Source organism: Sceloporus occidentalis, unplaced genomic scaffold (assembly GCF_023333645.1).
Source record: "Sceloporus occidentalis isolate IW3139 unplaced genomic scaffold, rSceOcc1.0.p SCAF_134, whole genome shotgun sequence".
In the NCBI taxonomy this organism is placed as follows: Eukaryota; Metazoa; Chordata; class Lepidosauria; order Squamata; family Phrynosomatidae; genus Sceloporus; species Sceloporus occidentalis.
This window is the reverse complement of record NW_028317114.1, coordinates 1,505,498-1,631,301: the sequence shown is the minus strand read 5'-3', so window position 1 is coordinate 1,631,301 and position 125,804 is coordinate 1,505,498. Positions and strand designations below refer to the sequence as shown.

At 40.4% G+C, this 125,804-nt stretch overlaps 4 protein-coding genes across 5 annotated transcripts; 2 read left to right on the top strand and 2 right to left on the bottom strand.

The window, feature by feature from the left end:
• Nucleotides 1–17,351: 17,351 nt before the first annotated feature.
• LOC149281355 (NAD(P)H pyrophosphatase NUDT13, mitochondrial-like) lies at nucleotides 17,352–36,194 on the top strand. The gene is made up of 8 exons (XM_089499399.1): nucleotides 17,352–17,428; nucleotides 23,174–23,313; nucleotides 23,990–24,097; nucleotides 24,337–24,443; nucleotides 29,783–29,908; nucleotides 30,787–30,898; nucleotides 31,247–31,395; nucleotides 35,943–36,194. The coding sequence occupies exons 1-8, from the start codon at nucleotides 17,352–17,354 to the stop codon at nucleotides 36,192–36,194; spliced, it is 1,071 nt and encodes a 356-aa protein (XP_089355525.1).
• Nucleotides 36,195–43,277: 7,083 nt separating this feature from the next.
• On the bottom strand, nucleotides 43,278–51,470 carry LOC149281354 (protein ecdysoneless homolog). 2 transcript variants are annotated; one of them, XM_089499378.1, is made up of 13 exons: nucleotides 51,266–51,470; nucleotides 50,422–50,539; nucleotides 50,202–50,289; nucleotides 49,897–50,072; nucleotides 49,238–49,435; nucleotides 48,552–48,675; nucleotides 47,972–48,097; nucleotides 47,529–47,614; nucleotides 45,654–45,760; nucleotides 45,185–45,368; nucleotides 44,778–44,845; nucleotides 43,913–44,106; nucleotides 43,278–43,499 (listed from the first exon to the last, which is right to left on the bottom strand). In XM_089499378.1, exons 1-13 carry the CDS (start codon nucleotides 51,468–51,470, stop codon nucleotides 43,278–43,280), a joined length of 1,896 nt encoding a protein of 631 aa, XP_089355504.1. The 2 variants fall into 2 exon arrangements, with proteins under 2 accessions (XP_089355504.1, XP_089355505.1); XM_089499379.1 differs by lacking the exon at nucleotides 48,552–48,675 and having other exon boundaries at nucleotides 49,243–49,435.
• A 412-nt stretch (nucleotides 51,471–51,882) lies between these two features.
• Nucleotides 51,883–70,194, top strand: LOC149281353 (protein FAM149B1-like). Its single transcript, XM_089499398.1, has 11 exons — nucleotides 51,883–51,902; nucleotides 53,035–53,142; nucleotides 54,559–54,667; nucleotides 55,119–55,261; nucleotides 60,565–60,684; nucleotides 61,347–61,508; nucleotides 62,520–62,707; nucleotides 63,061–63,194; nucleotides 66,490–66,602; nucleotides 66,953–67,171; nucleotides 70,134–70,194. The coding sequence occupies exons 1-11, from the start codon at nucleotides 51,883–51,885 to the stop codon at nucleotides 70,192–70,194; spliced, it is 1,377 nt and encodes a 458-aa protein (XP_089355524.1).
• Nucleotides 70,195–83,275: 13,081 nt separating this feature from the next.
• On the bottom strand, nucleotides 83,276–85,993 carry LOC149281352 (dnaJ homolog subfamily C member 9-like). Its single transcript, XM_089499397.1, has 5 exons — nucleotides 85,811–85,993; nucleotides 85,534–85,674; nucleotides 84,870–85,124; nucleotides 84,108–84,194; nucleotides 83,276–83,389 (listed from the first exon to the last, which is right to left on the bottom strand). The coding sequence occupies exons 1-5, from the start codon at nucleotides 85,991–85,993 to the stop codon at nucleotides 83,276–83,278; spliced, it is 780 nt and encodes a 259-aa protein (XP_089355523.1).
• Between the last annotated feature and the right edge of the window lie 39,811 nt (nucleotides 85,994–125,804).

Below are 125,804 nucleotides of genomic sequence, written 5' to 3'. Positions count from 1 at the left end.
TCCCTGCTCAGTAACTGTCACCTTCCCTCATTTCTGGGCAAGAGAAAAGCCCACATTGCTATTTTATTCACATTATTAAATGTGGTAACATGGCTTCCATTTTTTTTCTTTTGTTGCAAACTTTTTTTCACTCCTATAATGAACATATTGGTATCTTTCACATAAAAACACAAAGTTGGCATTCCTGTTAATGACCAGGTTTGTTAAACGCGTGTTTAAAATTTCCTGTACCGGCTATGTACTAATAATATCAATTACAAAATTTACCAATTAGAGCAATATTACATAACGAATCATTAAAGTAAGACTTCTTATCTGTGATGATATCACCGCATGAGCTCGACACATATATACACATATATAGACATGTATATATACACATATACGCACCCACGTGTCAACCTTGCCCCACAGGCACAAATTTTAGGTACTCAAGCATATACCGTTAATTTTAGGTGTGTGTGTTATCTTTTTGAAGTGATATGGAATACTGCTAGGTATCTCATGTAAAGAAGTACAACAGGGCATTGATCTTTAAGCTTTCTGTATATTCTACTTTATTATGGGTGCTGTATACATTATGTCTTTTCATTATGACTGAGTGTAATAGCACCTACAGGGCAGACAGGATACAATTACTGCTGGCCAATTTAAACAAATGGTTACTTGTCCAAGGCATACAAAGATTTCACTGGTAAGTATGCAGTGAAGTGCTAAACAGGGAGGGCAAAAGACTGGCGACTCAAATTTATTCAGGCTACGTTGGAATGCAATTTGGTTCCCCCAGGGGACGCAGGGGTTTAAATGCTAGTAACTCATTCCCTGCTGTATGATCACTGAACACTGTATTGCAGGGGCGTCCAACCTGTGGCCCTCCAGCTGCTGCAGGACTACATCTCCCATCCTCCTCAGCCAGCCACTTAGCTGAAAGGGCATTATGGGAGATGTAGTCCTGAAGCAGCTGGAGGGCCGCAGGTTGGACGCCCCTGCTGTATTGCAAATGTGCTTAGAAAATTATTTGGCTTCGCAAAAATGCTTAGCTACTGAATCAATTATGCAAGAATTTAGGTTTCATTGCAGATAAACCCAGATATCAATTACATTTTGGCTTAGATGAGTGGAGGCAAAATAATTACTACTACGCTTAGCCCCCTAAATGAACCATAGGATGCAGAATGAAAATAATGCTTTTAGCTAAAACTATTATTCCGTTTAACTTTCAGAAGCGCAACCTATAGAAAATGTATTAAACTTTTACGTGCCAAGAGGATGGAATAAATTCCCCCACATTCCCAGGAGGGTGGTTTTTTTTTTTTTATTATTTTTTTTATAATCTTCACCATACTGTAAATGAATTACTCCATTACTGTATACTACTGCAGAAAGTAGTTAACCAGCCAATTCTGTTCTCACAAAGTGATCTTAAATAGCTATTAAACGTGAGCAACTTGCTTAACAGCAGACATGCACTGTATATACATTAACCCCTCCGTGTCCCAGATGTGAACAGAGTATCTCTGAGCACACCCAAACCATATTCATACACGTGTACAGTGTGCTATGTGGCCTTTAGGCCATTAAATGAATGGCGATAGTCACGTAGGCCTGGGGGTCTTCCAAAATTATAGCCACACCCCTTGTTTTGTTTTATAGGAAACCAGCTCCAGGTTTTACACACGTGGAAGACCTTAAATTGTAATGAGTGCTTTCTATGAGCCATGGGCATTTTAATAAACATGCCATTAGCAACCAGATAACACACAACCGGGCGGCAGTTATACATCTTTAGGCCAATCTGTGGATAATCTGGCTAGATGGTTACTGGTCTTTACTGGTAGGCTAGGAAGAAGACCAAGGTAAAGGGCACATTACTATTATTAATGATTTATAAAGAGGCATCCTATAAAGAGGCAGCACTGCTCAATAAGCAATAAATAAACACAAATCTTTTAATAACATTACTATATTTTATATTACCTAGGCTAAAAGTCACAACAGTCCTAATAAATGAAGTTACTAAATGGCATTGACAACTGAAGTAAAACATATGAAAAAAATACTAGCAAATATAATTTCAGTTTATATCAGTTCTCTCTGCTACTCTGGTTTTCAAAAATCTATATCTATACAATGTGTAATGTCACTCTATAAAAAATAAATAAAATATGTATATATACAAACATTACTTAACTTCTACAGCTTATGCTTGCTATAATAAAACCAAGATGCTGCTTCCCTAAGGATGGATCTTTTCTTTCTTTCTTGTTTAGCTAAAATATATATATCACTTCTACCCAAAAGAAGAGCACTTTCTATAAATCAGAGTAAAAAGTAAATAAAATAGCGGAAACAGCTTGTTTGGAGAAGTTTTGGAGTGGAAGACCAAGGTTGGTGCTGGAATGTGCTGCCACGTATATCTCTCTACATATACCCCTCCCCCGGCTGGAGAATGTCTTATTGGAATATCTCCCCCCGCATCCACACACACGCCACTCTCCAGAAGAATCACATCGTTTCATGAGAGTTTCAGACATTGAGGGTATCTCACAGGACACGTCAGCCCCTAAACTGCTCAGTACAGAGCCCCACAACTTCTGATCTCTCTCTCTCTCTCTCTGAAAACAGCCCCCTTTTCCATCTAAATCACAAGGAGGACTAGAATTTTCTGTGAGATGAGATCGCTGCTGCTGAAGCTGCTTCTGGTTTGGAGTGAGCATTCCGGGAAACAGGCAACACATGCTACACGACAGAAAAATGTCTTAAATGGGAAGCCCTATACACATGAAGAACACACACTAAACTTAAAGATTAAAAGGAAACTATTCGCCATTATAATCAGCAAAAGAAATCACTGTAGCTGTACGAGGCTGCTGCATTTCACTTGCCATGCGCCAACTGCATCTAAACCCTGTGCCGATGGAGCTGAGAAACTAAAGGGGGTTAATCATTTACAGGCATTAAATGGAAGTGTGTTCGGAGCAACAGGTTAGTGAGATGCACTTGAGAGCGCTAGAATGGATCGCCAGCGGAGGAAGCAAACATCCCGGCTACACGCAGCAATACTTGAAACGGCTTTAGGTGTGAATAGGGCGAGGGGTTAGACGTTTACTGTGTATAATGTAGCAGAAGGAGGAATTACAATGTAACGTTACATAATAAAGTATGAATTTCAGGCATAACAGTTAATATAATAACATTTAATAAAACACACATTTAATATTATTTACTAATACCAGCCTGCCGTTTGCCATCTACAAGAAACAAATCAATGAACGATCCATAAACAATTGCATACTTCCTCAGTTACTACAACATTAACAGTTACAATTCATTGAGCTATAATGGGGTTGTTGCGCACGTTAATTGCAGCTGATGTGACAACAGGGTTCCCGTCATACAATCGGGGTATCAAGCTGTAGGCGTCATGATTCTGAAATGTTCAGTTCATCCCGTAACGGGACGAAAAGACAGTTATGGAAGTGATTTAATGACAGCCATAATGCAGGGCAAGCGCCCAGTGTAACTTCGCCAGTAACTTTGTGGATATGCATGGGTGCAGAGAATGTCCCCCTGCAGGCAGCGCTCACCTCACGTCGGCCACGACTTTCCCAAACACCGGACTGCTTCCCCTTCTCTGAACGCTGACGTTTGCCGGTCCCTATGGAGTGTGAGCCCCAGGCTCCGGCCCGTACTTTATATCCTACCCCCACCACTTCTCCTCTCCACCCCTCTCTCGCGCGCGGCCGCTTCTCCAACCCCCTGTTCGCTGTACGTGAGCCTCCTCACACTGACAGCAAGAACAAGCGCAGAGTGGAGCGGAATCCTGCCGCGCATGCGCCAAGGCACTAGCCGAACAATCCCGAACACGGGGAATTCCTTCGGATCTGACAAGGGAGAAGCTGTTTTCGTCTATGTTAAAAGTGATATGCAGAAGTCGCCGAGCATTGCAGCAGAGCAAAGCATAACATTACTAAAAAAGTTACAAAAAAAACAGTTCAAAGAGGCGACCATCTGTACAAATATTTTATGATTTTAACTATGAAAAATGTCAGTGCAGGATTTGTACATGCTAATGGACTGTACAAAAAAAAAACACTGGCTTGCAATATGCAGGTAACTAAGTTAATCAAGACAAACTGCATGCCTGCCAAGGAAACATGCATTTCCCACAACCAATTCCATAGATACATAAACTGTGTATCGTGTCTAAACCCTACTAAATACATAACAAACGTCATCACTCCTAATATTGATACGAGTGGTCTCAAGATCTAGGGAATATACCAACGTATTCATTTGCACCCATGATGTGTATCATATGCAAATGCATTAACATGCCATGCCCATGCATGACTGATTAACACATACGCATCGTGTAAAATATTGGTTCTGCTGATAGTAGGGACACTGATCTTTGCAAGAATTGTAATGAGATGATAACAATTAACAAGGCCAATTTAACATAGAAATAGAAATAAACTAGTCCATGGAAGTTCAAATTCCCTTACTATTCTAATGGGAGGCTGTTCCATTTATCTACCAAACCCTGTAATAAAATAAAACTTCCCTATATTACATCTAAACCTCTCAAACCCTCCGTTTTAGACTATGGCCTTTTGTGCCAACATTTTCGCTTTGAAAAAAGCTTCTCTCCTGTACATTGTTAAATCCTCTTAAGTATTTAAATGTTTCTCTCAACCATCTTTCAACATCCTCCTTGTCTCTTCTTTCCCCCAAGCCATACATATTGAGATGTTTTAAGAAGATGACAACATACGTTACAACATTGGGTGTTTGAGGGAAAAGTGAGATAGTAGGAGAGAACTGCTTGGGAGAAAACGAGTTCATTGTAGCAAGGGTGACATGGGATGATCTTGCAGGTGGGCATGGCAGATGGCTTCTTTAGGATGGTGGTTGAGGGAAGGTTATATGCTTTTAGGAATAGGTGGGTTTTTAGTGAGCATTAAAAAAAAAAGAGGAAGAAAGTCTGATAGAATGGAGAATGGATTTCCAGAAGTGGCAACATTCTGCAAACATTGGAAAACCCGTTACAAACATTCTATCTGTACGGAGGCCAACATCTCATACGAAGACTCATTCTATAAAGTGCCTTCCGCACACAAACCCGTTCGTAAATACAATATGTCATCTTTCCTCAGTCATCAATTCTAAATAACAAAAGGGAATTAGAGGAGGAAAGATGCTACACACTCCCAACCAGACGGTGCCATTCCAAAGGCATCTTGTTAAATGCTCTTCAAACATACATTGTCCTCTTTAGGTACCAAATTCAACGGTAAAAGTTATCCAGGAACAAAAAAGCAACACTACGCAAACTTCAATGGCAAAGTGCTCCAACCCAACCTATTACTTCAGTCTCTTTTCACAAAAAAAGTGAGATCAATGGAATGAAACAAAAGGCAGTAGGAAACCATAAAAATACAGAATGAGGTGAAAAGGTTACATGGGGAACCTATTTTCTAAGACACAAAGATTAACACATTGGCTCGCAAAGGAAACAAACATCAAGAATGAAAGGAGGCATTCTAGGTGGACAAACAGAATTATTTGTACACATACAGTACAAATAGGACTCTCTCCCACTAACTTTGCTTTCCACACAAAAAAAAACCTAATCAACTATCTTTAAGCATACAACAGCTGCAGACAAATTTCACTTGATCCAATTTTCCTTATATCCAATTTATTTGGAAATCATTCATCCGCATTCCCAAAGTTACCCAGAAGGTGTAACAGACCTAAAGCAACTTAATTACAATTTTCTTGCTGATGGTATAATAAATAAATACAAAATAATCTGTATGAAGAAGAAAATATATAAAGATTTAAATAAATTTGAATAGCGAGCAAAGAAATGAATGAAAAACTTGGCCGTCCTGATCTAAACATTTTTTTAGATACACTACATAAAAAGTAAAAAAAAAAAAAAAAATGTCCAGTCATCCTTAAAAAGTACTTATTGTGATGGCCGTGTATATACACCTAACCCTAATAAATCATTAAAAATAAAAATTTGTGAAATTAAATAAATAAAAAAATATACACAGACACCATGATCCATATTTGGGCGTTCTTTTCATGAATACAAGTTATAAAAAAAAAAACAAAAAAAAACGCCACAAGTTGGCACTTTATTAAGCAACAAATTTAACCTTAAAAAATCTCAATAAATCATAACATATACATTTTCCTAAAAATATACACAGACACCATGATCCATATTTGGGCGTTCTTTTCATGAATAAAAGTATTTTTTTTTTTAAAAAAAAAAGCACCACAAGTTGGCACTTTTTGGCAAATTTAACCTTAAAAAGTCTCAATAAATCATAACATATACATTTTCCTAGAAATCCCGCGTCTAATTTGTCCTTGAAATATTCTTCGACTGATCTGGTAACGCGTTTTAAACGTCAGGCCTCCAATACCTAAAATGTCTGTTTATGCATCAACTGTAGTGTTTATAGTAGCCATTATAATGGAAGCTGGAAGTTCACAATATCCCAGATCAACTAGCCGACAAGAATAGGAATTAAAGCAACGTTTGCTTACACTCTGGAAACTGGTATTTGCTCTACAGCGTCGCTTAATGCCATTTAAAAAATTAAAATAAAAAAGCAATAAAGTACAACACGTGACCAAATGATTTATAAACTACATATCCCGAGATGCACCTTGGTGAAAAATTGTCCGGTTGCTATTCTGATTTTGTTAAAGGCTCTGAATGCGTTGCTGAACAGCAACATGGGAAATGTAGTCCACGAAGCTGATTGCCTCAGCTTGTCGAGTCGAATGGAAACTACAATTCCCAACTGCGTTAGGGAGTGACGCGCTAAGGTCACAGGATACATGATTTTTGACCTGCAAGTTCTCCGAGAAAACCGAAAGTAAGTTACATTTAGATACATTTGTATCTTCGGCAACTTGCTATGCGATGCAATACTTACGGTACTATGTTTTGTGATGGAGCGCCTTATTCATTGTGATAGTTATATACCGGTAATTCAATAGACACACACACTTTTTGAGAGAAAGTCTCTCTTGGGGACCCCCTTCTCTCTGTTTCCTAGGAAGGAGTGTACCACAGTATTCTGTAACCTAAAAGTCTCATTAATGGGGGTAGGAAAAACTGCAAACTTGTTTATAAAGTATATCATGTTTACGTTAACCACTTCCATAAAAACATAAGTGCCTATCTTTGTCCAGTCACTCTGAGTGTGTACATTTTGCTTTTTATCCTAACCGATTGCGCTGGTAAAGACGCTGTCCGTCCTGCTCTTTTGAATGTAACATTTTTTTGATTAAAGGCAGTATTTGTAAAATCGTTTCCAGTTCTGTTGAATGAATGAGCCTTTCGTAGAAATAATTCTTTCATCATGTCAAATTTTGTCATAGAAATTGTAAAAGCTCCTTAAATATTCCTGAGTTGTCTTTGTATGATGAGTAACAATAAAATAACAGATCTGCTAAGCTTCATTTGTCCAGGATGCTAGAAAGCTCAGTGTTGCGTCTAAGAGTAACAGAATCTTTAAAAAGATGTACGATTCTATGTACATCAAGAACACTTGTTTTTTACATAAATCCAGAGGTGAATTGGCTTATTCCTAGGCATGGGCATAGGAACCCCTAAAAATCTGGGGGGGGGGGGGCAGCATTTTCCCCCATCAGATCCCCACTTTCTCACACACTATCTACCCCCTCTCACACTTTCTTACTATCTGCCCCCCTCCCTACCCTCCCTTCTCACTAGCTACCCTCTCCCTACCTCCCTTCTCACTAGCTACCCTCTCCCTATCGCACCCCTTCTCACTAGCTACCCTCTCCCTACCACCCCCTTCACACTAGCTACCCTCTCCCTACCCCCCCTTCTCACTAGCTACCCTCTCCCTACCCCCCCTTCTCACTGTCTACCCCAGGGGTGTCCAAGGTTTTTCTGCAGTGGGCCACTTCATCAGAATTGTATACGTGCGCGGGCCACACTCATTTTTCACTGTGAGAAAATATGGCCTTTAATAAAATATGCAGATTAAAATAAAGTAAATGACACAAAACCTTTACTTTTCCTCTCACTGATTTCTGGGCCTAGAAAGTTTTGTGACTACAAATTCAGGACTCAGGATAATTAAAAATGAAATAGTTCTTTTTATTCTAGGGATGCACTAAAATGAAAATTCTGGACCAAAACATTCACGGTTCACTTAGCCAAAACCGAAAATGACCCCCCACCTTTAAAAATAATAATAAAAACTCACATTTTTAATAAAAGTAGGTAACACACCACAATTGGACAAAAAAAAATAGCAATATGACTTGGCATGATAGGAGTGTGATTGCTAACAGCAATCACACTCCTATCATACCCAGGCAGCCAAGCCAGTACATTCTGGTACAGGGTGGCTGTAAGTGATGTGCAGACCCCATACTGCTGGCAGCATCAATACACAAGGGGTGCAGCTAGCTATGTTTCCGCATGTACTGGCTGACTTGGCATGATAGGAGTGTGATTGCTAACAGCAATCACAGTCCCATCATGCCTAGGTTCCAGCACTTACACATCCAAACGTTAAAAGCTGTAACCTAGGCATGATGGGACTGTGATTGCTGTTATCAATCACACTCCTATCATGCCAAGTCAGCCAGTACATGCTGGTACAGGGTGGCTGTAAGTGATGTGCAGACCCCATACTGCTGGCAGAATCAATACACAAGGGGGGCAGCTAGCTAGGTTTCAGCATGTACTGGCTGACTTGGCATGATAGGAGTGTGATTGCTAACAGCAATCACAGTCCCATCTTGCCTAGGTTCCAGCACTTACACATCCAACCAGTAAATGCTGTAACCTAGGCATGATGGGACTGTGATTGCTGTTAGCAATCACACTCCTATCATGCCAAGTCAGCCAGTACATGCTGGTAAAGGGTGGCTGTAAGTGATGTGCAGACCCCATACTGCTGGCAGCATCAATACACAAGGGGGGCAGCTAGCTAGGTTTCAGCATGTACTGGCTGACTTGGCATGATAGGAGTGTGATTGCTAACAGCAATCACAGTCCCATCATGCCTAGGTTCCAGCACTTACACATTCAACCAGTAAATGCTGTAACCTAGGCATGATGGGACTGTGATTGCTGTTAGCAATCACACTCCTATCATGCCAAGTCAGCCAGTACATGCTGGTACAGGGTGGCTGTAAGTGATGTGCAGACCCCATACTGCTGGCAGCATCAATACACAAGGGGGGCAGCTAGCTATGTTTCAGCATGTACTGGCTGACTTGGCATGATAGGAGTGTGATTGCTAACATCAATCACAGTCCAATCATGCCTAGGTTCCAGCACTTACACATCCATTCTATCACACACACACTCATTAATTCACAGATTCATTCCCTCAATCACGCATACTCATTCAAACATCCTCCCCACCCCCTTACCTGCACTGCAGCTCCTCGATGCCGCTCACAGTCTTCAGCAGAGGGCGCGGCCTCCCTCTGCGTTCTCTGGTACTGCACAGAGGATGTGATGTAATGTCACGTGAACTCTGCTGGGTTCCGGTTCCTCTGTGCAGTACAGAAGACCCTCCCACAGGTAAGTAGCAGGGCTCGAGGTGCGGACCGCGTAAGATCGGTTGCCCTGGCCCTGGGGGGGATTTCTTAATTATCGGTCCCCCCCGCATTAGTTACTGGGGGGGATCTATCCCCCCCGTCCCCCCCCCGTTCCTACTCCCATGTTCCTAGGGTCTCACACTGTAATTCTTCAGGTTCTAGATTTATTTAATAGCGGAGCCAGGGCCGTAGCTAGCTCCTTTTGCGCCCAAAGGTAGAATAGAAAATTGTGCCCCCAGCTACTTGTTTTTAACAGATGCTATTTTATTTACACTGCCCTTACACACCCAGGGCCGGCCGAAGACTTAACGCCGCCTGGGGCGAAGTTTAAAACGCCGCCCCCCCCCGCCGACGCCGGGGGGAGGGCGGCATTTTAAACTTCGCCGACGCCATAATCTACGATCCCCCCGGTACTTACCTTTAAACAGTCCTGCGGCGAGTCTCCCTGCTCTGCCACGGTGCCGGCTTGTAATGCTGAGCGCCGGAAATTGACGTCACTTCCGGCGCTCTGCATTACAAGCCGGCACCGGGACCGAACAGGGAGACTCGCCGCAGAGGAGAGAGAGAGAGGGGCGCCGAGCGGGTAAGCGAAAACCACTCGGTGCCCCTCTCTCTCTCCTCCGCTTCAAAAAAAAAAAAAAAAAAAAAAGCGCTTGGGGCGGCAAAGTGCCGCCCCTTCTAAAGTGCCGCCTGGGGCAATTGCCCCAGTCTGCCCCATTATAGGGCCGGCCCTGTACACACCTGTCCATAAACACACATATACACATACACTGCCCTTACACACGACTGCTTATACACACTGCCTCAACACACACATGCCCATTAACACACATATACACATACATTGACCTTACACACACCTACCCATTAACACGCATATACATATACACTGCCCTTACACACGACTGCCCATACACACGCTGCCTTTACACACACCTGCCCATTAACACACATACACACATACACTGCCCTTACACACCCCTGCCTTTACATATGCCTGCCCATACACACACAAGATTTCAAACACACACATATGTACACTTACACTGCCCCTACACCCCTTTTTCCCCATCTCTTACCTTTCTTATCCTCCATCCAGTTGTGGGAGAGCGAAGTTTGTCATTTCAGACCTCTGCTTTAGTGCTTACTCATCACTATGCGATGGCTATTGGTGCAGAGCGCGGGGATACAACATCATATCCCAGTGCTCTGCATCAATTGCTGGCGCATAGTGATTAGACGCTCCCTAACGTTTGGACGGTTAGAGGGAGATTGTGATCTCCCCAACCAGCCCTGCTCATCGGACACTTTTTACCCAGACCAGCACTCATGGTGCCTAGAAGCTGCAGTCCTTCTACTGCAACTACCTTTCTCCTCAGTGGTCAAGCATTTCATGCAGTTGATTGCCCTGAAGCAGTGGCAGGAAAAGGTCGCCTACTGAAATCAACGGGTGTGCTTGCTGGGCATGAGCATAGGGGTGTAAAAATACCAACGTCCTCAGCGTCTCCTAGGCCAGCATTGGATTTGACTTGCGGTAAGTATGTCACATGCAGGGAGATGTGTTCAGACGAACCGATCACCTGCCCCCAATATAGCTGGAGGTGGGGCACGGGGCAAATGCATATAGAAGGGACTCTGCACAATCCTGTCATTTGCAAAAGGAACACCACAAGCCATCATATACATTAGAGAGCATATTGTGCTTGAGAGACCCTTAAATAATAATTTTAAGAACAATTTGATAGCAAGTCACTAGAGTGTAATCTTTGTGATGGCCCATCAAATGGTTAATATTGCTAGAAGCTAATTTATAAAGTAAAATATCAAGGTATCTGATTAAAAATGAATCATAAAAGCATAAAGAAGCTGCTCACTAACCAAGTGGATGACTTCCAATATCAGTGTTTTGTATCTGTGCATGGCTTGATCTCAACTAATGAAGAGGAGTTGTGGAGGCCAGGGCTTAGCCAATCAAGAGAGCTAAATAGTTTGGCTCAGTATACAGCTCAACAATCTGGGGCCCGGCTTGGTTCATGCAATGTCCGAGTGATTGGCTATTGCAGGGAAACAAGAAGCTTTTATTCACAAAGCAATACATAGGTATGGGTTTGAGATTAAAAGGTTTGCTATTAACTTTGGAAAATACAGTTAAAACACTGAGGGCAAGTGAAGCCCAGATTTGTTTGAGGAGGGATCAATGAACCAGACACGGTTTACTGTAGTTAGCATTATAAAAAGTGGCTCTGCAGAGGATGGGGAGGGTAATACAGGAACAGTGTATATCAGCGCCTGCTTTTGTGTCATCAAATGATGAATGAGGCAAATTGCTACATGATTAAAGAATAATTTCCATAAAATGTTTGGACATTCTAGATTGCTAAGAATAATGTAATACTGCATAATGATCATAATGATAATGTGCCAGTCTAGGTAAAAATGGTGCCACTCAATGTAGGAGCAGACAGTATCTGTTGGCTGCCGGATCACTGCAAGCAACCGGTGCCAATCACCCTCAGAAAACACCTTGTCATTTCTAAAGTGCAACCTGCTTTCTCCAAACTTTGAAGAAACCAGACTTACAAGAACTTTACATTTAGCAGGATAAATGGGTTAACTTTTAAAGACACAAGTTGCCAGTTCTATAACGGTTTGCCAAAATGTGTTTGCATTGAATACACGTGTTAACAATGTTTAAATTGCAAGGTGACTGCCACTGCATAATGGACTTTTCTTTTTGTTTGAGCAGGTGGACAGGGGTTGGAGAAGCCCTCATGCTGTTTGTGTATATCTCTGAGAGGGCTGACATCTGCCAGAATCTGTTTTTTGAGGTAGGAAATAAATACCCTCAATGAAGCCCAACATTGTTTCCTCAATGAATACTCATCATTTCTGCTGGTCATTATAGTTTCCCATAAGTGTTTGTTGATAGTGTCTTTCTTATTCTGTTACATACAGTGCATTAAACATTTCTGAAATTGCAGAATTATATAATGTCATTTTTTTTTTTAAATGTTACTCCTTTTGGATCGTTCTGCAGTTTCTAAGTTGCCTACAGTGGTACCTCTAGCCCTGTTCTACATGTTTTTGCATTTAACTACAACCCCTCTTATGGGATCTGTGACCTAGTTTGAATTTTTTTTTGTCTCAAGGGTATTCACATGTTGTCATGACGACCATGATCTCTTTTAAGGATCTGATCAGAAAGGCATGAATGTTATAACATAGATATACTTCACATTCACTCTGTATTTTTCCTTTTATTAGTAATAGCTATTGGCAACCTGCTGGTGAATTACACATTACCAATCATATATTTATTCCATGCCTTCAAAACAACTTTTATGTCTCCAATGTCACAGTTCTTACCCCCTTAATACAATTTAATGTGTTACTCTTTTATGCACATGTATCGTTTGACTATGATGTTGTGTTACTGCGGCAACTACAGTACCATATGATATGTAATTTTGATATAGTTTCATTTTGATGTTCCTGCTTTATACCTTGTTGTAGATATGTGATTATTAATGCATTGCACACATTGTCCTAAATCCTAATGCTTGGATAGAGATTTAGATTTTACTAGAGGTGCGCAATTTCTATGTTTTATATGTTACACGAAAATGTACATTGATTCTCTATTGTAATTTAAATATTGTCTTGTGTGTCATCCCTGAGGCCCTGTATACATGATATCATCCCCCACTGTGACCTTTACTGTTAATGTTATGGATCCAAAGTTGTATATAACCTTTTAGGATTTATATTACCTGTTTCTGGCTTCCTTTTGATATTTAATTGAATGTCCTACACGGTAAAAAATGCTGGCACTATGCAGTTGGGGATTTAGAGTCTTTGCCTTCTCTACGTTGTCCCTCATATTCAACATTTGTTGACCTTCATGTATTTTGGTGTGCTTTTTTTCTCAAATTTGTATAAACCACTCTATGCCTGGGGGCTTTCTATCTTTGAGAAACATCAGATTGTGCTCCACAAGAGGAACAGTACTGTTGAAACATCACTGAAGCTAAAACAAAAGGAGAGACTGCAATTCTTACTACGGATTGCATGCAGAAGAGAGGGGGCAGTTGCTATGAGGAGAATGGGCAAACGCCATAAGATCTAATAAGTGGATGATCTGAGCTGATTTAAAGGGAGTGAGGAGAAGGGAGAGAACATTACACTAGATGATGGTGGCCTGCCATGCTGAAATTTAATTTAAATATCTCCAAAACTACTACTCCATTAAGAAATAAAGTTATGCCAAAAGCTGTTATTCTCCACAGTTCCCCATTATGCTTTTAAAGTGTTTTGTTTACTTCAAAACATGTGTCTGTACATAAATGGACCAGCTCTTGAAATTACATTTATTAATCTAAACTTTACAATGCATATTTAGTATGTTTTACCATACAACAGGCTAACCTTCACCGTTGGCACGTACATTCATGAAAACAAACTTGCAGTCAAAATCAGCTATTACAAGGGCAATAGGGACCACAGCTGTTATGAGATAGTTACATAGTACATAAGGTTGAAAAAGAGACCTAAGTCCATCAAGTTCAACCCTTCTACCTAACCTTCCTAGTCTTAATCCAAAAGAAGGCAAAAAACCCCTAATTAAGCTACTTCGAAATCAGGGGAACAATTCCTTCTTGACTCCAAAAGGCAATTGGATTTCTCCTTGGATCAAGAAGCTCTAAAATATTCATTCTATTTATATCCCTGTATGTCATGCCTTTCTAAGAAAATATCGAGACCCCTTTTGAAGGCATCTAATGTTATTTGATAACACCACCTCCCTAGGCAATGCATTCCATACCTTTATTGTCCTCACTGTAAAGAAGCCCTTCCTTTGTCTATGAAATCTCCGCTTCCAGTCTCGGAGTACCATACCATATAGTAAACCTTACCTGTGTCAAAAATCCACACGTGCACAAAAACGACTATAAATAAAGTGCTTGTGAATGTGTGTGGGATTTAGTGTCAGGAGTAATATATTGTATATGCTTCTGTTTTTTTTTCGGTATTAAGAAAATAACTTGCGCATGTGTTACAGTGGTATAGGCAAAGTTAAAGAGAACCACATCCCATAAAGTTTTTTATAGAAAGTCCAAAATAGTAACATTGACAGCATGTCGTTATCTTTTATGGAGAAAACAACAGAAACACTTCTGGCTCCCTGGCCATCTTTTATATCTGGTCTTGATGCGCATAAAATGCCTAGAAGATTTTATGGCATTTGCAAAGCAAATTGCCTTCTAATGTTATTCTAAAAAAAATATAAATATTGTGATGCTGTAAACCCCAGGGAGATGATTTGGCGCATACCAGTCATGCATATGGGTCCCTGGGGTGGAGCAATTGGAGAGCAGGGTGGGCCAATGCTCCGTTCCCCCTTCCAGTGGAAAATCCATGCAGGCTTTTAGAAGAGGCTAGAGGTCTTCAGGATCCTGTCCAGGATTCCTATGAGGCCTGTACCAGGCACAGGTACTGGGCATTAAAGCCCCCTGGAGCCTTACGATCAGGGAGACTGTTGTGGGAGAGAGATTTCCTGAAGAAGACTATCTCTGAATCAAGTGAGGCAATACTTGCCTGGAGCTTTTTGTGTGTTGTGTGGGAGAGGTTTTCCAAAGCCTGGCTTAACTGGTTCTGGCTGGGAGGTCTAGTTAGTTGTTGTTTAGGGTGGCCAGTCTGGGCCAGCATAGGATAGCTAGAGTGGGCTTCAGTTGGGAACTAGGATTGCATCTTTTATGATCTTGTTTTGGGATGTTTCAGTTGAGCAGTTGAAAATAAATGACTGTTTGTTACAACTCGGTGGTCCCTAGAGTACTATGCTTAAAAAAACCCCTAACTGTGACATTTATGGCCCTCATGCTACAGGGTTGTCACAATATTATAAACATTTTTCAAGTTTTTACAGAACACAAGGAGATGGTAAACAAAGGTATAACTTCATTAACACAATAAGGGAAATGTTGGTACAAATTAAAGGAAAGGAACACTGGGAATACAGACCTATTAATTTGAAATATAATTGCCATTGAGAAATATTGTTTCGTTTAACTCACAGCTGATCAAACATAGCAAACAGTTATTATTGTTTCATAGAAAGGGAACTTATTTGTTCGTCCTCCACTGTAACATTTGCACTGCAATCAATTCCCATCTGAAGACCTTAGAGTCGGTGGATTTCCCGCCGTATTTATTTGAAAAGGCTTAACAAACAGTTGTTGTTTTTCTTTACTTTTTTCTTCAAGAAAAGTAAGAAAATCTTTCTCCTGGAAAAGTAAGTTCATCTATGTATAACATCTGATGATGTCACAAGTACATGTCAGAGACATACATGTAGCAAAGAGCAAACAATTCTTAGTCTTAGCTTACAGTAAAGGGGAACTGGGCCTTACGCAGTTATATATATTCTACACTGTGTCACGCTATCCCTAGTCACAGAGACATTAATAGATTAAGGACCAGGGCTCTCTTAAGTCAAACTCTTTTTCCCTCAATGTCTCTGTTTCCCTCTTATAGGCCTGCAACAACTGGCTGGGATAGTATAATGTTTCTTCCATGTACCAGCTAAAAGTTTCAGATGAAGGGTCCAAGGGTCTTCTACAGACAACATACAAATTTAGTGTTTTTTGTACCTCACCAACATATCACAGGACCTCCTCAGGGGTTCAAAAACACCTAAGGTTTCAAGCTGCCTCGACCTTAGGATCACATTTTCCTCCCTCTTACACGTACTTACTTGTTCCGAGCTAAAAGGGGGATAAAGCAGTCAATGACCATATGAAATTCTCTGATATCTTAACGGTGTTCCAATGGTCCTTGAGCTGTTCACTGTTAAGGCCGAGACAACCATTGGCACACATTTTTAATATCTAAATTCCAATTTCTTGGAGTGCTTACCATTTCTACTAGACCAGTTTCCTAGAATGAATAAGAAGATCTAGCAATTCTTGACCCCCTTGGCATCATTATATATTAAATATATTTAACTAGATCCAAAAAACTGAGGTATATATAGATGTTGACAACAAATATTGTGTCTTAATGCTTCTTACATAAAAAACCCCAGTAGCTGTGCTAAAATTGAATACCAGAACAATCTCACTTTTTGTATTCTATAACGGGCCCCTTTACAGCTTTGTCCTACTATTTAATTGAATGTTTCTAGTTCTATCCAGTTTTCTTCACTTTATTGAAAAACACATAAAATAAGTCATTCTTATGCCCATAGAGCCTGATTTCAATTGCTCATTTGTAATTGCTTTAGGCATGTGGCTTACCCGCTCTTACCAAGATATAGGAGGAAATGTTACTTCTAGATTGTAAGCTTGTTTGAGCAGGGCCCTCCTCACCTGTTGTCTCTGTAAGTCAAATTGTTATGTTAAATACTACTTGTTATGTCCCGTCTACCCATTGTACAGCGCTACGGAATTGGATGGCACTATATAAACAATAAATAAGAATAATAAAGAAGACAATACTGCCAACAAGATTAATAATGCCACTCATGTGAGTGCGTACTTATAAATGTATCTTCCGTATACACACTGCGCAAAGTTGGTATATTTGGAGACATCAAGGCTTGCTGATGCGGCTGTATATTATGCATTAATCATTGTTGATTTTTGCTGTTTTTTTTGTTTTTTGACAAGTAATTGTAATTTGCATTATGGCTGTCTTTCAGGTAGTTTTCCCATCGTAGTAAGCAGCTCCAGAAGATGTTGCGGGGTCTTGTTAACCATCCAGTAACCTCTTTGTGCTTCAGGCTAAGCTCTTCATATGTCAGACAAACACGGTAAGCTTATCCACATACCTCCCACTCCTCTTGCCCTCCTTCCAACATTGCCCTCTGGTATGCCTGTTCTGGATGTCATAAACAAACAGCTATATGTGATTACTTCATCCATAGTTCCCTATACTTTCTTATGGTAACTGAAACCTCAGTGCTTCAGTCCTTTCTGATGACTTTTATCAAGAGAAACACACTTCTATAGAATAATCCTGAACATAACAATTTTACTTTGGTATTTTGTTGGTTATACTGGATGAATGTTGAGAATTACTGGTTTTGATAGTGTGTATTTTCCCCTGATGATTTAATTAGGTATTTATTATGACTGCTATGCAGGACCAAGATGTTGTATGTGCAGCAATGTATTTTTATTTCCTGCTGCCCTAGGCCCAACCTAAGGGAGCGCTCACAACCAACACCTCCTCGGATGGCTTCTGCACCCATTAAAAAGTGTGCTGTAACGTTATGTGTCTTAATGGTGTGCAGCGCAGGATAACAAATGGCTTGATTACCCAATAGGGCAATCTGCCCACTGGTTTGCCAACAAGGGGATTCCTGCCCCACTAGAACCTGCCATCTTAGGCTTAGTCAGCCAATGCCAGGATATGTCACTGGGTTTGTGTGCCATATATATATATATATATATATATATATATATATATATATATATATATATATACATACACACACACACACGCACAGTGGATATAAAAAGTCTACACACCCCTGTTAAAATGCCAGGGTCTTGTGATGTTAAAGAATGAGACAAAGATAAATCACCTTTTGATTTTATTACAGCAATCAGTCTTTTTGGGTAGCAGTCTATTAGTATGGCACATCTTGACATGGCAATATTTGCCCACTCTTCTTTGCAAAAGTGCTCCAAATCTGTCAGATTGCGAGGACATCTCCTGTGCACAGCCCTCTTCAGATCACCCCACAGATGTTCAATTGGATTCAGGTCCAGGCTCTGGCTGGGCCATTCCAAAACGTTAATGTTCTTCTGGTGAAGCCATGCTTTTGGGGATTTGGATGTGTGCTATGGGTCGTTGTCGTGCTGAAAGGTGAACTTCCTCTTCATCTTCCTAATGAACGCCTGAAGGTTTGGTGCCAAAATTGCCTGGTATTTGGAACTGTTCATAAATCCCTCCACCCTGACTTAGGCCCCGGTTCCAGCTAAAGAAAACCAGCCCCAAAGCATGATGCTGCCACCACCATGCTTCACTGTGGGTATGGTGTTCTTTGCGTGATGTGCAATGTTGTTTTTGCGCCAAACATACCTTTTGGAATTATGACCAAAAAGTTCAACCTTGGTTTCATTAGACCATAACACATTGTCCCACATGCTTTTGGGGGACTTGATGTTTGTTTTTGCAAACTTCAGCCGGGCTTGGATGTTTTTCTTTGTAAGTAAAGGCTTCCGTCTTGCCACCCAACCCCATAGCCCATATGAAGAATACTGGACATTGTTGTCACATGTAGCACACAGCCAGTACTGCCAGAAATTCCTGCAGTCCCTTTAATGTTGCAGTAGGCCTCTTGTAAGCCTCTGACCAGTTTTCTTCTCTTCTTTTTATCAATTTTGGTGGGATGTCCAGTTCTTGGTAATGTCTCTGTTGTGCTATATTTTCTCCACTTGATGATGACTGTCTTCACTGTGTTCCATGGTATATCTAATGCTTTGGAAATTCTTTTGTACCCTTCTCCTGACTGATATCTTTCAACAATGAGATCCCTTTATTTGTGATTAATCAGAGTCACTTTAAATGATGGCAGGTGTGTAATGACTTATATTTAATGTGAGTTTGAATGTGATTGGTTAATTCTGAACACAGCCTCAGCCCCAGTTATAAGAGGGTGTGCGCACACTTATGCAACCAGGTTATTGTGAGTCTTTATTTTTTTCCCCTCAAAGATCTCCGTTTGTTTTGCAATTGAATTCTTCACGTTATAGGTCACATTAAAGGTGGAAAAAGTTTTGACATGATTTATCTTTGTCTCATTCTTTAACATCACAAGAACCTGGCATTTTAACAGGGGTGTTCTACACTGTATATGTGTGTGTGTGTATATGTGTATATATATATATATATATATATATATACACACACACACTCACAGACCACTTTATGAGGTACACCTGTTCAATTGCTTCTTAACACAAATAGCTAATCAGCCAATCACATGGCAGCAACTCAATGCATTTAGGCATGTAGACGTTGTCAAGACATTCAAATCGAGCATCGGAATGGGGAACAAAGGGGATTTAAGTGACTTTGAACGTGGCATGGTTGTTAGTGCCAGATGGGTTGGTCTGAGTATTTCAGAAACTGGTGATCTACTGGGCTTTACACGCACAACCTTCTCTAGGGTTTACAGAGAATGGTCCGAAAAATAGAAAATATCTAGTGAGCAGCAGTTGTGTGGACAAAAATGCCTTGTTGATGTCAGAGGAGAATGGGCAGACTGGTTTGAGATGACAGAAAGGCAACAGTAACTCAAATAACCACTCTTTACAACCAAGGTACACAGAATACCATCTCTGAACGCACAAGTCGAACCTTGAAGCAGATGGGCTACAGAAGCAGAAGACCACACCAGGTGCCAATCCTGTCAGCTATGAACAGGAAACTGAGGCTACAGTTCGCAATGGAAGAATGGAAGAATGTTGCCTGGTCTGATGAGTCTCGATTCCAGCTGCAACATTCAGATGGCAGGGTCAGACTTTGGCGTAAACTGCCTTCTATCAGTGGTTCTGGGTGGTGGTGGTGTAATGGTGTGGGGGACATTTTCTTGGCACACTTTGGGCCCCTTAGTACCAATCGAGCATAGTTTAAATGCGACGGCCTACCTGAGTATTGTTGCTGACCATGTCCATCCCTTTATGACCACAGTGTACCCACCTTCTGATGGCTACTTCGAGAAGGATAATGCACCATGTTGCAGAGCTCACACCATATCAAACTGGTTTCTTGAACATTACAATGGCCTCCATAGTCACCAGATTTCAATCTAATAGAGCACCTTTGGGATGTGGTGGAACGCAAGATTTGCATCATGGATGTGCAGCCGACAAATCCGCAGCAACTGGACCAAAATCTCAGAGGAACGTTTCCAGCTCCTTGTAGAAAGTATGCCACGGAGAATGAAGGCAAATGGGGTCCAACCCAGTACTAGCTAGGTGTACCTAATAAAGTGGCCAGTGAGTGTGTATAAAACTGGGGTTTTCCTACTGTTCTAAAAGAGGAGCATTACATAGGTTTCCCCAATCATAATATGCTACGGCCAGGATTTCATTTGATATTTCAAGGGAACACCCATTCAGTTTTCTGGAATTTTACTTTCTACACTAAGCATGCTCTTATGGTAGTAGTTCCAGCAGTAAAATGATGTGGCATAGGAAATCTGCTAAATCATAGCTATTTTAGGCAACTCTATGCCTTTTTTGGTATTTTAAAACATAATTACAGTGGCTATGGTAGTTGCTGTAAATATGCAAATGACAGTCTTTAGTCTTCATTTATATCCTCTATTATCTGCTCCTTATGAATTGCAGATTGATTTTCAGGAAAAGAGAAATTAAAGTTTAACTTAATTTTCTTTTTCTCAGTCTAAGCTGTTCTTGCTCTGTTAAAAACAAAAAAACAAAAACAAACATAATATGCATTGCATGGGAATAAACACTAGAAAAGGCACATGACTCGACAGTTGAAATATATTTCAGGTCATACAGCTAATTGTTTTGTAAACTATATTTTCCTATATTGTAGTACCCCTGAACTTGGTTGTTCAACTGGTTAATGAGGGGGGTATTTTATGTCGGCATTAAATGACAATGCATGAATCTAAAAGATTATTGTAAGATGTTTGGAATGAAGAACTACAAAGATAATCCAAACTGCATTTAGATAATAGTTTTGTTAATACTACTTTACAAATAAGCCAACAGATGTGTACATTTAGAGTATTCATTCGGGGTATACACTAATACACTTAGATGTCGTAAAACTGCTTAGGTAAATGGAGGGAATTACAGTGATTGATTTTGTGCATAAAACATAATTTTTCCTATTGCTTTTTGCAAACATTTGACTTAAAATAGACCGGCTTTAGATTTAAGCAATTTAATCACAAAACTTTTAGGATACCTAGTTGTTAATGTAACTAAATACTGTTGTTAAAATTACCTACAGCTTGTGCTTTTTCTTTGTCAACCAGTATTGGGATTTTTGGAGACATTTAGTTTAACATTTAAAAAAAGTGCATCAGGGAAGCTGATCAACCAGCTGCAGAGGCAGCACTATATAATCAGCTACCTGTTCTGAAAGTTTTCTCCCTTCTCTTCATTCCCCCATTTTGAATGGCTGCCTCAGCAACAGAGCAGAGGTAATATAATAGGGGCAAATCATTTTGCAGATCCCATGAAATGGAAATTACGATGCCTCTGCCCTTGGCATACATGCGCAGATCAGTGAGCACCACTACTTTGATGTATTCAAGGCACACAATGGTAAATATAAGAGTGACAAATCACTTTTACCATGGTCCTCAAACAATAAGGGGCTTATAATTACAGTGACTGGCCTAAAATCTAGACTTTTGTTTACTAAAAGATTGAGTGCTAAACCAGGGCACTGGTCATTGCAATTTTTGATGTATGTTTACCTCTGTTTACCTCTATGACATTTTAGTAGTTTATTTTTTGTTTTGCAGCTAAGATGTAGTAATCAAGAACTTCTGTGGATATTTATTTCAGCTATTTGTGTTTAGATGTAGTTTTTTTGTAGTCTAAAATGTGTAAAAGTTGAGCTTCACACCCCACTGAATTGCTTGGTAGTACTTTCCTATTGCTTTCAATGTTGATGTTAATAACCTCAGCCTTTAACCCCTTGATGACAATTGCCGGTCCGGGCACGTCACGGAAAATCAAGTCGTTAACGACAATTTACGTGCCAGGACTGGCAAAAATAGATCGCTTTCTGCACCTAAACGGCGTTGCCCCGGGGAGGGGCCAGAAAATTAGGCCCTGAAATCATTTAGTGGAAAAGTTAAGGTATTGTGTTGTTTAAAGGATTTCAAGGATTAGTCGTACTAAATTGTGGCTTCAGGCTTCCCATGTTGAATGATCAAGTATTGTATTGTCCAATAACAAAAGTATCATTCCATAGCACATTACTTTTGGCAATATATATATATATATATATATGTTTTTTCAGTGGTATGATTTAATGGTGGAAATTATTAATGCCCCCCCAGTTTGACTGTGGTATCTTGTGTGCCCCCCCTATATATTGTTTCTAGAATCGCCACTGATCTAATGTGTCATTGCTTAGATATGAACCTGTAGGGTCTATTCACTAAAGGGAGAGTTGCCAGGAGAGTAGGCTATAAACCAACAAATGGTTAAAATACATGTCTCTGAAAATGAGTAAACATTATGGTTTCAGCTTAGACCATGAATAGTCAAAATGAAGCTGCAAGGATGCCAAGTAAAATTTTAGCGGAGCATCATGGCAGTTGTAGTTTGCGAAGAGCTGGAGCGCTAACCTATTATTATTCTTTTTATAATTTTATTACAGGTGTTTATACACAAGATGTTTTTTTACCAAGGATACTTTTTACAGATTCCAGCTGCGAGTAACTAGGATTTGTGTAAAATATTAATGACATTCTTTGAGCTATTGTTTTTGATTCCGTTAAGCTGTATGTAACCGTATCAAATGCTATTGCTATTTTTTCTTTTTGTAGCTATCTGTTTGAATTAAAAGAAAATGATGACATTTGTCGCCAGGCCCTGAAATTAGGATCATTTTACCTCTTTCACAATTTATCTCCATTGGTCAAGAAATCAGACAATCGCTATTTTGTTCCAACAATAAGTGCTCAAGGTAATTTATGTTTAGTTGTAACAACGATGAGGTAACACACAGACAACTATATGTTTAAACTATTAGCATCTATAGTTCTTATCGCACCAACAGACTGCAGATTACCAGTTAGGTTCAAAACACACACTTAAGATGGGTTTAATTCGCTAAATGGTGAGTTGTCTGGTTAAAATGCTCATCTCACAACATAACTATACAAAAGGGTATCCACTGACTTCACTAAAGAGCCAATCCCAACATGTTTCTCCCCAGAAAGGGTTGGAGTTTTAGGAAAGCGCCCTAAATTAACTATGCATTATGCTGGGTCACCTCAGCCATTCTTGATGGAGAAGCTCACCGGGATAAAAATACATTTGCTTCCCAAACTTTACAAAATCAGATCCGGTCTCCTACCCTCTTTGAATTATACAGCTTTTGCATATCCAAGCTTGCATTGGTGATATAGCCTTGGTGGCATCTAAAACAAGCAACTGCCTGGACATTCCAACCGTGCATTTATTATTATTGTTATTAATATTATTTATTCTTTTATATAATGCCATTGTATTCTGTAGTGCTCTACAATGTTTTTCATTTTAGATTGAAATAAACATTGATAACAACATTGCTCAAAAGAGCCCTTTTGCTATTCAAAAATAGTTGCTTCAATTAGGATGCGTTTTTTTTTGGATTCCAGATTTACAAATTACCCTTAATAAGCATGGACAGGATGGGCAAAAGATTGAAGATGCAGTTCTGATCGGTTGTACAGACTCATGCATTGCACAGTTTGCAGTGGATCTTGGTAAGAAGTCTTTTAAGGTTTGGAACACATATATAATACATCAAAGTACAAAGCAGCATCCCATAATGGCAGATTTAGAGCCGTCAATGTCACATATATATTCCACGTACCCTTTAGATGTCTTACATCGCTTATAAAAGAGCCTTTTATGTTCTAAATGTTATATCTATATAAATTTGTGCATTCATTTTTCATGGAATATAATTATGTTAATAGTGTTTTTATTTTATATGCTTTAGGACTGTTGGAAAAATCTACTCTAGAAGCAGTGCTAGGTGGAAAATTTACCTACCTTCCAAAAGCGTTTATGCAACTGAGTGGGAAAGATGCTCCCCTATTAGCCCAGGTAAGGGTTGACCAATACTCTGCTTTACAAGCTTCAGAAAGAGGGGTTGTAAAGCCTATATCTTAAGACCATTAATTCCCATAAAAAATTTGGTTGTCAAGAAATGTACTTTCCATGTATTGTATAAAATTCCTCCCTTCTGGCAATATCATGCACCTGGCTAGCGCACGTGAGCAATGTCAGGTAGCAAGTTAGTGTATGAATTTTAAACTTAGAACTCTAGAGTACCATAAGCATATGATTAGCCTTTACAAAAAAAAATCCCACTTATCACTTTAACATAGCCTTTTGGGTTTAACACAGCTTTTTCACACGCACAAGTTTTGCTTTCATTTGAAAAAGCTAATTCTTTTCATCAGAGATGAGGTCAGGCATTCTGCTTTCTGGCAAGTTTCAGAAGAGTAGATGGAACAGTTCGTTGTCTGATGTGTAAAAAAGCAGAATAATGTGATAATGTATATGTAGTCATATTGGCCCAAGAATAAGGTGATGCCATTTATTGGGTTGCATGAGTAATTAGGAACCCCAAGGCTTCTTCTTCAGATGGAAGGCAAAAAAAACCTCTTAAGAAACACCTTTTCAGGAAGCCTGTAAGTTGACAGGTTAAACCCCACCTGCTACTGCATCACCTTTCTTAGTCTTACTGTTGTCATCAAGGGTCTCCAATCATTCCTTCTTACTCTTCAATCAGTCTGTACATATGTTTAATAATATTGTTAATTTGAACAATGTTTGCACTGGGGCACAGTTGAGCTGCAGGCACACCACAGCCACCTGCACTTCCATCTCTTTAGATTGTAAGTCCATCTGAGCAAGGGTCTTCTCACGTTTTGTTTTTGTAAGTTCAAATTGTTTTGATTCTTTTAATGTCCTTTTTACCCATTGTACGGTGCTGCAGAACATGATGGTAGTATATAAAATAATACAGTATTTGCTCGATTATAAGACTTTTTTCAGAGGTCATCTTATAATCAAATAGAGGTCTGATTATAAGACTAAAATCCAGATCCCCCGAAGCGCTGCAGGAGACCTGGATCCTCCTCTCTGGCTATGCGTGCAGACCACCTCCGCTGCTGCCGGCACTTCTGCTATGACTGAGCGCCAGCGTGGCATGACCTTCAGGTGCTCCACCATAGAAGCTTCGTCGGAAGTACTGGCCAGTACCGGTGGATGCGCTATGCGCGCAGACAACCTCCGCTGCTACCAGGGACTTCTATGACTGAGCACCGGAAGGTCACGTCACACCGGTGCTCCGTCATAGAAGTCTGGGGTAACAATGGAGGTTATCTGCGCACACCCAGCTGCATGGGGGGCAAGTCTGGGGATATATTGGTAAGTCTGGGGGGGCATATCAGGGGGCAGATTGGCAAATAGGGGGGATAAGGCATATCAGGGGGGAGTGGCATGGTAGAGTGTCATATAGGGTTATAAGGCATATAAGGGAGGCAGAGTGGCATATAGGGGGTATGAGGCATAGAGTGGCATATAAGGCATATCAGGGGGGAGCAGAGTTGCAAATCAGGGAGGCAGAGTTGCATATAGGGGGGTATAAGGCATATCTGGGGGGCAGAGTAGCAAGCCGTGGGGCAGATGTGCATGACTGGGGGGCAGGTTGGCAAATAAAAGTAAAAAAAAAATGCATTTTTACCATATAATTTAATAGTTCTTATAATATAGTATCATAGTTTTTATTAAGTATGAAAAAATAGTTTATATGAATTAATGTTTACTAGTAAAACATTTTACTATAGGGTAGTCTTATATTCAGGGCTTTCTTTTTTATCTAAATTAATATTCAAATTTTGGAGGTCATCTTATAATCGAGCAAATACAGTAGTAATAATCAACAAAACTGTAGCATGAGTAGACATTTGACTACGCTAGTTCCCATCATCTACTCTGAATATTTCACCACCATATATCCATTACTTAGCACATCCTTCTTCCCTGCTCTGGTATGACTCAATAAACCAGTTACCTATATCAGCATGAAATTTTGTATAGTTATTACGTGAGTTATACCAGGAGATCAAGGAATGTATATTTAACTTGCACACATTCAAAAGCCTGTGGGAACATATTTAGTAGAACAGTATAATGAATAGTTTTGCAAGTCCTGACGGAAGGGGCCTTTAAGTTCATAAATCTGTCTCTAGGCGATTCTAGGATGACTCTGCCAGTTGTTTTTTGTATGTCATTTATAACCTGAGGACAAGGAGGCTTGTTGGAACACACAGCATCTCATGGCTTGGGGCAAGAGTTTCTTTCATAGCTTCTACATTATTTGTTTTGGGTGGTTTTCCTCTAGCCTGGACTTGTTCTCAGCTCTGTTGTGTAGGTGCGGACATTGAGTGCCCTACTTTTTAATGCAAAACGCCAGCTGAATTTAGACATGCAGACTGTTCTAGACGCACACATCCCCCTTTTGACTTTGTAAACTATTCCATTTGAAATATTATAGTGATGTAATGCAGTAGTGATCCTTTAAAACAGCAACCAAATTTGTATCAGTGGGCCAATCTCCTGCACACTGCTGACCCCTATGGTAATGATTTTTGTAATCATTTGTGGTGAAAACATAACTGCTGGGAATGAATGACCTTTTAGATAACATTTATTTAGTTCCAGCGGATTCTCTAGCGCTGTTATACCATTACATAAGTTATGGTGGGTAAAGGTGATGGAAAACCCTTACACTAAAATTTAGGGGTATGTAGACGCATTATTAAACACTCTTCTACAGACAACAGACAAGCCAGAAGGCTTGTTTTTCCCTCAGAAATCTCATGGTGCTGCCACAACCACAAGGGATTCTGGGTAGGCGCATGCAAATAAGGCCAACAATGATACCTTTTCCCTCTATATCCACTTTATACATGGATCCCTTGAACGTAATTGCCCGCTGTACATTCAGCTGTCCATGAGTGGTGATCTGGCTATTGGCTGATATAGGCTGTCCTGTACAGCGGACACAAAAGATTTTACAAACTTTACTTGTGTAGTCCATATCCTAACTGCCCCGACTGTAAAAAAAAAACAAAAACAAAAACAAAAAAAAAAAGAAAGAAAGAAAGAAACACTTCTATTTTAATGCTAACCGTGAGAATATCATACATTTACTGGTTCTTCTCCACCATAAAACATTTTACATAAATTACACAAATGTGTCAGTTTCATCATTAAACATAGCTAACTATATCTTAGGTGGACCTTAGTACCTCAAGGCTAGACATCATGTATTGTAAGAAGCGCTGCGTAAATTGTTGGTGCTATATAAATAAAAGATTATAATAATAATAATAATAATAATAATAATACCATATTTGCCATAACCTGCCCCCCCAGATATGCCTTATACCCCCCATATGCCACTCTGCCACCAGATATGCCCTATACCACCTATATGCCACTCTGCCGTCCTGACATTCCTTTTAACCCCCTATATGCCAATCTGCCTCTCTGGTATTCCTTTTAACCCCCTATATGCCACTCTGCCTATAGAAAACCCTTATACACCCCCCATATGCCACTCTTACCCTCCCCCAACTTACCAGTGCATCCCTAGACTTCTCCCCGTGCTTCAGATTCTCTGGTGTGTAGTGGTGACAGCCGGTGGAGTTCTGCGTGATGCACTCAGGCAACCTCTGCCACTGCCGGCACTTCCGCCGGGGCCTTTATGAATGAGCATCGGAAGGTCATGTGACGCCGGTGCTCCGACATAGAAGCCCCGGCAGAAGAACCGGCAGCAGTGGAGGTTGTCTGCACGCATTGCGCAGATGTGCAGCGGCTGCCAGAGAGGCGGATCTCTTAGTCTTGTAGTCAGACCTCTATTTGAGGGCTGATTAGAAGACGACCTTTGCTCTGAAAAAAACCTTGTAATTGAGCAAATACGGTAATAATAATAATAATAACCAGGTAGCCATTTAGCTTTTGGGTGTTGCTCATCTGTTTGTTTTGTTCGTGCCTTATAGAGGCATTCAGCAACATAAAAAAATGTCAGGGATCCTGTTTGATCACTCCTAGCATATATAACTTGTCACAAAAGGGGATAAAAAGAGCTTGGACCGTTACTTGCAGGCTACCCTCTCCTAGTCTCTTACCAACACAAAGAAAAATACAAATAAAATAAAACGGCTTAACACAGGTCCATGTTATACAGTAGCCCCCCAAGGATTCTCGGAGTAGAAACTGATCATTATCTACTGTTAATGACATTTGTAATTTTTCATTAATGTAAGGACCGGGGCTATTTTACTCTACAGGACCAGGGCATTTTTCATTGTTTTTTGCTTTGTCTTTCTTTCAAATGTGTGTGTGTGTGTGTGTGTGTGAGTGTGTGTATATATATATAGATATAGATATAGATGCATATATATATGCAACAAACTTGGTCCTGATGAAAGTCTAATAAACAGACTGAAACGTTGATTAGGAAACTGCAGTTTCTGGAGTGATTATTTAAAGAAGTCCCTGGAGTGCCGGTAACTATTTTTGGATGTTATATATAGATATAGATATAGATGCATATATATATGCAACAAACTTGCAGAAATCTGCTGTTCGGGTTAGTTGGTAATATAAAATCTTCCAAAAAGATATGTATACATAGATATGTATGTTATAGTAACAAAGTTCATGTATACATTTAATTAAATCATGCACTGGTAGTATTAGGATAGAGGTGTGCAGCCCCCTCCCATACTAACTATGGATTAGGCAGGAACACAGCCCTAGTATGAAGCCAGTCAAGATTGCCAGGGTTGGCCATTCTAAACAACAGTTTTAAATGCTTATTTTGCTTTTAGGCTCATGGTTTGTAAATCAGAAGCCACAAGAAGCTAAGAAGAGCACAGACCCCCATAGAGCTCAGTTAGCTTCAAAAGTTATATCATCATAGGAGTAATCGTCTAGAATAAAGATATTTTAAAGGTTACTATTTTTTCATGGCATCATTCATAGAAATTTTTTTAAGCAGAAACACTACTGTTCAAAGGTTTGGGGTTATGCCAAACAAAGACATTTCTAGCTGTAACATACCGGTAATTCCAAAAGGGTTTCCTAATGATCGATTAGCCTTTTAAATTAAAACTTGGATTAGCTAACACAATGTACCATTGGAACACAGGAGTGATGGTTGCTGATAAATGGCCTCTGTACATATATGAAGATATTCCATTAGAAATCCATTTGTTTTCAGCTACAATAGACATTTATTTTTTTTACAATGTTTATTATATTTCTGACCCATTTCATGTTATTTTAATTGATAGAATTTGCTTTTCTAAAAAAAAAATATCACACTTTTTCTTGGACTGCTTACAATTTGCCAACCTTTGCAGGCACAAGCACTGCTCCGCTGGCACGACACTCATCAGTTCTGCAGCAAAACAGGTAAACCAACTGTAAAGAATGTGTCTGGGAGCAAACGCGTTTGCAGTACAAATGGAATGATTTATTACCCACAGGTAAGTTAATTGCTTCAGGAACACTCATCCTTACATTAGTTAGTGTTCAATAGAAAGCAGGTAGCCAGCATAAGCTAATATTCCCACAAATACATTCAAAAGGATTCTGGTATACAGTTTTCGTCAAATATTCTGTATTAAGACCACAAATTTAACCATTCATCTAATCAGGATAAAGATATTTATGTGTCTTTTGTAGCATGGCCTTCATTCCAAAAAGCATATAACTATCTAACTTGATTGGGAATTGCCAAGGAACTCTATTGGGTTATTTAACAATATATTGTTATTATATTTGGATTAATTAACAATGCTCTATGACTGCTGTTTATATTTTTTATGTATTGCTTTTTAACTGTGCAAAGTGTTTTGGAAGCTTTTTGTTATATCTTCCTTTTTGCCAACCAAACACGAGCTTAAGGTCTGATTTTTGTTGGATTTTGGAGTGGAAAGTTAAGTGTATAATATTGCAGAATAGACTATTTCAAACCGCACACCTATGACTTTTCAGTGCTGTAGGCTGTTCACGGACATGTTTGACACTGAGTAGTAATTCATAGGCGTACCGTTTAAATGGTCAGTCTGGCAGCCTTATTAGTGTAATATCACCAGGTGCAAGTGTGATCATTAAACACGGCCTTATGTCACTAACACTTAGTTTACTTATGACTTTCACAAAATATACTTGAATAATACCAGCTTGGTTTAACTTGCCCATTATTTCTGGTGTGCAGGTCTATTTATACCTACTAAATAACTATTTACTACTTAACTATATATTTTTGCAAGTGAAGATATCCCAGACTTCTAAGCTAGGTTTACTTGATGCAGATATTTTCACAGGATTATCAAAAAGTTTTTGTTTTTTTGTGTTTTAGATGTCTCCAGTTGTTATCACTTTGGTGTCTTATAAGAACCGCTGCCTGCTTGCACGCCAGGAGAGCTTCCCAGCTGGGATGTACACTGCTCTCTCTGGCTTTTGTGACATTGGTAGGTATATCTTTATGTAGGTAGGTAGGGAAAGAGAGAACTTGGGGCTTGGATCATATGTAGTATTAGACCAGGGAACACGTTATGTTGCTGAGGGAAATCTATTACAGGTCTACTTATGGTAATGGAAATTGTAATAATGTGCTAATATGCAATGTATAACACAGTACAAGACTGATCCAAACATTCTCTTGCCCTCTTTGTAAAATGCCTCGGGTATTAGAGGTCTGTTCATGCCTCTATTGACATCTGTTTTTAACCAGATTTATTTGGTTGACTTTTGGGTATTAATTTCCCACAACTATTTTACCAGCATTACACTTTTGGTATTACTTTTTTTAATTCCAGGTGAGACTCTAGAGGATACCATTCGAAGAGAGGTGGCGGAGGAAGTTGGGTTGGAGGTAGAGTCCCTTAGATATTCTGGATCCCAGCACTGGCCATTTCCCAATAGCTCTCTAATGGTGGCCTGTCAGGCAACAGTGCAGCATGACGAGGTGAGTATTCACTACAATATGAAACTGTAATCACAATGAGAGCATTTTGTACATTTTTATTTTAAGAATGGAAAGGCTGTGTGCTACCAAAGAGGCATGTGCTTTTTTGTAAAAATATTCTGATGCCACTGATGATGTGTCTGATTTTGACATGGCTCATCTCTAGTAAAGCCCCCCAGTAAAGAAGACCCATCTATGGACAAGGTCCCTAGAGCTGGCTGTTTGCCACATATTCCCCCTACCGACCCCAGCATTCATTCTGATATCTCCAATTTTAGCTTATGTCAGTTTATGGGACTGTTCATGGGTGAATTTGAATTACATTTTTATTACGTTTCCTAAGGGAAGGTTACATTTGGTGCAATAAAAAGCAACAAAAATGTTTCAAAAACCAAGAGTTGAGCCATAAGAACAAAGAGGGATAGCAAAGAGAATAGGAAAAGAGTGTGTCCCTAGATAGTGTCCACATGATCCCAAATTGGTGCAAAGCTATTGATGAGGTGATTTCTTGGAGTAAGTGGTTTTCCAGGATTTTCAGTGTTTCCAAATTGCATCTGCGGGACCCATCAGGGTTGCCCACTATCTATTTAGATTTTTGTTTTGGTACTAGAACTGCTGGCAGTCAATATAAGATCATAATTATATTGAAAAACATCAGAGGCATCAAAATAGGATCACAGGACCATAGAAACTGACGATATTCTCCTGGAAATGGATGACCCCAAGAACTCACTGCCACCACTTGACCAATCCACTAAAATTTCCTACTACCGCAACAACTCAGGGAACACACAAGCTCTATCTCTTAATATTCCGGAGCCTGTTCTGAGGAACTCAAAGCCACATATCATTTCGACTGGAGAACAGTCTATAAAATATTTGGGCATCTTTATCACAAATTCTCCACACTCCCCGGTTAAGCAAAATTTCCCAAAGCTATGATCTACGTTTATTGAATGATCTGGAAACATGGAAACCTCTATCTTCTAACATCTATTCTTTCTTGGACGGGTAGAATAGCCGTGGCTAAGATGGTTGCCCCGAATACTCTACTTCTTTCGTACACTCCATAAATATATATATACATCGAATAACTATTAATCTTTTCAATCATTAATACAAAAAGTCATATGAAATAGGTGATAACTTTTGAGAGGTAATATAATCTCAAACTAATCTGTACACTGCCCAGCTCCTTGCAACTAATACAGCATCTGATATGGCAATATTCCTAGAATTGCACTTGTGTGTGCAGGTTAGAAAGAAATTCTGGGAACTCATCAAGATAATGATGATAATAAATTGGCCTTTCTTAAGATCCTACTGAAGCATAGACCCATTTTCAACATTAGTTTTTTCCAAAGACCATGACACTTGTTAACCCCTTAATGAATAAAGGGTACCACTTGTATGTAGATAGTTATTACGCAGGTGTCCCTTTGTTCAAGCTCCTTTTGGTCTAGATACTGTAACTTGTTATACCTTCAGATAAAACTGCAAATGATTAAAAAAAAAACTTTGATGCCATGATAAAACTGGGGGACATCATTAGAATTTCGTTTCCCAGCCGCTTTGCTCGGACTAAATTTGGGTACATTTTTTAATTCAGGAACGACATTCAGGGGCGTTCCCAAAGGAAGAGGTCCCTACCATCTCCTGGACTCACCTTTCACCTACGCAGCACCATGTCAAGGTTAAGGAAGAGGTCGCACTCAATTTTGTACTGCAGGACCACCAGCAACAGCAGCACTGCACCAATGGATAAACATAACCAGCAGCATACTATCGGAATCAATTTCTCCCAAAATTGGACCAGCTGGATTAATTGATCCCTTCGAGTAAGGAAGGTGAAATGGCAGCAGCAAGGCAGTGGTGGTAGGTAGACGCACTTATCCAGCCCCACTTGGAGCAGCACTGAATTTCCCCCAAATTACTAAAGACGTTCAAAAAGTTTACACACTTGTTATAACCCAAAAACAAATTACATCACTTTTCTACATAGTCCCCTTCCTTTGTGATGCAATTTTCCCAACGTCATGCCAACTTTTTACTAGAAGAAGGTCAACATCAAGTTTACTGCCGACGGTTGCGTCTTGAATTTCTTTGCTACAGGAGATGATGGATGCTTCCGCTACATGCTCTGCTGCTCGCTTTTGGGCTCGTAATGGTGAACCCATGTTCTGCAGAAAATCATCACATTCTTCACAATAATTCTTATGCTCCTCTGTCAGGTGTTTAGGAACCCACCTGGCACACACTTTACTGAACTAAAGGCTGTCATGAATCAGGGTATAGGCAGATCCAGCACTCACATTCAGCTTTCCTGCAACCTCTTCAACTGTTACTCTTCTGTTTTCACAAATCAGTTCCTGGGTTCTTTTTTTCATTCCTTGTGGTCATGGCTGTAGCTGGCCATCCGGAGCACTCTGCATCCATCACCCCAGTATGACAGAACAATGTTCCTCTTTGGTGCAACCATCTTAACCCAAGGCTAAAAATCCTTATACTAAACTGCAACGGCAGCCGGCTTGCCAGACAGAACATGACAAGGGGCTCAGGCAACCACTTGCCCTCTTTAAAGCTGCTCTCCATATATGCCAAGGGCCTGCAGCTTTCTACTCCGGACCTAATTTGTTCCTGACAACAGGGAGTTACATGACCCTGCGGCAAAAGTGAAGATATACACACATATGTTTGCTTGTGTAAGCATTTGTGTGTGTTGGCATGGATCTGTAAGTGTTGGGGGAAGGCAAAGATGGCACAGGCTGGCTATTTGGGTCATTGACAAGCTGGTGGCAAAGATGCAACTGAAAAGCTGTTTGAGGGCACTGACAAGTTCTTTGAGAAAAGATGACACAAACAACTGGGGGCAAAGATAATACCAGAACTGATAAGCTGTTTGGCGGTAATGATGGCACAGACACGCTGTTTTGGGGGACATGGCTTTTTTGGGGAGGTGGCACCAGGGCCCCTTTAGTTTCTTCTTACTCCTCTGGCCATATCTCATCATTACTAATACTAATACATGCTATAAGAAGGTTGTAATATACATTATGCACATTGGAACCCATAATCTAGTTTTTAAAAAGGCAAACTCCAACAAAAAATCCATGGTTTTGTAATTCCATCTCTAGTTAATCAGCAGGATTTTGGTGCAAGATGATCCTGGTCCTTCAGTATCTCCAGGAAACCTTGCTAGAATTGGGCCTGCAGTTTTTGCTATGCAAAAGGGTACCAGAAGGACACAACTTATGACTGCCCTGATTGCCCTAATGGGCCTGGTCTGAAAATTAATATTTTATATATTATATATTTTCTCCAGCCACATGGTTAACGTTGTACTTTTAATCTTATAATTTACTTTAAGGGTAAATTCAGTTATCCTTATGACATAAATAATTGGTCCATGAGCATACTATGTTTTACATAAAGTGGAAAAACGGCTGAATATAATTTGATGATTTAAAGTTTCCCCAAAACATACTCAACCTTCTGCATCAGCTCAGGTCATGCTAGCAAACACAAATTTGTGTTTTTATTCTGCAGATAGGCTGCTCAAGAAGTCCAAAGCAACGTTGCAATGCATGCGTATAAAACACCAAAAAATAAAGTTCCTCCAAAAGTTGTATTCATCAAAAAATAATGTAGTATGAATATGGATAAAAGAAAGCACTTCTTCTGCTGAAAAACACAAAACAAAATATAGTTTGTGTGGACTCAATAATTGAGAAATTATGGTTGAAGGAAGACATAGCAAACACACACAATTTGGTCCACATCTGTAGTGTAAAACAGCCCTGATCCTGAAGGGGTTCAAATGCTTTGCACATGTATGGAATAAAATGTAGTAGAGAAACCTTCCATAGTTACGCAATATATATACTCATGACTGCTAACAAAACTGAAAAACTATAAATGCTGCATGAGAATTGACTTAAGTTTACCTTTCTATTTTGGAAATTTTTAATATTTCTTACAGGATTTCTCATGAGATGGTGATTATTAAATGAATGCTCCCAAAATTGATTTTATGGATTACTAATAATCACATGCATGGATTCTGTATTTCTGATCCTAGAACAAAATTGCCGGCCCCAAACAGTGTCTGGGAGATATTTATGAAAAACTGACGTTGCGGGAAAGCTGCAATTTTAATTTAAGACCTTCATAATGGATTATGAGTTTTATTCTTCAATAAGGTTTGAGTTGGCCCTGCTTAATGCATAGTTCAATCACTGTTGCGGAGCTACAACTCCAGTGACACTCAGTAGTACATAGCAAACGTTCATTACTGGATAGATGAAGGGGCGATATCGGAGTTGTAGTGAATCTGAAGCAGCCAGTGAACAGCCTCCGGTCTATGTTGTGGTGTTTGGTTTACACACCAAGGTACATTTAGGGTGATATGTATATCTATCTATATATATATATATATATATATATATATATATATATATATATATATATATATATATAATAAAATAATATACTTGGCCTGTGTGGTTTCACTTCTTTACAACATACGGTTGTGTGTTTATTTTACACAGCTGAATGTGAATAGATCAGAGCTGGAAGCTGCCAGGTGGTTCACTTTGGATGAAGTGGAGGAAGCTTTACAGAGGGACATTGTGCACACGAAGAATGAGAATGGCACTGTACCTATCTGGGTGCCACCCAAGTGGGCAATAGCCCATCATCTGATCCAGGAATGGGTAAAGGAGCAGAAATCTCTTAAGCATGGTAACTCGGATAATGCTATCAACGGCCCCGTCAATAGACTACAATATGTCCCTACTTAATAGTTAGATAGTATTGTCCAGGGGACATTCTCTGGTGCTTTTAAACCTATTGGTTTTAATTTTGTTTAATATGGTTTTAATGTTGTTAAACAGTTACATATAAAAAATTACATATTTTATCTTCCTAGATTAATGAAGTGTTTCATTTTGGCAAGGGCTTAAATGTGGTGGGAAAACCATTATTTTAAAACATCAGTACCTCAAGTTAAATAGAGATGTAAATGTTATCAGACCTCAGATTATTTATATAAAAGGGGGCAATTTGTTGTCGCCTGTGTGATGTGTTAGTTACCATCTTTGACATTTTAGTAGTCTTCTGTATAACAAAGTTTGGGTTTTGTATCTTATTTGTCCAAGTTTGCTTCTGTTTCTTTGCCACTGTCGTTATCAGCTCTCTGTAAAACGCTGGGGCTTCTTGCAATCACGTTTTAAAACAATTACATAACTGCCCCTAAATTAACCCCAAACACCCCATTAACTATAACTGCCCCTAAATTAACCCCAAACACCCCATTAACTATAACTGCCCCTAGATTAACCCTAAACACCCCATTAACCATAACTGCCCCTAAATTAACCCTAAACACCCTATTAACCATAACTGCCCCTAGATTAACCCTAAACACCCCATTAACTATAACTGCCCCTAAATTAACCTAAACACCCCATTATTATTATTATTATTATTATCTATTTATATAATGCCAACAGTTTACACAGCACTTAATACAATACATAAATTCAAGGGATATGACAAGACAAGAATTGACAGACTAAGACAAACCGATACATTTGGTGGAGAGAGCCCTGTTCGCAAATTTACAGTCTGGAGGGCCATACCTGCCCCAAAATTAACCCTAAACACCCCATTGACCATAACTGCCCCTAGATTAACCCTAAACACCCCATTAACCATAACTGCCCCTGTATTAACCCCAAATACCCCATTAACCATAACTGCCCCAAAATTAACCCCAAACACCCCATCAACCATAACTGCCCCTAAATTAACCTAAACACCCCATTAACCATAACTGCCCCAAAATTAACCCTACACCCCATTAACCATAACTGCCCCTAAATTAACCCTACACCCCATTAACCATAACTGCCCCTAAATTAACTTTCAGGAGCCCAAATATTAATTTTATACTCACAGTAGCCGTGTGAATGCCAATGGGCGGGGCCAATCGTCAGTGACTGCAGGGAGGGACTGGGAGAAAGGAAGGGGCGGGGCCAATCGTCAGTGACTGTAGGGAGGGACTGGTAAGTAGGAACTGCTGTGAGTCACAAACGGATTATAAAACGAGGGGTATTTTAGGGAGCATTTGCTCTGAAAAAAAACCCTCATTTTATAATCGATAAAAATCGATTCAATGAATTTCATTATCGATTTTATCGATTAGTTGTTGCAGCCCTACATTTCAGCGACACCCTTTAAGCTGATCATTGATTTTGAAAAATAAAAATAAAATGCACTTTTAGATATGGTTTGCCTTGACCTTTATTGTTTGACTGTTTTGGGGTTAAACACTATTAATGTCAAATATTTTCTTAAAAAATGATTGCCAAAACAAGACATTTGTTTAATGTGCGTACACAAACTCCACAAGAGTCGCTCCTCTTCCCCCTTCCTCTCTACAGACGGCCAAAGACGCAGCGCTTGGGTCAGATAGGAGGTGATAATACTGGTGGATTTTGGCGTGTTTGTGGCGAGTGTATGGCGGGAAGTGGTAGCCAATCCAGAGTGAGTAGGTTCTGAACGGCCCAATCACGATGTCAGTGCGGATAATGCCTATTTGGCAAGAGACGGTTGTAACGGCACATATATATATATATAAACACGGTGCATTTTAACGAAGACACAACATTGCTAAGCTAAAACCGCTGACTTTCCACATTTCTGGTCCTGGTGCGAGCCCATAGTCGCTCGAGTAATATGAAGATCACACTGGGTAGGATATATCTCGTATCTTAGAGGTGGTTCCAAGCCATAGATAACATGGATTTATTTCACATGTAAGAGATTTATGTTATAGGTTCCATACGATAATGTGACCTCGTACACACGGTATATCCAACACACACAAACACACACAGATACTGTTTAAGGGGCAACCATGAAAAGATGTAATTTTATTTATCCGTTATTTAACCCCTTGATGACAATTGCCGGTCCGGGCACGTCACTGAAAATCGTGACGATTATGACAATTGACGTGCCAGGACCGGCACGTCTTTAAACGGGTGAAAAAATCGATCCGTGATCGATTTTTTTCACTCAAACGGTGTTGCTCTAATGCCTCGACATCGAGGCATTGAGCAACACCAAAAAAAACATTCCCGGCCCCCCCCGATCGCTCCTAGGAGCAAATAAAAAAACATGTTTGAAAGACTGCACGTCTTTCAAACATGGCGGCGCCCGCCGCCGAAAAACGGGTTTAGGAAGCGATCGCGAGTCGCTTCCTTTGCTTAGCTGGTGTTGCTAAGATGCCTCAGTATCGAGGCATCTTTGCAACACCTGTTTAGCAAAGGAAGCGACCCGCGATCGCTTCCTAAATGCTTAACTTACCTTCCCGGTACCGGCGTCTTCAAAACACACGCAGTGTTTCAAGATGGCGGCGCCCATCAAGCCGGGGGCGGAGCCTGCTGTCATCATCGGGGGGGGAGGTGTTGCTGGATGTCATGGACATCCAGTGAATAACACCCCTAGTGGTCAGATCACTCAGAAGAGTGATCATGATTTGCTAAATCAAAGGCAATGTTTTCTAAACATTGCCTTTGATCAGTATTGGATCTGCCTCCCTCCTTCACTTGCTTCTAGTGAGGGAGAGAGACAGATCAGTGTGTTTTCAGGTATTCTCAATAATATATATATATATTGATCCAAAGGCTCTTATAAGAGCCACCCATTTAATATTAACCCCTTCATTGCCATTGATCACTGCATAAACAGTGATCTTGCATAGTGGCAATTGTTTTTGGGGTTCTTTTTTTTTACATTTTTTTTTACTTTTTTTTTTTTTGTACTTTTTTTTTTAGGGTTTTTTTAATTTTTTTTATTAGAGCCATTAACCCTTTCCTTCCCCACTATTTTTGCTGCAATTGTTGCCATGCAGCGGTATACGGCTGAGGAGGCATGTTCCAAATTTGGCCCTTTTGCCCCCAAACAATCTGACAAACCCATGCATGTGGGGTATCAATGTACTCAGGAGATGTTGCTGAACACATATCGGGGTGTTGTGTGACAGCAACAACATACCAGGAGCTGTAATTTTACACCTGAAGTACAAAGTATGTTTAAAAAACAGCAAAAACAATTACTATCACAAACTTTGACAAGGGTTGGTGGTAGGATTAGTGCATGGAAAGGGTTAAACTATCAGCATCTAAAATACCCTGGGGTGTCTAGTTTTCAAAAATATATGGTTTGGTGGGGTAAATTTAATTTGCTGGCTTCAAAGATGCCCCAAATACCACATGGAGACAGAATTACCAGATTCAGAGAAAAATGGTTTTGAAATAGCAAAACGCTACTTGTACTTATTGCCCCATAACGTGTAGAAGAAAGCAAAAAAACATAAAAACATTGGGTATTTCTAAACTCGGGACAAATAGTAGAATCTATTTAGCAGGTTTTTTCAGTAGTTTTTTATGATGAATAAAAGATTTTTCAAATAAAAGTGAGAAAATTTTTTTTTTTTTCAATTTTTCGTCATATTTTATTATTTTTATTATAGAAAATTACATCATATATAAAAAATTATGGTGTCTGAAGAAAGCCCTTCTTGTCCTGAAAAAAACAATATATAACTTGTGTGGGTTTAGTAAGTGGGTTAAGAGAAAATTACAGCTAAACACAAACACAGCAGAAACGTTAAAACAGCCATTGTCACGATGGGTAAAAAAAATAGAATCAGCCTTTGTCACGAAGGGGTTAAAGGGGAAGTCTCATGGGGGGGGGGCTGCTCCTAAATGAACCCTAAACACCCCATTAACCGTAACTGCTCCTAAATTAACCCTTAACACCCCATCAACTATAACTGCCCCTAAATTAACCCTTAACACCCCATCAACTATAACTGCCCCTAAATTAACACCAAACACCCCATCAACTATAACTGCCCCTAAATTAACCCTAAACACCCCATTAACCATAAATGCCCCTAAATTAACCCTAAACACCCCATTAACCATAAAGTGAAAAAACAGAGTAGGTGAGCTGTGGATAGTAAATCACTAAATCAATATGTAAAACGTGTTGTTCACACCCTGTGTGAACCTGATGAAGCTGTGATAGAAGGCGAAACGCGTAGTGCTACTGTTTTTTTCTCAACCTCTGGAGATCCTGTGAGACGTCACACAAGAACCCGGAAGCAATCAGCGCACTATAGAAGATAGACGCCAACGGACTTTCTTAGGTTTTCTACCTTCCATTTGGGACTTCTATGCTGGCTGTATACATTGGTCCTGTAAGCATATTTATTGTATTTATTTAATGCCTGAATTAAACCTACATATAGAAGTTTATTCTGCGGGACCTTGACTGATCTTATTTACTCTTTATGATCCACGCATATAGCACTTATTAGTGCTGTTGTAAAGTGTGAGTTTGATACTGCATAATTTTTCGATCTTATCCATCTTGTAATTAGAGGTTGCGCTATGTATTTGTTTTTTTATGTTTCATGTTACGAGTTCTTAATATTTGGACAGAAGATCCTTCCACATTCGGATATAAAAATACGTATCTATTTTTTATATAAATTTTTTATATCACAGGGTGAGAACAACACGTTTCACGTATTGATTTATATTGATTTATTATCCACAGCTCACCTACTCTAAGTTTCTTTTTTTTTGGGTGTGTTCAAGGGAGACCACCTTGAGTATTTGGTTTGGAGCTTTTCTTGCGTTTTTGCTAGCGCTGTATTTCACTTCTTGTTAGTATTTTATTGTTTTTACCCCATTAATCATAACTGCCCCTAAATTAACCCCAAACACCCCATTAACCATAACTGCCCCCTAAATTAACCCTAAACACCCCATCAACTATAACTGCCCCGAAATTAACCCTAAACACCCCATCAACCATAACTGCCCCTAAATCTTCTAAGGGTATAAAAAAACAGCTCTGTCCTTAAATGGTTACTAAAAATTTTGAGTTATCTTTTTGTTTTGCACACTGTATTGTGTATATTACATTCAGTGTTGCAACTAATATTTTGAATTATATATTATATTGATTGTGAATTATTGATAGTTATTAGATTGTAGGCTAAATTCAGCACGTGCACCTACCACCACGTTTATACATACCCCTACAAGACTTACATGTCACTATTTGTAATAAGATAAAGTGGCTAGGTAAAAAACTATAAATTCTAACAATTCCAGATCCACATAATTCACAGGGAATGACTTGTTTAGAGGAATAAGCTCTATGCTTGAGATGTATTTTCAGACCTTTAGTTTGTTTTTCAAAACCGTTTGGTACAATTTCTTTTGAGGTGAATAAATTCACCCATAGGAATACTACCGATGGTATGGGTTGGATGATAACTTGAAGCCATCGAGAAACTATCCAGTTGTGGATTTACAACTATCAGGGAGAGGCATAAAAAAAGATCTGATACTGATCAAACAGAGATTCTACATTACACCCCATGTTATAAGCAAGTCATCTATGTAACGACCATACCAAACAATGTTATACCTCAAAGGATTGCTGTGTCCAGCATAAAGAGATTGGTATAGGATAGAGCAAAATTTGCTCCCATAGCCATGCCACATCTCTGGAGATAGCAGGAGGCATTAAAAGTGAAAACATGACAAACCATAAATTGACTATAGTTGGCAACAAAATTCTTGAAATCTCACAGTGCCTTTATTCTAGCATTGTGCTGTATGGACAAGTACAAGGCACTAACATCCAAGGTAGATTCTCTATATGCTGTCACACATGCTTAGAATGTATAAGTATGAAGGAAAGGTTGTAAGTGTGTGCCCACACATTCTGATATGCTCTCTCAAAGAACCAATGCTAGCAAAACTGGGTCTGCGTAACGTGCACAATATGACCAAAAGTATGCGGACACCTGACCATGACACCTATACGAGGTTGTTAGACATCCCATTCCCAAACCATGTGCGTTAAAATGGAGTTTCCCCTGCCCTTCCTTTGCAGCTATAACATCCTGTACTCCTCTGAGACTTTCCACAAGGATTTGGAGTGCGGCTGTGGGGATCTGTGCTCATTCAGCCAAAAGAGCATTTGTTAGGTCTGCTTCTAATCTGTGTTCCAATTCATCCCAAAGGTGTCCAGTGGGGTTCTGGTCAGGGTTCTTTACAGGTCACTCGAGTTCCCCCACACCAAACATGTCAAACAATGGACCTTGCTTTGCTCATAGGCGCATAGTCATGTTGAACAGGAAAGGGCCTTCCCTAAACTGGTGCCATAACGTTGTAGCATTAACATTACCCTTCACTGGAACAATGGCGCCTAGCCCAAACACTAAGGCATATAGGGCAAACTATTAATTTCAATTTTTTTTTAAAAAGTAGTATTACATGCACATATAAATGGATAAGAACTGCAGAAAAAGTCAAGTCACCCTGAGCCCTGCACCCTGCACCCCACTAGGGGTGGTCCTTTTTAACAGTCATATTAAAGTATTATAAAAGGAGTCACCACTGGAAAAGCAATGCTTATGAAAAAAATATTACTTAATATAAAAGTTTTACAAACAGGAAAATGACTTTAGATTCTGTATTTCAATTTTTTTTTAATAAATATATATCTGTTGACAAGGTAAATTGGTTCTTATAAATATGGCATTACAAAGTGTTATGTAGTATCAACAGTTTTCTATAAATGCGTGTAAATTAGATTAGGAAGTGCAGTCTCAGGCAGGATTCCAAGGAATCTGACCAATAATCTCCACTAGGAACAACATGATTTACCTAGTACTCAACTATATAACAGCAAAGAAACACCACCACATGGTTTTTAATTGCACCTGCTGAATCGTGGCAAAAATTAACCCTACATATGTTTATGATCTGACACAATCATGTCCAGTATCAATGACGAGCAGTGTCTGCAGATGGATCTTGGTCAGTGTTGTCCGGTAGATGCACACCCATGCTCTGGAGAAGGTTGGATGCAGGGCCAGCCAGTCCAGCCTGTGAACTGTATGATTCAAGCAGATTTGTCACCAGATTTAAATCCACATCCACTGGGGCAAAGCTATGCTCTTCTGTAGAACCGTCTTCCTCGTCACTATGGTCTTCAGCATACCCTGGCTCCGCAGGTCCATTTGGATCAAAAGGGAAGGGAATTTCCTGTTTATAGAGCAATAACGGTGAAAACTGAAACTATTGTTTTATCAGTAACCCAGTTCACATCGCTATTACCGGAAAACTGCAACTTTGTCCTGGTTATAATTCTGTTAACGTTACTCTATAATAAAATGTGTTTTTATTTTTTCAAAAACACATTATTAGAGCAGGCGGCGGGAGATATAGAAAAAATATATAAAGTGCATTTTGCACTACCAAACCTTCCATAATTTAAGGTTTGTAAAAACGAGAAGTAATGGGTAGATTAGATAACAGCAGAGATGTGGAGGGGAGGGACCTACCATCTTTATACAAATGCACCTCCACAATCAGGTTCTTGCAGATTTTAATTTTACGCATGGTTAGTAAAATCTTACCTCAGTTTTCTTTGTGGTGAAACTTTTGCCAATATTAGTTTGAGCCAGTTCTCTGTCCATAACCTCCATATAGGACCGCAAGCTTCCTAAGGCTTCGGTATCCGATTGGGACTCCTGGTCCTCATCACTGTCCAACAACTCAAACTCTTCTTCTGATTCTAGATCATCGGAATCTAGATCTTCTGGACTAGAACCTGTTAATACAGAGGATGCAGCAACAGAAAAATATTCAGTTAAAGCTTTCCCCATCTACTATATTCAATTTAACAGCCTTGTAACTAAATGCAGCATTAGAAACATCAAACTGGTGGCGTCCAAACACCTCCCTGAAAAAAATATTTAATCAAGTCAAATTTTGTCTTGTTAATTTGTGATGAGATACAAAAACAGCCAATGTTTTTGCTGAAAAAGAGAAAAATGTTTGTGTTGTTTTAATGTAATTAAACCTTCATAGGAATTAAAAAAAGATCTTCCATGATTTATTTGCACTACAGACTGCAGTTAATTTTGCACCTTTAACAAAAAAAATCAACTTCACAGCATTTAGCGAAACTGCCGGCAGTTTAAAAAAAATTAAGATTACCATTCATTCATTGATTTTTAGATATACCGTATTATCCTGTAATACAGTAGCCAGATTTGCAGTCTAATGAAAATGTTCAACTGATTGGCAGAAGTCTTTAACCAGGCTGGTTTTTTTTTGGTGTTTGTAGGAACTTCATTCTACTTGAAAATAACATAGAAAACATCTACTTGAAAATAACATAGAATATAGGCACAAGGTAGTATGTACTGTTTAATGATGTATACTGGTATCCCTCCTTTTAATTTTTCAGTAAAAACAAAAAAATACAAGAAAACCTACCCAGAATTTTTTCCAATGCACTTTTGAACGAGTCCACATCAAATGTAATTGGAGCTTCTGCCAGTGCCCTAGTTTTTATTAGCAAATCAATAAAAAAAACAAAAACATAATTACACTGTATTTCTAGAACAATAATAAGCATACCTAACATTAGGTCTCTCTTTATATTCTACAATCACCGACAGGTAAAAGCATGGTGTAAAATTAATCTCATTTTATTTCATACACTTTGCAAATAAAATCATTAGCAAGAGTACAGGTTAAGGTTATATTGTGCCATTTTTATTTGTTGCTGTGCGAGCAATGCATTGTGGGCAATTAGTCATGCCACCAGGCAGAAACCTCAGACTCGAAGTTATGTTAGCAATGAAAAGGAATACAGGATTTTATACGCATCAGACACATACCATGGCAACTCTGCTCCTTCATGTGAAGAAACTTTTGATATAAATGCCTTCATGCTGTCTGTCACTTCGGATAAGTCATAGTTCTTCTCATTCGCAACTGACGTCGGAACCGATTCCTTGGGGCCCGCAGCATCTTGTAAAATCTGCTCCAGCTTTTCAGGGGTAATATCAAGCCAGCTGTCATCTTAAACGGAAACAGCATGTTAGCTCAGCAGGAACAAAGCAGAACAGGTAATCAAATACCAGGGAGGGCAAACTGGAGAAAAAATAAACACAGCTTCCCTCCCACTCTCATGCAGCAGGGGAAGTGCAGGTCAGCAGCTGGCTGGCAGGGAAGGAGTTTATGTTCCTCTGCCAATTGCCCCCACCAGCAAACATGCTTAGGCTGGCCAGTAATACGTCTTATTACGCGCCTTTCCTATTTGTCCACACATACACATGTTTTTCTGAATTGCACAGATCTTTTTACCTTCATCTGGTGGTAAATTAGCTTCTTCCTTCTTCATTTCCTCCAAACTGATGGGTAGTGTGTTTAATAGTTGAAGCACTTCCTCCGCAGGACTCTCAGCTGCTGACCTACCAGTTCAATATAAAAATTCGGTGAACACAGTTTGTTCTCTGGAAACACTATAACAGAGTTTCTTGGTGAAAATAATCCCTCATTAAAATATAATACTGAAACTAACATACACTTATTCACTTAATTAACTACTACTACTTCCGCTGCTGCTGGCCAGTTGTTCGGCCAGGGCTCATTTGATGGAGCACCAGAAGGTCATGTCACGCCGGTGCTCCGTCATAGAAGCCCGGCGGATGTGCCAGCAGGAGCCACACAGCCCCCCCACCTGCTGCAAGAGAGGAGGAACCGGGTCCCCTGCAGCGCTGCGGGGGATCTGGATCCTAACCCTGCTGCTTGCCCACAGCAGGGCTAAATGATAAGAAAAGAAGAAGGAAACAAAAAACACCTGTCCAGCATCCAGAACTGAATGTCCCGGGCGTCAGGCGATAGGTATTGCGCATCCCGGTGCTATCCCCCAATTATAGGCCGACCTATAATCGGGCAAATATGATATATTTATAACCTACTACTCAACTTACCACATTGGCTTACAAAAGAGCAGTAAACAACCTAATAACCTGGTAAAGGTTAAAACCTGTACATTAATTTTTATAATCAATACATTAGGTAAAAAAAAGCATTGGCAGCCCTGTAAAACGTGTATTTCCTGGAAAAAAAACATTTGCAAGCGTACAACTTCACTCTCTACGAATATACAAGAGTTTTCAAGAGTTTGAGGTCACCTTTTGGGGAGGGTTTCCCCACTTGATCTGACTTGAGTTTCAGTTTCCACAATTGAAATGCAAATTTTGTCCAGTAAAATAAAATCAGGTGGATCAGAAATACAGTGTAGATGTTGTAAACATTACTGTAGATGGAAACCGTACAGAGGCCCTTTATCAGCAACCTTTCACTCTCATATTCCAATGGCATGTTGTGTTGCTTAATCCAAGTTTAGGATTACTTCCTTATACCCCCTTGGGAGGGGGAATCTCGAGGAGGAGTGGAGGCTGGCTGTACCTGACCTACAAAAATACTAGGGCAACTCATTTGTTGAGGCCACATAAACTCTGGATTGATCTTGAACAATCCCTTATTGTTCTTATTGAACTTTGCCCCTTCAGAGCTATATGTGGCTCAACCCACTGACAGGACGACAAGTCGCACAAGGGGGTGGGAAACGTACTCTTCTCTTTCCCCTCTCCGTTGACACAATCCTGATTTTGGTCTGGGGATGGAGAGGGGTACTTTGATTTCATGAAGATCTCCACGGCAGTGAGGGCAGCTCAATTCTGCTCAGAAGGGAGATTGATTCCCTTACGCAGGCTTCCTCATAGGGAGGGGCTCTGTGGCATTCACTACATTTTCAGATTTGTCTGGAAAGCATAAGTTGTCCTGGGACCTCACTTACTTTGAGTCCATTAATGGAGAGATGGTAAGGAATATTGGGAAAGAAACTCTGACACCAATAATGGAAAAGGGGAAGCAACCATGTTTGTACAGGTGGCAGAGTCTAGTTATGGAGTGCACCGATAACACATGAATACCATTTCGTACTAACTTATCCTTTTTTTTTACCCCAGCAGCTAAAACAGCCGTATTATCTTAAAGATCAGAAAAACAAAATACCGCTGCCTTCAGTCATACTTTGCAGTACAAGAACTTGGTCAAATAAAACAAAGTACAGATAAGATGAAAACCTTTCAAGGGGAACATATTTCTAGGGTGGAATGAATAAGCAAATAACAGATTGCTGCGGCAATGGATCACATGAATGGTTCTCACCTTTCTGGCTTGACAAATGATTGGAGGAAATATACCTCTGCCTTCTTAAGTAATTCACGATACAGTGCAGATCCCTCCATCTCTCCCTAGAACATAAAAAGGTAAACATTAACTTATTTAGCACAACAGATGTAATTCACTCCAGAGTGAGTGTCCAGGCAAGTTGTGGGTAACGCCAGACTCTTTCTCCAGAATATTTTTCCTAAATTATCTCTGAACAGGGGATGGTAGCTCATTCTAAAGTTCCCCAAAGCTCTTGTGACATGTGGTTGGTGGAGTTCCCACTTAAAATGCATTTCTACAATTAGAAACTGTTAGAGGAGGATCAACTTATTGTTTAACTCCTTTTGGGTGAAATGGTTTGATCAACAAGAATTGTATTTCTTTTTCTGAGCCAAGCTTTACATAGCCACAGAACAAATCTACAAGCAATCCAATTATACCTTAAAAAAATTATTTTTCTTTAGGGAATTTAAAAATCCGGTCCATCGAGGACTCTGCAAGGGGAGCATATTGAAATCTCCAGAAGGCCTGGAGCATTTGGAACACATAATCTCAAATCCATGGGCCTGGAAAAAATAAAAAAAAAAGACAGAAATAACATAAAATGACAAGATTCACAGGTGAAATTCTTACATATTAAAAAATTACAAATGCCAAAAAAACAAAGCATTGTGCGAAATCCCATGGGATAATAAAACTTCCTGACCCGGCCATATAGAAATATAGATATACAGCATTTCTGTGCCATTTTTCACCCTTTAACTTAAAGCAAATAGTGTTTACGCTTCACAATGCGTGCCAGAACAGACTTTAATGAGGACTGGCCTAATATTTAAAAAAAGTAATGTGTCCTCTTCAAGGCACTTCCCAATATAGACCAGTGAGATGCCTCCAACACAGCGTTCCCTCATCTCTCTCTCTATCTCTGTATATTACATGATTGATTGCTCAATTAATTGAACTAAATTTAATATTATTATTTTTTTTAATGGAAAGGCCTAAAAATGATTAAAACCTTACCAATTTCATTCCCAGGTCATATGCTTTGTAACGTGGGTCTGACAGCTCAGGGAGCGTGTACCCACTCCGTTTGTCTGGCTGAAATCTTTGCTGGCTCAACTGAGCGTATAAACACTTTGTAAACCTGACCTGTTAAAATATGAAGAAAGAAAAAAAAAAACAAAAACAAAAACACACACAGTTAAAACAAGCAGAAATCACAAAAAAAAAAAAAAAGTGAAAAAAGTGGTGGTGGGTAGGTTTCCCCAGGACAGCTACAAAAGCGGTGCTTTTTTATGAGAATGTTCAGCTCCCTGAAAAGCTGCAAGGATTACCCAGCCACTGGTGGGAAGATGTTGCCTTTAAGCAAAACATTATCTACGGAATCCGTCTGATATACATCAGCGAGTGGGAAACGGAAATCTCATTCTGTGTTCTAGCACCATCGCGCTAGAACGATCAGGTTATAAAAAGCATTAAATGTAATGGCATCTATTGGCTTTGTTATTGTGGATCCATTTTTTATACTTTTTTTTTTGTTTGTTTGTTTTAGATCCGGTATAATCAGTAAGACAATATAACAGAGGCTCATGATTTTGCCACTGTTATGTCTAAATGTTTGTCAGGGCTGAAATTAATTTAAAAAAAACTGATCTGTAAGGTAAAACAATGTACTTAGTGGACAGAATGCTCAAACTTAATGTCACGTTACCGACGAGAGGACTCGTGTTTCAGGAGGAAAATGACGAAAGATGCGACAAGCTTTTAGGTCAATAGGATCTCGGAGGTAAAATGCTTGAACAGCTGCTGATACGAGATGCGGTCGCTCTTTAAGGACAGCTGCAATCCCAGTGGGAACATAGCAGCGGGCATGGTGGAGGGAATCCTTAATTTTGTCAGGGTACCTAAAGTCCAGAATATAACACAATGGAAAATGATAAAATGAGGATATTTATAATGATTTCCAAACATTAAAAATAAGTAAAAAATAAAACGGCAAAGCTGCACATGTCTGTAAGAATATAAGTCTTTTTTGGACTGAGCCTGCCCCCTTATTGCATCTCCCAGGTTTGAAACTGGGATACAATTAAGTGAAGTTGAAATTACTTACACATTTGTAGATCCTAAAAACTAAGAAATGTAGTTATTATCTTTACCTTCTATAAGCAACCCAAGATATTTCGAGTGAACACTAGTCTATTTACTAAAGCAGAGCTATAACGAGAGTTGTGGTTTCAATGCCTTGACCCACTTAATGATCCCTTTACTAAACAACTGCAAAGTTAAAGGAAAAGTATAACGTATGTGTACTGTGTGTGTGTGGATGAAAAACACATCACACAGTGAATCACACAAATCAAAGTACCCTTCCAGCCGCCTTCTGAGAGCTTTTGACACAGATTCAGTTGCTAATAATTTCTCTGAAAAAGCCGCTAACAGCGACAACGATTGAGACACATCGATACTGGTAGCTTGGTCAGGCAGTTCTAGGCCATCCTGTCGCAAAGGTATGATACAGAGCTTTCCATGGTAAAAGAAGACCTGGTAACACAGAATAGTGTTGTTACTATGTTGACAGTTTTGGGAAAAAGGTCCCTGTTCCTCAGTCCGTAAAGAACTCGAGCACACACCAACGAAACGTGGGGTCATCCAACAGCTGAATTCCCTTACCCGATTTGAACTATTTTCTGGCTTCAACCATCTTGGTAGGAAATCTGCCGCTTCAATCAGCAAAAACTCTCCGTCGTTATCTTCAACCCTGTATTAAAAGGCAATTTGCAATACTGCTGACTGACAACTTAAACACAGGAAAATGCCGCTTCAGGCTGCAGATAGAACTGCGCGTACATGTAAGTATCCACAAAAACGTAATAAAAATTGTTCAAAGCACCTTGCTGCCAATTCCGGGTACTCTTTGGTTATTTCTTGTAGAAGGTAAACTATAAACCATTCATCCTCAATGTTATCTCCAAAATATGTTATTCCTCCAATATGAGCTGGAGTATTACCTGGAAAACAACAAGCAAACGACATTTCCATGGTAAATACAGTCACTGCGCTTAAAACAGGCTATTGTCCTTGAAATGGTTATGAAAGTTCACGAACTAGAGTTTTATATAGAAATAAATAATCTTATTTGGGTTATGTCCCGTGGCCCATTATTTCGTACAGTAATGACGTGTCAGCTTTAACAACATACAGTATATGAAGTCCACTAAACGGTATGGTACATATGTTTTACATAAGCCAGGTAACCATGGGAACAAATACACCCCTAACACAGAATCTAATGTAATTTAAGTAAATGGTGTAAATTGAGAAGAGGTAAAGAGATAAGAGAAAATCAATCCCATCACTTAAGTGTATGATTACAATGATTGATATTTATCACTAAGAACAATTCCAGGCCAATGGATTTCACATGTAAAGTAACAATTCTGGAGCAGGTGCGGCGAGTGGTGGGCTCACTATAATAACTAAAACAATGCCCTGCTACTTAAACCATCCATACTTTTTATAGATAAGTCACTTTTTACATAATAAGCAAGCGGTTTCTTCAAACATAGCACTGGAATTGTTTGAGATTTCCCTTGACGAATATGTATTTCTTTATAATTAAGTCAACTTAATTAACACAAACTAACTTTATATACAGGTTGTAATTTAAATGAGCCTATTCACTATAATCACTACAGCGATAATGAAATTCCATTTAATAATCACACAGACAGTACCTTTTTTAGCTTTATATCCTAGATGAAATGGTTGGTTTTGCCATATGTATGGAGCTAGTAATGGTGCAAACTTTGCCAGTATACTCTCTATGTACCCCTGAAGAATTTGTTTGCGTTTCTCGTGATCGCTGGGTTCTTCCGATACCAGGAATATCTGATATTCCACAAAATCTTCCACGACCACCATTTTCTTCTCCCAATCCATAGTTTCCTTGTCCGCAGAGAAGCTAGAAAGAGGTCAAAAATCACGCTTGAAGGCAAACACAAACTGATAATTTTTTATGTCTTATTCAGCAGATTTAAATATGAAAGCAGAAATAATAAACACAAAATATATATACTAAGACAAACTGTATGATGTTTAAATAATAATCACATAAAGTGTGCTTTAACCATCAGGTTTTTCATTGTTTACATAAATGTTTGCAATGTCTGTTTTACGTACATTGGAAATGTGGATATAGTTACGTGTCCAGGTACCGATCTCACACTCAGTCTGCTCTGCTACTTGCCATTCAACGATATCAACTACGTAAAGATCTCCACTTATTACACAGCGCCTGCAGTAGCAGTACATGTGACTTACACGTCGCATCCTGGTGACGTAGCTGGGAGTCATGACGACTGCGCAGCGTCGGTACGGCGGCCTGACAGCTGCAAAGGGGTGGAGCGTGGAAGAAATACGAAGGACTGGAGTTAGGGGGAAATAATCGAGAGGGTAGCAAGAGAGACAAATGCTCGACATAAGGAGGTGAGGGTGAGGGGGGGGGGGGAGGCGTAATAGGGGGGAGGTGTAATAGGGGGGAGGTGCTATAATAAAAGAAGAGAATGGGATATCAGGACACAGATGGATCCAAAAGTGAATACAGCGACTTACTTAATATGAAACAAATTACAATGATTATAACAAACCCCCGAACCAATGACCTCAGTCGCATCGCACTAAAACAGGCTATTTCAGGTTTTACTGTAATTTATTATTTATTGTTTTATATAGGGCTATCATATTGCACAGCGCTGTACAGGTTAAGGACAGTTTGGCACATATAATCTCTGGCATGTATACGTTTCTCTAAATTAACAAATTGCTTTGTGTATTTGAGATGGGTTTAAAACAAGATGGCCCAGAGGACAACATATTTTTTGAAAATTGTCAAATAATGATTAATCAATATCAATTCTTACAGGCGTCAATACTAGAAATGATTGTATGACGCTTAGGATGATTTCTAGATATAAAAGGAAACCCGTCTTGCAGAATCTTCGAATGTGAGTGATATGTTTTGTGGCGTTTGTTTGTGTTTGGTTTTTTTTATTGGTTTTATTTTGAGTTTAGAGGAATGTCTAACATAACCCACAAAAGAGTTAAATGGGCAGCCGCAATGTGCAATTAAAAGTGTAGCGAAGCTAATGTAGCGATTCATGTGAAGTACATTATTGTGAATCGATCGTGCTCACATATTCACCATTATTGATGATAAAATCTCCAATCATTCATAATGTGAAGATATCACTTTGTGTGTTTTTTTTTTTTAATATAAAAAGGTCGTTATGGTTGTGATGTTTAAACATCGTCTTATCTCAGGAATATTCCTGCTGAGTGGACCGTTCCATTGAAAAACTCTCTGTCCCCTCCCCCCCTCTCTTCTTGGTGTGTGAACACCGTTTACATTCAAAACAACATAAATATGTAATAAACTTTAGTATGTAAAGTCCCAGTCTTCAGCTCTCTGCTGAAGATTATTGGTAATGCTCTGCTTATTTTTTAGTTCAAGTTTTCCAAAAGCCACAGACAATCACCCTTTACTAGACACAGCAGACTCCTTCCTGACTTCCCTCAACACTGAACAATATGCAACATCTTTGCAAAGTGGAAGGTAAAATATTATCTCATCTGTACGTGTTTGTATTTTCTTCCTTGTAAATACATGGAGGAATTTGGCTGAATCCCTACCCCATCCTTTTTTTTTTACTCTTTCTCTTTCCACCAGATCAAAAGCTTTCAGCAACATCTCTTGCTTGCCAGAGTGCTTGTGTCCAGGAGTGCTTGTGTCCAGGAGTGCTTGTGTCCAGGAGTGCTTGTGTCCAGGAGTGCTTGTGTCCAGGAGTGCTTGTGTCCAGGAGTGCTTGTGTGGTTTATTCACAAGAGTTTCAGGGGGTCAATAGAGATCCCCCCACGTGAAAACAACCGACTGGCTACTTCAAGCAGCCACAAGTGGTGCACAAATAAGGCCATGTAGGAGGCAGTACACGTCACCTTCTCTTAATATTAAGTACTTATATTTTTTGTACAGGTTGAAGAATGCTTAGAAAGTGCCTTAATGTGAATTCTTCATTGCTGGGTTTGTATGGGACGCAAAACTGCCCGTGCTTTCATTGTTGTGGGTCAATTAAATGTAGTGGGTAGCCACAATCATGTATCATTACTGTAAATGAACCAATCACCTCTTTGTATTCACTGATTCTGCACTACCCTAACTCTTAGATTGGACCACCATGGCCAGCTACATACCTTTTATGTAGTGACACTTCATTATTCATCAATGTCAATGGCCGAAACTTATCACAAGTGATCTCATATGGATTACGTTTCTTTTTTAATTTTATAACATTAATTTTATTTTTAACCTTATGAATTGCAATCTGATCAATGATTTGTGACCACCCTTTGGGTCACTAAACTGCATCTAACACTATTCTCTAACCCCTGAGTATAAGCATTAAGCTTGATTTGTTATTTGTGACTCACAATGTAAATAAGAAGATGAGCTTTGATTGCTTGTACCTTTGGGTAAAAAAACCATAATAGACAATTTTGTCTTATTTTCATTTTTGTATTACATTGGAATGTTGTAGTAAAAACATTTAATAAAATCAATTTATTTGGACCAACCTCTTGCATTTTGGTAATTTTATAGTATGAAAGTATGTAATAAAAAAAATGTATACTTTATGTAATCTTTATATCTCCCAAGGTGCAAGTAAAATACCGATAAAAAGTTGGGCTTCTGAAAAAAAAACCTCAACAATATATAGTTTTCCAAGTGAACATTTTTCTCAGTAATCGCAGTTAAACGAAAGAAAGCGAAAATAGTTGAAAATGTTCCGGCCTCTAATGGTAGGAAACTTTGCAGCTGCCTTGCACTCAAAGGGTTAATTAAAATGGGCTAATAAGATGTATCATCAAGCAAACTATTGAAAAGAGGCCTGGTCTCTATGTAGGGCTCTATGTTTACATATCTGTGAGGAAAAGTGTGGTTCAACAGCTCTATGTGTTAATACTTTCTAAGCAGGTCAGAAGCTTCACGATCAGCTGAGAACTCTCAGGATTCCTGGCTGGAATATCAGAGAGGAACAGGATTTTCCACCGACAACAGCTCAGTGGTATCTTGGGGCTTTGACGTACGTACTTCATATACACTGTTAATTTATGTCTTTAAAGGTGTGGTTTATTAAACTTTCACATATTTATTTGTCACACTTTTTGTGTCTGACTCATATTCAATTACAGGTGTTTTTTCACTGTACAGAGCCTCTAGCTTTAAAAATTATATATATATTTACATTATTGTGGTTATCTCATGATATTTTGAAGTTCACATAAAACCAAATTGAATTATTGTATACAGACAGTATGTTGTCCCCTACACCCTTACAGCAGTGACATTTGTTTGGCAATGGCTATTGGGTAAAAGGGGTGGCATTTTGTAACATTAGTTTGTTTTGCTTTCTATATTCCAACCTCTGAGGTTTATATTCACGGGCCTAGTTCATGTAGATAAATTCCTTATTGCCCATTCTATTCTTAGGTCAGAAGAATTAAAATTCTGAGTTGGTTATCTGTTGTTTGTAGGAGTTTGACCAGGCTGCCACACGGCAAATGCAAAGAATATTCAAACACATTGATGAACTACTTTATGAAGAGAAAGCCAGCACGCTTGTAGAAGGCCTTCAGGAAGAGTGTCAGCAGTGGACATCACGCTTTCCACATTTGAGGTATTTCAGGAATTAAAGATGGCATATAAAGGGGTAGTTAGTGTAGGTTCAGGGCCTAGCTTTGGGAAGTTGTGAAAGGAATGGTGGGATCTGCATAGATCAGGGATTGATACATTTGGTTTGGATCTAGCAGCTAGCCAAAAAAGGAACCAGCTATTTTTTGTTCCCCAATCATGTCTTTATTTTCTTGACATCTGGGGTTTGTCAAGCCTTGCTATACGCTAACATTTGCACGCTCAACACCATACAGTAAAATACACAACCTGACATAAACTGTAACAACTTACAGTAACACACGCTAACATTCCCATGCTAATGCCATACTGTAACATAAACAACACCATACATGCTAGCACTACACACACACACACTGGCTAACACTATACATATCTAAAATTACACTAACACTATGGAGACATACATATTAAACCTGGCACTACAATAAAGTAGACATACCGACTCTGGCACTATACGTTCACACACACACACACACACACTAACTCTAGCACTATGCACAGACATACACACTGATACTACAATATCCACAGCACCACTGCCTATCCTCTACCATTGTGAATCCGGCACCCTATGCTTCCTTGCGGGGGTGAGGCGAGTGCCGTGAGTTGCGTGACCCCGCTGTGATTCATGATGGCAACCCTGCAAAACCCTGGGTTTGTCCAGCCATGGCATAGATACAGAAATAGCTAAACGACAACCTGTGACACATAGGTTGAAAAATAGTAGCTTGAGAGTGGTGTGTACAAATGCCAGTAGTTTAGTGAATAGGATCCCTGTACTTACTGCATTGATAACAAGCGATAATGTGGTTTTAGTGGCAATTATTAAGCCAAATGATAGGGATGCTGCTATATTAGGATACATTTTATACAGAAAGGATAGAGATGGCAGGAAAGGAGGAGGTGTTGCTCTTAGTGGAAGAAATAGCTTAAAGGTAAATATTATACAAGGTAAACTGTTGGGTATCTTTAGAACTTGGTAACAAAGTGGTTGTTGTCATTGGTGTGATATTTAGACCCCATGGACATGCAAAGGAGCTCAACCATCTGTTAGTAAGTTAAGAAATTACTAAAATGTCAAGATGGGGTTATCATTATATAAGACTTTAAGGGAAAAACCAAATGGCTAGGCCATCCAGAAGTAAAGATATCCTTAATTCTTTATAGGGATTGGGTCTGAGACAATTGGGTAGAGTAGCTGAGAAGGAAGGATTTGAGTTTAGCTAGATTTAGTATTTAGACATTGAGATTTTATTTTGGATGTCACTGTCGGTGATCATCTTTCAGTGTGGTTTAATGACAGGTTGCCTTGAGCCACACTAAAACTTTTTTGATTTCAGAAAGGCAGATTTCTTCTAAAATGGAAAGATTTGTAGGTGAGGCCAAGGTGGTCTGGACATCTTTAGGTGGAGTACAGGAGAAATGCAATTATTTAAGAGAAGTTCTGCTAAAAGTAGCAGAACAGTGCATTAAACTTGTTCTTAAGACTAAACTAAAAATAAAACAACTTTGGTACTCTGCACATGTCACAAATGTATTGTTGAAGAAGAAGGTAGCTTTTAGGAACAATAAACAGACTCAAAACAAGGAAGATGGGAACAAACATAAAGCTAAGCTTAGGGAAGCAAAACGCAAACTTAGATGCACCGAAACAAACACGGAGGAGAAAATTGCCAGGTTAACAAAAAAAACAAAAACTTTTTTACACATATAAGTGAAAGTAGAAAACATAAACCATGAATGGACAAAAGACAAATGAAAGGAGGTAAATGAGGTTAGAAATTTAGTCGACTGCTTAACCCCTTCGAGACAAAGGCTGATTTTACTTTTTGTACCCTTTGTGACAATGGCCTTTTTAACATTTCTGCGCTGCTTGTGTTTAGCTGTAATTTTCTTCTTTCCCGTTTACTGAACCCACACACATTAGATATTGTTTTTTTCAGGACAAGAAGGGCTTTCTTTAGATGACATTGTTTTGATTGTATCATATTATTTACTATTAAAAAAATTATAAAATATGGTGAAAAATTTAGAAAAAAATGACTGTTTCTAACTTTTAGTTGAAAAATCTTTTACTCATCTATAAAAGGTAATGAAAAAACCTGCTAAATAGATTCTACTATTTGTCCTGAGTTTAGAAATACCCAATGTTTTTATGTTTTTTTGCTTTTTTCTACCCATTATGGGGGAATAAGTACAGGTAGCGTTTTGCTATTTCAAAGCCATTTTTTCCAAATCTGGTAATTCTTCCCCCCATGTGCCATTTCGGGTATCTTTGAACCCGGCCAATGCAATTTACCCCATCAAGTCATATATTTTTGAAAACTAGACAGCCCAGGGTATTCCAAATGCTAGTATTTTAACTCTTTCCATGCACCATATCTACCACCAGTCTTTGTCAAACTTTATGGTAGTCATTTTTTTGCATTTGTTTTGTCATACACATTTTACTTCAGGTATGAATTAAAATGTTCTAGTTTATGTCACTATCACAAAACACCCCAATATGTGTTCAGCAACATCTCCTGAGCGCAGCGATACCCCACATGAATGATTTTGCCTGGCTGTTTGGGGGCAAAAGGGCCACATTTGGGGCATGCGCATTTTTCAATGTTGAACTTTGGCATTTGGGGATCCACTGCCCATGCCCTATTTGGTACATCTTTGAGCCGGGCCATTTCAGTGTGCCCAATAAACCCATATATTTTTGAAAACTAGACACCCCAGGGTATTTCAAATGCTAGTATTTTAACTCTTTCCATGCACCATATCTACCACCAGTCTTTGTCAAACTTTGTGGTAGTCATTTTTTTGCATTTGGTTTTCCACACACATTTTAATTCAGGTATGAATTAAAATGTTCTCGTATATGTCACTATCACAAAACACCCCAATATGTGTTCAGCAACATCTCCTGAGTACAGCGATACCTCACATGAATGATTTTGCCTGGCTGTTTTGGGGCAAAAGGGCCACATTTGGGGCATGCGCTTTTTTCAATGTTGAACTTTGGCATTTGGGATCCACTGCCCATGCCCTATTTGGTACATCTTTGAGCCAGGCCATTTCAGTGTGCCCAACAAAACCATATATTTTTCAAAACTAGACACCACAGGGTATTTTAAATGCTGGTATTTTAACTCTTTGCATGCACATATTTTACCACCAGCATTTTTTCAAAGTTTGCAGTAATATTTTTGTGTGTGTATTTTTCCCACACACACCTACTTTATGTATGAATTTACAGCTCCTGGTATATGCCGCTGTCACACGACACCCCATAATGTGTTCAGCAACATCTCCTGAGTGCAGTGATACCCCACATGCATGGGTGTGTCATTTTTTGGGGGAACTAAAAGGCAACATTTGGTACGTGTGCATTTTTCTAATTGGAAATTAGATGTGTGGCCATCCTTCCCCCCGTGTTAATTGGGACGTTGTTGAACCTGGCCAATTCAATTTACCCCATCAAATCATACATTTTTTAAAAGTAGACACCCCACGGGCATTTAATATGCCAGTATTTTAACTCTTTCCATGCGAGAATTGTTTTAAGCTAATATGCTAATTTTAGGACTTGCTCACAAAAATATATTTTTTATATATATATATATATTTTTTTTTTATTTTTTTTTAAAAAAAATTTAACATTTTTTTTCAACTTGGAGGTTCCCCTGATAGTGACATCAGTGGGAAATGATTTTTACATTTTACTGTTTTTTTACTATTTTTTTCTAATTATTATTAATTTTATTTTATTTTTTAATTTATTTTTACTAATCACACTGTGATTAGAAAGCTGGGCTCCATTGACTTGCATGGTGAATGCAGTACCTGTATTCAACCTGCAAGTGGAGCCAAAGTTCTCTAGATGGTCTGGACCGTCTAGCGAACTTTTAAAATTTGTGGTTCCTGTTACAGGACGGCGGCCATCTTCCTTGATGGCGAAGATTGCCGGCAGCTGCGGCTGTGACCGCTCTCCGGAGCGGTCACAGCCCATCAAAAGGTTAGTGTTTGGTGTCGCTGGATGCCTCCTGATCGAGGCATTCCAGCGACACCATTTAAGTATAGGAGGCGATCGTCGATCGCCTCCTAAACGCTTTTAAAACGGGCGTCCGCCGCCATACAAAGTATGGCGGATGTTGACGCCCCGTGGAGGGGCCAGAGATGGCCCCTTCGTGCCGATCGCGGCGTTGCTGAATGCCTCGAGGTCGAGGCATTCAGCAACGCTTTTTGGGTGCAGAAAGCGATAGTAGATCGCTTTCTGCACCCGTTTAAAGACGTGCCGGTCCTGGCACGTCAATTGTCGTAAAGCACATGCTTTTCCGTGTCGTGCCAGGACCGGCAATTGTCGTTAAGGGGTTAAATAAATTCTTCTGTTCCATTTTTACAAAGGAAGGTGAGGGAGCTGAGTTAGCAAAAAGAAATAGGGTGGCATGTAAAACAAGCGTCATTACAGAGGAAGAAGTCCAACATCAACTAACCAAAGTAAATGCAGACAAATCCATGGGACCCACTTTGGGCACCACCAAAGTCATTAGAAGAGCTACAGACTATCCTAGCAAAACTGCTACCTGGCTTTGTTAACCAGTCGCTATTGGCAGGAGTAGTTCCAGAAGAGTGGAAATTGGGAATGTTAGTTCTGCTTCACAAAAAACATAGCAGGGAAGACTCGGCCAACCACAGACCATTAATTCTTAAATCAGTAGTTGGCAATTTTATGGAAACCATGCTAACGGATAGGACTGAATTAACCATAATTAACAGCAGATGTTTACTACAAAAAGACCCTATCAAACGCTGTATTTTGACTGGGTAACTAAAGTAAAAGACCAACCGATAAAGCCTATCTAGATTTCAGTAAGACATTTGACGCTGACCCACATAGCAAATGTATAAATAAATTGTAGTCTTTGGGCTTGGATGTCAAAATAGTTGAATGAATAATGCAATTTTTGAGTGACAGAAGGTTGTAGTTAATGGTGTATATTTGACGGGGTACATCTGGGATTAGTATTGGGATCAGTATTAATAATGAATAATAATATTTTAATTAGTGATATAGGATGTCTCAATGATAAGGTATGTCTTATTGGAAATGATACAGAAGTCTGCAACAAAGTAGACCTTCCAAGTGGAGCAAGTCAAATGGCAAATGATTTAAGTAAATTAGAAGTATGGTCAAGGGCCTGGCAGCTGCAGCTTCATGTTGACAAATGTGAAAAAAGGAATGTATAGTGAGTATTTAATTAGTAAATAGTTGTTTCACCTTTTTTAATGTTACAGGATACAAGGGAATCAAATATTAGCACCTTCAGATGATGGCTATAGCTGGCATCCCAGTTACCCATGTTCAGCATCTGCATCTACTCCAAAAGGTTGTGCCAGTGCAAGAGATGTCAGCGAGTGAGTAGTTTGTCTAAAGATGTGCCTGTGTAAATGTTTGTGTTTTTTGGGAAAGCATTTATCAAAGAGATCTGTGTCCCCGGTGTTACAGATTCTGTCCCTCTGCTTTCTTATGTGGTTTCTTGAAGAGCTCTTCTCAGCCGTTATGACTGAAGACTGGCAAGGGAGCAGAGAACAAGATATCAGTGCAAGTTAAATGACAGGTTCTATTTTTCATGGAGGGCCCAGAGGTGAAGAGATTATTGACCCCTTTGGGACCCTGGTATTCCCTGCTCTCCTCTCACTGAAAGGGAAAATGGGGTCTATTTACAAAAGGGAGTTTGGCTGGAGAGTTTGCAACTGTGTTGTAATTTCAACTCCCTAAGTTCATTATTCATTATAGAGTGCAAACACAGCAAGGAAGGCTGAGCGTAATGTGTAATTCAATTGGACTTTGCATTATACTGAGCCAAGTGAGCCTTTCCTACAGCAGAAGCTAATTGGGGATGGCCCTTTATAATGAATTCTTCAGTTAGAGTGTTGAAACCATAACTCTCCCTTTAGAAAGTAGATGTAAGTAGTCCATAACTGTTTTTGAATTATACAAATGTACATGCCAAACAGAAACAATGCATCGATGTGTTGCCCCTGTCCAATACTGTTACCCTTTTCTTGTTTTCCAGGCTGGGTGTTTTTGGTTCGAGGTGTTCATTTGCCATTGTAAATGATCCAAATACTGATGTCTCTTTTTGCTTGGGTAGCGATAAAGAGTTAGAGGATGATGTAGGGGTGATCGTGTCCGAAGGTGTTATGGAAGAATATTTAGCTTTTGACTGCAGAAATAAGTGAGTAAAGTTCCAGTCTAAAGCTAATGGAAAAGCTATAATGGTTTAACGGCAATGGGAATGGTTTTTTGAGGAAAGCAGTTATCTAATGATCAAAATGTATGTTTTGTGAAACCCTAAGAGATTTGAGCCTTTCTGGCACACCTGCAGTTTAAGGGAGCCTATATGCTAAGAGGAGGGATTTGGGAGCTGGCGCTACTGCAGTTTGCGCTCCTCCATTTTTACCCAGTTGTTGTGCTTGAGCTAAACACATGCCTGTATCTATCGGTATTAGATTACTGGTGCAGTATCTTGGCTGGGCACCCACTTGTAGGGAAGGTAGCCATAGCAATAAATTGTCTCCATTTGTAAACAATTTGTCTTATTGTGAGTTTGTTCTGTCAGCCATAGTACACATCAGCAGATCCTTTTTGTAAAGAGCAAACCCAAAATATTTGAGTTGGGTTTTTTTTTTGTCCAGTAGCTCTAAAACACACCTCCAATCCCATTAAATTAATTGGACTCCAGGTTTGCTAACTCCTGATTCCAGTTAGCCTAGGGGTTTAGAAACTTTTTCCAACCCACACTGTGAATCTTAAAATGATGTATTCAATATAGACAAGAACACAGTAACCCGTGTGATATCAGTTAAAACAGGTTGTGTTTGTTCATTATTGTAACTTGGATGAAGACTGATTTATACATCGGTGCTGGTAATTTCAAAGGGTTCGCTTACTTTTTTTTGCCACTGTTAAATGTATACATTAAGTCTCTTTGTTTTCATTACATGTTTTGAAATTATTCGTTAATCCTAAATAGCTCTCAATAAATGAATAAAGCAGACTTTATCAAACAGCAGTATTTCTTTGTATATCATTGCTTACACTTATAAAGTTGCGGGGCTATGAAGTTGTATTGTGACATTTGACTTTGACTAATTTAACTCTTTTAGCTCCATGTCCACTAGTTTTTTTTTTTTTTAGATAAACATAGCAGTTTTCAAGCTGGTAAGCGGAATTATTTCTTTCACAGAGACGATGAGCTCTTTGAATGGTCTAGAGCTGCTTCCTTAGATACTCTGAAAATGGGCCATCCTCCAATATCTCCAAAATACTGCAACAAGGTGGCTGTTTTGGCTTTTCTGTTTGATGATGTCTGGAGACAAGTGGTAGGGAGCTTGGAAGAGCTTGTCTGCAGGCATTGGGAGGAATCGATTACAGGTAAGATGACATTTGACCCCATCAGTAAATGCCTCTTTATTTAGTAATACTTACTCAGGAGGTAAAGGGGATATTATTAATTATTATTTATTTATTTATTTGCTGTGTCACATAGACACGTTAGGATAAATGTAAGTATCCAGTATATTGACCTGGACCACTTTAGAAATGCATGTAAGCACTCGCCAATCATGCAGAATTATCAAATATGTTTAACGGTGTTTCTTTTTGGAACTATAAAACCTCACATGCATGAGTCATTCACATTATTTAGTTATTTTTTGGATATTCTTCCTCAGTCTCGAATAAATCATAGGTTAATTCATGTTATTACTTTTTCTTTTATTCTTTAGATGACAACACACATGCCATAGCTATCAAGACAACTAAGGTAGAATGCGTTAATCTGTATGCACCATCTCATCGTCTTCCGCTTGTCCTCCCACCAGTTACTAATGCCAGAATTCCTGCCATCTCCCCAAAGCTGGTAAGATGCACTCTTTTGACTCTTCTCCTGTGCTATCTAATAAAGTCTCTGCTTACAATTCTTAAAGTCCATTGGAAACTTCAAACTTAAGCTAATAGCTCAGCTTTAATTCTGTGTGCATGTGTATTTGTTTTGTAAAACATGATATTTTAAATGTATTAGTATATTTTATCTCAGCTGGTCCTAGATCACACGTTCATTTACTATTATGAAAGTGGTAATTTTGTATATCTACTGGATTGTTATATTTTTATGGTCATTCTTTTCATGTTATCCCTATGATGATGATACGAGTGTGTGTGTGTGTGTGTGTGTGTGTATATACCGTATTTGCTCGATTATAAGACGAGGTTTTTTTCAGAGCAAATGCTCTGAAAAATACCCCTCGTCTTCTAATTGGGGTCGTCTTCTAATCAGACCTCAAATAGAGGTCTGATTAGGAGACTAAGATCCAGATCCCCCGCACCGCTGCAGGGGACCTGGATCCTCCTGTCTCACCCGACCCCCCCCCCCCCATCATACACACACTTACCGGTGCTTCCTGCTGTGTTGCCGGGGCAGCGGGTTGACGTCTACGCGATCCGCGTAGACAACGTCCGCTGCAGCCGGAAGGAGGTGTGGCTAGCAGCGGGGGTTGTCTGCGTCCGTCGCATAGACCTTCCCCGACTGTCAGAGATCAGAGTTCCCCGCACCGGTGCGGGGAACTCTGATCTCTGACAGCCGGGGAAAGTATACGCGACGGACGCATACAAACCCCCGCTGCTAGCCACACCTCCTTCTGGCTGCAGCAGAAGGCGACGTCAACCCGCTGCCCCGGCTGGAAGCACCGGTAAGAGAGGGGGGAGAGCGGGGGAAGGGGGGGGAGAGTGTGTGTGTGTGTGTGTGTGTGTTAGTTAGTTAGTTAAATGGGGGTATAGGGTGTGTGTGTTAAATGGGGGCATAGGGCATTTCTGGAGTGGCGTTAAGGGGGCATTTAATAGAGCACTCTGCCTCCTGAAATGCCTTATACCTCCCTATATGCCACTCTGCCCCATAATATGCATTTTAACCCCCTAAATGCCAGAATGGGATATAGGGGTATAAGGCATTTCTGGAGGCAGAGTGGCACATAGGGGGTCAAAAGGCATACCATGGGGCACAGTGGCATATAGAGGGTTAAAAGGCATATCATGGGCCACAGTGCCATATTGGAGTGGCAAGCCTGGGGGCAGATGTGCGTAACTGGGGGACAGGTTGGAAAATACAAGAAATAAAAACAAAAAAAATATTTTTCTCAATCATAGCTTTTATTAAAAAAAATAGTTTACATGAATTAACATTTACTGGTAAAACTTTTTTCCTTTGGGGTCGTCTTATATTCAGGCTTTTTCTTTTTTTCCTAAGTTAATATTCAGATTTTGGGGGGTCGTCTTATAATCAGGGTCGTCTTATAATCGAGCAAATACGATATATATATTTTAGTATATAACAGAACAGAACTGCTCACATAAAGCTCTTTGGGCATGGTATATATATATATTTGTATCTTTTTTAAACTCTTTTGGTAACTTGTATAGCTGTTATGCTGACATGTTTGTAATGTTCAATATTCTGCAAATTTACATATTAGCCTTTGCCTTTATGCTTGGCATAACTTTTTTCAACTTTTTGCAAGCTAATTTTCCTAAAACCTAGCTACTTATTAGAAGATGTATAAGCTCAGTTCTGTTTGTTTCTTTCCTTCTTTTTTTATCACCATGTGTTTTGGCTTTTGTTAACCCCTTAACATCTATTGACACATCACGCAAAAACGGTCACTTAACAACCAATGACGTGCCTTGCACGTCATTTTATTAAACAAGCTTAGAAAGTACCGTATTTGCTCGATTATAAGACGAGGTTTTTTCCAGAGCAAATGCTCTGAAAAATACCCCTCGTCTTATAATCGGGGTCGTCTTCTAATCAGACCCCAAAAAAATGGCTGGGGCCATGCTGCTTACCGGTCGCGAGCAGCGTCTCTTCCGTTAGAAGCAGGAGGACAGGAAGCTTGTAGCTTCCTCACAGAACTCTTTCTCCCCCTCCCTCCTCTGGGGGCGGGGCCAGAGAAGTTGCTGGTACAGCCGGTCCCCTGCAGAAGTCTTCGAGTGAGAGATCTGCAGTTCAGGTAAGGGGGTGGGGGAGGGTTTTGGGGTAAGTATGTGTGATTAATGTGTGAAGTATGTGTGATTAATGGAATGAATGAGTATTTAAATGTTTGTGAATGTGTGTTTGTGTGTGATAGCATGGATGTGTAAGGGGGGTGGGGGTTGTAGCATGGCATAGGGAGGCTGTAATCCCACTACTATCATCCCCAGGTTCCAGCATGTACTGGCTGCCTTGGCTTGATAGGAGTGTGATTGCTGTTAGCAGCAATCACACTCCTATCAAGCCAAGGCAGCCAGTACATGCTGGGTTAAAAGGCATATCATGGGGCTGAGTGGCATATAGGGGGTTAAAATGCATTTCTGGACCTCCAGAAATGCATTTTAACCCCCTATATGCCACTCAGCCCCATGATATGCATATATACCTCCAGAAATGCATTTTAACCCCCTATATGCCACTCAGCCCCATGATATGCCTTTTAACCCCCTATATGCCAGAGTGGCATATAGGGGTATAAGGCATATCATGGGGCAGAGTGGCAAATAGGGGGGGTATAAAGCATTTCTGGGGGCAGAGTGGCATAACTGGGGGGGGGGCAGGTTGGCAAATAAAAGGAAATTTAAAAAATATATTTACATGAATTAATATTTACTGGTAAAACTTTTTTTCCTATAGGGTCGTCTTATATTCAGACTTTTTGTTTTTTTCCTAAATTAATATTTTGATTTTGGGGGGTCGTCTTATAATCGGGGTCGTCTTATAATCGAGCAAATACGGTAATCTACGATCACTTTCTTCGCTTAAACGGTGTTGCTGTAATGCCTCGATGTCGATGAACGGCATTAAGGGCCCGTTTTTAAAAGAGTTTAGGAGGCGATCAACCCTCGGCCCCAAAGGGTACAAAAGGTAAAAACAGTCCTTAAGGGGTTTATATGCTAGCATTCAAAGTGTAACCACACGGCTAAGGGCAAAAAGAATGGAAACCATTTTCATGTATGTATGGCTGAAAGTATTCCAAGTATAAGCAGAGTTATTATAATTATTTGCCGTAACTTGTTCTTTGCTACCACATTATGTTGATAAGAACAAAAACATTCGAATAGCATAGTTCATTTTTTTCGGTCTGCTTTTTGTCAACAGTGTGCAGTAACCGGTTATTATTATTTTGCAGTCCACTCGCACTCATGGTGGAAATATTGCAGCTCCGCAACATCTTAACGACTTAATGGTTATTCATGGGATCCCTCTACAACAGAGAAATCTGCCTCTAATGGAAAAAGTTCTGTGAGTGCTGGTGACCCCCGTACTGATTAGTACCTTCACACTTTTAAAATAATTTGTAAATTGAGATACTGCAAATTCTGTATCCATCTTTGTTGATTCAACTGCTGCTGTGTTGATTTGTATTATTTGTATTATTTAAGGTAGATAATGATTCTGAGTGAATGACTTTCAAGATTTAAAGATTAAAATGTGCACACATTTTGGGTGTTATCCAAATGAATCCAGAACATTTTAGATTGGTTTGATGTAAATCTCTGATGCAAATAGAATGTGTTTCAGATAAAAGTACAATTTTTTTTCCATTTTTAAATACATTTCTGATCGCATACCTGTGATTTCATACTCCACAGGGATTCCGAGGAGAAGTCTCCATTGAGACCCACATCTGCCGCCGTAATCTCTGGCAAACCACGCCAAGGTCGTTCTCTGGAGCATAGCTCCTCATCTTTGTCTCATAGTACTTCATCAGCTAGAAGGCGCAACCCTCCACGAACTTTACATCCCATCAACAACAATCCCTCTAGGTCTGGGACACCAAAGATGGAAGAAGTCATCAAGGGAACACGACTGTAAGTTTGGGAAGCATTTTTTTGTGATGGATAAAAATCATGTATTTGCTCAACAGTATATTGTAGATGAGGTACATTATGCAGGACTAAAGAACCAGATGGAAACGGCCACATTCGTAAATATTACACCTGTTGGTAATATACCAATCATGTTTTTTTCCTCATTTAAGTATTAATTTAAAAACAAATCTGTGAGATTAACTGTTTCATCTCCCCTGTGCCCATTAGGGTGAATAACTCCTAAGTGGTGGTCTTCACTTGACTAATTTTGCAATATTTTACTGAAGCACCATCATCACGCCCAGTGAGGAATCTCAAGCCTCAAAGTTGTTGTTTTTTTTTGTTTTTTTTTATAAATAAGCAATAGTGATGTGTTAAATTCCGTGGTTTTATTTTTAAAAAAATTCTATGGAAATTTAAACTCACTAAATTCAAATATAATGTAGATTTTTTGTTTGTTTTATATTTAATTCACCCATATGGAATAGAGGAGGTATTTCGCTTCTCTCACCTTCCTGCACCTATGCAAAGTATAGCAAACTGGCAGCTCTCTTGTCCCAAGGATTTGTCCTGGTGAGAATTTTACTTCAATAACATCTTAAAAATGATTCTATATTTCAACCTGCTTACCTACTGGAGTCTTCGATATCACAAGGCTACCTATATTGATATATTTTGTTTTTATTGCTATCAGTCACCCTACGTATGACCAGATGCCATGTTCCCCTTTGTCTTTCAATCGAAACAACCTCCTGCCACCGATTGGCACTACAGACTTAGAACGTCAAAGTACACTGGGATCGCAGAGACAGACGGTGAATATTATATACTGTACTTGCTAAAATGTCCAGTAGTATCCATTAATAGTTTTGATGTAAAAATAAACAGTACCACCTCCCTTGCGTTTTTTTTTAGCTGCGGCGTTGTAACCTTTCTTTTTGCACCTTGGATTTCTTTAATTACAGCAAAAGGGAGAATTTAATGGCACCTCCTTACGTCAGCAGAAGTATGTCATACAGCTAGAACTAAATCCATCTAGCTTTTGTTGGACCGAATTTCCCAGTATGCTGGTCTTGGAATTTGGGATTATGGCAACTAAGGAGGGTCACAAGCAAACAGCTCTTCTCTGTAAACAGTGTCTAAACATTTTTCCAACCACGTACCACAGTAACTGATTTAGCCAAGAATTCCATGTTTACAACTTCTACATGTTTTTAGAATGAATAGCTCTGAAATATCTTCACCATATGGGATGCCCCAGTGCCTAACCACTTATGTCCAAACCATTCTAATTTGGTTTGGATCATTTCTAGTTTGTCCTGAACAGTATTTTATTGAGAGGCATCCTATACAATTCTATGTTTTGCGGGGAGACGATAGGCATATGATCACTAGTGTGTAATGTACAAATATGTGCATTTGTAACATCTAGGTCTTTAAACAACATATATTCTATTTTTTTTCAGCCAGATACCCAATTGGAGCGATCCTTTGTAGTTTCTGATCACAGAAATACTTTTCAGAATAGAAGAGGATCTGATGGAGTAGGTGAGATCTTTCTTCTACTTTTAATTACTCACCTGCATCTTGATTTAGTTACTGTGGCGTTATTGTGTTTCCCATACAAACCCCTTAAGGACAAAGGGTTGTCCATACACTCATTATTGTACCGGCTTTGTGGTGAAGGGATTAAACCTCTGAAAATCCGAATGAGTTGAGGAAAGTCTCAATATTCAAGAAACATGGAATTTGATGGCCGCTAAGAACCATTCGACCCATCGAGTCTGTCCATTTTTCCTCTTGTAGGACTCAACGCAAAGCTTGATCAGTCCTTGGTCTTTTCTTAGATTCAAGATAACTAGATCCCTTTCCCATGCATATTTAAATTCCCTCGCTGCGTTACCCTCTACCACTTGATGAGAGGTCGTTCCGTTTACCTGCCATTCACTTGGTGAAGTAAACAAGCAAATAAATCTTTAGTGCACTTCTGTCATTTACTGCTGTTTAGCCTATGGGCAGTATCCATACTCTAAAAGGGGTCTATTCACTAAAGACGGGATTGATTTTCTAATAGGCTTGTCTGAAATGCTTTTCTTTTTGTGGGGAAAATCCTAGGGATCACTGTCCTGCTCGGACCCCTGTAAGTACTATATCAATACATTAAGTTTCACTATAACTTAGTTAAGCATATGCTGTAAAACAATACATTGGTGTACAGGAATGATTTCAGATTAGTCTGATGTGATATGAACACAACTAACTACAGTTAAACAGCAGGTATTGGTTTGGGTATCCTCTCAGTCTGGCAGGTGTTAAGGCTTATCTAGTTTCTATCTCCACATTAACAAAACTTTAACACTTTTTAAGGCAGATTCTATCAGCATTGGTGTAACTGGGATCAGTTTAGGCACAGCTAGCGCATCTTCTGCCAGTTCTGTTCAATGGGGCCATTCTTTCAATGAATTCAAAGCCGAGAGAGAAGCTCACGCCTCAGGTAGGATATTCAAGATTGCTTAATGTAGACAGTGACTGTTTACTCTGCAGTGCGTGTATGTTCTCTGTAGTCACTGCCAATTTACTACATGAGCCTATGGTTAATAAGAGGCGGCTAAAATATATATTGCACAGTTTATAAAGAAAAAACTATTTCAGCTCTTTGTGGCAGGGAAGTTCTATATATATGCTGCCCAACAGAGTATTTTAGAATATTTTAAAAAAAACCTTTCTGGACTCTGTTTCAGGCGTTTTCTTCGTCTTTGTGATGGGGTTCCTTTTATATAATTGAGATCCCTTCTATATGTATTTTTCATAAATAAATCAATAATATGCATGTGCCTGAGTATAATTCATGAAAATTAAATAAAACTTATATGGATGGCATTGAGTACATTGCATTCGATAAACTGAATATATATTAGATTTTTTAAATGAAAATCTTTTACTGTTTCTCTTTCTTTTATAGGAATCTCATTACATTTGCCACTAAGATCACACAGCCGGGGAGGATTTCTTACAAGAAGTAGACAAGGACTATAGGATTTTCCTGCATGATTTTCAGTGTGAAAATATATATTTTTTTACTACTAAATATCCGTTTAACAAGATTTTTAAAAAATGCCAAATGTTACATAGATGTTCCCGTCAACTGGTAGGGCACATTAGTATCTGTTACACAGGATCTTTCCAAAGTCACCTTAAAATGCTGAAAAAGGTCAGCACGGTTTTAGGCAATAAATATCTGTAAGGAAACATTCAACCAACTTTTTGAGACTCGCCAAAGCCAGGAAAGCACCTTTAGCCAAATAAGTAATCTTCCAGTTATGCTGTCTTATGTTTATAAATAAAATTTAAAGACATTTATATTTGTAAGTGCTTACTAGATTTTAATTGTATGCTAAATGTATTTGTAAAATTATGACATTTTAAAGTATGAACACATAAATAACAGTAGTTAATGTAAAAAAAATACAGGCAATGTGTATTTTCCCTAGTCTGACTTGTAGAAGAAAATGTAATTTTGAGAGTTACCATGAGGTCACTATGACACCTTCGCAAAATTCTTCACAGGTGGCAGAAGCAGTTTCTTGTTAAGTGCACTGACACTAATACACAAATCATAGCAGCCTGCCTTTATAACACAGCATATTTCAGTTTTAATGTATTAGTAATTAAATTAATTTTTTTCTCTGTTTAGTAGGGCTCTGTTTAATTTTGGCTTTGAATATTGATATTTTGGAAAGTTTAAATATTTTTTCTACTGTCTTCAATGTCTCACTTTAGTTTTTGACAAATACAACATAATACTAGCTCCGGAATTCCATACACAGATTGCATTATTTCACTTTTCAAGCTGCTTATTTTTTTCCAGCACACTTCAGGTTTCTGACATATGTAGTATTAAATAGAAATATATATTTTTATAAATGTAATACTCGTATAGACCCAAGAGGGTTTGAAAATGAATGTATGCAGATTATTTATGCAATATGACAATATTATGAGATAATCAGGCTTTGCCAGCTATGATATTCTTACTATTACTAGCCCACAAACTTCTCTGTCTGGACAACTTTAGAAAAATACCGATTATAAGATGACCCCCCAAAATTTGAATATTAATTTAGAAAAAAGTAAAAGCCTGAATGTAAGACTACCCTATAAGAAAAAAAGTTTTATTAGTAAATATTCATATAAACTATTTTTTCATATTTAATAAAAACTATGATTGACAAAAATGCACTTTTTGTTTTTATTTCCTTTTATTTGCCAACCTGCCCCCCAGTTATGCACATCTGCCCCACGGCTTGCTACTCTGCCCCCCATATATGCCTTGTACTCCCCCTATATGCCACTCTTCCCCCCCCTGATATGCCTTATACACCCTTTATGCCACTCTGCACCAGATATTCCTTATACACCCTATATGCCACTATGCCCCCCAAGATATGCCTTATACCCCCTATATGCCACTTTTCCCCCAGATATGCCACTCTCCCCCCCTATCTGACACTCTGCCCCCTGATATACCTTATACCCCTATATGCCATGCTGACCCCCAGATATGCCTTATTCCCCCTATTTGCCAATATGTCCCCTAATATGCCTTATACCCCCTATATGCCCCCCCCGTGACAGGGCCAGGCTAGCTGGCTCATATGTTCGTGTAAAGTTTAGCCGGGTCATGGAGCACTTTTGTGTCCAGTTCCGTATACTGTGACCCGGTAATATTTTATATTGTGTTTGATTGTGTAACCGGCCCAGAGACTGAATGTGGCTGCAGCTCCAGCCTTCAAAGGAACAATCCTGTAATCTTGCTGGGGCTCTTAATCAGCCAGCACAGCCCTGTCTGCCCAGACGGCACCCGCACTACAGGGGGGATAACACAGGTGGGGGAAACACATTGTATCCCTTAATCCCCTCACTTTATATATCCCCTGTATACTGATGGGATTTGTGATGGGATGTGAGTGATGGGATTGGGGGTTGGGTTCGGTGCACATTAAACTGAGATTGTATATAAATTCTGTTTGTAATAAAGGGAGTTCTTGTTTTATGGTGGTCTGACTGATCCGTGAATAGCTGAATGCTATCCGTATGAGGGACTGACTGGTGATTCCTCAGCCCTCAGGGGTACCCAGCCTTGGGTACGGTGACCCTGTAACATTGGCGGCAACGGTGGGAAGAATCCCACGACTTGGGTGAAATTCAAACCACCAACTGGGACCGAGACCACAGATACATGGAGCGGGTCTATGAGAATGGAAGACGAGAGACACCAAGAGAGCTCCTGGAGGCTTGTAGCAAAGGAAAGGCTACCCTGATTGCGGACTGCAGAGAGATGGACCAGCACCAGGATGCCCCAGAGGAGAGCCTCGGACTGAGTGCTCTACAAAAGAACATATGAGCCGGCTAGCCTGGCCCTGTCACCCCCCCCCCCCGACCAATGCATCCCTAGACTTGTCCCCTATGCTCCAGACTCTCCGGTGTCGAGTGGGCGCAGCCGGTGGACGTCTGCATGGTGCTTCCATGACTGAGCACCGGAAGGCCACATCACGCCGGTGCTCCGTCAGAGAAGCCCTGGCGAAAGTGTTGTGTAGCAGCGAAGGTTGTCTGCATGCTTCGCACAGATATTCACTGGCTGCCAGAGAGGAGGATCCAGGTCCCCTGCAGCACTGGGGAACGACTGCGCGATGCGCGTAGACAACCTTCGCTGTTACTTTCCAGTACTTGCACCGAAGCTTCTATGGCGAAGCAACAGAAGGTCATGTCTCACGGTGGCGCTCCATCAAAGAAGCCCCGGTGGCAGCGTTAGGACCAGGATGTTCAACACTTTTGCGGTGATGTTTAGCTGTAATTTTCTCCTCTCCCATATAGTGAACCCACACAAGTTATATATTGTTTTTGATAGCCGGACTTCTGGGCTCCAGCTACCCGGAGCCTTCCCTTGTGGGACGCGGCCAGGACTTCACACTGACGTCGGGGGGAGGTCCCCCTTACATCGACAGGCAGTCCTGGCCGTGTCCGGAGCCCAGAAGTTCCCATGTATGCCTATCAGTCATTGATATGTACTCTCCTACACACAGTGCCTTCCTAATTTATCTCATTAAAGGGTGCCAAAAAAGGCTGTAGTGGCACCAAAACATTGCAAATAAATTAATAGATCTTACCAAAATTAAGAGTTTTCTTTTTCATTTGTTTAACCGAAGGCCCCCTCGGTATTGAAGATTCATATTAACACCCGAAATTGGCAAGTTTTGAATCAGAATGCACATGTGTTGAGTTGTGGCATAATGAAGGTATAGGAAAATCTTTTGACTAGAGTACAACTCAATGATCACTCTTCTAAGCAGATGGTTACCTTGATTATGGCACAATAACTGATGGTTCATTTTGTTGTTTTTAAATATTTTATTTACTATGATCACCACTGTAGCTTAGCACAGTGAACAGCAAGCAGACCACTGTGGTCCTGCATTCCTAATCGCAGTACATGTGATTAGTCAGCAGGGGGGTTAGTCACAGATCACAAGCGATGCTGCAACTGCCTGGGGAGAGTCCAGGCTGTCCTCCCATGAAGAATAAACAAACCTACCCTATGAGCAAACTGAAGTATAACTGTTATTGTGTATACAGTAAAAATCTAAGATATCCAAGCGAAACAAAAAAAAAAATCCTAGTATACATATAGAGGACTGCTCCGAACCATCTCGGAGGAGTGATTGCTTTAACGGAGGCAAGATAGTGTTAGCAATTTGATCAGAGCTGATTTTGCTAACAGCATACTGTATATTAAACAGTAGGTTCCTTGAGGGAAATGATAGTGTATAAATCATCAAATAACTGGGAAGACTTGGGAATTCAGGAATTAGTTTATGAATGAGTTAGCTGTGTGCTAGTACAGTTAGTGTCTGCCTCCAAGTAGAGAATGGTATTAGTCATTTCTCTTTATTGTACAGGGTGGTGTCAGTGATGAAGTCTCTGCACTAATGCTCATAGCATACACTTACTATTAAATTGTACTGTGTTTTTCCTTTTAGGACATGGTCAAACCAGATACACCAAAAGATTAAAATCAGGTTCGGTCTGTTTTGAAATTGTTGCATATTAATCTGTTTAGCACAAGGGTGTTTTTAATATCATTGGATCCTGTTTGCCAGGACATTACCGTATTTGCTCGATTATAAGACGACCCCCCAAAATCCGAATATTACCATATTTGCTTGATTATAAGACGAGCAAATGCTCTGAAAAATACCCCTCGTCTTATAATCAAGGTCGTCTTCTAATCAGACCTCGATTAGGTTGCCAGGCTGCTTACCGGTGCTTTGGTTGCGAGCAGCGTCTCTTCTTCTAGCAGCAGGAGAACAGGAAGCTAGAAGAGTGTCACATAACTCTGCCTCCCCCCTCCTTCCTCTGGGGGCGGGGCCAGAGAAGTTACTCGCACAGCCAGGCCCCTGCAGAAGTCTTCGAGTGAGAGATCTGCAGTTCAGGTAAGGGGGTGGGGGAGGGTTTTTGTGATTAATGTGTGAAGTATGTGTGATTAATGGAATGAATGAGTATTTAAATGTTTGTGAATGAGAGTGTGTGTGATGTGCATGGATGTGTAAGGGGGGTGGTGGTGGTAGCATGGCATAGGGAGGCTGTACTCACACTCCTATCATCCCCAGGTTGCAGCATGTATTGGCTGCCTTGACTTGATAGGAGTGTGATTGTTGTTAGCAGTTATATATATATATATATATACCTCCAGAAATGCCTTTTAACCCCCTATATGCCACTCTGCCCCATGATATGCCTTTTAACCCCCTATATGCCACTCTGGCATATAGAGGGTTAAAAGGCACATCATGGGGCAAAGTGGCAAATAAGGGGTATAAGGCATTTCTGGGGGCAGATGTGCATAACTGGGGGGGCAGGTTGGCAAATAAAAGGAAATAAAAAAAATATATATTTTTCTCAATCATAGCTTTTATTAGATATGAAAAAATTGTTTACATGCATTAATATTTACTAGTAAACCTTTTTTTCCTATAGGGTAGTCTTATATGCAGGCTTTTTGTTTATTTTCCTAAATTAATATTTAGATTTTGGGGGGTCGTCTTATAATCGAGCAAATACGGTAATTTATGAAAAAAAGAAAAAGCCTGAACATAAGACGACCCTATAGGAAAAAAGTTTTACCAGTAAATGTTAATTCATGTAAACTATGTGAACTATTTTTTTTTAATAAAAGCTATGATTGAGAAACATATTTTGTTTTTATTTCCTTTTTTTTTCCCAACCTGCCCCTCCAGTTATGCACATCTGCCCCCAGGCTTTCCACTCTGCCCCAGAAATGCCTTATACCCCCTATATGCCACTGTGCCCCATGATATGTCTTTCAACCCTCTAAATGCCACTGTGCCCGATGATATACCTTTTAACCCTCTATATGCCACTGTGCCCCATGATATGCCTTTTGCTCCCCTATGTGCCACTCTGCCTCCAGAAATGCCTTATACCCCTATATGCCACTCTGGCATTTAGGGGGTTAAAAGGCATATTATGGGGCAGAGTGGCACATAGGGAGGTATAAGGCACTTCAGCGGGCAGAGTGGCGTATAGAGGGTTAAAAGACATTTCTGGAGGCAGATTGGCATTAGGGGGGTTAAAATGCATTTCATAGAGCACTCTACCTACAGAAATGCCTTATGCGCCCCATTTAACACCCCCCCTTCCCTCCTCCAAACTTACTGGTGCTTCTGAGTTCCCGGTGTGTAGCCGGGGCAGCGTGTAGAGGTCTACGCGATTCGCGTAGACAACTTCCGCTGCAGCCGGAAGGAAGTGCGGTTAGCAGCGGGGGTTGTCTGCGTTCATCACGCAGACCTTCCCTGGCTGTCAAAGATCAGGTCTGCATGATGGACGCAGACAACCCCCGCTGCTAACCGCTCCTCCTTCCGGCTGCAGCGGAAGTTGTCTACGCGAATCACGTAGACATCTACCCGCTGCCCGGACAACACACCGGGGACTCAGAAGCACCGGTAAGTTGGGGGGGGGGCATAAGACAGGAGCATCCAGGTCCCCTGCAGCGCTGCAGGGGATCTGGATCTTAGTCTCATAGTCAGACCTATTTGAGGTCTGATTATAAGACGACCCCGATTATATTTGCTCTGGAACAAAACCTTGTCTTATAATCGAGCAAATACGGTAACTGAGCTTGATGGAAGTTGCAACCCACATGCATAGTTGTGCTAGGAAGTTTTAGCTTGTCTTTACTACATGATAAAGTAGTTGTGCATCCTGGAAGGTACATAAAATCCAGTTCAGCCATAAATCAGTTATTTTTTTACATGGTAGGCTCACAGAAATCTTGACATGAAATGAATGAGCAATCTCAATAAAGATGCACACCCATATTTGTAACCACTAAATAATGCTGTCCCACAAAGCCTATGCATAAACCTCTGCAGGATGATATGTCCAGACAACCCCCGGTGCTGACTTTCCGGTGCCCCACCATAGAAGCCCCAGCAGAAGTGCCGGCATCGCACAGACGTTCACCGACTGCCAGAGATGAGGATCCCCCGCAGCGCTGCAGAGGACCTGTATCCTCCTCTCTGGCTGTCACGACCCTGGTAAGCAGGTCGGGTAGGAGCCCAGTAGCAGGGGATACAAGGGGTTCTGTTTGTACCCCACGATGCATGACGGTAAGTGATGTGGTACGGACAGGCGAAATAACACACAGCACAACAGAATACGAGGAAAGGTACTGTATTGATATAGGATATCACCAGCAAGTAAAGGCAGTAGTCTCTAGGCAGGATGCCCACTGGCAGGGCTGACGGGTACGGAGGCCCACTGGGTGGGCTGACGGCAGGAAGCCCACTGGCAGGGCTGACTGGTACGGAGGCCCACTGGGTGGGCTGACGGCAGGAAGCCCACTGGCAGGGCTGACGGGTACGGAGGCCCACTGGGTGGGCTGACGGCAGGAAGCCCACTGGCAGGGCTGACTGGTACGGAGGCCCACTGGGTGGGCTGACGGTCCAGGCAGGTAGCTCAGGTACAGGACACGGGTTTAGGTACAAGGCCAAAGCAGAGCGGTCCATGCACTTCAATGCAAAGGCCGTGACTACAGGGCAGGGCAGGTTAATAAAGGCAGGAACCACCCAGGTGATCAGACCCAGCTGACCTGGTAATCTGATCCTGAGCACTGCAGAGAGAGGGAGAGGGTGGTCACTAGTGGTAACAGCCGGACAGAACGCAAAAATCATCATGTATAGTCCGGGCTAGCAGGGTGGAATCCTGACACTGGCAGACGGTGAGCGTCTGTGCAATGCGTGCAGACAACTTATGCTGCCGACACTTCGACCAAGGCTTCTATGATGGATGAAGTGGCGAGCAGCAGGAGAGGTTGTCTACGCGCATCGCGCAGACGTCCAACGGCTGCCCCTGCTAGACACCAGGGAGTCTGGGGATGCATTGGTAAATCGGGGGGGGGGCATAAAGCATATCTGAGGAGCAGAGTGGCATATCAGGGGGGCATAAAGCATATCCAGGGAGCAGAGTGGCATATCAGGGGCATAAAGCATATCACGGGGTCAGCGTGGCATAACTAAGGGTCAGTGTGGCATATCTGAGGCCAGAGTGGAATATCTGGGGAGCAGAGGGGCACAGAGTAAGGTATATTATAAATTAAGGGGGGGGGGCCTTAAAATGACTATTGACTATTAAAATGAGACCCCCCGCTTCTGAACGGCAGCAGCAGCCGCCGCGAGGTAGGGGAAGACCCCCTGCCCCAGCACGGCAACCTCAGCCACCGCGCAGAAGGGGGAGACCCCCCGCTTCTGCACAGCAGACGCGGCCGCCGCGGAGAAGGGGGAGACCCCCCGCTTCTGCACAGCAGACGCAGACGCCGCGGAGAAGGGGGAGACCCCCCGCTTCTGCACAGCGGAGGCAGCCGCTGCAGCTTGAAGGAGGACTTACCTCATCCACGCCGCGTTCCCAGCAGCTTCAGCCGGAGCACGGGTCCAGCTCTGGTGTCCGGACACGTTCTTCTTCACGCCACCTAGTGGCGCCAGCGGAAACTACATCAACTTATATTGGGAGATTACGTGAACGCCATTCACAAGATGGCCGCGCAGGAAGTGACGTATCGGCAGTTTGAATATTTGGCGGGAAATCCCTAATTAGTACCATAACTCCTGGGACTATTTAAGAGACGCTCTGACACTCTGACCTTGCCTTCTGATGGTCGTGCCTATCTCGGTAGTGCCTTCCCAGTACGGGTTATTTCCTGCTTGTTCCTGTTATTGACCTCGGCTTGTTCCACGACTATTCTGATCTCTGGTATCCTGACCTCGGCTTGCTCCTCGACTATCCTGATCTCTGGTATCCTGACCTCGGCTTGCTCCTCGATTATCCTGCTCTCCGGTATCCTGACCTCGGCTCTCTGGACCATCCTTCGCCAGTCCTACCTGACTACGGTGTCTCCTCTGTACGCTGTGTCGTGACAAAAACATTAAAAAAAATTGGAACAAAAACCATTTTCTACATTTTATTTGTAAATCTCTGGTTTATGAAAAAACCTAATTAGATTTTAATATTTGTCCTGAGTTTAGAAATACCCAATGTGTTTTGGTTTTTTTTGGCTTTTATTTAGAGACTAGAGCATTGCTATTTTAAATCATGCCCCATGTCCATGTTTAGGACATCGTTGCAGGCGGCCAATTCAGTTTACCCCCTTCAAACCAAATCATTTTTTCTTATGTTTTTTTTCCACACAAATTATATGTAATTCAGGTATAAATGTACAGCTCCTGGTATACATCACTTCCAAGCAACACCCCAATAAGTGTTCAGCAACATCTCCCGAGCAAAATGTATCTAGGAATTTCATCAGCATCGTTTTAGGTTAGGAGGCAGAGTTTTCAGGAGGATTTGGAGAAACCTTCTTGAGACCTTCTTTATCAATTGTATATGTTGATGTCCCGGGAGGGATCACACTGGGTCCGTGGAGCAGATTTCTGTGACGCTGAACGCCTCGACATTACAGCAACACTACTTGAGTGATAGGTAGGAGATCTCGGGGCCAGGTACACCGGGGAATGTTTGGTCTATTCCGCTAAACCAATTTTTGCTCTTCTGATAAGGTCCAAATGATTGTTCCATGGAAAATGAAAACTTCATAGGGGGTAAATGATGTAATCCCTTTCCTCTGGTTGTGATGCTCTCCACCCATAAATGAGGCAGTGACAATGCAATGGAACCTACAAAGCTGGGATAAAGGGACATGGGATACCTTTGTGGATGTATAATCGGCTCAAATAGAATGTTAATGTCCCCCAAGACTCTTTAAACTTGGCGAGTAATTTGAAGATAGCAGAAAATGCCTTGTTGAGGGATGGGGAAGATAATAGAGGAAAAGTACTGGGAAGAAGGAAGGAGAGATGGAAAAGAAGGAAAATGGTGAGAATCCCAAGGAGGAGCTACACCAGCAACCAATAACGGGGAGAGGCCCGGTGAATTTAACAAGACCAGCCTGGCCCGCTGCAGGCAACGTTGCCACCTCACAGGAGAAATGACAAGACAAAAAGGGGTAGAAGATAGTAAGGGGAAAGAAACAAACGGAAGAAGAGGAAAATATGTATATATATATATAGTAACCACTAAACCTAAGTAAACATAAATGTCAGAGGAATAAGGGGTTTCAATGGTACAGTTTACCCCACTCAGGAGAGAAAAGATAAACAAAAAAGGTAAATACATTTTTTAAGAGTGAATAAGAGGAAACAAACACACCTGGGGGAAACGCAAACCATGTGTGTAAGTATGCATGTTTGAATGCATGTGAGCATTAATGTGTATCATGTAAATGTAATCGTGTGTCAGTGTGTGTGAGCATGAATGTCTATGTACTGTATAAGTGCGTGTGAGCATGAATGTCTATGTATAAATGCGTGTGACGATTGATGTCTATGAAGAAGTGTACGTGCGCCGGGATTTGATGTCCTATCCCAGATGACACGTGGTATAACAGTCCCAAGTAGGCTGAAGCCTTCTCGAGTACATTTTCTAAAAAATAATTCAGTCCTATACCATGTAGCGGGATTCTGTGTGCCAGTGCCTACCAAGCCTCTGCGCTACTGTGCCTTTATCACCTTTGGCATAGGGAATTGTTTTCCATTAGGATAAATTCAGTCCTGTACTATGGATGTGTCTGTCTGTCTGCCTGTGTCCGTCTCACCTGCTGTGGCTCAATCTCCTTCCTTATTTTAGGGGATCAATTTTTTTACATTGGGTGGATTCACCATGTAGCTAGATATACCTTTCTGTCCATGCCTACCCTAGATAAATTCAGATATGTACCAGGAGGTGCATACATCTGCCTGCCCAGTATCCAGCCTTTTCTGCTGTTCAATCTCTTGCTTTTTTTTTTACATTTTTTAAAATTTTACATTTTGGGTGAAGTTTAGCCCTGGATCATCTTAATGTATGTGTTATCTTAATGCATCTCAATCTTCTTCCTTACTCAGAGAGATTATTTTTTTTAATTTGCTTTCAAATTTGGGGAGCGGGGGGGGAATTTCAGTCCTGTACCTTGGTGTAGAGGACTGCATTGGGAGGCGGACCCACCAAAAAACTTGCGGGCAGTCAGGCACTGTACCTGCAGGTCCCGGTAATCCCGCGCAGTCCCGCAAGGCTGCCTTCTCACTGCTCCTTTAGTGTCTCCTGTCTTGCTCCGCCCAGGAACAAAACAGTCACGTGATATGACATCACTTCCCATGACTCCGCCTTGTTCCTGGGCAGAGCAAGAGAAGAGAAGCTGTGATGGAGCAACCCGAGGGCAGCCTTGCGGGATTGCGCGGGCAATCTGTAGTTCAGGTAAGGAGGTGGGCTTGATTGGGCAAAAAAAATCAGCGGGAGCAGGATTAAAAAAAGAAGTCCCGCGCAGGGCTCTACCTTGGAGCTGCATGTGTCTGCTTGCCAGTGCACTACTGGTGTTTCATCACCTTCCTTACTCTTGAGGAATCCATTCAATTGAAATAATCTAATTAGTGGTGAAATTCAGTCCCACAGCATGCTGCTGTAATCCAAAATACAGTTAGGATCTCTTCCTTAACCTCTAACATGCTGCAAGCAAAAATCAATGGGATTTGAGGTGTGCCATCATCAGAACAAAGGGAGTGTATGGCCTCATGGTGTCAAAGTAATGTTAGTCTATTCCTCCCTTTATAGGTGGCAGGTTGGCCATCCATGGAGGAGCCGTCCTTCGTCTTGTGTGCTGTGGCAATAAGGTAGCAGAGACACAAACCAAACCAATCCCCCAGCTTGATCTGTGGTAAACAAAGTGTTTCAAAAAACAGACACATCCGCAAGTCTCCTGGTCACTGTATTTGATGCATTAAAAATGAGACCCCAGGGGTACAAAACTCCATGTTCTGCAAGGATAGTCAAATAGCTTTCTATGCACAGCGTGAATTCTGAAAGGGTCTTGGTATAGAACCACATTTCCTCTAACAAAAAATAAAATCATAGAAGCAGCAGTGACACCCACAAATCAAGTTCACCCCCCCCCCCTTCTTGAGTTGGAAGCAAAGAATAAGGGGACTGGTATCACACTGTAAAAATACTTGGAAAGCCAAAACATCTTCAGTTTGAGACAGATGAAATAAGATCTTGAATAAATGTATCTTTATACTAATGAAGTATACAGACAAGTTTGCTGAACTAATGTAAGACAGCCATCATTAATTAACCAAAAAGAGGATCTAGCTCCAAATGCATATTATACAATATTTATGCAAAATGAATGAAGTTATTTTACAAAAGCTTTATTAGAACACCAACAATGAAAAACTTTTTTTTTAAATAAAAAACAGAGGAGCGCAATACAATTCCAGAGTAGAGACATTAATATTTGCGTCATAAATCTGTTTTTGTATCCGCTCACATGGATGTTTTTGAAAGGATGGTAACTGAGGACCTAGAAAAAAACAAAAGTCAATATATCTATAGCTGAATAGGAAGATATATTGATTTAGCTTAAGAAATAGATCTTTAGTCTCCTTAAGAATGATGTATCTAGTTCTTTAAAAATATAGAATAGAAGCATAATTTGCCAGACATTACTGTACACAGAGTCTTCTAGATTAACCAAAAAAAAAAACCCCATAACGCAAATCAGGCCTTAAAGATACCAAATTTTGGGATTTACTTCATTCCGAAAAATAATTACTTGGACGATGATTTTCTCCAACAAACCACAAGAACAGCTAATTTGCTCCCAGTTAATTCAATTTATACATGGGTTACTAAAACATCTATATACCTGGAAAATAAGAGAAGGCCTAATATGTGAATGACCATCTTCGTTTGGAATAATGAAAAATCAGGCCTAGAAAAATTTACCACGCACTCATCTCAACGGTTGAAATTTAAAATTCCCATTGAATAAATGGCTAAACATACCCAAGGGGTGAAAAATACATCTTTTATAGTGTATAAAAAGCTACTTACCTACAGAGCTAACAAGACTGAAACAATAAGAAATGTTTCTATAAGTGTGGAACTTGCAAAGCTTGTTACCTTAGAAGAGAAAAGGGATGGGAGAAATGACTGAAGTGTGAAAGGGAAATTGTAGAGAAAAAAAAACCCAAAATGCCTTTGTTTTACAGGATCATTTATCCCACAAAAATGCGGAACATCGCACTTAACTACAATACACAAATCTAAGCTATACAAATGAGAATCTTTAGCATTTACAGCTATCCCATAGAAAATTTAAAGTATCAACAGTTCAAGTCACTCCACTTCCATACATCTTTTCCCATAAGTCATAAAACAAAAGGAACAATCTCTAACAGTATCCCCTTAAGCTTTTGGACATTCTCTTCTGATTCCAAAGTTTCCATTTAAAGCGTTTGATAAGCTACAACAACTGAGAAAGTGATAGCTAGGGAAACATCCATAGAAACTTACTTTAAAATGATCAAGTTCAATTGCAATAACGGAGAAGCTGTAAATTAAATACATAATCTAATATTTTTAGTTTCCAATGGGAGCAATTTAGAGATAGCACATTAACATTATCTAATTTTCAAAGTAAACGTGTACCAACCACACAACTCATTTTCTTTTTTGTGCTGGTTTTTTCCCTCCCCTTTTGGGTTTATTGCAGTATTTAGCTTCCATTTGAGCCAAGAAGTGATCTGCTTCATTTGCTCGATCCTTTTGTCTTTTCTGTTGAGAAGAAGTAGTGTTAATTCAGTTTGTGAAATCAAAATTTGCTCGATTATAAGACGACCCCCCAAAATCTGAATATTAATTTAGAGGGGGGGGGGGAAACCCAGCGTTTTTATTTCCTTTGATTCGCCAACCTGCCCCCCCCCCCCCCGGCTTGCCACTCTGCCCCCCTGATATGCCTTATACCCTCCTATATGCCAGGGGCATATAAGGCATTTCTGGAGGAACAGTGGCATAAAGGGGGTTAAAAGGCACTCTGCTGCCAAAAAAGCCATATACCCCCCCAACTTGCCAGTGCTTCTGACTCCCTGGTGTCTGGTTGGGGCAGCAGGTGGTGGCCGGAGCTTCTATGACTGAGCACCGGAAGGTCATGTGACACTGGTGCTCAGTCATAGAAGCCCCGGGGGAAGTGCCAGCAGTGGCGGGGGTTGTCTGCGTCAAGCATCACTGCGGGAAATTCTCCTCTCTGGCAGCCGGGGAAGGTATGCGCGTAGACAACCTCCACTGCTGCCCGCACTTTCGATGGCACTCTGTGATAGAAGCCCCGGCGAAGTGCCGGCAGCAACTGAGGTTACCAGACAGGAGGATCCAGGTCCCCTCGGGGGGGGGGGGGGGGGGGGGGGAGCCTTGTCTTATATTCGAGCAAATTTGGTAATAGAAAAGTAAACTACTCAAAAGAATCAACTCACAATAAGGAAATCTATAAGATTCATACCTGAATTAATGCTTTGAGATCATCTGCACCTTCACCAAGGCAGAGCTCCTTAGCCATAATTTCAGCTTCTTTGGCTTCTGCAAGACCCTGAAAAGAGAGGGAGCTATAGATATACACACTTATATACATAGGGGTGTGTGTGTGTGTGTGTGAGCTACTTTGTCTTTTTTTCTATTTTAGTATATATTTTTTTTACCTATTAGTGATAATTGTGTTTTACATCCATTATTTTAAAAGACCACACTTGAGCAAAAGATGTACAATTTATGAGGGGTCATAATACAGAAAAAGGGAATCAAGGTTTAGCAAACATTGTAGGAATGAAAAGAAAAGAAAAAAACCCACACATTCTGGTCCTTAAAAGAGCCCCACCACTCCCAAAGGCATGGTTTGTATTAGAATGGAAATAACTTTCTGTAAAGGAGGCAAATGAACTTCATAAGCACTGCCATAAAAGAAATCAGTTCAATGTGGCAGTTAGTCACCCAAATACCAGATAACTGGCAGCCTCCAGTTCAGAACCCAAAGGAAACCATGTTACTGCATACAGAAAGATTTATCTGCAAACAGATAAGTGTTTCAGTAAAGATTTTGCATGTTGACCTTATTAGGGAAACAGAAAAGTGTTGACACACAGGTCTCTTTTCAGGAGTAGCAAGACAAAACAAAACTCAGATTAGATACTAGAAAAAAAAAAAGGCTCCTATAATATGTGGCTTGCTTCTAATAAAATCATTCAGAAAAGAGTAGATTTGTGCTTACCCTTTTTTGTCGTTGAGTATGTTTCTTTTTTCTTTCCTTCACAAAAGCATCATAGGATGGGACTTCTTTCCTTTCAATGGCTTGGTCAATGATATCTCTTATTCTTGGTTCATCTGTATACTCAACACATGGAACAGATGCCATAACTTCATCCATGTCACCCTCAAAGTCGATATATGCTTGAAGGACTTCTTCTTTCTCTTCTTCAGAACCTTGGTATTTTTCCTTATATGAAGTTATATCTGCCATCGTTATCTAAGAAAAAGGGATAGAATACAATACTATGTATACTACTATCGAGATCACAAGAAGCATATGAAATGTGCGATTACCAGAGCATGCTGTACACATTAAACCATATTAGTATTTTCCAGTATCTTTGTAAGCACCCACTCCTCTAAACACACAAATGCACATTCTACTAATTTTTTTTTACTTTAATTTTGGGTGAGTGGGGTGAATAAAACATTTCTCCCAATTACTACCATACTAAGGCCTATGCAATCAGAAGTGACAGTCCCCAACTCTCCAGAGTTTATAGCAGGTAGAGTCCCCTGGAGTCACAGTGTAAAATGAGTAGGAAACAAAAATAGAATCATAAGGGCAGGTATGGTAGAACATCATAAGAACATTTTATTAACCACAGATGCTCGATATACAATACCTTATTAAACAGCAAGCGCCAATACTCATGCCAGTTTCTGTCTTGAGTCATAGATTCAGCTTCTTCATCAACAATTCCTTGCTCATCATATAAAGCTCGCTGCTCCTTATCGCTGAGAACTGTATACACTTTACCAAGTATCTGTAGAATAGAAAACACATTACACCTGATTCTGGATACTTGATTAAAAATGAAGCATGATAGATGGTGTGTGTGTGTGTGTGTGTCAGCTGTGCGCACACACAGGAACAAAAGCTTAAGCAGTACGCTGGGATACCTGGAATTTGGCAGTGGCCTCCTCTTTCTCATCTGCCGGTACCCGGTCCGGGTGAACCTGCAATGACACTTTGTGATAGCCGCGTCGGATTTCTCCATCCTTCGCCTCTTTCCGCACCGCTAAAACGTTGTACAGATCTGAAGTACCGAAGAACTTCTCGCAATCGTCTAGTATGCCAGGCATCGTAAGCTGAACAAACCCAACCAAGCTCCGTCTGTATCAGCACTCGCTATCGGAGTTTAGCGCGAATTGGAAACGTCTGCCCTCACTATTGGTTACCGCTTTCCCGCCATACGTCATTTCCCTTTACGAAATCAGTTTGAATATCTTTATGAAAACGAACAAACCATCCGCCACCTAGTGATCTTAAAGCGCGAGTCTACAGTGCTCGCGCTTAGATGTGGCAGAAACGTTCCTTTTCTCTGATGTTCGTGTTTCCTACGTCTGTTTTGTGGGAGTTTAGAATAACTGCCGGCTATCAGTTTATAACTATGTTTGACACCCCGAAAAGTCACCAAATGTACCTACGGTACCTTCAGTGGTTTAATGGATAACCTGCATACCTCCCAATTGTCCTGTTGTGATTGGGACAGTCCCACACCACTGTCTCACCTTTTGGGCAGTAGTGATCATAAGCCGTTTGGGGGATAAGAGAATATCATTAGACGGCCCACTGAGTTGGAGAATTTGTCAACATCTGTGTTTTTACAGAACACACCTATTCCTTCTCCCACATGGCCACCTCCTGACTTCATGATGCCTGGCCACTTTATTAGGTACGACTGTTCAATTGCTTGTTAATGCACATAGCTAATCAGCCAATCACATAGCAGCAACTCGATGCATTTAGGCATGTGGAGGTGGTCAACACAACTTGCTGAAGTTCAAACTGAGCATCAGAATGGGGGGATTTAAGTGACGTGGCATGGTTGTTGGTGCCAGACAGGCTAGTCTGAGTATTTCAGAAACTGCTGATCTACTTCGATTTTCACGCACAACCATCTCTAGGGTTTACAGAGAATGGTCCGAAAAAGAGAAAATATCCAGCGAGCAGTGTTCCCTCTAAGCTGTGCACTTGTGCGCACAACCAGTAGCGTACCGAAGGGGGGCGGTCCGCTACAAGGGAGCTGGAGGTCTGTTAATGCAGACCTTCGATCCTGCTCCCTTTCGATGCGCGCGGCAACTGATGCTGTGCGTCAGGATTTGATGTCATATCCCGGTGCATAGCACTGAAGCCACGCCCACTGTAAAGGAAGGAGAGGACACAGAAGAGGAAGAACGAAGAGGAGGAAAAGTGACAGGTAGGAATACATTCTGTGAGAGTGAATTAGTAAGTGTGTGAGAGTGATGGGTGTTATGCTGTAGTTTAAACTGAATGTTTGTGAATGAGTGTGTGTGTGATAGCATGGATGTGTAAGTGTGTGTGGGGGGGTAGCTTGTCATAGGGAGGCTGTAATCATATTCCTATCATGCTCAGGTTCCAGCATGTACTGGCTGCCTGCGCATGATAGGATTGCTGTTAGCAATTATATATTTTTTTGTTCAATTTTGGTGTGTTAACCACACCTTTATTAAAAGTAAGTAACACACCAAAATTGGACAGAAAAATTTGATAACAATATTAATATATATATATGATTGCTAACAGCAATCCCACTCCTATCATGCCCATGCTAGAACCTGGGCATGATAGGATTGTGATTGCTGTTAATTATATATATATATATATATATATACCGTATTGGCCCGAATATAGGCCGCACTTTCCCCCCCCACTTTAAATCTTTAAAGTGGGGGTGCGGCCTATATTCGGGGTCTAGCGCCCGACGCCCGGGACATGCAGTTCTGGGCACCGGGCAGGCAGCAGGGTTAGGATACAGATCCCCCGCAGCGGTGCAGGGGACCTGCATCCTACTCTCTGATACGCTCAGACAGTCTCCCCTGTCGGCACTTTCCACGGGGGGAGTGCCAGCACGGGAGATTGTCTAAGCGCATCGTGCAGACGTTTACCGGCGATGCGCGTGAACGACCTCCGCTGCTGGCACGTCTGCTCGGTGTGCTTTAACAATCTCCCTTGCCGGGAATTCCCACGGGGGGGGGGGGTGTCCCGGCAAGGGAGATTGTTAAAGCACATCGTGCAGACGTGCCGGCAGCGCAGGTCGTTTACGCGCATCGCTGCAGCCGGTGAACGTCTACACGATGCGCTTAGACAATCTCCCGTGCCGGCGGAAGTGCCGGAACCGGAAGTTGTCTTCACGTATTGCGTAGATGTCCCCTGCCGGCCCCACAAGACACACGGGAGTCTTGTTTGGTAAGTCGTGGGAGGGGCACATCTTGGGGGCAGAGTGGCAGCGTATCTCGGGGGGGCAGAGTGGCAGTATATATATCGGGTGGAGGGCAGAGTGGCAGTATATATATCGGGTGGAGGGCAGAGTGGCAGCAGATCTATTCTACGTTTTTTTTAACTAAGAAAATGTTTTCCTTAGAAAAACACCTAACTTTTAGGGTGCGGCCTATATTCGGGTGCGGCCTATATCCGAGCCAATACGGTATATATATATATATATATATATATATTAATGTTGATTTTTTTTGTCTAATTTTGGTGTGTTACTTTTAATAAAAGTGTTTTTTTTTTTTTTAAAGGTGTGTTCGGTTTCAGTCAAGTGAATGCTAAATTTTCAGGTCCAGAATTTTCATTTCGGTACACCCCTTTATAGATATATATATATATATATAGATATATATATATATATACATACATACTAGGCCAGACACTAAAGTGGTAGGCCTACACCACATCAATGTTTGGCTTAGTATATAGTGATTGGGGTTATGCTGCATTATTGTCAATGTCTGGCTCAGTGTATAGTGATAGGTGTTATGTTGTACCACGGTCAATGTGTGCATCTGTATATAGTGATAGGTGTTATGCTGTACCACCGTCAGTACGTGCCTCAGTATATAGTGATAGCAGTTATGCTGTACCACTGTCAATGTTTGCCTCACTATATAATGTTAGCAGTTATGCTGTAACACCATCAATGTCTGCCTCAGTATAAAGTGATAGGTGTTATGTTGTACCCCCGTCAATGTCTGCCTTAGTAAATAATAACAGTTATGCTGTACCCCTGTCAATGTTTGCCTAATGATAGAAGCTATGCAGTTTTAAAGTGTGTGTGTAGGGGTCCCACGTACAGGATCCGCCCCATGTGCCAAATACTCTAGGTACGCCTCTGCGGACAACAGTTTTTCCCAATTTTTTTTTATCCTTTATGCGGCCTGGAGCCTCCGCTCGTGATTCGCTCATAATTTACTTATGCAGTGAGAATTTCACCTTTAAAAAAAAATTACAGTAAGTAATACTGTTGTGTAACTTTTACTACATTATCACACTATAATGTAGTGTTATTAACTATGAGCGAGCTATACCAAAAATATAGAATAACAATTTAAATTTAACATTTGCAGAAGCATATTGTGCGCACAAAGTTTTGGCTCAGGGAAAATTTTTGCACAAGAGAAATTTTCTACGCACACCACCTAAGAAAAATTAGGGCAGCACTTGTGTGGACAAAAATGTCTTGTTGATGTCAGAGGTCAGAGGAAAATGGGCAGACTGGTTCAAGATGACAGAAAGGCAACAGTAACTCAAATAACCACTCATTACAACCAAGGTATGCAGAATACCGTCTCTGAACGCACAACCTGTCCAACCTTGAAGCCCATGGGCTACAGCAGCAGAAGACCACACCGGGTGCCACTCCTGTCAGCTAAGAACAGGAAACTGAGGCTAAAATTCACACAGGCTCACCAAGATCGGACACTGGAAGACTGGACCTGGTCTAATGAGTCTCGATTCCAGCTGCAACATTCAGATGGCAGGGTCAGACAGAAAGCATGGATCGATCCTGCCTTGTATCAACAGTTCAGGCTGGTGGTGGTGGTGTAATGGTGTGGGGGACATTTTCTTGGCACACTGGGCTCCTTAGTACTGATTGAGCATCATTTTAACTCAACAGCCTACCTGAGTAGTGTTGCTGACCATGTCCATCCCTTTATGACCACAGTGTACCCATCTTCTGATGGCTACTCCCAGCAGGATAATGCACCATTTCACAAATCTCACATCATCTCAATGAGTTCACTGTACTCCAATGGCCTCCACAGTCACCAGATCTCAATCCAATAGAGCACCTTTGGGATGCGGTGGAACGGGAGATTTGCATCATGCATGTGCAGCCAACAAATCTGCAGCAACTAAGTGATGACATCAAAATCTCTGAGGAATGTTTTCAGCACCTTGTAGAAAGTATGCCAGGAAGAATGAAGGCAAAAGGAGGTCCAACCTGGTATGTGTATATATATATATATATGATCTCATAAAAGGTGTTCTGCTTCCATAGATTTTTAAGGAGGCTGAACATGGAGGTAATTTATCATTTTAAATGGCACATTTTTAATATGGGAAATATGAATCCAGCTGTTGTATATCAAAAAGAGGGACACAAAGCCACATAACACAACATTATTTAAGCTTGTCTTAAAAGCACCAAAACTCCTGTTGCCTAAAGGAGAAGTAGAGCCAGGCAAGCAGATTTATTTTGTGTGTACTTATGGGTACGTGTATATATTTGTGCCTATGAGTTATACACTATATGGACAAAATATTGGGACACTTGACCATTACATCAACAAGGACTTTGGTGGCATTGTATTTAAATACATTTGAAATAATATTGACATGAATATGAAGTTTGTACCCCCTTTCGTTTTTCTTAGTTCCGTCGGAGATCGTCCTTGAAAACTTGTATGAAAATGAATGCACAAGTCTACTGTATAATATTAGGTTGTCCCACTGCGATCTGATTTTCAACTAAACACATCTCCTACGAGCTTAGCAGTGTGAAAGAATAACAAGAAAGAAACAAATGTATAGGGAGATTCTGTCTGATAGACACACCACTATCATATGCATTAAAGCGCATATGTTAGCTGGAGTTTCCCTTTCAACATATAAAAACTGACACGGCTTTTTTTCTAATAAATATGCATAATTACTATAACCTTTTCTCCGATACATAGTATATTTTTTTATGTCACAAGGTCACTACAATGTATCTGACCTGTGTCTATGGTTTCCTGATCTATCAGGAAACACAACTACTGTATGAACGCAGACTTTTTAACCCCTTAAGGACCAGGCTGTTTTAACACTTTTGCGGTGCTCGTGTTTACATGTAATTTTCTCCTCACTCATTTAGGATACCCACACAAGTTATGTATTGTTTTTTTTTCAGACAAGAAGGGCTTTTTTCAGATACCATTGTTTTGAATATATTATCTAATGTCCCATAAAAAAGATAATAAAACATCATGAAAAATTTAAAAGAAAAACATATTTTACTGGAAAATCTTTTACTCATCCAAAAAAGCTAATGAAAAAACCTGTTAAATAGATTCTACTATTTGTTTTTTGCTTTTTTCTGCAAGTTATTGGGCAATAAGTACAAGTAGCGTTTTGCTATTTCAATACCATTTTTTCTAAATCTGGTAATTCTTCCCCCATGTGCTATTTTGGGTATCTTTGAAGCCGGCCAATGCAATTTACCCCATCAAACTAGACATCTCAAGGTATTTCAAATGCTGGTATTTTAACCCTTTCCATGCACTAATTCTACTACTATCCTTTTTCAAACTTTGTGGTAGTACCGTATTTGCTCGATTATAGGACGAGTCTTATAATCGGGGTCATCTTATAATCAGACCTCAAATAGGTCTGACTATGAGACTAAGATCCAGATCCCCTGCAGCGGGCAGCGTGTAGAGCTCTACGCGATGGTCGGACTAAGCACCGGGGGACTGAGAAGCACCGGTAAGTTTGGAGGAGGGAGTGTTAAATGGGGGGCATAAGGCATTTCTGGAGGCAGAGTGCTCTTTGAAGTGCTCTTTGAAATGCCAGAGTGGCATATAGGGGTATAAGGCATTTCTGGAGGCAGAGTAGCACATAGGGGGTCAAAAGGCATATCATGGGGCACAGTGGCATATAGAGGGTTAAAAGGTGTATCATGGGGCACAGTGCCATTTAGAGGGTTAAAAGGCATATCATGGGGCACAGTGGCATATAGGGGGTATAAGGCATTTCTGGGGCAGAGTGGCAAGCCTGGGGGCAGATGTGCATAACTGGGGGGGGCAAGTTGAAAAAAAGGAAATAAAAACAAAATATTTTTCTCAATCGTAGCTTTTATTAACAAACAATTGTTCACATAGTTTACATGAATTAACATTTACTGGTAAAACTTTTTTCCTATAGGGTCGTCTTATATTCAGGCTTTTTCTTTTTTTCATAAATTAATATTCAGATTTTGGGGGGTCGTCTTATAATCAAGCAAATATGGTAATTTATTTTACTTGCGCTTCAGGTATGAATTTACAGCTCCTGGTATACATCACTATCAAACAACACCCCAATATGTGTTCAGCAACATCTTTGGATGTTTGGATGTTGACGCCCCAAAGAGGAGCCAAACATTCTCCCTGATGCCGTTCTCGGTGTTGCTGAATGCCTCGACATCGAGGCACTACAGCAACACCGTTTAATCTTGTTTTAATGAAATGACGTGTCAGGCACGTCATAGGTCGTTAAGTGACCGTTTTTGCGTGGCATGCCTAACCCGTAAATGGACGTTAGGGGTTAAAATGATCGCTAAATTATTTTATTGTGTCATGTAAATACATAGATTATGAAAAAATAAAATATAAATTCTCCTGCATCCTCTTTGTAGCAACAACATACATTAACCATAAAGGCAAATTTATAACTAATTTGAATTTGGTCATATCCAATAACCTTAAACTTTAGTTGTATCATGAGTTACACTGTTTTGTTTAACCCAACTGCAACCAAATAAAGAAGGTCATTTAAATGCTCTTGTTTGAGAATAATGGAGATCAACTACATCAGAATATATTTAAATGTTGAACCTCTGTGCATTTGGAAGATTAACAGTGTAGATCAACCACTGATTGATATAAATTTGTGTTCATAATATAAGAAGTGCATTATCATGTCTTAGTTTCCTTTGAGAAGATATTTTAGAATAAAAAAAGAAGCCAATGAGTAACAGAAGATCAAAACTAAACACTTTACATGTATTTTACATACAAAAATATGCAATATTAAGAAAATTAAAGTATAACTTGGATAAAATGTTGCATTCAATAATGTGGACATGATTATAATAATGTGGTTAAAATATACATCACAGGTACTAGCCAAGCACAGAATAGTTCTGCAGCTCTCACATATAAGCCAGAATACATTCTTTAGTTCCGTTATCAGTTCTCCGTACATCATATGTGCAGGATGTTTTATTGAACGCAACTTCACAAGCTTCTTCATAAACAATTGGCATCAGACTTCTGAAAACATATAATAGGAAATATATTAGCATGTTTCACAAGCTGCATTGCGTTCTGGATGCATAACTTATGGAAAATCTTTGTTGTTTTTCGTGATGACAGCATTAGTTAACTCTCTATTTAGAGGACAGGACTTACAATATAGGCATCGCACGATAGATAAACAGTGAATTCACTTGACATTCCCACATTTAGCCCTTGCATGTTGTAGGCCACACCAGGTTTAGACCAAGTTTAGCACAGGCTAAATTTAGGGATTAGTGAGTAGTAAATAGACTTTTATCGCTGATTCTGGAGATAAGAGGTTCCAAACCACCAAAGAGAGAAAAACTGTTGCAACATTACTAATACATATTATAGGGTAAATGGACAGGACAACCTTAGCAACCCACATAACCCCTAATCTGATTTCAGTAAAACAACACCATTTTATTACTTACACTGAGCAGCAGGTTATTCCTGTTAAAGTGCATGTACAGTTCATGCAATCTTCTGTTATCCATGTTGAATTCATTGGTCTCTCCTCATTTCCATTAATGCAGACTAAAAAAATATAAATATAAGGTCAGATACCAAACAAGGTGCATAACAAGACATTAATGTAAAATGGAGGAATTTAGAACACATTTTTACATGTGTATACATTTACACCATACCTTCTATATTCTCACAGGTAATGTCATCCCATTACCCACCAACATCTTTTGCAGAGTGTAACTATTCTGTTTATTTTTCCCCTCAAAGTTGGCCTTAGGATCTTTCAAGAGCCAACCAGAAGGTGAATGCTTATTATTGATATTGGGATTTTTGGCAGCTATTTATAACTGTCCTACATACTTTGATTCCCATGTGTTTTTTTAGTCTGTCGTGTGATTCCTTGCACTAATAATCAATTATTGATCTTATCTTCTATACTAATATAACCAGACTATGGGTCTGGTCAAGCAATGAAATTGCTGTGTATTAGCAGGGCCAAATACGTAATTCAGTGTCACATCATATGAGTGTTAGTTTCAGTTATTATTATTTTTGTATAAATTCTACATACGTCTACAACAATGAATTTGTATACACAGAAACTTTGAAGGCAGGTAAGAACCATCCAGTCCATCTAGTCCATTTTCCTGATGTGAGACTCAGGTCTTAATCAGTCCTTGATCTTGTCTTAGCTTTATCATAGCTTTATGCCTATCCCATCCATATTTAAATTCCCTTACTAAATTAGCATCTACAACGTCTGATGGAAGGCTGATCCATTATCTCAGTAACGTTATTACTTTACATCTTAACCTCAGACCCTCTAGTTTTAGGCTATGACATCTTGTTATAACATTTTACCTCCTTTTAAATAAACTTCCCTCCTGTACTATGTTTAATCTCTTTAAGTTCTATTACATCTCCTCTTTCTCATCTTTCCTCCAAGTTATAATACTGCACTCCCTTAGTTTTTCATGATATTTTTTATCCTGCTAACCACTTACCATTGAGTAAGTAAGTAGCCCCCTACTAAATTCTCGCCAAAATGTCAATATCCTTCTGGAGGTATGGTATCCAGAACTGTACACAATACTCTGGGTGAGGTCATAACCACCTCTCTCTTCCCTCTTCCTGCCACTAATGCCTCTCCTTATACAACTCCAGTAATTAGATTAAAGGAAAACAGAAATAGACAAAGCATGTGTGTGTCTGTTTTAAACTGGTCATGTCATGGTTCTGCAGGTTGACATATCTGGTTCTTCTGCAGTTGGCACCTTAGGTGTTGTCCTGCTTAGTGTATTGATAGGTGCCCCTACATTATGTAGTTGGGTGAACTTTGCAGTGATTACCCATCCAATTAATTTTCTTACCTAAGTAACCATCAAGGTTGTTGAAGACTCAACTTTGGAAATGTATACTTGGAAGTCAGTCCACTTTTTATCTTGTAGGTAGCAACTATTTGATGTCTTATTGTTATATCTGATGGTGTATTATATGTTTGCAAGATTTTTCAGATTTCAGGTTAGAGATATCATATGTACTTGTGTTCTGCTCTGAAACCTACTATTAAGTCAGATAACTGGCAGAAGATCACAACTAGGAGCTTCACCTTTCAAGCGACTTGACACAGTGTTTATGGTCCAGTTAGGGAGATCAGTGATCTCCCTTCCACCCTACTGGCCCATATAGCAGTGGCATTACAGGGATTCAGACTGATCAGGCTCCCTGTTATGGGGCAGATAGGCCCCAAATCTGCAGCCCTAGGCCAGAATATGCTACTGTATTTGCTGATTCATACCAAGTCCAAGCGGTCAAAATGAAGGAAGCTGCAGTTGGAAAATGTATATTTTTTGTAAAAGAACATTTGTGAATAGTCTGTATGATTCTTCAATGTAAGACAATTGTGAGACAAGTACAATACAAAACAATCAGGATGACCGTTTCACCTTCAGGCTGCGGTTGTGTTCTGTCCCGTCTCATTCTGTTTTCTGTACATTTTGCATTACATAATATTGCTAAGGAGCCCAAAGCCAGAGCTGCAATCGCTAAGCCATTCTACAGAGAACAAAAATACACAATTAAGTAGAATACATATTTTTACTCTTAAAAAAATACACTTGTTGCTTGCATTTTATATTTCAATGATGGTTTCATTAACAGGGTTGAAAAAAGTTAAATAAAAGTAAAACACCTGACAAATAACGCTAATAGGATTTTAGTTTGTTAACCACAGTACTAAATGCATTTCAGGAAAGGTCGTAGATCCACATTAAACTGCCCAGTGAATCGATATGTAATTAAGGTGGCCTTAAAAGAACAGTATTATTTTTTAGCTTTCAACATTTTGGATTAACACATGATATTTCTTCTGGCTTATAAAAATTTTTTTAAACCTACTATGAGAGACACTAAAACCCATTATATACCACTGTGAAAGTGTCCTGGTACTTAAAATATACTATTAACAATGAATTGTTCAGGACCATGGCTTCTGTTAAAAAAGAAACTTGCTTTACATGGTGCTGGAATATTATTATTTTGAGAAAAATGATTTACCCTGTAGTGTTTATCCATCTAGATATGTAGATAAGACCATCTTTAATGATAATGTAATGGGGCCAGGCCATCCCTAGTTTGCTGAGCAGTGCCTCTGCCCCCCCGGTGCTCCAGCTATTAATGTAGGCAGCACTAAATGGCACTGTCAACAAGTTCTAGCTGTGGCTTATGTGAGATTTCCACCCATACGCGTATACAGGGGAGTGCTTTCATGCCAGAAAATCTGATGTGAAACTAGGACAGTGGATGGGTAGAGCAGCAGGTAAGCTGATTATGCTCTAGCTAAATTGACAAATTTAGTATTGCTAAAATATATTTTATACTTTTGAATTGACCATTTATCTAGCCTTCCCCATGTTTTAGAATTAATCCCCAAGACAATAAGCAACAAGATATGTCTAATACATTTCAGTTTTAGGATGTCAATTTTTTATTGTAAAATAATTTTCTATTGTATTAACTGCTGTAAAGGTACTGCTAATAATCTTGGTTTATATTCTGTAAAGTTTGCATGACATCATAAAAATGATCATTTAAATAGCTGTCTATGTCAGAGGGAAGATTTAATTGATAAATGAGAGCTATGTAACTATTTCTACCTGAAAGAGTATTTGCATAATACTTGATGGACGCATGTCTTTTTTCAGCCTATGTAACTATGTAACTATAATAATAAGCCCTGTAAATGTCTATTGTGAATTTGCGTTTGTATCACAGTTCTAACCTATTTCAGACCTCCACACAGCAATACAATAACTAAAATCATTTAGACTGACAAATAAATAGGCAAATACAGTTAAAATTGGTATTACTGCAATTATTTATTGGTTAAAGGCCAGGGAGGTTGGGATGGAGGAACTTGTCACTAGGACTGCTTAAATTAGAACTTTTGTACCAGTGCCTGAAGCTTTTATGCCTTTTGTAAGATTACATTTTAAACCACATAGAAAAGACTATGCTTCACTTACCCTTGGCAAGCTGCTTGTGTTGTCCTGAGACATGATTGCGAATGATAGATTTAATTCACTGTCTTTGGAAGAACACGTTTTGCCTGTACCTGGATGAGCCACCTGGGTGAATGTTCATATAGCCAAGCGATGTACGCTAATTATTATGAAGCTTCAGAAATAACAAAGGAAGGTGTGCCCAAAGGATGCATCACATGGACTATTACACTTCAGCACTACTGGAGGAAATGTCCATATTAATTAGACTGGTACAGATTTGATTTATAAATAGTACGTTTTAAGACACATGAACAGTATGTAAGTGCACAGATTGTTGTCTCTGAGATTCTGTCTGGTGTTCCAAACATGTGCAATGTGGGCAGTTCCAGGCTGTACTTGGTATCAGGCTTTTATGGGTCTGCTTGTTGTTCATGTTCAAGTTCCCAGGTATGCTCATTACTCGCTAGAAATCCACCATGACCAGGTAAACCTGTAACCTAATGTAGCTGGGGAATTCATTCCTATTAGAATATTAAAATCTTGGATTGTAACCTCAGTTTATTGTAAAAAATTAACCATTATCATTGTCATTAGGTGCAATGCTTTGTTTTCCTTAGGATATTCACATGATATGAGTTATTTAAGGCAAAGCAAGTGTTTATGAAGATGATACAGTTGAGGGTGAGATAATGCCATGTTATAGACCTGGCTTGGCAGACGTTTGCAATACTTCTGAATTCTGAAAGTATGTTCTGCTTTTTTTTGTGACATGTTTTCCCATGTGGTTTAATATCTCCTTTTTAAAGGCCAGTAATTGTTTTTTACATCTGTGACACCACACGAGTATTGCACACATCATATATATGGATTCTCGGGGTGGTGCAATTGGTGAGAGCAATTCGTTTTTTAATGGACTGGAAGTCCATTCCAGGTCTTGGAAGTTCAGTCCAAGACTTTGATGCATGTTATGGGCATAAAAACATCCTTAAGCAGCAGATTCAGGAAGACTATTGAGGGGAGAGAAAGTATCCATGTGCCCCCAGGCAAAGGAGAGTCTCTGAGCCTGTCATCACCTGTCTGGACCTGTGTGTCTTTTGTCAGTGGGAGGTTTACCAGAGTCTTGTATAGCTGAGTCTGGGAAGGAGGTTTATGGTCGGCCTGTGGCCGCAAAGTATAGCCAGAGTGGGCTCCAATTAGAAGTTAGGCTTTTATTGTATCGCTTTGGTTTTGGGGATCTTTGTTGTGTTGATCTGATATATAAATGACAGTTTACTGGGAATATATCGCTCACACGCCTTATTGTCATAATATAATATCACAAATTATTAAATAACATATACCTTTAAGAAGTTAACTTTTATTTGTAATTACAAGGTTATTAAATAACAATGTTAGGAAAGGTAACTTACATCAGCATATTATTATGTAAAGTCAGTATGACAAAATATTATGTAATAATATGCTGCTGTAAATTATCTTTCCTAACCTCCCTTTATATGAGCCCAAACCACGACCCATCTTATTGGTTCCTGTTGAATTTAACTTCTGGATTAAGAGATGTGAAAGAACAGATAATTTAAAGTAACTGCACACACACACAAACACACACACACACACACACACACACACACACAGTAAATATAAAGATAAAATGATTACGTTTGAAACACCAATATAATAGAATACTACATTTAAAAAAAAATATTATATAAAAACTATGTATGGAGCTGGTATGCACAAAGTTTGCTATATCTTTCTTGAGGCATGAGAGTCTCGACTGTATCTTTTTGAGGCGATACAAACTGTTTAGCCCTGTCAAATCGAGGGCATTCAGATTTTGCAAAACCAAACCCCCCCAAAAAAACCTAACAAATCTTGTTTTCGATTTGCCCTGGAACTAAGTGCCTTGTCTTAAAGAAAACACACTTCATTTGGATCAAGTATGGTAATAGGGTCTGTTAGAAATGGAAAAACACCCGAGGATCATATTTTATACTATTATTTCAACATCTAATTTTCAAAGTCAGTTTAATTAGCACTTAATTAACCATTTCCAAAATGATCACTTTGGGAAAAATCCAAATGAACCTTTTGCTATTCTTCAGCCCTGGTAACGAAGCTATTTTACCTATGGTAGATATAGTTAAAGGCCCCAAGCACTTGAATAAGGCACTGCCTAAATAAGATCTTATGGCTTTGTTTTCAGACTCTACTAAAATAAATGTTTTTCAAAATTATATAATACTGCTAACAATATTGCCAGTCCAGGAACTAAATGGTTGCTTTCAGTCCCCGGCTCATGCACTGATATAGAGCCATGCAATCATAAATCCTATCCTATACAGAAAGAAAGGTTGGAATGCAGCACTCAGTAGTGAGATGGTGCACGAGCCAGGGTACCACCAAGTCCTTCAATAAATCAAAAAATAAAGAAGCAGAGGCAAGCCTTAGGCTTGAGAAAGACCTGTGTGTCAAAACGTTGCCTGCGTGAAATAAACTCACCTTATCATTTGAGTGCTGAACCTCTGCTTCTTTATTTTAAATCCTATGTCTTGAGAAGAAATCTTCAAAGAACACTGACCCTAGTATAATTAGCCAACATCTGTTTTTGAGAGGTGTTCCTGTGAGGAGGATGCAAATTATAAGAAAAGACACACACACTTCCCAAGCATAGGAATGTGCTCATGTACTTTCATAGTTAAATGTCATCATGATTAACTCTATATTTATAGTTTAGGATCATATTAATCAACCAGTTAACCAAATTGAAAAGATTCAATTTGGGGTTCAATTTCACTAGACATGTTTACTGACAGCCCTGTTGACATCTATCAGTCTGATAAAGGGTTACAAAGCGAAACGTGGTGAGAGCCATTATGTACAAATGGAGAAAACTTGGAACATTGGTGAACCTTTCCAGGAGAGGTTGGCCTACCAAAAAATGTCAAGAGTGCATTGACGACGCATCCAGAAGGTCACAAAAGAACCTAGACTAACATGTAAAGAACTGCAGGCCTTACTTGCCTCAGTTAAGGTCAGCGTTCACGATTCCACAATAAGAATTTCCAATGGTATCCATCGCACATTTCCCAAGACTTTGGGATAATATTCTGTGGACTGATGAGTCAAAAGCGGATTGTTTTGGAAGACATGGGTGCTGTTATATCTGGCGTAAAAACGAACACATCATTCAACAATAAAAACATCAAATCAACAGTCAATTATGGTGACGGTAGTGTGCTGGTTTAATGCTGATTTGCTGCTACATATCCTGGTCGATAATTGATGGAACCATGAATTCTGCTCTTAACCAGAAAATCCTGAAGGAGAATAAATGGCCATCAGTTTGTGACCTAAAGCTCAAGTGCAGTTGGGTTATGCAGCAGGGCAATCATCCAAAGCATGCAAGTCCACCTCTGAATGGCTCAAAAGAAACAAAAGGGATGTTTTGGAGTATCCTAGTCAAAAACATGGCTTAAATCTGATTGAAATGCTGTTATGTGACCAGAAAAATGCAGTTCATGCTTGAAAAACCTCCAATGTGGCTAAATTAAAACAATTCTGCCAAGAAGGGTGGGCCAAAATCCCCTCCATGGTGAAGATATTTTATTGCAGTTGTTGGCGCAAAGGTTTACACAAACAGTTATGTTTAGGGTGGCAATATGTTTAGGGTGGCAACTAAAAGTTTGGATTAACTCTTTACCTTCAATAAATTAAGTTATCATTTAAAAGCTAAATTTTTCCGTTTACTGACATTGTCTTTGTCCTATGTTAAAAAAATATATCTATATTTTTTAGTAATTAGTTGGTTGATCAGAAACATTTAGATGCGACAAATAAACAAAATAGAAGAAATCAGGAAGGACAAATACTATTAGATATGCACAGACGACTAGAGAATGCCTCACATGTACCATCACATGAAATTGTCTATAGATACTTATTTGGTATATGATACATATTTGTTAGTCCACATATACATATGTGACTTGAAACAGCATGCTATGATGTTAAGCCTTTTTCACCCTGAGCTTGATTGGACTCTGGCCTGAAATATTGCTTCAGGTAATGAGTCGAGTGCACCCAGTTGGAAGAGCTGTGACCTCACACATCCGCCACCCTGCTGTGTAGCCACACCCTATGACCAATATTCAAACCTGCCCAACATGCATTTCCAAAAAACCGATTCCTTGATACACAGAGAAAAGGAACAAGGAAAGCACTCCATGGCTATAAACTGAATTTCACTGAAGCTTTTTAAAATGCTTCTGCAAGTGGCACCAAATTTTTCAAACAGAGTTGTCCAAGTGACATTACCCTTCCTTGCCAGTTAGCCTCTGAAGATGTTTTCTGCAAGTATCTTGATTATTGCCCATACTTTATTATGTTGCAATGGTTTAATCTTTAATTGTATTATATAAACCAGACCATATCCTTATTAAATTAGATTAGCGTGCCCGAGTGGTGGCAAATTGTATGTATATCCAATAGTTTTATATGATATTAATGTAATTTCCTTATTTGTGGTAGAAAAATAATTTACATGTTTTACAAAGTTTAAGCCGTTTGTCTGCCTGGCAATGGACACACCTATATACACCATGTTCTTACAGGAGTGTGATTAATTGACTGTTGTTTGAGTTAGTCCTTTACCAGTGATTGTTTTGGGATTGCCAACCTCACCCATGAATTTATTGTTGTTATTATTATAACATTAGCATTGGGGTTGTATGATATCAGACTAGAAAAGTCAGAACATTTGTGTCACAAGAATTAGTAGGACATCATAAGCAATTACTAATAATTTTATTATATACTTATTTTCATTGAGTGGTCTATGTTAAGAAGCACATGGTCTGTATTTTTTAACTAGGAATTACAGCTACTACCTTGTAAAATTATGAATACCGTATTTGCTGGAATATAATTAGCAGATGCTACTGAAAAATACCCCTTGTCTTATATTTTTGAGGTCATCTTATAATCAGCCCTCAAAAAGAGGTCTGATTATAAGACCAAGATCCAGGTCCCCTGCAGCGCTTCAGAAGCTGAGGTTGTCTCTGTCAGAGAGGAGGATCCCCGCAACGCTGCAGAGGACCTGGATCCTCCTCTCTGGCAGCCGGTGAATGTATGCGCAGTCATCCTCGGCTTCTGTCAAGCACTTCCGCTGGGGCTTCAATGACTGAGAGCCGGCATGACATGACCTTCCAGCCTGTCATAGAAGCTCTGGAGCAAGTGCCGGGCAGAAGCAGAGGATCTCTATGCGCGTTCCGCAGACATTCACCGGCTGCCCCCAAGAGACACCAGGGAATCTGGAGCACGGGGGACAAGTCTGGGGATGCATTGGTATGTCAGGGGCAGAGTGGCATATCAGAGAGTGGTATAAGGCATATCTGGGGGGCAGAGTGGCATATTAGGGTATAAGGCTTACCTGGGGGACAGAGTAGCATATCAGGGAGGCAGAATGGCATATAGCGGGTATAAGGCATACCAGGGGGGCAGAGTGGCATATAGGGGAGTATAAGGGATTTCTGGGCGGGGCAGAGTGGCATATCAGGGAGGCAGAGTGGCATATAAGTGGGTATAAGGAGTCGTCTTATAATCAAGCAAATACTGTACTACTCCAAACTGCTGCCTTACATATCTGTTCTACCAAGACCAAAGTCTTATCTGTCCATAATGTTACTGTAGCTATTGTACAGGGGGCATTTTGTCGGTCAAGAAGATATTGGTAATCCATCTTGCCAGTGTTCACTTTGCAGCTTTCTGGGGTTTTTTTTGTGTCTTGCAAATGTAATACATTTTCAGTCGGTATTGAATTCAAAACAATGTGGAGCACCCCAAATTTTGTCAAAAAAGTTTCCAAGGTTTACATATGACCCTTGATGGTATTTGGTTTCAAACTTTTATTAAAGCCATCCTGAAGAAACTTTAGTATCTGATTCAAAGATAACACGTCAGCTCAAGTCTCAAAAATGTAATTCAATGTAGATGCCTCACATTGATTGCTTAAGCAATGCAACACTCCTTGTCCCATGAATACAATCACCATAAGAAAAGCTGGGGCTATTTTCTGGAGAGAAATTATGTAATGCACCATCCTTGGAAAATGTTCCATACTCTTGCATATATTTTTGATGTAGAGAGTTTTCTGACTTTCAGTAGTCAATTCACTGTTTTGCAAAGATCTACATTTCAGGTTTAGACGGTGAAGAGTAGGGTGCCTAATTTTTCTCTTGCCTTTAAAATCAGGTATGACTTTTATGCTTCCAACCTTGCGCCATCAGTATTGTTGAAAACCAGGCTCTGGGTTATCCCACATTTTTATAATCCCTTCCCATACCTCTGAATATCATTCCACAGGACCATGCATGTTCTTGCTCAGAGAATCTGCTTGGAGATTATAACCCTTATATAACCCTTATATCCTGCTTGTCTATAACCCTTATTGCTGACAATTTCTTCATATGCACTTATGCCCACTGCAAAGTATCTTCTCATAGTTTCATCAACATTGGGGACCGAGTTTCTCCCTATTATAAGCCCTAAATAAGCTCTTGAAATAGCAATGTCTGTATGCAGGAATGTCATGTTCATCTATTTCTCTTATATTCTTTTTTGCTGTTCTCATTGAGCTATATGTATTTACCTTAGTGTTTTACAGGGATATTTGCCTTTGTACATTGTTTCATGGTTCCTCCCACTCCTGGTCACATGATCACAGATTCCATTCTACAGTTTCCTTTTGCAGTTTTCCTTCTGAGCTTCAACTAGCTGTCCAAGGATATATTCTTTGACCCCGACTAGCATAAAGGACAGATTGTAGCAAGATCCTGCTTACGTTTCCATATCAATATAGGATAATTGGCATATATATGTTGTGGGGAGGGAGTCCAATTGATACTTAGGGACTTTAGCTGGCAGATTTGCCACTTAAAGTCAAAATTAAGGGATAGGAGTTTCTTTGTGACAGGGTAATAGGCAGAGGGTGATATTGAGTGCCTTACACATAGCTGTATTTATTAGACTTGTGCAATCGTCTTCGGGCGAACATGAAAACGAACACGAAGAGTGCATTTTCGTGTTCGTTCCGAAGGCATGAAGAAGAGAAGATAGCGGCGGTAAAACGTAGACGAAGACACACAACACGAAGAATCTTCGTGATCGTCTTCGTCTACTAATCTCCCCGGTCCCTTCCCCATCTAGCCTACCTTATCTTAACGGCACTGCAGGAGTTGACGGAAGCGGAAATCCGTAGGTTCGCCGTCAGGGGTTAAAGGGCAGTGCGAGTGAGCCTATTGGCCGCCTGCAGGGTCTTCCTCTGGCATCAACCAATTGGTTGATGCCAGAGGAAGACCCTGCAAGTGACCAATAGGCTCACTCGCACAGGCTTTTTAACTCCTGACAGCGAACCTACGGATTTCCGCTGCGGAAATCTTTAGGTTAAAGGGCCGTGCAAGCAACCAATAGGCTCACTCGCACGGCCCCTTAACTCCTAAATGTGCAACCTGACTACTGGTCTCCCTGCTGCAACAGTTAAATGTCCGTACGAACGACCAATAAAGTCGCTTGTACGGACATTTAACGGATAGAGCAGGGAAACCAGTGGTCTCTCCCATAGAGTCGCTCGTGCAGACTTTTAAAATCCTAATGCAGCAACTTGGCTGGCACCAATGGTTGATGGCAGACGAGCTCCCTGCTGGCGACCAATAAAGTTCCTCATACGGACATTTAAACTCCTGGCGTCAGAGCTGCTGCGGTACGCGTTAACCCTGTATTAATCCCTTATAAAAAACAGAAAAAAAACTAAGAAAAAAACGAACACAAAGAATGTCCACGAATATTCGCCTGAAGAGAAGACAGGAACAGGCGGATATTAGCGGAATACGAAGATTTTTTTTTTTGCCGAAGACAAACACGAAGACCTCCCTGGTGCCCAAGTCTAGTATTTATCTTATATCTCAACAGTTCCCAGATTTTGCAGCTGGTAAAGATTTGGCAGCAAGGTGAGAGGTGGTGTTAATGACAGTAGCACATCATCAGCAAACAGGCCCAGCTTATAGTGATGCCCGAACCTCTAACTCTTTAATATAAGGGTGCTGACAATGACTTGCGCTAAAGGTTCTATAGCAGCATCCCTGTCGAGTACCCACCAGGATAGGGAAGGATGAGAACCAGAAAGTTCTTATGTTATCTATGGTGGAAGGGAGAGAGTAGAGTGCTTGTATCCCGGTCAGAAAGGGCCAAATTCAAAAGCTTACATGGTTGCCCACAGGTACGCTAAGTCCACATGGATATTATAATATCAGGGGCCTCCCTGTTGGGACAAATCCAAGTTTATCTGGATGGATCAGTTCAGGCAAGACCTGTTTAATCTAAGTGCAAGGACTTTAGCAAACAATTTCATATCGTTATTGATAAGTGAAATGGACCTATAACTAGTACACTCGGAAGGGTTCTTACCTTCTTTAGGAATTATGACAATCTTAGCCACCTACATTTCCTGTGAAGGCTGAGCCTCTCCAGACAGGCAAAAAATGTATAGTACTTAGCTGTGAAGCCATCGGGGCCTGGGGCTTTGGGATTATTAAAGAGCTTGAAAGCTCCGTATATGTACTCTGAGGTCATTGGCTTCATGTTTAATGTGAAAATTTGAGAAGTTTCCTCTTTAAGTTTAACATCTTTCATGTGGGAGTAGAATTCAGCAAATTTGTCAGATATCAATTTAGGATCATGAGTTAGGGAGCTCACCTTAGTCTTGATCACCCTTATGATACAGGAATAAAGTAGATTTCTAAGCTTCCTAGCCATCATAGCATATGGCTTGTTAGCCTTTTAGATAGAGTCAGAGGTCAACAGCAGGTTTAGTTGGCCCAGGGTATTATCAATGTCACGCAAGTTGCTTTGTTAGACTTTTGATCCCAGGGAATCCCAGCTTTTCGGAGGCTATTGCACCAAATTAGTAAATAGTAAGCATTCGGTTTATGGTGGCTTTAACCTTGGAGTCTAGAAAAAGAGAATTTTTGAGACACTAAAAGGGTCAAAGGTTGAGAGGGTAAAACTCCAACAATATGATTTTCACCATCTTGTGATCCGATAAAGAAACCATGTGAATTTTCAAAGCTGAACGTGTAGAAAGTGTTTGGTTAAGAGATACGCAGTGCAGCCTTGAGTACATATAATGCTGGATCAAATAAAAAAGAATATTCCCAGTGCATGGGATGAAGAAGCTTTAATGAGTCAAACAAACTAAGCAACTTTACAAAGTTTTTAGAAGTATTTTGGGCATGTGGGAGCAGATTACAAAATCCTGTCCTCCTAATGATCCATAATGGAATTAAAGTCTTCTCCTATTAGGAGTCCTCCTAGGGGGCATAGTGAGAGAGGCTTGGGCTAGGGTGTCCTAGAAAGCAGTCGTTCAGGGACTGGGAGCATAGCCATAATAGATGTTAGTTGATCATGGATCAGGGAACTAAGCCTAAAGTGTAAGGACTTACCTGCCTCTCCGATCCCGCTCCGTGGCCTGTCCCGCAACGCTTCCTCCTCAGACGGCCTCCCGGGCAGTAAGTACCGCTGCTACTCGGTCGGCGTCTTCACCTCAAACAGGTAGCACCGTGCGGTCAAAACCTAATATTACACGTTACATCTGTAACGTGTTCTTATAACCTCGGGTGACCTCTTAATGCAGGACACACCTCCACCTTTCCCTATTTAAACCTGGACTTCCTCTTCTGGGTCACCCTTGGTTGGTATATTCTGCTGTTTTCCTGTGCGAGTTACTGTGACTATTTCTTCGTCTGACCTGGCTTGCTGGCTTCGCTCCTGTTTTCTGATTTGGCTACTGTTCTCTGATCGTTGGTATTGACTCGGCTTGTTTGACTACTCTTCTGGATTTTGATTCGGCTTCCTGCTTTACTGGTTACCAGACCTGATTCTCGGTTCCAGCTCTCCTGGCTACTCCTGGTTCCTGTTTGCCTAGCTCACTCCGCCATCCGGGGTCCTCCTCGTCCAATCGTTACATAAGGTATCTATCCTCAGAGTCCGAAAATGTTTTAAGAGCATGAAATTGTAGCAGTTTATTTATAAGGATGGAAACATTATGTTTGTCAGGCAAAGCAGAGTGGGTGTGGTACCTGTGATCCCAGAACTTGGGGATACTCATGGAGAAGGGCAATATCTGCCTATGCCCTAAGGTAATGCTTGATCGGGGAGAGGACCACCTTCACATTGTGGGACACAACCCTCAGTATTGGCGGGAAGCAAGAACAAGTTGGCTGAGAGGTTGATGGAGTTGTCATCGTGAGGAAACAGAGGGACACAAGGGGGGAGAACTGAAAGAAGAAAAGACTACTAGGTAAGAGAGAATATAATATAATCACAATAGACTAGCATCAGAACAGGATACAGACTAGTACAGTCACAGTCAGAATAAAGTGTTTCAGTAGCTAGCAAGGGAAGTCTATTGAACAAAAATAGGGGTTGCAAGGTTGAGAGATTTCCTAGTCACACTCCCTCCGACTACATATAGCCAGCGAATGAGGGGACAAAGGGACTCTGGGGATGATTATGAGGGAGAGGACCTCTCAAAGTCACGGTCAGGTTCAGAAGGAGAGAAGATTGCACTGATTCTCACAGGCAACCCCTAATCTGAAGTCAGTGTGGCAAATATTTTTTTTGTGGTGTGGGAGCGGAGGGAGTGCTGGGGAGCGTGGAGGGGGACCCAATGAAATGCTTGCTTAGGGTTCAATTTTTTGTTACAAAGATTAGCTGTTTTTTCTGTATTTAATGTAATACACTGTAATTTCTTTTACCAGTGTTTCAAGTTATATATTATTGTACTTGTTTGTAAAAAAAAAAAAAAGATAGGGAGAGAGTGGGGTAGGGGATAGTGAGGAAATGGGGATCTCTGATGGGGGAAATTGCTATCCCTCCTAGATTTTTAGGGGTTCCTACGCCCATGCTTGTACTCCATGTCTCTTTATTAGTTAAACTGAACTAGATATTCGGCTTCAGCCTAGTTCAAACCAACTAAAGTTCACTCAGCTACACAAAAGGGACATTTTGAAGACATGACTTAACATGACAGCAATCAGACTTGAACATAGCTATTTATTCGAAGGTGAAGTTTCCCACAAATATACGTTTATTTATAACATTGCTAGACTTCAATTAATAGTTATTATAGCCAAGTTCTGGCATGAGTAATCTACAGTCATAGCTCTGACACTAAATTACAAGTTATTTCAACCTGGTTCTGACTTATTAAGAATAGCTGTGCAGACCATGATGAATCAAATATTATCTAAAAAAATAAAAATCAATTTGTTGCGTAGACATGTGACTGTAAAAGTTGAGTTTTTAACTCTTATAGGCAAGATTGTAAGCTCTCTCCACCCAATGTATTGGTTTGTCTAAGTCAGTCAATTCTAGTCTTGTCATACCCCTTTAATATATGTATTGGAAGAAGCGCTGCATAAATTGTTTGAGCTATATAAAACATAGTAATAATAGGCGTGTGAAGTAGGTTTTGATGGTCTAACATTAGAATTTTCAATAGACATAATTAAGCACCACTAGATGGCTCTGTGGTGCTCTCCATTTTCTATATGTAACTTTGTAAAATTACTAAGACCCCAAGCTTTTTAACCTGTTTTTTCAGCAATAGTCTCATAAGAGCCAAGTAAATCAGCGGTCCAGGGGTCCAGGTTCATAAGCGTAGGAGTACAACGGTATTTGATGTTTACTAGACAATCAAAATACAATTGTAAGGATTAGTAAATATCCCTCTGTTGTATATACACTGCTCCAAAAATTAAAGGGAACACTAAGATTACATATCCTAGATCTGAATGAATGAACTAATCGTATGACATACTTCCGTCTTTACATAGTTGAACGTGCTGACAACAAAATCACACAAAAATTCTCAATGGAAATCAAATTTATCAACCCATGGACGTCTGGATATGGAGTCACACTCAAAATCAAAATGGAAAACCACATTACAGGCTGATCCAACGTTGATGTAATGTCCTTAAAACAAGTCACAATGAGGCTCAGTAGTGTGTGTGGCCTCCACGTGCCCATATGACCTCCCTACAATGCCTGGGCATGCTCCTGATGAGGTTGCGGATGGTCTCCTGAGAGATGTCCTCCTAGACCTGGACTAAAGCATCCACCAACTCCTGGACAGTCTGTGGTGCAACATGCCGTTGGTGGATGGAGCGAAACATGATGTCCCAGATGTGCTCAATCGGATTCAGGTCTGGGGAACGGGAGGGCCAGTACATAGCATCAATGCCTTCCTCTTGAAGGAACTGCTGACACACCAACCGCAACCGCACCAGCATATGGTCTCACAAGGGGTCTGAGGATCTCATCTCGGTACCTAATGGCAGTCAGGCTACCTCTGGCAAGCACATGGAGGGCTGTACGGCCCCCCAAATAAATGCCACTCCACACCATTACTGACCCACCGCCACTGACCCACTGCAAGCAGCAGAACGTTCTCCACGGCGTCTCCAGACTCTGTCACGTCTGTCACATGTGCTCAGTGTGAACCTGCTTTCATCTGTGAAGAGCACAGGGCGCCAGTGGCGAATATGCCAATCTCGGTGTTCTCTGGCAAATGCCAAACGTCCTGCACGGTGTTGGGCTGTAAGCACAACCCCCACCTGTGGACGTCGGGCCCTCATACCACCCTCATGGAGTCTGTTTCTGACCGTTTGAGTGGACACATGCACATTTGTGGCCTGCTGGAGGTCATTTTGCAGGGCTCTGGCAGTGCTCCTCTTGCTCCTCCTTGCACAAAGGTGAGGGTAGCGGTCCTGCTGCTAGGTTGTTGCCCTCCTACTGCCTCCTCCACGTCTCCTGATGTACTGGCCTGTCTCCTGGAAGCGCCTCCATGCTCTGGACATTACGCTGACAGACACAGCAAACCATCTTGCCACAGATCGCATTGATGTGCCATCCTGGATGAGCTGCACTACCTGAGCCACTTGTGTGGGTTGTAGACTCCGTCTCATGCTACCACTAGAGTGAAAGCACCGCCAGCATTCAAAAGTGACCAAAACATCAGCCAGGAAGCATAGGAACTGAGAAGTGGTCTGTGGTCACCACCGGCAGAACCCCTCCTTTATTGGGGTATCTTGCTAATTGCCTATAGTTTCCACTGGTTGTCTGTTCCATTTGCACAACAGCATGTGAAATTGATTGTCCATCAGTGTTGCTTCCTGAGTGGACAGTGTGATTTCACAGATGTGTGATTGACTTCAAGTTACATTGTGTTGTTTAAGTGTTCCCTGTATTATTTTGAGCACTGTATATTTTTTTTTCCCCATGTATATGCGTGCCATGTTTGATTTGTCATCATTTTTAACACCAGAGGAGTGTTTTCCTGGGTTGCTGCATTTGAGAACGTATCAATTGCTAGTTTACGTGAAATTGTTTTTTCACTTTCTTACTTCTAGAAAAGGTTTTGGGAAGTTAAAAACTTAGGTTGTATAAAGTTTCAATGCAATTCATTGATGTTTGCGTATTGCGGTACATTAAATTCTTTTTACATTATGCTGACGACATTACAGTAAATGTTTTACGATTATAAATAGACTTTTGGTGTGTTATGTGAAGTTTGGGGGAAATTGGCTAATATCTAACTACACATTTAAACTCTCCCCAAAAAACAAGCTTAATATCACTCATTTGCCTTGTGGGAAACCCAAACCTCTGAAACTTCCATCCAAGTGGTAGCACGACTGAGTCCTGAGTCCTGGTCATCTAAAGTGTCTTCAGTTTGATTTGGTTCAGTTACCACTTCCCTGGCTGAGACCCACATCCATTGTGGATAACTGGTCCACAAGAACTTTGGCTTTTTCATCCTCCAACGTCAAAAGCCACTGCATGCAGAAGACAGCACAACCACAGGCACAACACCACTTCTTCTGCCTTTTTTGGATGTATTTGAGAAAAAAGGATTTGATACATTACCACCACGTCGCAGGTATGACTGTCTCATTGATCTACTGGTGTTCCTACACCGAGTGGGCGCATATATCCTTTATCAGGACCGGAACTGCATATTTTGAAGAAGTATATTGATGAGTCCTTCAAGAAAGGCTTTTTATGGCCCTCTACCTCACCTGCAGGAGCGGGCACTGGCGTAACTACAGGGGTCACAGTGGAGCCCTTGTTCCTGTCTGTGTCCATACCTCTTCAAAATAGTTTAGAAAGGGCCCTTCCGACCTGGACTGCACCGCTCAGGTTGAAATGGCCCTTTCTAAGCTATTTTGAACTGGCACAGGGAGACAGGAGCATGTCGGGGCCACGTTACATCACGTGACCCGGAGGTGAAACCAAGCAGCTGCAGGAATGGTGAGAGGTAAGCGGGGGGTTGTTTGTTTTTCTGTAGGTATGTATGAATGAATGTGAGCTTGGATGTGTAACTGTGTGTTTGTGTGTGAGCATGGATGTAAATCATGTACTGGAAATGTTGTGTAGATATTGTAAATGATCGTCATCTACTGTTTTTTTGAGAATACTGCCTGAAAGATAACAAAGAGAGACTGTACCTCTTTAAGAACTATACTCAAAAATGATACTTCTTGTGAGAAGTGACGCATGCAGAAGTAAGAAGGGGAAGACACACATATTAAGGGACTTGCTTAAAAACTAAAGAAAACGCCTGGTTGAAGCTCTGGACGAGCGAAAGGCGTAGCGCTTTTTATTATTTATTTACTTGGAAAAATCCTTTTTAATTGGTTTGTAATAAATCCCTTTTTAATGAAATCGTGTCTTCTTCGGTGATTTGAACTTCCGTGGAGCTGTTCTAGAAGAAGGTTGAAGATCTGAAGTGCAAAGAGGGATGGTTATGAAGAGCATGCCTATAATTACCAATCCGTGAGTGCATATATATGTCTGAAGCGGAATATTTATCCCAGCTATATTACACTATTGGTTCTGTATTTTGTCTTTTATTTTTATGATATTCATCTCAAGAATTTATGTAAAGAACTGGCTGACATACAGGTTTTGAATAATTAATTTTTTACTCTATTTGATTTAACACAGGTATATACTGAGTGCACTTTATTATTTTGTATTTGTTTGATTTATGTCATTGTCGGTACTTTATGTGGATGGGAAAACACATATATAAGAGGGAAGGTGTGTAAGCTTGCATGGGTAATTGTGTGTGAGCATGGATGTGTAATTGTATGTGTGTGTGAGCATGATGTGTAATTGTGTATGTGTTTGTGAACATGCATGTGTAATTGTGTGTGTGAGTGAGCATGCATGTGTAATTGTGTGTGTGTGAGAGCACAGGTGTGTCGGTGTTTGTGAGCATGTATGTGTGCATGTGTGTTAGTGAGTATGAGTTAGTGTGTGTAGTTTGTGTAAGTGTGTTTACATATGTGTGCCAGATTGTATGTTGGAAGGGGGGGGCAAGGGGAAAAGAATGCACAGACAAGTTGTTTTGGGCAACAAAGGCACAGACCAGCTGTTGGGGGCCCCAGGGCAATTTTCACACCAGGGCCCTATTTGCACCCCTGGGAGCAGGCATCTTTTTGTAGAAAAGAAGAACAGAGGCTTATGCCCTTGTGTGGACTCATGGGCCCTGAATGCTGTGACCAATAAAAACAGATATCAGATAGAATGGAAAAAAAAACCCCCAGAAAACTGCCTTCTGTTCTCTGCATGGGCCTTACAGGTACACCATTATGTGCTTCAGTCTTTGTAACGCCCCTGCCCCTGGTTGTTTATTACTAACCACAGATGTAGAGAAAGCATTTGATATGGTGGATTTGACTTTTATGACACTACAGTACCTTACCTTATATAGGCTTTGGTGATTTGGTGAGTGGGCTCTTACATTGGGTATTTTCCTATTTACTAATTTCTCTTCTGTGAAGAGCAGAAATAATGAGGCCTTGTCTTATTCCTTTGAGATCTCAAACAAGATAAGGAATGGTTGCCCTCTGCTCCACTCCTCTTCATACTGCTCATGAAAGCAATTAAGCATAATCTAGATCTAATAGGTGTCGCATAGCTAGGGCTGCAGAAGACTGTTTACACTGTTTGGAGTTGTTTTCCCTTGTTTCTTTGTTTCCGCTAGGAGTATAATCACACCCTGCTGTTACCAACCCGCTGGATCCCCATTTCCTATGCCCTGAGTCTGACCGGGCCCATTTTGCAAATTCATGGAACTGTACGGCAGCTACAGACCATGGCAATACTCACGACAATTGGGACGGTGTCGCAACGGACATCCACTGTCCCACCACGTCGCTCTTTTGGGACTATACTGTGCTCGTGGTGGGCAAAACTCGGAGGTGGTTATGGAGAGGGAGCTCATTTGGGAACCTTGGTTTTATTACCAATCTTTAGGACCAGGGTTTACCCAGCCACGGCTATGGAACTCTGGCCTGGCTACCACGCTGATGTTCAGGCTCCTGATGTTGAATCATGCAGTCATCACCCGACTGCATGAAGGTGCTGGGCTGTCTGGGCAGGGTATTGTTGATGTGATTATGCTCCTTTTAAGGACAATAGTCACACTGTGTAGCTAAGTTCTGGCTAGCCATAGTGTCAGCGCGGCCACAAAATAGTGACATATGCTGATGGTCTGCTTTTTGGAATTTACCAGCACTGCATTTCATTGCTGAACGTACTACTGGAATTCAATTTATATTAAAAAAAGCCTTTCCAGTTTCTAAGATCGACCAGTATAAATCAGAGATTTATCTGTCCTTCTGATTTATCTGTCCCTCTGCTAGAGGCAACTTCTCTCTGTTTTTCTTATTCAAAGGAAGGGGTGTCAAGAGGGCCTAACTGCCTATTTGTGGAAAACTTTGTCAATGGCAGCAACCCTCTGCAGGGACATGCAGTCCTGGATGATCCCTCATCTTTCTTTGCATGGGTACATTAATACCCTTAAAATTAATCGTCTACCTAGGCTCCTCTATCTTTTCCAAAATGCTCTTTTCTTCTTTTTTCCTTCCTTTTTTTCTTCCTGCTCCACTATACTTTTGTAAAAATCTTTAGTAAACTTTGATTTACAAAAAATTATATAAATACCGTATTTGTTACAGAAAGAAACTGAAACATAATACTGATTTTGACTTCACTCCTTTGTTAAAAAGAGATGCATATTTATATATTTTTGTTATTAAACTATTGTGAGAAATGAAATGTATGATTTTTGATACAAATTAAAAAGATATTCACATATTTGTAATTTTTTGTATTATTCTTCATTTTATGTTTTCGAATTAAAAAGAGTTCATATTCAACAAAAAGGATGCATGTGTAATTTATGAGAATCAAAAAACAAATGATTAGTAGTTTAAACACTAATATGACAAGTATGGTGGGGGTTTCAAGGTACCATATACTGGAAATTTAATATTTTTTCAACCCACAGTAGTATGAATTTTATGTTTACCTTCACATGAGAACAGGTGATTTTTTAAATTAACACTAGTCACAAAGAAAGACACTGATTGACCCACGTGTGCTCATCTGAGGAGATCATGCTGTGGATACCTGAGCGTACCCAAAGGGAGATATTAAGGAACTTTGATCTCTCAGAACCTGACAAGTGTATCTTTTGAAGTTACATTTTCTTGAACACAATTAATTATTAAAGTATCAATTTCAAGTTGTCAGAATACATAGAATGAATTATAATTATGTTTTTAGGAAACCCAAGCAGAAACTTCACAAGCTTGTGAGTTATCATTCTTCTTTACAACTTTGTAAGTGCACGTGTTAAGATCAAGAATGCCCTCACATTGCACCTTGTCATATTCACTTGGCTTTAAATACCTGTAATTGAAACAGAGTCATTAGCATTATTTTTAATTTATTATTGCACCAACAGGTTTCACAGCACTGTGCTATAAGATTATACTGACAATGAAAAATTAAAATAGCATAAAAGACATGGAGAACAATCTTGGGTAAACGATATAGTTCAAATAAATACTATATATCAATATTTTTGTCAATTTAGTGAATTTCTCTGGCTTCTAATCAAGCACTAATTATATTTTCCATGGTATATTTAGCTGTGCTAAATACTACTGGGTCATGGAAAGCATGAAGCAGTTTTTAGACCCTCAAGTTTACTGATCCATGTGTTTCCTTATAATCAAAGGGAATGTAAGGAATGTCCCAATGGTGGGGACAGTTAGGTGGTACAAGACCATGAGGAGATCTGCCTGAGATCTGTGCTTCAAAGCAGATCTTCTGCTCCACTTTGCTGTACTCCTAGGTTTACACGCATCCCAAACAGACGTACAGAACTTTTGTTTCCCAAAATAAATCTCTAAAGTGCGCTTCCTTGCAGCCCTATTTAATCAATATATTATATTTATTTAATATATGTATATATTATTTTAAATATATCATTTAAAAAAATATAATTTTGTGGAAACTAGATACGTAACTAGATAAACTTTTAATTGTTTATGTTTATTTTATGTTAGATTCACTCCATTTGAGTTTGATTTCAGAGAATATATAAAAATGTGTGATTTGCAGGGTTCTCTGGTTTAAAAAAAAAAAAAGCCTAATTAACAGTCAGACGTACCGAACACAACAGGTCACTGAGTCTACGTTACACATGCAGGTTAGACAATCTTCTGTTTTCCATTCTTCACCAACATGGTAAAAGACTCCATTCTTTTTGCAACCTGAAACAAAATATTGCATTTTAGTCTTCATTGGTAAGACATATCAAAACATATGTTATTTATCTGAATCCGTTGAGAAAATGTGTAGGTTGTTTTAAAAAATAGAAACAATGAGACAAATCTGCTTATTCAAATCGACACCATTGGAGTGAAGGCAGTTCCGATGTTCATTAAGCGTGTGAATTGACATTTTAGTGTCACTACACTACAAAAGTATGGAATTAATTAATGTTTCGTTTTTAGTTCATGTAAGAAATCCAGGAGGAAACAGCAGAAAATCGTGTTAAAGGAAGCTATGCGAGAGCATCTGCATTTAGGGGTAAGCTTGGTTTGGTAAAGTTTGGTTAAAACTGAAACCAAGTTAAGTTAACTGCAAACAAATTACGAAAAGATAGCTTAGTAGAAAGTTTTGGTTTAAATTCTGTAGTATCACAGGAATGTGAAGCCAGAACTTGCCAAATTATTTATAAACAGAACGTTTGAGTTGGCGTTGTATATCGGCAAATGTGTTAATGGTGGTTTTGTAAAATAAGTCGCCTACCCGTAGAGGATGTGAGGAGTTCCAGGAGTGGATTGCAAGATCAGGTATGAGCAATGTTTAGGTAGTAAGTGGAGTAGCTTTCGTGATGGAGCACAGGAGGGGTATGATCCCAGGCATCTTAGACCAAACTTGAAATGTGCACAGTGTTGTGGGGGGGAGAGGAGAAAGCTTAGGGCAAATATGTGTAGGCAGCCATTATAACTGAGCTACCGAGTACGGGTGCAGCATAGAGTTCTCAAGGAAGACCCAACTAGGCAAGTCCTCACGAAAGTGAAACATAATCGCTTGGAAAAGTATAGCAGCTCTATAGTATGCCTCAATATTATCTACCCTTCCTCCCCCCCATTATCTACCCTTGCTCCCCCTCGTACTTACCTTTGAGCAGTCCTGCGTTGAGTCTCCCTGCTCGGTCTCGGTGCCGGCTTGTAATGCTGAGCGGCGGAAATGACGTCATCTTCCAGCGCTCAACATTACAAGCCGGCACTGAGACCGAGCTAGAGGGCTCACAGAGGAGAGAGAGGGGCGCTGAGCGGGTACTGACAACTTGGTAAGATAAAACCACTCGGCGCCCTCTCGCTCTCTCTTCTCGGCTTTAAAAAAAAAAAAAAAAAGGCTTGGGGCTGCAAAGTGCCGCCCCTTCAAAAGTTCCGCCTGTAGCAGTTGCCCCACTCGGCTCCGTTGTCGGGCCGGCCCTGCGTATTAGGTAATGTAATGTGTAATGAAACTGAAAACGCCATATGCAAAAATGAAGGAAATAAAAAAGGGGATATGCGGTGTGAAGTGTAAAAATGGTGGAGACCCCCAGAGAAAGCTCCATAATACATGAGAGCTGCGCCTAATGCCTACAAATGAAATTTGAAGGTAAAAGAAGTGAATGCAACAAATAAAAATTGGTTATGAGAGACCTTTGCATGATATAGTGAACATGCGCCAGAGAGCACAAAATGATCAGAGTGCAACAAATCATGTACTGGTAAACACGAAAATACAATGTGAGAGAGCCGCTATCGGGATAACAATAAAAACTCAAACCAAAACTTAACAACAACAACAAAAAAAAGATAGGTGTAGCTCAAGAGCCTCGTGCGACCCATATTGTGTATGGGCGCCATGTGGGGGAAGGAGCCTCATCCGAGTGTACCGTGACTGCGTGCACGCAGAGAGGGAAAGGAAATTTCCTCGGCAAGTGAGGAGATCTCCAACTCTGAGGAGCAAAATTATATTATCATCATTAATATATGAAAAATTTAAATAAAATGGTATGCTCCTCTGTGGTTGTCCGTGTGCTGTTTAACCGAACAAGTCTGTTGATTGAAGCGACCTGGAGGTCAATTGCCACGAAAGGGTGCCGCCATCGCCGAATTCAGGTATGAGATGCAGGTCTGGTGGGGGGACAGAGTCCCATTCCAGAGCAAGGTGTTTCGGCGGAGACGGACGAGTGGGTGATCGAGGCGGGGTGGTGAACGAGGAAGTCTGATGTTGTGAGGAAACAGTGAGGCCCCAGTCCGAGAGGAGCTTGAGGCCTTCATATGGTGAGGTGATGGTGAAAGCCGTGCCATCTTTGGAGAGGAGTATGCGTGTAGGAAAGCCCCATCTGTATGGGATTTTCTATGATCGGAGAGTAGAGGTGATAGTGGAGAAAGATCTGCGTTGTTGTAACGTGTGCTGCGATAAATCTTGGAAGAATTGCAGGTGGGTATACGGATCTGGGAGGTCATGTTTATGACGCACCTTCATCATGAGCTTCTCCTTCACATCGTAGAAATGAATGCGGAGTATTACATCTCCTTTCACCAATTTCGGACGAAGTAGCCTGTGTATTCTGTCGATGCGGACGTCCTCTGATGGCGGGAGGTCCAGAAGTGTTTGGATCAGCGTGGTAGTGTAGGCGCGCAGCTTGTCCGATGTCTTCTTTGATTCCCCTAATGCGGAGGTTGTTGCGTCTGGAACGGTCTTCCAGATCGCTTAATTTGTGTTTCAGCGCCTCAACCTCGTCTTGTAGAGAGGTGCATGCGTCAGCTACTGTGTTGTGAGCTGATGAAAATTCTTCCATTTTGTCTTCTAGGTGAGACGTGCGATTGCCAAGTTCTTGTATGTCTGTGTGGAGTTTAGAGAGTGCGTCGGCCATATCTGATTTGAAATTGCGTCGCATCTCGTCCGGGAGCCTCTTCATGGAGGTAATATTAAGATTGTCTTCTTCCGAGTCTCTCGGAGGAGGTGAAGGAGAATGTGTCGTGGGTCTGGATTCCAGGCCTTGGGAGGCATCTGAGTCTTCCTCCTCATCGCGGATGGTTTGAAATGCGCGGGAAGAGGCCCGACGTCGTGATTTGGGCTCAAAAAAAAAAAAGGCAGGAACAGAGCCGGTCGATGGTTTGAGTTTGCCTGTTGACATCGTGGAAGGTTTGTATGGTATGAAATTGTTAGGCAGGTCGCGGAAAAGCGAAAAATCGGTTAGATTATGTTGTGAGTTGGAGGAGCTCCGGCACCGCGTGTCCTGCTCGTTCGCCATCCAAACCACGCCCCAAGTATCTACTTATTTGTACAGTGCCCTATATCTTCCATTTCCTTGATAGTGTTCTACTTTGGAACGATCTGGAATTACATCTGTTTTATATCACGGTAAGTACATAGGTAAATTAATTTGGAATGTCAAGAAATGTTTTGTTATTTGGATCCTTCCCAACACAGAACATTTTTTATTAATGGTTCTTACCTCTTGGATGCTCCGCATATATTTTGTGACTGTGCGGTCTGTGAACAATGTGCCCTATAGGATCTACCATACACTGTGAATGGCACAGTGTTATCATGCACAAGGCAAGTAGGATGCATAGTCCATATCCCTGTGCACACAAAGGAAAAAAAATCTTAACAGAATAATTACACTCAAAAGGTAAGTTAAAAAGTTTGGGGTTTTTTACATGTAATTAATATTATTAGGCATCCTTGAATAGTCAGCCTGCTTTAACAGTTTTGTTTGCAAATATTCTATTCCTTTGAATAAAACATACTAGAGATATTGGTTTTACGATATAGATGCATGTGAAGTTTAATAGTAACATAGGTTTGTGATCTACCGCTTTATACATAATAAAAAAAAAAATATATATATATATATGATGAAATACTAGTTTGTTTGCAATGAATTCGCCAAATGTTGTCCTCTTGGTAAATTATGGAATGCCCAGTGAGTGTTTAGGCTGGAAAGATCTTTGAGAACTATCACCGCACAGCTACCTATGGCTTGTGTTTTTTATTTTGAGAATATGCGCAATTGTTTTGGAGATATTTGTTTTAATCATAAGGGACCGTTTTATTGTAGATGAGATCTGCAGTAAAATGTGTCAGATGCAGTAAAAACCTAATATCTTATTGCTATTTTTTACTGCAATCTACAGGTTTGTTGTGCACACATGATCAAAGTGCCCAAGATAAGGCCCTTATGCAAGCACAATCGCCACGTGTGTGTGCAGCAGAGTTGATTGCACAACTTCAGAAACGTCTGCACGCCGCCTACCTGATATAGACATTGTAAATGTGGCTTCACACATCCTTATTGCACAGATTCACCAATAACTTGAAGGAAGTTACACTGTGTTCAATCATGTTAGTTTTTAATTTGCTGTCTTGGGGTTTGATGGCTTATTTTGACATTTCTGTTGGTATTTTTTGTGGCAGGGTTTGTATAGGATAGTTATTTTTTTCATGAATATCAAGTGTATTGTAGAGAAGGCTTTGCGTTCACAGTAAGGCATGCAAGAGTTCATTAAGTTTGCATGCCCTAGCCTTGAGATTTGCATGTCCTCACAAATGATTCACACTTTAGTGAAAATGCAAGTTGTTTTGCGAGTGTTGCATGCAAGAGTCTGCAAACTTAGTGGAGTCCATTCAGTTGATTTAACCCTTAACTCGACTGATCACTCAACTTCTTAGATAATAGACTCCATAGAGCACATGCCATCACAAGCTATACGAAGATGTCATGATTTGTCCCTAGCAGTTACCATGTCGTTAAAAAACAGCCGAGTTAGTCAGATGTTCTTTGCTGCAGCCTAAAATATCACATGATTGCACAGTATTTCCAGTCCTGTCAGACGTGTAGACATAATAACCAACCACAGTCAAACCACAAGTTCCGGTCCAACTGGATTATTGAAAGGCACTGGTTTATGATTTCCATGGACTACATTGTAGAACTGATAAAATGTTTCTACTAGTGACACTCCCTACAGCCACTGAGACTGAATTGACTTTAGTCAAATATGTGACTAAATACATGGTCTAACCACACAAATACTATAATAAGCACTCAATTTTTCTAGCCAAGAGTATGACTTAATACCTTGCCACTCAAGTGACAGGACAATGCCCACAGGAAATAAGTTACAGGAGGGTGGCAGGGGTGCTACAGTAAGTCAGTCCTAGGGAAGCTAGACTCGAAAACCTTTGCAGTGGATCGTGCGGTGATGAGAGAGAACTTAACTACTGGAAATGTTTATGATAATGGTGCTTCTGCCATGAGCTGTTGTCAATTTCAGATTCCATAAAGGTTAACTTTTAAACTAACTATCCAAAATTATTCCACAAATTAATAATCAAAAAGCACAAACTACGTAAATTTTCAATACATGAGTACTAATGCTAAAAACTGTGGCGGTGACAGTTTTTTTCTGTAAATGCCAATAAATGGATTAACCAAAATCTCCACCAGCAAATTCAAAAGTGATCAAATAGTCAATGTGATTTATTTAAACTTTGAAATTAAATGTATATCCTAAGCAAAAAAAGTTCAGCTCAAATTACACTTCTTTTATTATGGAAACACTCCTTTTTCAATCCAACACAGTATATACCAGATCCTTCTGCTGTAATTTGTTGAATCAGATAAATAAATCATTAAATGATTAGCTTTATATAATGCTTAAGTATAATAACCTAATGATAGCTAACGATGGAAATTTACCAAATGGAAGACCTTCCTGTATATACATTTTAAAATGTATAAAGTTTTAAGTTTAACTGCATACAAAGTATTATTAATTGTAATTAGTCATTACTGTAATTTAGTCAGATGCAAAGTTGAATATTTAAAAACCATGAAAAATGTAAATCAAGCAAAAAAGTGGCATATAATATCAAAACATGTTTTCTTTTCAAAGCATATCATATGTTCTAAACAATTTTCATTGGCCAGCTGGAGCAGTGGAGATATCTTCACTTTTTATATTTCAAGCTCTAGCAACCTTATAATAAAAGATTGAGAAATATAATTCCTATGGTGACTTACCATGACTGCTGTATGCATTAGTCCCAACCACAATGTCTTTCTGGGATTTTCTTATGGGTTTATATACTGTGACTAAGGCTCGGTGAGTAAAATTAGTATGTAAATATGATTTCAAGCTTTCTCCATCTATTGGAGGCGTACACATCTTAGAAATCCATCAGATAGTTTTAAGTACTAAGTAGCTTTTATAATACTGTTACATTAAATGTACATGGGTGTCTGCAGCCAGCTCTTGGTTATTGATATCTGGAATGCTGGTGCTGGGCCAGTTGGAAAACTGAAATATAATCTGTTTGCAAAGCAGGGTGGCATTAAACAGATAAGCCTTGTTCTTGGCATGTTATCTGCAAATTAATCCTTTTATCCAATATAAGGTACAAATAGTTTATATTAGCTATGAGAATACTTTGTTCCATTGACACAATTTAGAACTATGAACAAAGCAAGCTACAATTTTGTTTGCGTGAATGTGAACTTGCTTATTGGGTCTTCATGCTATAAAATATTCATATTTATAGGTTTTCATTGTTATTTTAATCCATGTTTTTATGTTTTCCTTAAATAATGACTTTGGGAAACTCTTGGACATGTTTTGCTAATACAGTAAGGGAAAGTGAAAAATTCAATAAAAAATGTAACAACATAAAAATTGATCAAATACAAACTTGACATTTAACATGTTAAAATATACAGGTACAAAAGGAGAAGGGGCAGAGAAAGTGATGATTACCTGATAGCTCCCTATTTTGTGAATGTTAACCCCATTTTTTGACCCACAAATGTCACCAGCCTGAAAAAAGGTGTCAACCAGCATGTCCTATGCCACATAGCAGGGAGCCAATCACCCTTTGAGATTGTTGCTCAATTGGCAGGTTAAAACAGAGATTACTGATCTCCCTAACCAGCCCATTAAAAGTATGGAGGACTGTGCAGAGTCATGCTCACATGTCATATCCATTGGCCCCATGTGCAGCATCCGGAGAAGCAGATTGGGTGAATGTGTTCCGTGTGCCAGATGGTTAGTCAGGACCAGTGCACAGCTGCCACAGTGTATTTAAACCTGACAACACGCATCCTTCAAAGGTGGGGTGTCATGATCAGAACTCTTGGAGCCCAGTACATATTGAAAGCCTGGTCCCCATTCCTCTTATAAGACCAAGGATGAGCATAGCGTTAGTGAAGCCTGGGTGCAGTATTTCTTCGGAGCCCCTGGCTTAATCCAACAACATACACACATACATTGTTTATACATATACCGTATATAGGCCGCACCCTAAAAGTTTGGTGCTTTTTTAAAGAAAAAGTTTTTTTCTTTAAAAAAGCAGCAAAAAAGCATGCTGCCACTCTGTCTCCCCCACCGAGATATGCTGCCACTCTGTCTCCCCCCGAGATATGCTGCCACTGTCCTCCTCCCCGAGATATGCTGCCACTCTCCTCCCCCCCCGAGATATGCTGCCACTGTCCCCCCCCCCCCCGAGATATGCTGCCACTCTGCCCCCCCCCGATTTACCAGAGGAGACTCCCGGGTGTCTTGTGGGGCCGGCGGGGGACATCTACGCAATACGCGTATACAACTTCGCGTTGTATACGCGTATTGCGACACCCGGTAGTCTGCTCTGGTAAGTCTTGGGGGGCAGAGGTAAAAACGCATCGTGCGGACGGTCACCGGCTGCGGCGATGCGGGTAAACAACCTCCGCAGCCGGTGACCGTCAGCACGATGCGCTTAGACAACCTCCCGTGCCGGCACCCCCCCCCCCCCCCGTGCCCCCGTGGAAAGTGCTGGCAGGGGAGGCTGTCTGAGCGTATCGGAGAGTAGGATGCTGCGGGGGATCTGTATCCTAACCCCACTGCCTGCCCGGCGCCCGGGACTGCATGTCCTGGGCGTCGGGCGCTAGACCTCGAATATAGGCCGCACCCCCACTTTAAAGACTTAAAGTGGGGGGAAAAAGTGCGTCCTATATTCGAGCCAATACGTTATAAACACTATTCAAATCTAGGTGTATATACACACACAGGCTAACACTATACATATAAATTTTTTTATATCAAATATACAGACTCTAGCACTATACATCTACATACACACTCCCTCCCTCACTCCATCTCCCCTGAAAGAGAAACCTATCTCCACTCCAGCTTGCTCTCTCTCCGTACAAGCTGCTGTGCAGTTACCTGACCCCGCTGGGCGCCATGCTTACCGGATGCCTAAGTAACGTGCACCCTTGGTGCTCGAATCAGCATGCCCCTGCCAATCAGCATGACCCCTCCTTGGCCAGATGGAAGCCCCCAGAGGGTCCACGTAACATGTGTCAGCCAGTGGCAACTCTAGAAACAATATATAGGAGGGGCATTAATAATTTCCACCATTAAATCATACCACTCACACACACACATATATATATAGATAGATAGATAGATCTATAGATAACACAATACCTTAACTTTTCCACAGGGCCCTGAAGTCACTACAAATTCAGGGGGGTGTTTTATCTCTGGATAAGTAAAAATGAAATACTTTCTACTGTAAGTTAAGTGCCAGGAACAAACACCAGGACAGTCTCTGCCACACCAACACCCAAAAACAAACACTAGGAAAGGCTCTGCCACACCAACATCCAAAAGCACACACCAGGAAAGGCTCTGCCACACTGACACCAGAACACACACACTAGGACAGGCTATGCCACACCGACACCCAGACACACACACCAGGACAGACTCTGCCACACCGACACCCAAACACCAGGAGAGGCTCTGCCACACCAACACCCAGATACACACACACCAGGACAGGCTCTGCTACACTGACACCCAAATACACACATAAGACAGGTCCTGCCACACCGACACCCAAACACACACAGGACAGGCTCCGCCACACTGACACCAAAACACACACACAGGACAGGCTCTGCCACACTGACACCCAGACACACACACCAGGACAGGCTCTGCCACACCGACACCCAGATACACACACACCAGGACAGGCTCTGCTGCACTGACACCCAAACACACACATAAGACAGGCCCTGCCACACCGACACCCAAACGCACACAGGACAGGCTCCGCCACACTGACACCCAAACACAGACACAGGACAAGCTCTGTCACACTGACACCCAGACACACACAACAGGACAGGCTCTGCCACACCAACACCCAGATACACACACACCAGGACAGGCTCTGCCACACCAACACCCAAACACACACACCAGCACAGGCACTGCCACACCAACACCATACACACACACCAGGACAGGCTCTGCTACACTAATAACCAAAAACACACAAACAGCAGGACACAATCTATGACACAGACATCTACATCAGGATGGATTTTCCACACTGCATTGTCGTTTATACCCCCCTTAGTGTTTTTGCCCCTTGTGTATTGATGCCTCAGCCAGCACCCTTTTAGTATTGATTAATGTGGTGCCCTCATACCCTTGTATGATTGCCTCCAGCCATCACTATTTGTATTAATGCCTCCAGCAAGCCCCTTTATTATTTTTGTGATGGCCCCATCACATATTCGCGTTATTCACGTGCATTTTTAACTACATAATAAGTACTTCTCTTTGAAGTTAACACTATGATTGAAATATGATTTGAAATAAATATTAGACCCTGCTGCCTGTATAGCAGGTATAGAACAACACATTAACATAAAAACCCATTTTTACAGATATAGATCAATTGGAATTCACATAAAAACATGGTATTAAAGGTAAAACCCCCTAAAGCGCCTGTATATGATGTCATATTCCGGCGCTCAGCATGAAATGCCGGCACCGCAATGGAAGTAGAGGCCGCGTGGAGGATAATGAGGGGCGCCGAGCGGTTGCTAGGCGCCCCTCTCTCTCTTCCACGTCAAAAAAAAAAAATATATATAAAAAAATTAAAGTCCCATTGCCAGACTGTTCCCGGGCAATCTGGACATACAGTGTCCTTTGGGTGGTTTCAAATTCCCCGGGGGGGGGCACCAGGGAGGGCAAGGAATAATGCCACTGGTGTCAGCTTATGGTGTTGGAGTGTCGTGGGTGAGCATAGGGTTAGTGGCGCCT

What these genes read in the sequence shown, in the direction of transcription:
- LOC149281355 (XM_089499399.1), top strand. Translation starts at nt 17,352, where the DNA reads ATGTTGCGGGGTCTTGTTAACCATCCAGTAACCTCTTTGTGCTTCAGG. An exon ending in ATGCTCCCCTATTAGCCCAG is followed by an intron (nt 24,444 to 29,782) that starts GTAAGGGTTGAC and finishes CAACCTTTGCAG; the next exon opens with GCACAAGCACTGCTCCGCTG. An exon ending in GAATGATTTATTACCCACAG is followed by an intron (nt 29,909 to 30,786) that starts GTAAGTTAATTG and finishes TTTGTGTTTTAG; the next exon opens with ATGTCTCCAGTTGTTATCAC.
- LOC149281353 (XM_089499398.1), top strand. Translation starts at nt 51,883, where the DNA reads ATGACGACTGCGCAGCGTCG. An exon ending in ACATCTTTGCAAAGTGGAAG is followed by an intron (nt 53,143 to 54,558) that starts GTAAAATATTAT and finishes CTTTCTAAGCAG; the next exon opens with GTCAGAAGCTTCACGATCAG. An exon ending in CTGCCATCTCCCCAAAGCTG is followed by an intron (nt 63,195 to 66,489) that starts GTAAGATGCACT and finishes ATTATTTTGCAG; the next exon opens with TCCACTCGCACTCATGGTGG.
- LOC149281352 (XM_089499397.1), bottom strand. Translation starts at nt 85,993, where the DNA reads ATGCCTGGCATACTAGACGATTGCGAGAAGTTCTTCGGTACTTCAGAT. An exon ending in AGGCCACTGCCAAATTCCAG is followed by an intron (nt 85,675 to 85,810) that starts GTATCCCAGCGT and finishes TCTATTCTACAG; the next exon opens with ATACTTGGTAAAGTGTATAC. An exon ending in ATCTCAAAGCATTAATTCAG is followed by an intron (nt 83,390 to 84,107) that starts GTATGAATCTTA and finishes TCTTCTCAACAG; the next exon opens with AAAAGACAAAAGGATCGAGC.
- LOC149281354 (XM_089499378.1), bottom strand. Translation starts at nt 51,470, where the DNA reads ATGGATTGGGAGAAGAAAATGGTGGTCGTGGAAGATTTTGTGGAATAT. An exon ending in CTCAGAAGGCGGCTGGAAGG is followed by an intron (nt 49,436 to 49,896) that starts GTACTTTGATTT and finishes TCTGGACTTTAG; the next exon opens with GTACCCTGACAAAATTAAGG. An exon ending in TAATTTACCACCAGATGAAG is followed by an intron (nt 45,369 to 45,653) that starts GTAAAAAGATCT and finishes TTTCCGTTTAAG; the next exon opens with ATGACAGCTGGCTTGATATT.